The sequence below is a fragment of the Vanellus vanellus genome (assembly GCF_965231255.1).
Source record: "Vanellus vanellus genome assembly, chromosome: 8".
Lineage (NCBI taxonomy): Eukaryota > Metazoa > Chordata > Aves > Charadriiformes > Charadriidae > Vanellus > Vanellus vanellus.
The window spans coordinates 2,189,235-2,332,245 of record NC_138913.1 but is presented as its reverse complement, the minus strand read 5'-3'; the positions used below and the strand labels follow the sequence as shown (position 1 = coordinate 2,332,245).

At 46.5% G+C, this 143,011-nt stretch overlaps 3 protein-coding genes across 5 annotated transcripts in view; 1 reads left to right on the top strand and 2 right to left on the bottom strand.

The window, feature by feature from the left end:
• The window catches only part of LOC309674701 (lysosomal amino acid transporter 1 homolog), an 18,219-nt gene extending 7,038 nt beyond the window's left edge, over window positions 1–11,181 (bottom strand). Inside the window, exons 1-8 of one of the 2 annotated variants that reach the window (XM_082486808.1) lie at window positions 11,028–11,181; window positions 8,473–8,596; window positions 6,708–7,053; window positions 5,337–5,466; window positions 4,125–4,215; window positions 2,214–2,338; window positions 1,199–1,294; window positions 67–252 (exon numbers count right to left, since the gene is read on the bottom strand). In XM_082486808.1, the coding sequence (XP_082342934.1) occupies window positions 67–252; window positions 1,199–1,294; window positions 2,214–2,338; window positions 4,125–4,215; window positions 5,337–5,466; window positions 6,708–7,045 (966 nt within the window). In that variant the 5' untranslated portion in view covers window positions 7,046–7,053; window positions 8,473–8,596; window positions 11,028–11,181. Of the gene's footprint in view, window positions 1–66; window positions 253–1,198; window positions 1,295–2,213; window positions 2,339–4,124; window positions 4,216–5,336; window positions 5,467–6,707; window positions 7,054–8,472; window positions 8,597–11,027 lie in introns of those variants that run through there. The other variant, XM_082486809.1, reaches the window with a different exon arrangement.
• A 21,543-nt stretch (window positions 11,182–32,724) lies between these two features.
• Window positions 32,725–118,308, top strand: VEPH1 (ventricular zone expressed PH domain containing 1; the record flags this gene model as incomplete). Of its 2 annotated transcripts, XM_082487149.1 has the most annotated exons (13): window positions 32,725–32,862; window positions 35,176–35,391; window positions 40,368–40,542; window positions 55,739–55,905; window positions 57,401–57,610; window positions 65,709–65,929; window positions 72,417–72,626; window positions 73,549–73,943; window positions 91,472–91,611; window positions 95,495–95,629; window positions 101,378–101,495; window positions 113,459–113,595; window positions 118,072–118,308. In XM_082487149.1, the coding sequence occupies 13 exons, from the start codon at window positions 32,725–32,727 to the stop codon at window positions 118,306–118,308; spliced, it is 2,499 nt and encodes an 832-aa protein (XP_082343275.1). The 2 variants fall into 2 exon arrangements, with proteins under 2 accessions (XP_082343275.1, XP_082343276.1); XM_082487150.1 differs by lacking the exon at window positions 95,495–95,629.
• On the bottom strand, window positions 44,758–50,099 carry PTX3 (pentraxin 3; the record flags this gene model as incomplete). Its single annotated transcript, XM_082487109.1, has 3 exons — window positions 44,758–45,622; window positions 49,018–49,551; window positions 49,952–50,099. The coding sequence occupies 3 exons, from the start codon at window positions 50,097–50,099 to the stop codon at window positions 45,009–45,011; spliced, it is 1,296 nt and encodes a 431-aa protein (XP_082343235.1). The 3' UTR covers window positions 44,758–45,008.
• Window positions 118,309–143,011: the final 24,703 nt, after the last annotated feature.

Genomic DNA, 143,011 nt, shown 5'->3' with positions numbered 1-143,011 from the left:
CAATTTCTGATCTACTTATTAACAAGGCTATCCTGAGAAACTCTAGCTGTTACAGGAAAAGGATACAAAAATGTCTAGAAACAAAACTCCAAAGCTCCCAATGAGCCACGGAAGATGGTGTAAGAAGTAGAGGGTCCGGAAGGATTCAGTAGCTGGCATCTTTAAAACAAGGCTCAGTCCATATGTAGTGTTTCCCATCATGGCTAATGCGAACAGCAGGTAAGAGGTGCCTTCTGTTGATCTTCTTCGGAACTAAATACAAAGAAATGTTAAAACATGAATCACAGTAGCCAGTTATAGACAATTTTTGCATTTTGTATGATAACACATTCAAAGATTTCAGTCATTCTTGTCCCGGGCTCTGAATTTTCCGAGCTTAGTACTTTCAGCCCATATCAGTGAAGACTACAGAAGCTGTAACGCTTTTTAGAAGCGGTTCCAGTTAACGTAATTTTTATGTAAGTGCAAAGCAGCAAGAATAATCTGCTTCTAAATGGTATTTAGTTCTTAAGAAATCTGTTGCTCTATCAGTCTGTTCTGTAGACCTTTTTGGAAATATTGTGGTATTCCAGCTGTGAAGGAAAAGGTAGAGAGGGACTATGAATAGGCTTGGAAATGAACTAATTGTTTCCATAATCAATTAAAATGCCTGTATACAATTGACAATGTAAAACCTTCAGACCTTTTGTTGTGTTGGTTTTTTTGTTTGGTTTTTTTTGGTTTTTTTTTTTTTTAATATACTGATAGTGAAGAGGCTGTGGAGAAAAAAAAAAGTCAGTAGCGGCATCTTGGTGAAAAGGGGCTAAAATTCTAAATTAATTTTCCTCTAATTCTAACCCTTGATCCCATGGTTGGTTAAGGTAGAATACTTTGGAGAAAGGGGAGGTATCACTTGCTCTCATGATAACAATCATACAAAGCATGTTTCTGCTCATATCTGATAAATCCAACTGTAAACACTTCCTCTTCCCTGGCCAATCTCTTCCATCAAAGCCCATCATTTTCCTAAAATTCTCACAATCCTCCTCTGAATGAGGAAAAAAAGATATTTTTTTTTTCTTTACCATTTTAGAAAGTCACAAAAGCAAAATAGGCTTTTGAGTTCAAGAGGGCTCGCTGTTAGGGAGAATCCAACTTCTTAAGCAACAGAGAGTATTTTGTAAAATATACAAGTGTACTTAGCCAAAAATCTACTTACGTTTTTATAAAGCTGAGGAAATCTACTTCCCAAGTAAAACACACAGGATATATAGCCACAAATGAAGCCTGACATTTCAATCATATCAAGAGAGTTCTGAAAAAGAAAGGTACATATATTTTGGCAAGAATGTTTTCAGGCATTTCAGAGGATTAAACTGAGAGTCCAGTGGCTGATTTTCCAGACAGAACTCCTTTCAAAGCAGTTCAGTGCTGCTCTTCAAATGACCAAAGAGGGCTAGAAAGGGTTTAATCTTTATCTCACGACAATGCACACTGCCGCGTCATAGCCATGACTGAGATCAAAACTGGTGCCGGGCTTTAGGATATGACTCTAATATCAATCCAGTCCTCCTGCTAAAAAAGCCTGGGCACAATAATTCAAACCAAAACTAAGAACTGCAGCTAGGGCCACTAAAAAAAAAAAAAAAAAAAAAAAAAAGAATCATCCTGTCTGGAGAAAGCAAAATACTCATTTTTCACAGTTTAAGAGTTGTTAGTTTTCTCACTCTAGCTGTGTTTTGAAAATAAGCTGCTTCCCTGCTGGGTAATGTTGCTGGATTACAATTATTTTACTGGCATTAGTATGAAGGCCGTAAAATTGCTAGAATAGCCTGTGAACTTTCCTGCTGAAATGACAGCAGCAGCAGGTACAATTGTAATTTTCCACTTTTATTGATTTCACTTGTGGCTGTGTAGTGTCTACATGGATGCCTGCAGTATCTAACACAAGCAGAAATACAACATGTATACATGTTATTTCACAGAGCAGCACATCCTAATGACCCAAGGGACAGAATAAGCCTGAGACACACAAAGCTGCTAAAAGAAGCAATTTTATAACTTCTTTATTTTGGGATGTATGGTCCATAGTTAAAACATCCCCATAGTGCCACATTTAGGATTTCTAAATCATTGTTAAAAACTTCATCCAAATTTCTTTAAAGCTCAGAGTACATCTTTTCAAGACATCTTTGGGTGGGATTTTTTTGGAATGGAAGCAGGTAAGAACTTACATTACTCCTATCGATTACTGTACTCTGGTCTTGGTTTCTTAGTAACAGCTGACAGGGTAAAATAACGCACAGTGCTATACACACCATGATCCAGGTTATACAGAAATTCTTCAGGTTTTTGCTGCCTAGAATGACATACAAACAAATTAGCTGAAAAATAACATCTGCTGCTAATTTAAGGTTACTTTTTGTTTGCAATATAAATATGTAAATTTGAAGGTACAGTTTCATGCATCTTTTTCTTGGCAGCAACGCAAGTCCTCCTTTTTCTCTGGGGCTCTGTGCCCACCCCTGCTCACTATCGTAGCTGTGCTGTGTCGTTGTGCCAGAACTCGGGGTAGCAATGCAGGAACAGGAGGAGAACTCCATAAATGGGCATTGCTACTGAGAGAGAACATTTTCACGCTCAACTTATCTCTTATATTAACTCCTAAGAGTTCACTATTAAATAAAAGCTGATAAACAGAAAACTGCTAAGTAGAATAGAATGTATCAGTTTCTTTCAGCACATCTTGATTAAAAACTGCAAAAGCAAGGATATTTGAAATTTAAATTAACAACAATAACTTTAATATAAATATGTAATCTAAGTGCTCTGTTGGACCAGTCTCCATGTCCGTGGTTTGCTAGATCTTGAGCCTTATCGAGACTCATATTCAAAGACAGAGACTCCATCTAGCAAGTCTCCATAGACACCTACAAGACAACTTGGAAATGGCAGACAATGCAACGCAACTCTGGAGCTACGCTATCTTCTGCATCTAAAAGATGCTGGCAAAGTCCTGCAGTCACTGTTACCAGTGGAACAAAGTGCTGTATGGCATTAGTAAGCCTGTCCTAAAGACCTGTAGGCTAAACAACACGGACTTCATAGTGCTGTTCCACAGGCTGCGCTTTGAGATGCCAAATCAACCAACTTGTCTAGGGTAACTGCTCCAGGACTGGGTATTGAAAAGCCCTCTTTTCCGGCTTTATTCACAGTACCATGCCTCCTTCTCCAGCTATGCAAACCATTGAGCTGAAACAGGCACTGGCAGTTAAAACATACAAAAACCTGTTTTTGTTTTCAAGAGTAGGCAGCAGGAAGAAAGTATCTTCAGCACTGACCTATGTCCAGGTTTATTATCAGTTCCGTATTGAACGAATCTGCTTTATCCCCATTTAGTCTGCTGGGCAGGCATCCCTTTTACTTCAGCTTTTTGTTACCTCTGCCAGACCATGGATTTTCCTTGATACTTACTTTTTTTTTTTTTTAGATTGATGAGTTAATGTTTTTGATCTGATACAATGTGAACAGAGCTTTCTGTCTTCCATTTCAGTCAAAACAGTAGTCCTTTGGTAGGCTGAACACTAGAACTACTGCCAGGATTTTATGAAGTACAACTCAAGTAATTTCATTCCCCTTTAATATGTTTTTTAACTATATGTATTGAAACAGAACACATGAAGATGTCAAGATCTTTTATGCTATAAGCAAATAAAGTCCTGTTTCAATCAACATGGAGGAAACTAACTGAACCGCACAAAGAAATAATGCCTGCTTTCAACTTATACATATATTTAGATAGCTCTAAGTAGACAGTAAAACTATGGAGCAAGTTAAAATATGGAACCAGATTCCACAAAACTACTGCATTTTTTATGTCTATATAAACTGAAAGTACTGCATGGAAAATATTTACAGATATTATGTGGGTAAGAGAAGAGAAAGGCAGAAAGGAAGAGAAGAGGCAGGATTTTCACAAGAGCCTGAGAAACCTGGAACTAATAGGCCTAACAACTTCAACCAGAATTTATGCAGTCTGTTTTTTGATCCCTCTGAAAAAAACTTTATTTTAAACACTGTATAAAACATCAAGGTAAAGAGTGTTCTACATTATGGAGAACATTTTAATTGTTGAAAAACCTTACATTTTGTCATCTTCTGATTCTTGAGCTTATAGTAGACAAATTGTGAAATCATAATTATATCCATGTTGACATAAAAAATGGCAGTGACAATCTGAAAGAGAAGATACATTTGCTTGTTCAGTATACAAATAGTTCAAAATACCTTAACCGCACGGAAATTTTGCTTCATAATCATAATGTGAATGACAAATACCAAAGCACTGCCAAAAAAGAAAAAAGAAGAAGAAAGCGTTTCCAGTACAAAACAAGTTCGACTGCTGCAGCTGAATGCAGTGTAAACCTTATGCAACAGGGACTTGCTGACACAATCACAATAGCTGGTCATTTTCCAGGATGCATAGCACAAATTCCTACCTGGGCAGACTGATAAATCCTTCCTACCCAGAAGCTTATGTCTCCTCCACCTAGTTTGCCAGCACTTCAGAAGCTACTAATCTAACTCAGTGCCTCTCCCCTCAATAAGACAAAAATGACATTCGCTCTTCCCCTTTTCACAAAGGGGCGATGGAACAGTTAGCGCCACACATTAAGTTCTAAAAGAGAAGGCAACTCTGTCCACCCTTGGGTCCATCTCCAGCTTGTGAAAACTTCTGCAGGTGGCTGCCATGCACCTCTTTCTCTTTTAATTAAAGAGTGAAAAATAAAAACAGCAGGTAAGAAAGTTTCAGACACAATTAATGCATTGCTGACAACTACTGTTGCTTTCAGAGAAACTCTTCCCTTAATGAAGAAAATACATTTTCAAATAAGTCAGAAATTAACAACTTTGAACTACTATTTCCTTGCTAACAGTTTCCCCCCCCAAAAAAAAAAGAAAAAAGAAAAAGCAAGTTTCCAGAGTAGTAACCCCCAAACATCTTGATCTATTACAAGCTAAACAACACAACTTCCTTCCAGCCCTATTTGCTCTGCAAGCTTCCTTTGAAGCTGAAGCTTAACTGAAAATTCCCCATTTCATTCATCATCGAGTAACACCCAGTAAGTCTCTCCAAATGTTAATTACAAGAGTGAAATGGCTTCTATAACACATAACAGCATCAATGTATGTATTTGGGAAATTATGACTTATTTTATGGATGGTAGATCAGTGAACAGAATACAAAACCATTTTCTTTCCCAGTATGTACTTATGATGCAATATTATGTTATCCTAGAGTTTAAAGAGACAGCTTGAAAAGAATAAATGAAAAAGTAGGAGTATCGACAGATTACCTGAATTGGCAGTTGATTTGTTAAATAGCAGCCTACGAAATTTGTAAGATCTCCAGCTATCCAGCACAGCAGAAAGCCCAAAGACAGTGCTTGATCCACTCTTCCATTCTGACAGGCAATGTAAATTTGACTGGCACAAATTCCAGAAGTAATTGTAAAATAGTGTAAGCAAAAATGTTTAATAAGCTCAGAGGTACATTTTTCAAAATCTAAAGAAAGAAAGATTAAAACTCTAACCACAAGAGACCTATCACACCAGTACTCCACTTACCTTTTGAAGAACAACTCAGTATCACAAGAGCTCACCACGTCTTACTCTAGCATAACAAAAGGCTCAAATCACAACCTCATTACTGCTTGCATGTGCTCCTTTTTTGTGGCCTGCACTGAAATATCATTTTCTGGACACCAGAACTATGCCATAAGTATTTTATATTCATCTGCTGTAAATACCAGCTTTAAAAATACTGAAATAAGAAAAACAGTTACTTAACATAGAAGGGCTAAGAATGAACAAAGCTTCTAAAAGAGTTGACAACTCCACTTATGCCTCTAAATTTGAGAACTTTTATTCAGATTCACAATGGGGACTATGAAGCAATCCCAAACGTGAGTCCATTACACATATCTTGATGAATTCCATGCTCACTAACATGACAGTTCTAATGTAAAGACCCCTTTCAACTAATATTTCTGAAGCTCAACAGGTTTCTAACAGTGGTTTTATTTTGCTTGATTTCCATAGCCCTTTTACTAGTTCAGTAAATTATATCCCCCTTATGGGGACAGACTTTGGAGTCAATCCCATTTTGTTTCAGGCACTTTCACCTGCTGGGAGCATTTCTACTTTTCCTTTGTCATCTCCTACCTACATATATGAAACCTCAACCCAGTGCCAGCGACCAAACAGCAACTGATTTAGCACTACCGGAGTGCTAACTCATGTGCTGCTTCTGACCTTTTCTCAATCCAAATTTCATTGGCAGGGGCCAGCACAATGGTACTGGTGACATAGCATGTGGTTTAAATAAACACTGAGCCAGCTTCTGCTGCAAGTGTGCTTGCGCGTGCACACACATCTCAGGGTGGAGAAGATAAGAGGGAAGAGGTGATTTATTCTCATTTGCTCTAAGTGGCAGAGATTAGTGTCAAGTCAGTACAACAGAATAGTACATCAAGCTCATTTGTCAACCACTAAATATTGTTGCAAACATGAACAACATGCTTCTCTGGCATATTATATCTGTATTATGCAGATAGAGAAACATATCCAAGATAAAATAAAAAAAAAAAAAAGGCAGCTTTTGAAAAAGGCTTCAGGCAAGATTACTCATGTTTGAATCTGAGGACTGCTTAAGACTTTAAACTTACGGTAGTGCAGCAAACAGAAAACAGACAATGGAAATCAGTCCTATGACAACACTCCAATACTCCCACGCATTCTCGACACATTCTTCTAGGAGATGCCAAATCCATGGTGTTCCATTTATGCACAATCTCCTATTCTCTATTGGGGAGATATTGAAAGCGTGTGTATACAGCTGAGAAGCCATCATTCTTGGACCGAGATTCAATTTCAGAAGTTTATTTCTGCCTCCATTTTTACCCCATGCAAATCCGCAAATCCGTTTACCAATGCTGAATATCCTCTGTGAAAAGACCTCTGCATCCAGACGGATGCTTGATATCACAGTTATTTCCAATCTCATAAACGAACCTGCCAAATTCAAAGAAATAAATATAGCCAGTGTGAATAACACATTAACTGTACAATGCTTGCTTATATTTATTGTTTGCAGAAGAGAAGTTAGACTTCCAAGAAAGAAAAATACTTTGTGGTCCATCGCATTCATTAGCTCTTGACAAATATGCAGCACTCCAGATTTATATCAGTTTAGCATTTTAGTCTGAGGTTGTGTTAGACAAAGACTGCCAGCTACACTGAGGTGCCAGCAATCTGCTGCAGGGTAAAGTAAACCAAACAATTTATTTGCAGTTAAGACCAAAACTCTAATTTTCATGTTCAACATTATGCAAATAAAGTAACAGTACTTTCTTTAATGGTACTAGCCCAGATTCTGAGCACTCTACTCACACTGACCAAATGTAAACATAACATTGCTTTCTATGCAACCAATTTCAAGATAATGTTATGAAAAAGAAGTCCCTTATGACTCAGATCCCAGAAGAGCTCTAAGGTCTACTTGATCTACATAGCCCATCAGACTAACTAGTCATTCAGCAGTGTCAAACAGTTTATGTTATTTAATACTCTAGAACAAAGACAGAAAGCATAAGAAACTTGCAGGCAAATGTAGGGTACTCCTGCCCCCAAAATCCCCAGAGTGAAACACAGTAGTACAATACGGATTAAATTTTGAAGCAAGGGGAGTTGGGTTTGATCTTTAAAAATACTTTCTTGTAGCCAATTAAAGTAATTTTGGATATTTTTTGTTCCTGCTGAAATATCCATCCTATTTGAAATTTTAATATTTACTTAGAAGGCTAACCACTACAAAATTGAAGAAAATAAAAAAAAAAAAGCAGAATTATCATTACTATTCCTTGAAACTTCCTGCTGACAAAACTCAGCTGATTTCCCACTCATTCTGATGATATTTTAAGTCCCCTGAAGGTTAATAATTCCTCATACAGAGGAGTTTTAAATCAACTAGCTATTAAGGAAAAAAGTCAGAGCAAATGCACTGTTTAACAAACACTCCAGCAAAATAAGTACTATACTAGTAGGGTCACCTGTTTAGTATTGAAAGGTAGACATAGGAACAGTAACAGGAAAGATGGCAAAAATTTCTCAGACCATTTGGAACATCTCAGATGCACAGCAAATTCAGAAAACAGTAATACCGAGGTATAAGAGCACCCCTCTAGATGTGAATAAAGTTATTTAATATCTCACAGACAACGGCACCCAAAGGCCTGATGTTTGTGGCTGGGATTTTTAACATTCTTCACTCCACAGACCCGGGGACAGGGCTCGGAAGGGCTGGCAGCATATCCTTTCTGCCATGTAACTGGTTGGAGCCACTTTCATTATACATCAAACTGCTTTCAAATCTTGATAAGTTTCACAAAGTTTGTTTCATAGAGCATCATTCACTGTAAAGTTAGGACTCACTTTGCTAGCCAGCGAGAAACCTGCTTTTTCTTTTCATGAGACTTCAGGTATCTGTGGTGTTAACTGCTGGACCAAGTTTTCTGTAGAAATTGGCTCCCTCTGAAAAGAACTGTCATCACTGGACCTAAACCAATTAAATGACAAAAAAAGAACATGTATTCATACACTGATAATTGGCCTTTGCCTATTAGATATATTCAGCCTATACTGGTGAAGTTATTAGACTTCATAGCCATCTTTGAAAATAATATTTAAAGTTAAAAAAAAAAAAAGGTTGTGAGTAATGTCAAGTAAGCTTTCCCATTCTGGTACTCTGCAGCTGAACAGGGTTTTACCACCCACTAAAAAGGGAAACACATCAAAGCACATGTACTAGTTCAGCAGCTTTTAGGCATGAACTTTCAAGCATTTGTAAACATTGTAACAAAAACCTCACACATTTTATTAAGCTTCATCCCAAAATAAGCAAAATATGTCAGCAGTTAAAAAAAAAAAAAAAAGAAAATTGAACATGGTGTTTTAAAACCATGTCTGAAAAGTTAGGTTTAACATGGTATTTAAAACCATATATGAATATCGTAACTGCGCTTGGACTCGCGCATGCAGAAGTTCTCTTAGAAGATCACGGAATATGTGGTAGCAAGTCTAAACAAGGCAATTCAGACTCAGCCACCTGATCTTCTGCTATACCCTGCTCCAAAACCCCGCAGCTATTACAGAAAACCAAACAGCTTAAAAAGTGGTAGGAATTAGACAGGCCACTTACACTTCCAAGATGACTGAAGAATTGAGCTTTGGCCTCCTGCCACACAACACACTTCACACATTTAAAGCATGTGGATGGATATTCTTGGGTTGCTATTACTTAACATTTATGCAGCAGAATAACATTCGTGTTGCCAGCATTTGTGACTGTATTTTTAATCTTATAATAATTGCTATTTTTCTTAAATCCCCAGCAAAATACTCTGTAACAGCCCAATCACCAAACCCAGCAACTCCACCAGCGGCTACAACAACGGGATGCCATCAACTAAACGTATCGGCCACAAAACCTGAACTCCTCCTGCCATTGCTGGGAAGGCAAAAGGCAATGGTGTCAGTGATCTCCAGCTGTTTTCACACCTGCACTGGCTGTGCCATGTTAGCATATACCCTTCACCAAATAAGCTATGTCTTCTGACACTGAAGTATTTCATAACTACATTTTCAGCTCAAAAAAATAATGGTGTTTGAACTACACCAATACAGATGGTTCCCTCCCCCAATATATAATCTTGCATAGAGATTTGAATTGCTTCTCAATGTTTTAAAAAAACCACTTTTCTTCTGTTGCATTAAATGCTTTGCACTTGAAAACAGGATAAGGAGATTGCTATGACGTTTCTTTTCTTCCTATAGTACTTAAGTTGCCAATGAGGAGAAAAGAAAATAACATTAAAAGGTGATTTATGTTCCTATAACAATTCCTTTCCTGTAACCTTAGATTACTGCCCAAATACTAGTTACTACCATTTGGAAAAGTTACAGTAAAGGTGTTATTTTCACAGAGCAGGTTTAGTGTTCGTCTAGCTAGAAATAAAACCATTAAGGTGCAAGTTATTTAGTAATGAGGAATCTGTAGCTCGAGACTCCTGTTCGGACACTCTTATTCTTATTTTCATCCCTTATTCTGTAGTAAAAACGTGCAAACAGAAGTAGCCAATGGTTTAAAAGTGAAATCCACTCCATTAAGAATAGCTCCACAGCACAGAGGAGGAAAAGCAGGCTTGCCCTGGAACTTGGGAGACCCGCCACAGATTCTCTGCCTCCCCAACCGCCAAGCTGCTGTGCGCAGCCATGTGCTCCGGCTGCTGCCTGTTCCTGGATGTCAAATAACCAGACACTGCGACTAATGTGCAAAGATGTCAGAGATCTGTGTTTGGCAGATTTGCAAGTTCTCTAAATAGCAGCTAATAGCGGCTCGAAACCCAAAAGGATGTTCAGTTGTACAGTATTCATAATTTAATTACTCCCGGGGAAAAGGAAAAGCGGAGCTAAGCTAAGGAGTAACTCAGGGCTTCTTCAAACACTGACTGGATTAATACCAGGAGTTGTATTTTGTCTCCAGCTACTCTCCAAACACATTTTTTTACACAATCCGGGTGGTGAAAGCTGCTTCTTCAGAGCTGACGATAAAGCGCGACCAAATTTCAACAAGAAGCCAAGCCCGGCTCTCACAGAACACCTCCAACTCAGCTTATTAAAAAAACACCGCCATCAGGAAGCGCCTTTCCTCAGGAGAGCCCCACAGGAACCCCAGCCCCAGAGAAGGAGGGGGGGGGCCGAGAGGCGAGAGAGCTTTGAGGCCTTCTGCAGGCCCCGGGTGCCCCGGCGGGCCCGTCCCCGCACCCCGGCCGGCTCACCAGAGGAGAAGGCAAGGCTAAAGGAATAATAATGAGGAACGGCTTTCAGAAAGGGCCGCGGCACTGGTTCCGTGCCGGGCACGGAGGGGGCTGGGTCCCGGCAGACCACGTCCGGGGAGGCGCAGACACCCGAGCGGGGCAGGCACCGACCTGGCGAGGGCTGCTGCTGCTCCGGGGGTCCGGCCGGGCCCACCGCCACCGCCGCAGGGCGGCTTCGCCGCACGGAAGACCCTGAGGCGAGGGAAGGGGGGTTACGCTCCCGCGCCCTCAGCAGCCGCCCCGGCCGCAGCACCCACCCCGGCCGGCGGCGGAGAGGCGGGAGGGAGAGGGCCGGGAAGCGCCGCCGCTCCTCCCCTTCCCCCGCCGCGGCCGCCGCCATGAGCCGCCCCACCGGCGGGGCCGCGGCGCCCTCTGCGGGCGGGCGGGGGGCAGTGCCGCCACCCCTCAGGCTGGGCCGGGCCGCGGAGCCGCTTCCCGCCGCAGCCCCGGGGCCGGGTCCACCCCGGGGAAGGGGGAGGCAGGTGTCGGTGTGGTGTGAGGGAGCGGAGGCCGAAGGAGGCGGCAGTGCTGCGAGTCACGGGGAGCGGAGGCCCTTACGCCTCCTGTCATGGCGGTAGCCTGCCTGGCGGCTTGCAGGCTGCAGGGGGGCGGCTGACACAGCCCTGTACAGACAAAGGTGCCTGGAGCGGTGCTTACGCTGAAAAGGTGCAAACAACTGTGGTGTTTTGAAGACCGAGGCAGTTATGTCAGCGGTGGTACCCCTCTTTTATCATAGAATCATAGACTGGTTTAGGTTGGAAGGGACCTTGAAGATCATCTCGTTCCAACCCCCCTGCCCCGGGCAGGGCCACCTCCCCCCAGCCCAGGCTGCTCCCAGCCCCGTCCAACCCGGCCTTGAACACCCCCAGGGATGGGGCAGCCACAGCTTCTCGGGGAAGCCTGCACCAGGGGTTCACAGCCCTCAGAGTGAAAAATTTCTTCCTACTATCTACTCTAAATCTCCCCTCTGTCAGTGTCAAACCGTTCCCCCTCATCCCACAGTTCCCCTCCCTGACCCAGAGTCCCTCCCCAGCTCTCCTGGAGCCCCTTTAGGCGCTGGAAGGGGCTCTGAGGTCTCCCCGGTGCCTTCCCTTCTCCAGGCTGACCCCCCCACCTCTCCCAGCCTGTCCTCCCAGCAGAGGGGCTCCAGCCCTCAGATCATTTTACATAAAAACACCGCTTTCAGGCCTGTGCAGTGCACATAGGCCGAGCAGCCGCTGGGAGGAACAGAGAAGCGAGGTTTTGTGTCAGGACACCCCCGGCCATGCGTTTACCGCAGGGGTGAAGCCGATGAGCCCTGTGTAAACACAGCCTCTGCTCCGGCCGCTGATAAACGCCATATTCGTGCCCACTGGACTTGCCAACCCATGGCGGCTCTTAAATGCCACCTTTTAATTTGATCGGTAATGGCAGTCAGTGATCCACGATACAAAGAAGTCTAACGAACAATTCCGGGATCTTTGTAGGACATGTACTTTTGGACATGAATATTTTAAAATATTTTGATAGGAAAGAGTGTTGTATAATTTACTGAATTTTTAATATAATTTTACTTTTTATTCTCATATAGGCTCATCATTTCTGTACTTACTGCAGCCTAGCTAATTAACACAGGGCTGGGAGAATGATTAAAGGAAGGCTCGGATATCTGCATTGTTCTAGTTTAATTGCTGCTCAAGCGATGATTCAGTGTTGGTTTTGGCAGTTGAGCAGCATTTGCCTGGCACTGTGAAATTCCCTGTTTGTGTCCATGAGCCTCATCTGTTGCTGATGGGCAAAAGCATGCGGATTTGTAAAATTTTTAGTAGCGTACAGACTTGTGGAAGGAATAGGTTCTGTTACATGCCCGACAATGTTTTGGCCGAGATGCTGAGGTTGTTGCAGAGCCTGCTAGCTGGAGTCTCCTCGCCTGTGTGGTCAGGACTGGGTCTCGTGGCTGGTGCAGGACAGGAGAAGAGGGCACCCGGCTGGAAAGAGCTGCCAGCACTGCTGTCCTGGCAGCAGGACTGCAGAGGGCTCGTTTCCTACACCTCCCCACTGCCTAAAGTAAAGCCTTCTGGGTGTAAGGAACCCATCTGGTACCTAACCAAAGAGGCCCAAAGAGCAGTGGTGAACGGCGTTCAATCCAGTTGGCTGTGGGTCACAAGGGGTGTCACCCAGGGCTCAGTGCTGGGGATGGTTCTCTTTAATATCTTTATCAACGACCTTGACGAGGGGATCAAGTGCACCCTCAGTCACTTTGCAGAGGACACCAAGTGGGGTGTGAGTGTCGATCTGCTGGAGGGTAGGTAGGCTCTACAGAGGGATCTGGACAGGCTGGATTGATGGGCTGAGGCCAATGGTGTGAGGTTCAACAAGGCCAAGTGCCGGGTCCTGCCTTTAAAGGTCCTTTCCAACCTAGATGATTCTATGATTCTAACCCAGAGCTGGATGTGAACCTGAAGGTAAGGGCACATACTGCTCTTACCTGCAAGGGCAATACCTGGAGAGACCATGCAGGCAACTGGAGAGGATAAAATAATCCTCAAATGCTCCTCCTAACAATTTATGAAGGCAAACAAAATTTGAGCAAACAAATAATGGAACCTGGAAAGTGTTTGTGCTCTGAGGGCACTGATAAGCCTTGATGGCCCTGACCAGCCTCACCTGGGGCCTCCTGCCCAGGGGCCCCAGTTCAGCTCAGGCTGAGTCCCCCAGTCTTGGATGGACCTCAGACCGATGCTGCTAGCAGTTCGGCTCCTGGATGGACCCTTCATGCAAGCATCCAGCCGTGTTTCCTGGATGGACTTTGGCCCGATGCTGTAGTCTTGTCACCAATCCCGTCTCTAGCCTTGTCTCCTTTTGCTCCTGGCTGGACCCCCTGGGAGTATCTGAGACTTGGTTGACCGCTTGACTCTCCTGGGACCGACAGTCGGTGTTGCCTGCACCCAGCTCTGCTGGCCATGTTCAGACCCTGCAAGGCTAAACCCTGCTGGTGAGGGCACTGCCTGTGCTGAGATATCTCTCTGCTCATGGCTTGGCTTGATTTAGGATACCAGGTAAGGAGGTTTGAGTATTTTTATTATTTAAGTCAAAACCCCACATGTCATTAAATACATGAACATGAGTATGCTGATGATTAAATACAATTTATTGACCTCAAATGAGTTAACATAACATTAATTGTAAGGAAAAAAGAGTAAAGTAGAAATTTATATGTGGAAAAACACTGTAAAGATACCTCCAAAATCCTTCCAGAGACTAGAAAACATTTTCAGAAACAGAGGTTGATATTTCTAGGTTTATCCAGGTCAGTTGCTGTCTCTATTCCTGGAATGAATGCATCTTCGATGTCACAAACTGTGTTTTATGACATCCGCTTAAAAAAAAAGTGAATAAAGAGAGGATAATGTGGTGAAAGACAGCCAATTATTTCATAAATGTAAACTACATTAAAAAGTGGTGTACAACATTATATATTTATGGATACAATTTTGTTCTACTGTCACATAACAAAATGAATAATACATTAGTCCAAGAACTTGTCATTAAGTGAATTTCTTTGTTGCCTTGCCATTAAAATAAAAAAGTCCTTGGTCTGTATATATGCATGACATTAACCCTTTTCTCGGAGCATAATATAGGGTGGGTGAAGGTACTATTAGACTGCAAATTTCAAGTAGGTTTTATAATTTTTAGGGTGAAACAATGCTAATGAAATTCATCAAGAGATGTTTGAAGACTTTCAGGAATTCTTTACAGTTTTTTTTTCTGTTAATGAGACATGATAAATGGAACTGATATTGGATAGTATTTAGACAAGAAAATGCTGTTCTTTTTTTCCCTCTCTATTGTCAGAATATTATTACGGTAACCAGTAGGAAGGAGCTACTTTGCAAGAATTAATGAGAATATGGAATAGGAGAAGATTTATTTAAGCATGAGAAAACTCCCAGGTAAGGCTGACAGTTCTCTTTGATCAGTTTTAACTGTAGAATACCAATCCTTTTTCTCTTGTAAGTCACCATGTATTGCAATACCAGTATCACACTTATGTCTTACCTGTTGTAATGAGGTTGAGTCCAGTTGTGACAGCCATGAATTATCTCTGTAGTGCCTGCTTATGTTGTTCTAAAGCCTGATTCTCAAAAGTAGTGAATGAAAACATTTGAAACTAATGTGTGGGAAGCTGAACCAGTGTCTACAGAAGTTTATGGATACAGAGGACCTTCGGTGAGCCAACAGTGTGCCCTTGCAGCAGAGGTGGACAACAGCACACTGGGCTGCCCTAGGCAGAGCATTGGCCACCGCTGGAGGGAGGTGATCCTTCCCCTCTGCTCAGTGCTGGTGAGATGTGTCTGGAGAGCTGGGTCCAGTGCTGGGCTCCTCAGTAAAAGAAAGACAGATATACGAAACTGAGTCCAGAGAAGAGCCATGAAGATGATTAGGGAGTGGGAGCATCTGATATAAAGGGAGAGGCTGAGACTGCTTAGTCTGGAGAAGAGAAGGCTCAGGGAGATCTTATCAATGTGTATTAACACCTGGTGGGGAGAGGTGAAGCAAGACTTCTCTCAGCAGTATCCAGTGACAGGACAGAAAGCAGTGGGCACAAGCAGAAATACAGGCGATTCCAGTTAAATATAAGGAAAAACTTTTTTTACTGTGGGGCAGGTCAAACACTGGATCAGGTTGGCCAGAGGGGCTGTGCCCTCTCCATCCTTGGAGACGTTCAAAGTCCAACTGGAGGTGGCCTTGACCAACCTGCTCTGGCTCACCCTGCTTTGAGCAGGGGGTTGGACTAGATGATCGCTGGAGATGCCTTCCAATCTTGACCACACTGTGATTCTCTGCCTTTCTGAAATGGGGCAATGAATAATTAAAAAGAGTGAGACTGTTACTCATACGGTTAAAGTTAAGTTCAAGAATCTGTTGACTTAAGATCTGGTACCCCGTTACAACATCTCCATTCATGGTATCCACCTCTAGTTTGTATGGGTTTCAATCTTTTTGCATGTCTTTTCTTTCTTTAATTCTTGTCCTTCCAAGAAAGGAACATCTATTTACAATCTGATGAGGCAGACTAAAGGGGCAATCTAACATGACAATTAGGAGAAAATTACCTGTATGGTTAAAGTCAGTTAGACTGGACATGGGGATTTCAGGCCCCAGCCTAAATTCTTGTCTTGTCCTATGAATCCTCCTGAAGGAAAAAATTAAAACCCTGATACAGTTAGATGATGATGTAACTGTTTTGGTGTTGAGCCTTCCAGGTGTTCTGCAGAGCTCACCATGTAGATGTACGTGGTGAGTTTGCACCTTTCAAAAATAAGATTAAACTTACCTGAAATACCATTTATCTCAGAATGCACTAATCTGATTTTTTTTCCTACTTTCTCCTTTTTCTCCCTAGTGTAATTGACAGCAAAAATGAATCAGTTTACTACTGAGTTAGACTTGAAAGGTGAACACTGAATTTTCTATTGCTTGATTTTAATGCAATGTGTACACCTCACTATTTGATAAATTCACACCTGCTGGGGAAAAACTGAGAACCCCATTTTGGACACAAAGAATCAGATGTTGATTTCTGTTGCAGAGACTATTGGTTTAAATTTTTAGTTTATGAGAGAAAAAAGGGTTTTTCTGTGATATGTTTTGAAAATTCAGGGTCCCGGTTTTGTACTGGAGCCCCCCGCAGTGGGCTGTGTGCCATGTCTGGGGAGCAGGAGATTCTCAGGCTAGGGGGAATGCCTGAGGAAAACCACAATGGGTATAACGATACCCAACCCCAGAAACAAACCCAAAATAAAAAAAAAAAAAACAACCACAAACAAAGAAATTGAGGTCATAAAAATTTTGGGGGACAAATTTTGCTCAGAGCCTGTCCTGAGGTTAAGCTGAGCGAACACTGGGCACGATGTGTGAAACTGCCAGATGTGACAGATAATGGTGTGAGAGCTAACAAAAACTACAGGTGTGGGGGAGGGCTGGATAGCACAGCTGGTTCAGAGGGACCGTTAGGGAAATGATCAAACCTCACGGATAATTTGAGGGGAGAACTGGGGACCTTTTGAGGAGTTGAGCCTTGTCAGGCCGGCTATGTCTAGGCAACTGTATCTGTAATACTATATAAAATTGAGTGTACCTGGATAAAGGTAATGGCAATACTAGTTTTGTGAATAGAGAGGCATACACGAGGCAGAGGAAGGGAGGTAAAGATGGTGGCCAAGAAACAGGACAGGGGGCTGATAACGTATGATGGCCGGGGGGTTCCTGTTGGCAGCCTGTGCTTGATCACTGTAGCTGGGGCAGGGTAGTAAACCAGACTGGTTGTCCCAACCATGCCACAAGAGCCAAAGTTGCTTTTGTGGCCAGGAGCTGGGGTAGGGAGGCTTTCAGCCTTGTGCCACCTCCCTGAGCGGAGACACAGACGGCTAGAGCATCCTGGTACCCTGTTGGTGCCCAATCCAGGCCTGTGGGCATCAGCAGGTACCTGCTGCTCCCTGATGGTACAAGTGCCCTACGGAAATGGGCTTAGAAATTCCAGAAAAGGGAGTCCAGAGGAGATTCAACAAGAATGAAAAAAAAGGCAAAAAAATATGAGAAGAGTGAGAAGCTGAAAGAGATGGTTGCTCCACATGGAGATGTTTGAGAGAGCAAAGAATCATAGAGTTAAACACTGTCCCAAAACAGTGATCTGTTGTCCTCTGTTTCTAATGGAGTAGGAAGAAGTCTTTGGCTACTGGGTAAATTCCTAATTATGAAGCGTTGAAAAGCTTTGCTTGGGGAAGCAAGATCAGAACAAACATCAGGTGTGCCTAGACCTGACAGCTCTTGCCTCAGCTTAAGGAGATAGGTTAGATAATCTCTTGAGGATTTTCCAATCCTACATTTCTATTGTTTTGTGCTCACTTATTTATATAGAGGCTTTCTTCTACAAATATAGCAAACAAACCTTTGCCCTGGAAAGGCATTTACATAGCCACATTAGTGCTGGTATTAATTAATTTAAATAACTTGTCCCATGAGGTGCTGCACCCTTTTCTTTCTTTTTTTTTTTTTTTTTTTTCCTGCTGACTGTTTTCCTTGAGCCTCCAAATAACTGCCAGTACTTAGCTCTGATGCTATTATTGAAATTAGAGTTTCTGGTGGAAGTACTGTTCCTCTTGTTTGTCTTTCAAAGCATTGTGCTCATCTGTGAGGTATAGCATTAATGATGGTAAGCTTATTAAGCATGTGAACAGATGTTTATACTTTTTTTTAAATACTGGCTCTTGCCGTGGCATCTATCCATAGCCAAGAGGAGAACCTGTGCACAAGAAAGGAGCGAGCACATTGTATCATGTGTACTGCTGCTCTTTCTTCTAAGTTAGCGTAAATGTCTATTAATTTTAAATGTGGCTCTGTGGTACAGATTATCTGGTTTCGTTAGTTGCTTCAGAGGATAGGTGTTTAATATTAATAATCACTGTTAGCCTATAGACTTAATTAGGATGAGAAACAGCTGGATGCTGTGAGAGCCAGTCTTGGCTCCAGCCGCTGTGTCTCCCTGCAGCAGGCATGCCCTCGTTGCTGAGCTCTTAACTCGTGGCAGCTGAGAACAGCACGTCCTCATGGTTACTTATCAAAACTGCTTCTCCTTCCTGCTTCTAGGACCCTTTCAGAGGCTTCTGGCTCTTAACCAGAAACCAGGAATGTGAGCACCTATTGGAAGAGTCCTTTGAGGTCAGGCAGTTTTTCTTCTGCGTGGGAGTAGCTGCCTTTGCTCTCTTAGGGTAAGTTTTCTTGACTTCTGCTCTCAGGGACAGAATACAAGGGTTACTTGGGCTGTCATCAACGGTTTAATTAATTTGTCCTGGCTATCCTTAAAAAAACTTTTGCTTAAGCCAAATGCAGATTTCAACCCATTCAGGTATTGCGAAGTAGGAAAAAAATACAGAAATCGAAGAAGTGAAAAATACAGCAGAACTGTTAACATACTCCTCAACTTGCAGAGCTTGTAACTCTGGTGGCACAAATCCAGCACTCGATATTCTGCTTGGTACAGTATATAAAAACTCAGCAGTGGAGTTATGCAGTCAATTAGCACAGTTCATAAACTATGCAGCTCAATTAAGAAAGCCCTGTATGTGGGAAACAAAGCGAATAGAAACGGATGCCTGAAGTAATAGAATATGCAGTTCAGTTGGAAAATGATGCAGATGGTTAACGAAAATGTTATCTGATATGCAAAATGTGAATGTGAGAGTGTGTGCGCGTGTATGTGTATATGTAAAAAAGAGATTGGATGTGTTTGCAGTTTGTCCGTCACTGCAAGGGAGGCTGCCGAGCATCTGAAGCACTGTCAGATAGACCCGCAGTGACATTTGTTTGTTGCCTATGAATATTTTGGAACTGTCTCCAAAACAGCAGTGGCTATAAAGAAACAAGTATGCGAACTTTTTCGATTTCTGATATACTTTATCAACGAGATGGCACCTAGATGCACAGCAGATGTTGTCCTTTGTGATGCAGATGAGCCTTTTGGAGCAGTGCAGCTGATAATGAGCTCTGTGTATTGTTACAAGATAGGGCTGCCAGGCAATAACCACCTACGAACTTGACTAACGAGCAGCTACAGTGCTGAGGCAGGGTCTAGCTCCTCGGAGACAATGGGTCAAACCCTATAGTTTTTAGACTACATTCAGGGAAAACCTCTTTTAATTTCAACAGGAGCTTTGACTTTGTCTGGTACACAGGGTTTGGCCTTTAGAAATAAACAGCTATTCTCAAAGTTTCAAACAAGATTGCTGTGCTTTGCCGGTAATTGAAGTGGAGTATAAGCGATACTTAGCATGGGAAAAAAATTTAGAATAATTAGAAGATAGCTTTAGTAATTAATATGGAATTTGATAGAAATATTAGGTTGACACCTAACGCTTTTTATTTAGCAGGACAGTTTACAATCCTGAATAATCCACTCAGTGCGTGAAACTATGCAAGTACACTAAATATTGGGCTGCTGCCAGTCAAATGCATGGCCCAGACGTGGTTCTTGTTACCTGGTCCATACAGAAACCAAAGATTACTTCATAAACGTTTGTGTCATTATCCACTTCTTTGTCTGGGACAGCAAATGGGCATAAGGTAACTTCAGGAAATACCTACTGTGAGAGCAAAAGACTGTAGATCCTCGTAATGACAATAAGAGTGTCTCTGCTAACTTCAGTGGGCTTTTGAGAGGCTCTGTTATTTCTGGAGTGAAATATTTCATCCTCACAGGAAAGGAAACACCAGGATGTGTTATCTGAAGGGAAAATAAAATCAAATTGGCTATCTCCTATTATGGTAGAGGAAAGATGGCATCCAGTTCTACAATTATTGGACAAAAATCCTAGTATGTATGTAAAAGATGTAGTTGTGAATTAGGGACCTAGATGGCATGGTTTAGATAAAGAACTTGCTTACACAGGAAACATTTTCATGGTCCTCAAGGCATTTGTGTCCTTGCTGATTCCATGAGAAGCAGAGGAACGTTGCCAGGTTTGAAAAATGCGAGTGGATTAGGGGAAAGTTCATCAATGTCTTGCTTGGCAAGATTTTGAGAGGCACAAGTGCAAGTATTTAAAGGACAGTAATAGGTGGCGCTTATCTGTCCCCAGATGATGCCACCACCGGATCCTACAACAGAACAGAATTTTGCTGTGTGAACTTATTATTTATGACAATGCAGACTTTAACTTCAAAATTGGATAATTATTAGTCAAACATGTGAACCATTTGGAGGTATGATCTGTGATTTCTGTACTATCCTCTTTGGTTTTCCATGGCTGACTCTTGGTGTACAACAGGTTTTTGGCATCGAGACAGACTGCAGGGATGTAAACCTGTTTTTTCCATTAGCCTTTTATGTGAGGAGATTGGGAGGGGGTTGGATTTTTATGAATACCCTAAATTGAAGAGACTCCAGCCTGACTGTGAAATTAATAGAGCTATCAAAAACCCCACTGTCATTATACAACAATTGTTAATTATTTACAAGCAAACTTCTGCAAGAACAGTATTGTAGCTGTCAGCATTGTCGTTATTAAAATTAAAATGCTTTGTCTGGGTAGAAGATAACATGAGTCATTTAGGCTAAATGCAATGAATATGGAATATTCTGTTTCTCTTCACCAATTAGTTGGAGCGAGAACAATAGCATGTCTCTTTCCTAACAAGATGTTTATTTTAAAAAGTCTAACAAAATAAATATTTTCAGGGCTTTGTTTAAAAAGGACATACATTCATTGTAGCTATTATAATAAAAGTTAAACTCAAGTTTTTTTCTAGGATGGGAAAAACTATTTTCATAAACTAAATTCTCCTTTTTCAGATAGTGAAATGTATGTGAAAATATTTTTGCTTTATTATCACAATATCTTGTTTTGCCTTATTACAATGAATTGTTCGCCATGTGCATTATATGCTTTAGAGTTTTCAGTTGCTCAAGTGCTCTTTGCTGCCTCTGATTTAATTTGTCTTTCCAGGTGTATCCTGGTCCAGCGGTAATTTCTTGGTTCTCTGTGTAGGGGATTACAATTTTTATAAACAGCAAGAGGAAAATCAGAGAACTTTTAAGACAATTGCGTTGGGTGGCTTGACTCAGCCTTCCTGCCATATTCTTTCACATGCCATCTTGCATTAGCTAAGATTGGATTGTCTTAGTGACGTCAATGGTTTACAGCGATGAATCCATCAATGAAAAAGCAGAAGCGAAAGAATTAAGGTGTGACTCTGTCAGGGTTGTAAAGGGTGATGCTAGCACAGCAAACCTCTGCAGGGAGCGTACAGATCGGAAGGGATCGAAGCGCCTAGCTTGGAAAAGGCCATGTCACTCTTTTTCTCCATGGTAATGCCATCAGTCTTCTCTTCAAAGCTTGTTTAGGTCTCTCTCACTGATCCTTACTTTGCTGCCTTATATCCCCCAGCCTGGTAGCTCTCTTGGTTTTCTTACTGACTGTACAGATGACTCTGGGAGCAGAGCTCATTCGCCTCGGAGTAAAAGGAACCCCTTTCTACTGTCCACCTCGTGACGTGAAGAGAACAGATTGTCTGAGAAGACAGTCGACACTGGTCTTATCCTTTCAGCATAGTTATCAGAAAAGCTTTTCCATGTAAATCTTCTGAGGACTGTCGTTAGCTACAACTGGAGTTCTGTTTGAGTAAGTACAAAACCAGCTTGTGGCTTGACTTTCCTTCCACATGAAAAATTAAGACTGTCGGACACCGGGGGAAATGTTGCTTTGGTTTCTATTAGAACTCAAAAGTATGCTAGCAGTGAGTGAAGGAATCAACCTCTTAGTTCTGACTGTACAATGACTTAAGTAGTTATCAGGTGCAGAAGTAAAATCCAAGACCCTCATTTATGCTCTCCTAGTTAGACCATCTTTTGAAACTTTTTTTTAATCTCTTGTTCAGAAAATGATTTTTAGAGTGAGAGTATTTATGTTCTGCTATCAGCTTGCAAGCTTTCTTCAGTCTCGTAGAGGCAGGAGAAAAGCAAGCTGTGTTCTTCATATAGATACCAAGTTAAAAGGAAGGTGTAGAGAACACACAATTGCATTTTATTTAAAAAACAATGACATCATCATTCTTATCATTAAAAGTATGTGTTCACCCACCATTAATTTTGTATTTGGTTGTAGAGGCCATGGTGGAATGAATAGGAGCAAAAAAGCAATTAGGGGGATTTGGCGTCAAAATCAAGGACTTGTATGACTGAATGCATATTCCATGAAGCAGACTTAGTTAAACTGTATAGTTTATAAATCCTCTCTGTATTGCAAAAGGACGAAAGCCCTAACGAGAATGGTACAAACATGCCTCCTCATTATCTTTGGGCAAACAGTCTTTCTTTTCTTCCAGCAGCTGGCTAAGAGTGCTTGACCTTACACTTTGCTGTTCTGAGGGCTGGTTCATTTGGTATTACTTTGGTCATTATTAGAAAAATGCCAGTGCTGGGACACTCCCAGTGTGGGTTTGCTCCTATGCTCTCCCAGTTGAGTAGGACATGGCCAGTATCAGTTCTGTCAAGATCCTTCTGGCCTGTGTGTAGGGGTAGGCTTGTGATTTGTTGGGAATCTGGAATTTATTTATCAAAGGAATGTTAAGGGGAAAAATATACAGACGTGCTTAATGTGGAAGGAAAGCATGTTCCGCTTGCGTGCAGAATGCCGCCGGAATGATTTAGAAATCACTTCTCTGCTACAGTTGCCAAGCTTTGGAGGTGTTCGCGTAGGTCCTGGGCACTGGTTCCACTTGGGCAGTTACGCTTTCGAAGGGCTGGCTGAAGTTCTATGATGTGGTGAGATGCAGCGGGCGTCAACTGAAAGGATGCGTTTCCTCTGGTGTCCTACTCTTTCCTGATTTTTCTTTCGGCTAATGTTCCTCCAGAGACACAGAAAGGGTCCGGCCTTCTCACCAGCTTCTGAGAAGAGGCCCCATAAGTAATATTAACTTCTGCAATTTCCTCGTTACTCTTAAGCAAGTTATTAATTAACTGAATGTAACCACTGGCTGTTGATAAATCCTTTTAACTAATTCAAATTCCATATCAAGCTTGGAGCGTTTTCACTCAAGCTGCTGCTGAAGTTAAGCTTAGTGAAGAATTAGTTCTGATCTGTTTTTGAGTGCCGGAGTTGGGGGAAATGGAGAGAAGATATTTGTTTGCTTGATTCCACATGACAACTCCAGGGTAACTGAATAGACTGTACGGTTGGTTTGACAAGGCTGTGCAACGAGCCAGCAGCCTCGCATACCAGAGACAGGGGGATGGAAGGGGGACTGACAACTGTAATGGATTTTATCAGAATTTCTCTAAAGAGCGACAATTTGCCTTCAATTATTAATGTTTTTCAGAGGTTTCTCTTCTGAGAGGTATGAATAACTAACTTAAATATGCATTCATGTAACATTTTCAATAATGAATAAATTGCTGCATGGAAAGAAGTTAAGTAGCAGATCCAAATATTAAATAATGGAAGAGGTTTTTGAGAGCATAGGAAATGTAGCCTTTAATAGTGTGACTGTCACTGTGTTTTCCTGTGACCGCAGGAACTGCGGTTATTAGATGGATAAATGTATTACAACGAAGTTTGTGGAAAAAACGTCAGTTAGCTTGAAGTGCCACAGAAGAAAAAAGCAGTGCCGGCGTACTGGGGTGTGTGGCAGCAGGTACGTTAATCCTGCAGTGCTCTGCACTCATCCTGGGGCTCAAATGTGTTTTGCTTTCCTCCCCGGGCTCAGGAGGCACTTTGTGCCCCGGCTGCAGAATTATTGCCTTATGTTAGGGGAACTTTGAAAATGCAGGCTGGGGACACTGTTGGCCCTATTAAAACGTGCTGAAGAGAAACTGGGGTGGATTGGAGGGTACCTGGGAGGAACCTGAGGGAGGTTTGATGATTGTTCGGTGAACTGCTATTTCAGAAGACTTTGAGAGACAGTGACTTTGAATTTATTTATTGCTCTAGTCCAATTTTCGCTTCCAGAGTGGCATTCTTAGGGACCTTATCGTGTAGTCCCTCACGCTCTGTTCCATTTAGTCTTTCACACTCTTTAGACAGAAACATATATTTATACGTTTTGTAAAATTTTATAACAAGTCCTTTTTCTGTAACATCACTACGCTCTTGAAAATTTGTCACAGATATGAAAGCTCGTTAAGGACCACTTGAAAATTACCAGCTTTTGACAGCATCACCATGACAATGAGTGTATTGGCATTTGTTATGTGAAGCAATTTATTCCCTATTAGCAGTCTTGTTTATTTTAGCATAATAATTTAGTATCATGAAGAGATTTACAAATGGCATTCTTACAAATCTGTCTTACTGATGTTAAAATATGCTGTCTTATGAAGTGTTATATATAGCATTGGTGTGTTTTGAAACAGCAGTCAAATATAAACCTTTGGGATTTCTTAAATACTGAAAATTGTAGAAAACTGTCTTGACAGCACATAGGTTAGCAAGCATATATATATATATATATATATATATATATATAAATAAAAACTTGGTCAAGTTACAAACTGTTTGCAAAAGTAGCACTTAGCAAGTTTATAAGTACATTCTTACCACTCTGCATCAGTCGAGTTCTGCATGGATTGTGCAGCCAAAGTTGCCTCGGTGATCTGTGAAATCTGGTTCATTTAAAGCAGCATCTGACCTATAAAACCTACTGATTAAGCCAGTTTATTGCAGGGGAGAATATTTACACGCTGGTTTACACGTCTAGGAAGGACACTGAACTTACTTCAGACTTCAGGTAGTAGTATAGCCCTGCAATTGTGGTAGGAGCGATGGATCTAAAAGAGGCTGTATAATTCCTCTGATTATTTTGCAGTTGCCTCCAGCAAGTATACTGCTTCCTTGTGTATAAGAACTGGATGTTGAGAGCAAGTCAGTTCGCAGCTTCCAGAACCGCAGCAAGGTGTTTCATTAGCAAAAAAAAAAAAACCCCAAAACACCACAAAATATTTCATTCTAGCCTAATTAGTAGTCTTCATAATGTATTGTTTCATCATGTGGTCCAGCTCAGCATCCATGGGATTTCTAGGCGATATGAAGTGTGGAAACCTGTCATGACAGGAAAAAAAAACAGAGGGCCTTGTAGGAAACAATGGTTGTCTTGTGGGAAGAGTTTAAATATATGCAGCTGATCCCATGGGAACTGCTGTAGTCTATTCACCCTGTGTGAAAATGATGCTCTTTCAATATAATCTTTAATCCTTTTCTTTCACTGAAAAATGTGAGAACTTTATTTAAAAGTTTTGAAAGACTGCTCTATTTTAGTGAATAAATGCTTTTCAAACATAAAAATAAATCAAATTATTAGTGTAATACAGAGGGGAGAAGTCCTCTAAAATATTTTGCAATATTCTGTCTATAAATTGCATATGTGAATGTTCTTGGGAAATTTTCAAGCTGAAAATAACCAGAAAATGTATCCAGCCTGTCTTTTTTTCCTGGCTGGGCGCATGTGGGGAAGGAAGTATCCAGCAGTCTTGGAGATATTACAAACTTCTGTAACTGTTTGAGACATACTTTTTCTAATTCCACAAAACAGATTTTTTTCCTGTGAGATGAGGGAGAAGGATTTCAAGAGAAGGGAATCCTGTCATATGCACAGAATAAAAGTTTGCTTTGTAGATGATTCTAATCTTCCTCCTATTCATGGAAAAGTAAAATAAAACTAAATATGCAGTTGTTGAAAACATTTGTCCCCACCCCCAGAGAGAATGGAAATCTAAACCTCGCTTTGTTCAATCCATGCATGTGTGAATAACATCACAAACTCCCCTGGGGTTTAATAGAGCTGCTGTCCTGTTTGTTTTTTATGGGACTATGTCCTAAATATTAAACCCTGTTTGGTGAAATACACAGTTGTATTCCTGGAGGTATCATGTGGCATATATTTTTATAGTCTGCACGCAGAGTGCTGAAAAGGCAAAGAGTTACTAATACTATTTCACTTTTGCTTTCCTATAGCGTCTTTCATCCAAGGCATCCAAAGCACTTCATACAATCCAGTGTATTAAGCACGGCAACATGTCTGCGAGGTAAGGAAATTGATTTTTTTTTTTTCTTTTCCTTTTTGTAGTTAGAGTAGTCAAAGCATTGAGCTGTGATTTGCCCAAGATCACCATGGTAAAGCAAGACCTCTGGCCTCCCAGTCCTTTAACAGAAGTCTCTCCATTTAAGGGGAATTCTCAGATCCCCTTCCTCTCCTGTGTCATTTACCTGACACTGAAATCCAAGGGACTTTTTCGGACTGGGTGCTCAATTTATACCTTTTGGATTTCTTTCTTTAATATTTCAGATAACGGACGTTACCTTTTGTTTATCAAAGAGCTTTGGCGCCCGTGGTAGCTTGGTCCTTCCATACAGAACAAGAAACACTGTCTGGGAGTGCTCCAGCTGGGAGCTGTTTGGCAGCATTTGAGAACTGTGAATGGTGCCTGTGGCAAACTGAGTGGTACAGAGGAGAATGGGGTTTGGGAAGTGCCGAATGAATCTTGGATTCACTTGAGAGCCCTGGCTGTGTGCTGGGTTTGGAGCATCATCTCTCCTCAGTGCAGCTTCAGCAAGGGGATGGTTTATTCTCGCAGCCTGTTGTCTCTTGAGGTATTCAGCTGCAACCCTGAGAGCCTGCAGGGACTATTCCCGATGGCGGTGGGTTACGGATTTTGCTGCAGGGCTGAGTTAGCCCAGGACGTAGTACTGAGGATGCTTAAGCTCCTTCTGAAATGCAGTATTATGGAAGTTCACACACAAGGTTGGTTCAACAGTATAGGAAGGTTTGTTGCCCGTTGCTCTGCAGTGAGCAAACTAGAAAATACTGTAAAGTTCACTTATACATGAACTCTAGGTGGTCTGCGTTTCCTAAAATTCCTTAAATATAGTGAGGATTTTCTCAGTTTATGTTGCTTAGCCTGGAACGGAATTGACAATATTATTGCACATTTCTTTGAAGGTTACACTTCTGTTTTCAGTGAGATAGCACCATCTGGTAAAATCAAGCAACATACTTACATTTCAAGTCTTTTGAAAGTTAAGGAAATGAGAATAATTTCTTGTAGAACTTCCTTCCCTGTAAATTTTAAATTTTTTATCCTCTTCCCTTCCTCTTTGATTTAAGAGAGATTTTTTTCTTGTCCTTCTAATGTCATTCTGCAGAATCTGAGTTCCCGATAAAACTGTGAGACTCAGCCTTTTAGCTCAAAGTTCAATTGGCTTTTGGATGCCCTTAGGTCCAACTGCCCTTTTACATGGAATTTTTATTGTTAATCTTCTATTATTGGGGGAATTATTTTGCAAACAGACCAATTCAATTGCTTCAAGCTCTGAAACCTGTCAGGCTAGCTTTTATTCTGATTGCTTCTGATAAGGAGCTTTGGTAAGAATGCTGTGCCTCCAGCAAGTGGAGAGACTCACCTTGGAGGGGAACAGCTCCAAGGTCCCAGGGAACGTATGGCTCTTTCAGCTTGTCATGAAAAGGGAAATGAGGTGTTGAATATCAGAATCAAAACTTTGAATTAGATGCAGGACTGCACCACGAACCAGTGGAAACAGCCTGTGTTATAAGCTGAGTCTCTTTTTCCCTGCGTAATGATGACTTGGAGTTCCTTACAAGAGCTGGAGTCACTGTTTTGTTTCCCAGGTTTGGACCGTAGGAAGGTACGAATTCCTGCTGCAAACCCTCCTAGACTGTGCCAATGGGGGGCCACGCAGGGTGTACCAACTCTGGCAAGACCCTCTGCCTCTTTTCCATTGCTTGTGTACATGGGACACGGGTATATGTCTGATCTGTCTCAGATGCTGATCTGACAGAGACAGTAATCTCTGTCCTATCTGAATGAGAACGTGCCCATAGGTGATGTGGAGTCAGAGTGATGAGACACCCCAGGAACCATATTGTGAAGCAATCAATCTGATCCTTCTTAAAAAAAATAATTTAAAAAATGACATTTTAGAAGACACATGTACTATGTTTTTCCTTTTCTGCAGTGCCTACCTATTAGGAAACACTACAGTCTTGTAGTGAGCAAGGAGATGCTTAAGGGACAACTCTCTCCTTTTAAGACCTATGCAAGAAAAGCATTTTCAGCACTGTTACATTATGTAAGTATTAAGAAGATTTGCTATAATTCCATTGCAAACAGCTTATAGTAAGTCATTGTTTTTCCGTGTTGTCCTTAGTGTTGTCCATAAAACTTACATAGAAAGTCTGTTCATCAGGCAGGGAACAGGGCCTTCCTGAGAAACAATTCTTCTGCAGAAGCACATCGAGTAGAATATCGTTTGCAAAGGGGCTGCTGTGTTTCAGCGCAGCTGATCAAAGGCAGGGTTCAAATGGATCTTCATTCCTGGAGCGTTTTTTTGAATTATGCGTGCAGATTTTGCTGTGCTACTTAGGAGAGTAATGTTAAAAGCCAAAGCAAACTTCAGAGCCTCTTTTGTATTCATGTAAAGTGTTACCGAATGATTGCATTTATTCCTTCGGACAGAAAATCTCTTCTGTAGCAAGTTTGTTCACTTGCTTTTTTTCTTTCAAACACTGTGAGCTTACTGAGGTTTTTTTTTTTTTACCTTCTTCCCAGGGAAGGATAGCTTTCCACTAACACAGAGAGTTCTGTTTTCACTATTAAAAACAACTACCCTCGAGTGGAGTAGGCTTTGTATTTTGTCCTAGAAACAGAGCGGTTCATTCAGAGATAAGGCCTTTCTGCATTTAGGTTCTTTTAGTCACCTGACGGCAGCCATTGGTAACTTCTAGGCTGCTTTAGTCTGCATTCCTGAGATGCTTTACTCCTGGCACTGCAATTAACAGCTTCTGGTTCACTGCTCGCCACCGCTTCCCCAGCGGCATGGCGCTTGCTGTGCCCTCGGCCACTGCCTGGGCTGGCGGGAGAGCAAAGCGAGCCGTCAGGCTTCGTTTGTGAGAACACGAGCTTTGCACCTGCGCCCACCGTAGAGGATGAGGTTGTGGAATCGCAAACAGGTAAAAAAATCAGTTTGCATCTGCGGCTTTTTGCACTTTTCTTTTAGAATTGGAGAATTGCTGAGTATGAGTATGATGGGCCCAATCTCCTCCCTGCTTACGCCGTCCCCTTCAGTTCGGTGACGGGTGATTTATGCCATGGTGATTGTCAGGAGGATCCAGCCTGTTGTGCTTCAGTTTGCAATCTTATGAGCTCTTTTCCGCTTCCATCTTGTTGCAAATAATCAAACTAAAAGTCCTGTGCAAGGATATTGATAGATTTGGGAAAATTAAAATACAAACAACCCTTACGTTGGGCTTCTGGTAGATGAAGTGCGAGGTGCTGTGCTATTAAAATAGAGATTGTTTCATTGAGTTATTCCAAGAAGGTTCTCAGTGTTTTGCATTGGGTTTGCCCCTTATTTGACATTTTGTCTTTTTTTTATTTCCCCTGAAAAATAGCATAAAAGAGTAACAGGGGTTAAGGACATTCTGTACCTCAAATAATAATTATAAGTGATCGAGTTTTTGACAATGTAGTACTTTGCTCATCAAATCAAGAGCAGAACCTAGAGGAGCTGCTGTGAAGCCACATGGGCCATCTGGAACACGTGCTTGGTAGATCTCTTCCTAGCCCCAAAACCAGTAAATATTCCGTATTAGATGAATGAGTGAAGACAGAGGGAAAGTTTTTTTGTGACATAATGTTTGTATTTTAATCCGTGTTCTCATGTCAAGTGACACCTGGGTTAGATACAGAACTGCACAGAGCTTCCTGCAGGCCACCATGTGCTCCAGTGGTCAGGAGCTCTCTGGCCCTGCTCGGCACGGGCCATCGGGGTCAGCGTGGCTGCACACCGCTATACCAGCTTCATCTAATGCAAGCCTGTATGGAAAATGGGTCATGTTTGAATCCTTAATTTGTCACGCTTACCCAGCATCTTCATCACTCTGTCCAGATTACACATAGGCTATTTTTTCCAAAGATTCCCTTTTCTCCTGTGTTTTACTTCAGCTAATATATGTCAAGTCTCAAACATTTCTCTTTCCTCTATATAAAGCTACAGGGAAATTTTACTCATGGGAAACGCAGACTAGGTCGTTTAAGGGATGTGCACAAACAAAGGCAGACTGATCCAGTTCTAGCAACTGCTTTTCAGCTAACTCAGTTTGAAGCTAACCCAAACTCTTGAATTAATATCATATTTAGTGTATGCCTACCTTAATGTCACAATTCTGTCGGGTAGATTGTCGGGTAGATAGTCATGTATCTTCTGTGTTTCTGCAAAGACAGCCACTAGTGGCTAAGCTGAAGCTTTGTTTAGATGGTTACATACCTAAATGCAAAGGACATACCTAAATGTAAAGGATATATATATCTTTATATATGTATGTTTACTTCAATTTGATGCCCCATCCCTGGAGGTGTTCAAGGCCAGGTTGGACGGGGCTGGGAGCAACCTGTGCTGGTGGGAGGTGTCCCTGCCCATGGAAGTGGGGGTGGAACTAGATGATCTTCAAGGTCCCTTCCAATCCAAACCATTCCATGACTCTATGATCCTATGAATTCAGAAATACATTTTGATTCACAAAACAGCAACTAACAACAGCCTACTCTGCAGTTTCTCTGAATAACGGTGTATTTATCTCCACACACTTCATTATGGAGAAAATATTGATGATGTGGAAGATGCTGGTGTTGAAGGAGTGAGAGTGACCACTTGTGTACTAAAAGATGGCCAACAGAGATGCAGTTAACACTAAGGGGAGCTTGAAGTGACCATGGAGGAGACCTTGTTTAGGGCGAGGTTGTTGAGCTGTGCAGCAGCTTCCCCGGGGCACAGAGGCGTTCATTCCCTTTTGTAGCCTCTCCTTTTGTGTGTATCTGAGCTTATGCAGGGCCACGGTGCTATATGTCTTTGTGTCCCCTTCGGCTGGCAGAAGCTCAGTGTGGCTGCTATGAGTGCTGGTGAAAGTCCTCTCTGTGGTTCGCCCCTTTCTCAGTAGGGTCTCAAACAGCAGGCTCTTCCGCAGCTCTGCCTGAAGTGCAGTGCTAGCAGCCCGTGGAGGGCTCTGTGGTTAGAGGTGCTCTTTGGGGCTGAGAAATTGTGCTTGCTGGGTTTCTTTGTCATTGTGAACAATGTTGGTGGGGAATGGATGGAAGTACAGTACAATCAGGAGCTGAGGGAAGACGGACTGTTCTTGTCCTGTTCCTACTGGTAAGGCCTTGGATGACTCAATTTTCTGCCTGTATGGACTTGTACCTGCCTTTGTGAAGTCCAAGGAGGGTGTCCAAGCCCTATGGGATGTTCTAGGCTTGAAGGACCCTGTGCTGTTGGTCCCTATCTCATGTGCACTGAGGTTGGCCATGAAGACCCTCGCTTCAAAGGTGTGTGAGCAGAGAGGACCCATCAGCACAAGGCAAGTCCTGGAGGTCTTGGAATAACAAATAGTGCTCCCGAAATGTGGAAAACCCAAACTTCTATCATTAAGGCAAATGTCTCCTCTGTGGATGTTTTAAACCATGAGAGTTTTGGGGCACAAATGCAGGACTGTCCTCTTTCACGAGTGCATGGTGTCGAGCCTGGCCCCACTTGGCTCGGCTTCTGTTTAATTCCCCAGCCAAGGAGAAGTGCATAGTTTCAGCTCAGCCAAGTGTTTGTTTTACATGAGTTGAAAAGACCGCAGGGATCATTTTGGCAACAAAACTGACTGTTTTTCTAAACAAAAATCATTATCTTCTCAATCTTGCTAATAGTGTATTTCTGGAGTCAAGACACAACAACCCAGAAAACAAACGAAGTGGCTTCACCCGCCTCCTCTAGCTCTGCTCTGCTCCTGACCACAGAAAGGTGGTTTGTAATGCTTATCACTTAGTCCGGTCACCATCCTGCTCAGGTGATATGCATTGAAATGAAAAAAAAAAAAAAACAACCAACACTTGGTTTTATTTATTAAAAGTTATGTATTCTTTAGCTGATTTTAAGCTATTTAGTATTTGAGGGCAAAAGGTCCTTCAACATGTTCAACGTGTGGTTCGTGGTACGTGCTTAAGGACATTCTGGATCAGGGCATTCTGTATGCTGCTTGCATACACGATTTAAAAATCTCTGCCGAACAGGAATATGGCAGTCAATGCATTTGCTAATCTTTCCTTTTTTTTTTTTCTTTTAGACTGGGGCCAAGGTAGCCCTGAAATGTGCCCCAGATTTATTCTTCATATGAAATTGATCGCTACTCCCCAGGATTGTTTCTGTTCTGTCCTCATCTGAGTCACTCATGCGCATGGTGCGTGCAGAGGTCTGGCTGAGTGGCAGCGAATGCAGCCATGCATCATCTGTTTGGGCTGGTTTTGGCACAAAAGGACCTTTCACGTGCAGGGGATCTTTTCTCCTTAGAGGATGCTGAAATCGAAGGAAGCCTTTCAGAAGCTCTTGAGCAAATAAGAATAATTAGTTCATCTGCGGTAAGTGAAACACTGTCCTTAATAATTTTTCATGAGATTAAATGTGTTGTGTAAATAAAATATTAGAGACAGGGACATAGAAAGTTTAAGTTGCTAAACAAAACTCAAGACTGCTGAGCAAAGTGTGACTTAAAAATGTGGTAACCAAATCCAGTTCCCACTAGCTGCATTTCCTTTAAAGATATTTCAAGTTCATCTTTATCATAACTTTTATTAAATAGTTATTTGGGGCATATTAAAGATTAACAGGAGGTTACAGGTACTCTGTACGTATAGTGTATATTCTGTTTGCAGCAGAAAGTGTTCTGAATGATGGTAGGCTCACAGATTTGGGGAAACTCTTTAAAAGTGCTGTCCAAAAAAAAAAGATAAAAGCTCTTCATCCTTCCTGCTTCCAGTCTGCTGAAGGGAAGGGAAAATATTTTTTGAGCCTTAGGAAATTCAATTAGCAACATGTACGTGTTCTCACAACTGTGCTTTCTCACATTTTGTATAGCACGTGATTTTAGAAATCAACTTTGGCAACATGTGAACCTCTGACTCTCAGAGCATTGATCACGGTGTTGCCGGTTGCAACAAGAACTGACTCATCCATCAGGGCAGCCACTGTTCACTGCCTCTTCTCTCTGGTCATTTCTTTGACAGCAATTACGTCTGCACAGTCTTTCAGAACATTAATCAAGTTATTTTGGCCATTGCCTCTGCTCTTTGTGATGTACTTCGACTCCCCTAACTGCAGATTATCAGCAATATTACACAAATTCCCCCTAATATACTTTTTGAGAGAACATGCCTGAATTCACCACAAAATGTTTGTACAAACACCCCACTCTGCATTAAGCAGCTGAAGCATCTGCAGAGCTTCACCATCCCCGACCAAGCTGCTGAGCGGCGATTCCCACCAGAGGGCTCTGGAGATCAGGGAGCTGCTCCAGCGCTGTCTGAGCAGTCTGGATTTGGCAGAGAGGTGCAGATGTTTTGGTTTTTTTTCCCCCAAACGTGAGGATTTTCACAGCTGTGCGGACAGGTCCCCTCTGCTCTCTGTGTCCATGCACAGCCAGCGACTGCGGCGCTCGCCAGGGCTTTGCTCTTGTGCCGTTCCAGCCAGCGGCTGATAACTCGGTCGCCTCTATCAATAGGTAATCTTATACAAAAGAAAGTGTGTTTTCTTTTTTTAATAAGTGCATGGGTTTTCTGTCGCACCAAGCAAAGCTTGTAGAGGGCTGGCTGTGAATAAAGGCAGAGAACTGCTTTGAGACTGACCCAAACGTCACGGCTTCTGCCTGTGATACACTGTCATAGACTCACAGAATGGTTTAGGTTGGAAGGGCCCTTAAAGCCCCCCCAGTGCCACCCCCTGCCCCGGGCAGGGACACCTCCCCCCAGCCCAGGTTGCTTCCAGCCCCGTCCAACCCGGCCTTGAACACCCCCAGGGATGGGGCAGCCACAGCTTCTCGGGGCAGCCTGTGCCAGGGGCTCACCGCCCTCAGAGTGAAAAATTTCTTCCTAATATCTAATCTAAATCTACCTTCTTCTACCTTCATGCCACGCTGCAGTGCAGAGCCCCTGGAGCTGACCCTGGAGTTGTATTTCTCCAAGCTGCTGCTGAACTTGGCTCCAGCCCCTTAAAAATGACTGTGCTTTATCTGGCAAAAAAAATCACTTTAGGTTAATACTTTGGTCTGCCTTTTCTCTTCATTACTTTTTTAGGGTGGAATAGCATAGGTTAGACCAAGGGACAGTGATTGAGTGTTCTGGGTCTTCTACGTTACAGCAAAGCGCTGCTGTTTTATATCCATGTGGCATCTGGGTCGGTGATTACGGGGGATTACAGGATTTTGTGATAAAGCCTATTTCATTAACTTTTATTCATGTTACATTGATACTAATTGAAACTAACTATGTTTACATCAGGGACTTGCCATGATGTGAAATATCTGGGATGCTGTATTTGGCTCTATGTATTGATACAATAACAATTCCAGTTTCAGTTTTAGGAGGGGTATGGGAGAAGAGGCCTGTGCGAGCGGGTCTAAGGTGTGTGGCTGCAATCCCTGGTCAAGACAGACTACTAAAAATCATTTGATAACGTAATCCATACCTTTACAATAATGAGAATTAAGACTCGAGACAGCGAATTGTCTATGGGATGACTAATTTTCTGTGTTAAATCACACTAAATGTTCATTGTAAAGGTGGAAGTGAGAAAGTGGACACTGGACAGTTACAAAAACTTCATGTCTTCAGGCTAATTTTGTGAGGTCCTTGAAAAGCATGGGCATTCATTGGCAAACATCTTTCCATTTGAACCAGGACTACCAGACCAATGACAACGACCAGGCCGTGGTGGAAATCTGCATCACTCGCATCACCACGGCCATCAGGGAGACGGCGTCCATAGAAAAGCATGGGAAAGCCCTCGTGGCGCTCTGGGAGTCGTGTCTAGAGCATAACCTGAAGCCTTCTGGAAAAGATGAGGATACACCACATGCAAAAATTGCGTCTGATATCATGAGCTGTATCTTGCAGGTAAGACTCCACTGAAAGCAAGGGAGTGTAATGCATTCATTGGCTGTTATTGGTTTTATCTTTTAAAATGCAGTTGTACTTCTGTTTTCCGAGGATGCGTGGGCATGGTTGCATTTGTTTAAAACCAAGAATATGACCCCAAATGTTAATGTGTATTAGTACCTGTATATGGCATCTGTTGCAGTGAATCAAAAGTTTTGGCAGCTTCCTTATCTTTAGAAGTGTCTTGAATGTTTAGTGCCAGATTTCATTAATTCTTCATTAATTCTAAGTATTTGCATTTTATGTAACTATTAAAGTGGGAGACATAGGGCTATGATTTTCTGTGGTTAGAGAAAGATTCATTTGAAAGCACTTAATATGTGGGAAGAGGTTATTCTTTCGAATCATTTTGGAAAGCAACAAAATGCCAAAGAGATTTTAATGATACGAAATGTAGGTCATTAGATATGCTGTCAGTAAGGAGAATCTCCCTTAATGTTTTGTTTGTAAAAGCTGAGTCCAGATACAACACAGAAAACTGACTTCTAAACTAAAATCCAATTGCTACTACTGTATTTAGGGGACTAGAAAGAAGTTATGCTCTCACCAGGAGCGCTGGAATAATTTCTTAGAATATTTTACTAAACGTTGGAGGCAGCACCAACACGATGGAAAAAGTATTTAGGTCCCAAAAGCATTTGCTAGAAGAACAGCTGGAATTGGGTCCTATTTGAACTCAGTAGTCTATGAACTATCGCTCCCTGTGAATGCAAGACTAAAAAGAAGACATCTTAGTATATAGCAGCGTTTTGGGGGTAAGAATAGGCTATTCCAAGGCTTTCCAAGAAAGTAAGCTGAGGGCAAAAAACCATTTAAATGAGGAGGAAGGGGCAAAGTGGTATTAAATCAGGGTGAGTTTGGGGGTGTTTTTTTTTTGTGGGTCTTGAGTTTGGTTTTTTTTTTTAGCCAGGACTGCAGGCACAATATTGTTCCTCGTTGGGAAAGTGATATAATACACTGGAGAGACCAATAGGTAAACCTATGTGCATAGTTACCTAACTGGAAGCAGAAATCAGGGTTTTTTCTGGAGTTTCAGCTGTGGGTACAATTAATGGGGACCCGTTCCATGTCACATGGAGAAACAGTTGCTATTTGCAGTATGTCCCCTGTTTCATATCTGCCGCCTTTACCTCTGCCTCTTAAATCGGATGTGAGGGTTTTTTTTTTTGTTGTTCTTTCATTATAAAAATTCAAGTGATGGTGGCACAAGTATGTCACTGTCCCATGAAAGGTATTGTTAGCCCCTTGTACCATATGTTGTTCCATAGACTTGTTGAGGTTCCTCATCTAGTTTGGCTGAAAGTCTTTAAAGTCCAGAAGAAACAAAGAGTTAAAAAAAAAAAAAAAAAAATCAATGCTGAATTTGCGTCAATTAAATTTTACTTTATAATGTTTAGTTCTGTTTACCCTTGGTCTGTCACTCTGAAGAGGCACAAAAAAGTATACTATAGCAAAATATTAAAGGAAGGAAAAATCTCTTTTTCTGAAGCCGAGGTTCTTGGCTATTTTGGTTTGGGAAGCGTAGAGGTTTATTCTAGCCAGACCTTTGGTCAAGGCTGTGGGTGAGGCTTAGGAAGATTTCTTCTGCACTGCGCTGGCATCCCTGAGCCGTGATCCATAAGCTGCACCCCAGCGCAGGGCACAGCAACACATCGATGAAGGTCAGTGGTATATTGGGGGTTGGTTGTGTTCCCTCTGCCTCCCTCTGTGAATGAGGGCTTTGGCAGCGACCACGCTGTCTGATAGGCAACGCGTTCCTGGAGATGTGGCCTCATCTCCTGTTCTGTCTTGTGTCCCTGGAGGTGAGACAGTAACTGGATTTGGATACCAGTAGCAGCACAGCCTAAACTTTCCCGATGAGAGACTGTACACTGTAAAATCATATTTTGTCTTTGTGGTACTTTAGAAATTGTATTTCATGAGAATACTAAAGTGTGCAATGGCTTGTCTAAGCTTTCAGTCTGTGCTGTTGGCAACTGTGTGCCTAAATCAAGCTAGCTCGTGTCCAGATGGTTTAGGGGTTGTGCCTGTGGTGCAGATTACTTCAAGAAAGGAGTTCACTGAAATGAAATGAGAAAGTTATGAAAGTACATTTACTGCTCCCTGAAACAGAACTATTATCAACAAGTTCCTTTGCATTAAAAAAAAAAAAAAAAGAAAGAAGACATAAAATGAGTTTTTATACGGTACGTGGGGGATAGTTGAAGTAGTAATGAATATCTGACAGCTGGGTTGAATCTCACAGCATGTTTCTGTTGATATTAGCAGCAGGGAGGTCCCCGAGGTTTGCAAACATCACTGTATCGTATTATTGAAATCTGTTTTTCATTGTCACCTTCACATTTTCATAAGTGTGCATTCATGCTCTGATATTTATAATGGAACAAATGAAACCTTTCTCCTTTCCATCTGAATTCAAACCTTTTCTTAACTAAGTATTTTATCTTTATTGTAGGGAAAAAAAAAATAAAGTCCTTCTTTGGAATTTTCTTAGATCTTTGAAATCATAGTCAGAGGGCCAAACCTTATCTTCCCGTTCTTTCTGTGTGGAGTCCCAGAGTATAACTTGGAGGCAGAATTTGGCTCCTACTAAGTAGTGCCTCTCAGCCAAATATAATGAGGCATTATGATGATTTAAACATGCTGTTGCATAAAGCTCTGTTCATTTTAAGGGCTTTTCTCATTAAAGACGCAGCTTTTGGTCATATGGCAGTTGCTGTGGTGAGCTATCTTGACACCTAGGAGTTGCTGCAGCCCCTTCTTCCTTAGGGGCTGGCAGAGAGGCACTGTCCCGCAGCGGCTGCAGCGCCCTGCTGCTTGGCAGGTCTCTGTTGCAAGGAAAAATCCTCGTAGTGGGTTAAACTGGGCTCTTGCATTCATTGAGTAGCACAATGCAGCCGTAATTAGGGTGAGTCCTGCTCTCCGTGAGGCTAATGGCAAAGGCAGTTACTGCTGATGGAGGCAGAGCTGGCCTAGGAGGCAACCTAGCAGGGTATATGGAACAACAAGTTTGGTTTTTTCAGGTCTAAATTATTTTTTTTTTTCAGTGCTGCTCCAGAATGAGCATGTGTTAAGTCTGGACTGCCTTTCTTTGCACTATTTTGTTGCTTTCCGAAACATCTGGGTTCCAGTGGCTGCCTGTGATTTCAGATGCTAATTAAATATAATCGTATTGCAGGATTATTTTCAAAAACGGTGATGTACTCCAGTTTCAAAGAGATGTTCAAAACTGAGTGAAGATGAGAGAAAAGCACTGATTAAGGAGGCTCCAGGAAAACGCAGGTCCTCAGTTACACAGAAACATATCCTACTGGTTTCAAGGGCAGTTATGTATGGAAACTTAATGGGCAATAGCTGTGTATGGTCTAAGCACATAATCGCATGTATACAAATAGTTGCAGAAAACCTTTTCTGACCTTAATGTCAAAACTGAAGTGCACGTGCAGATAGCCATGAGATCACTGAAGCTTGGTACCACTTTGAGGACAGAAGTTAGCTGCCTTGAAAAATTCCCGTTGATCCCATTGTTCAGAAAAATTGACTGGAGTTTAAGAATCATAGAATAGTTTGGGTTAGAAGGGACCTTTAAGGTCATCTAGTCCAAAACCCCCTGCAATGAGCAGGGACATCAAAAGGAAATCTAAATTATTATTAGAGGAAGACTGATGATCAGTACCAAAGCTGTTGTATTGACAGCATATGTTCTATGAGGACAGGCTGAGGGAGTTGGGGTTGTTCAGCCTGGAGAAGAGAAGACTCCGGGGAGACCTTATTGCCACCTTCCAGTGCCTAAAGGGGCTCCAGGAGAACTGGGGAGGGACTTTTTACAAGGGCATGGAGTGATAGGATGAGGGGGAATCTCCTCAAACTGGAAGAGGGGAGATTGAGATGAGATCTGAGGAAGAAATTCTCGGCTGTGGGGGCGGTGAGCCCCTGGGGCAGGTTGCCCCGAGAAGCTGTGGCTGCCCCATCCCTGGAGGGGTTCAAGGCCGGGTTGGACGGGGCTGGGAGCAGCCTGGGCTGGGGGGGGGTGGCCCTGCCCGGGGCAGGGGGTGGCACTGGGGGGGCTTTAAGGTCCCTTCCCACACAAACCATTCTGTGATTCTATTACCCTGTGAGCAAGTCTCCCAGTACTCATGCGTACTCTTTTCCTCATTTACCAGTTTGCCTTTGATTTAGTCCCAGTGGCTTAGCGTGAGATCCTGTTCTGGGAATAGACGGGTTGTTTCTTCGCATGGTCTCTGCCAGCACAAAGACAGGCCAAAACTTTGAGTAGTAACGCACTTCGATTTAGATGAGGGAAGCTGTGACCTGTGCTGGGGAAGGTTTACCCAGGCTTGGAACGGAGCTTTCCTGAGCCATGACTCTGCGCCTGCACCTTGGGCTGCCCTGCTCGGGGCTGGACGGCGGAGTGGGGCAGGTCACGGGGACGCAGGACCAAGGAGCAGCAATGTGGCCCTTCCTGCAGGGAGCGATATTTACCAGTCAACAGCATGAGTGACTGCTCTGAGGTGTTTCCTACGCTTTGGGATGAAAATTACTCACTCTGTGGATGATGGATACAGTTTCTGCTGACTTCTCTGAGAGCACCAAACAAAAAATGTCTTGTTAGAAATGTTACAGCAGTTAACATTTAACTCATGCACTTAATATCATGTTTTCTTCTCTTGGAGAAGATAAAAATAGGTGTGTTACTAGCATCTCCTGGTGCAGTACTTCTAAATTTCCTTACTCTCTCTTTCTTTGAAGTCTGCTTTCAGTGGTGTTACCAAATGTTACCAAAGCATAACCTTTCTTGATATGTTTTTTTGTTTGTTCTTTTTTTCCTGTTGTTTTGATTTTATTTTTTTTTCCTACGCTGATCAGCATGAGACTTTGTTCTAATAATTTTTTTAGCTGCTTATTTTTCAGTGTGTTTTTTCATGTGTTTACAGAATTACAATCGACCTCCAGTAATGGCCTTAGCTGTCCCAGTGGCGGTGAAATTTCTTCAGAGGGGCAATAAGGAACTGTGCAGAAACATGTCAAGTTACCTATCCCTGGCTGCAATCGCTAAAGCGGATCTGCTGGCTGATCACACAGACACCATTGTCAAAAGTGTCCTTCAAGGTACGAACACCCCAAGGTGTTGGCTTTAGTCCTGCAGCATGGCCACCGTTAGGGCAGTTAGGCTGTATTAGGCATATGTACGAACAAACACGTATGTAAAAACATGTATGAGACATGTATGCATAAAGCACGCATATGGACGTATCTATAAACATGATAAAACATGTTAGACATGATCTAATAACAGACTATACCAAGGAAGACCTTTCAAGAACGCATGAATTTACTGAACCTTGTTGCCTGTGGAATTTCATTATAGATTGGGTGACCCATAGGGCAGGAAATACATCTATACTTGTTAGTATATCGTATTAATGGACTTCAAATTGTAAGCCGTGATATAAGACACTAGTTACTGGGCTCTCATCCTTTCTATTAGTGTCACTGGCAATACTCCAAGATACAAATGGGGATGAAATGAATCCCATTCTGTGGCAAAATAGTCAGATGTAAGATATAAAAGCTTTGTAGCGGTTCCTTAATTTTGCCTACGTTATTAGCTTTACATAGAATATTGTTACTAAAAGCTGTACGTTTTGCTTTTGTGGTTTAAAAAGACAAAAATATTCATACCTCTACAAGAGGAAGTCCAATTTAGTTGAAGTAGTAAAGTTCACAGTATTTGTTGCAATTCAGTGCTACTGCAGTAGTAAAATCACTGTTTGCTTTTCTTCAAGTATGGGTAATAGCAGTAAGTAGCAATAGCTGTCTAATTATTCCAAGAACATTGTTATGAAGATGTTAAGCCCTCAAATTAAATGTGTGCATTCTTTATTTATTAAAAAAATGGAGTGTAGTTATTTTTAGGGGGAGGGACAGCTAAGCTAGAAAGTAATTTTGTTGTTAAGACATTATGGTAAGAGTTTGCATATTTGTCTGCTTTGTTTAAGGACAAATGTGTGATAAATGTGATAAATATGTATGAGCTATGTGATAATACTAATTGAGTAGAGTCCAAGAACAGAATATTACTAACAACTTACAGAGCCACATGGATAATTCTTTTAAGACTTGTGAGATTAGTATTTATGAGTTAACATAGTGCGTTACCACTTGTAATGCAGTGCTATTAATAGAAAGAAATAAAGTGAAACAGGGCTTTTGGTGTAGTCGTAGTGTTAGGAAAAGTGATTAATACCCATAATTGAAGGTTTCATCGTGACTGTTGCTCTTGTTTTTGTGTATTTGTGTTATTCTACCAGCAGGTGTTGCTGTGGACATCAGATTTGGAAATTCCAGACTGGAAGAGGGCACTCTGAATAGGCAAAGTGCTCTGTTTTGCGTAGTGGCTTAATTGCACCGTACATAATTAGTATTTCAGGCCTGAAAAGGTTGGTTTGCAGTGGGCTAAGAACCACGCTTAAAGACTGAGTGTTTGCTGAAGGGAGGAGGGAAGCAGGAGGATAAGCCGCTGAGGATGGATTGACAAAGCAGCAGGGAGACAAAGGGCCTTGTTCGGGTGCTGCGCAGACGGGGCTGAGCCTTGTGGCACCGCTGAGACTGATAATAGACTTTGGCCCGTTGCCGGCAAGTGTTTGAGAGCTAACTGTATTTTTTGATTACTTGGGGCAACTGTTTGGCTGCATGATCAGTTTCTTATCTTCTTAGCTAAGAACGAGCTCTATAGAAAGAGTGTTTAACTACTCTGCTCCAGTTAGTGTGAACTCAGCTTCTAAACATGCAGATGTCCGTACCGTGCCCGCGATGCTGACAGGCCCTGTGCTGATACCTTCCATCAGCATAAGGGATCAGGCAGATTTATTCCCGTTTCCAGGGGACTACAGCAAAACTACCTGGCAGTTGTTGCTGTAATCTGAGAGTCCCATGGCTGCTTCACCTTCCAGAGGAGCTCAGGCAAGGGATGTGGATGTTGCGTTCCACAGAGGCTTCTTCGAGAGCAGAACTGGGGACTGGAACATACTCCAGGCAGGCATGTCTTGCGCTTGCTCCTTCATTTCTACGTTTGTAGTGCAAGAGCAGGGTCACAGTTGCTTTTCAATATTTGGAGCCCAAACTCCCCCAAAATACTATTCACTTGGTGTTTTCCAAACGGGCAAAGTAACTGTTGACAAAGGAAAATATAGTTAAGCTAGTAAGGAAAGAGAAGCGTGCTGACGGAGGTGACTTGTGATGCTGGGCAGGAGGGGACTGGGCTGTGGGAAAGCTTTGCTGGTCTGCAGAGGTGATAAAGAAAGAGCAAAGCAATTGGAAAGAGGAGAGTTTTCCAGCTGAGTCAGTGAGAATGAAAGGACTGGCTTTGCGTTTGGTCATCTGCCAAACCAGAACAGAGATAGGGAAAGGCTATTTCCAAGACAAAGTATTTCAGGTATGAGGTACGGTAAGAAAAGCAGCCAGAAAGGACTTCTGGTAATCTTTTAGAGGATTTTTCTTATTCTCCTGCTTTTCACAGACATTTGTTTTCATTTAATGGAGGGCACTGAACGGAAAGAGGATTTGAGAGTGGTTTTGCCCTTGCACAATGGTGGGACCTCAAGTGTTTTTATTAACTCAGAAGATCTGTTTTCTGGCTGAGAGCAGATGAACAGAGGTAATCTTTCATTGTTCGGTAGTTAAGGTTATTTGCAGATACTACTTAGTAAGGGATTTTTGTCGTACTTACTACTAAGTATTTATAATTTAAATACCTTTTTATTGCAGCGTAATAGGAGAAATTCCAGCAATTGGAGCAGTTATTTTTACCTTAGATGAACAGTGTTGCCAAAACTTTGGAGCAGATCATATAACTTTAGATATGAAGTACAACTCCCTTGAATGGCATGGTAAAATAGAAATTACCTTGTCATAGCTTTTTCTTACTACTTTTGTATCGTGGAAGGAAGGATCTGGTAGCTGCATTGTATTCAGGAATAATCATAGCAGGAACATGTCAAGAAACTTTTCAAAGTGTGGTCTTTAGGACATCTGTAGAGAATGAGAAAGAGAAATGTGTGAATAGAGCAGAAGGGTGGGCTGCTTTCAGTGGAAATAAGAATTGCTTCGAATAAGACATTCTCCACGATAACTTGTTCAGGGACTTCAAAAGGTAGTGAATAATTGTTCTTGTCATAAGTGGTTACATATCCAGAGAATAACTATTCATCACTGTCTACTTCTGCTCTGTTTTCTACACACAAATCACCACCAGTGTCCTGGCTCTCTGCATCTGCTTCTTATGCGCTGTATCCAGCCCTAGGTTTTATTGGATTTTTGGATAAGTGTGAGAGAAGAAAGCCACTGTCATCAGTTCTGCCTTGCACAAACCTCCTTTTAGCATCAAACAAGTTGGTTACTTTGGATATCTAAATGTATTTTAAAACTGAGTATGTCCTTATTGGATGGCCAGTATTATGCATGGGGCTCTGATTGGTTTTTATTTGGGGATATCTCAAAACCAATCCTTCCTTCAACTGCCAAGTGCCGTGCTAGCGTGGCCTCAGGTCAACGCATGTGTGTCAGCATGTCAAAGCGCCTCTCCTGTACAATTGACCATGTCCACATGGGAAAACTCCTCAAGTGGCAGATCCTTGCATATGGCAGCGTTCACAAGAGGGATTGTTATCATGATGGGCCTTTAAAGCCGTCTCTGGTTAACGCTTGGATTTCCATCTCGGTATGAGATGTTGATATTTATGTTCTTTTTCTATTAGCAGCTAAAATTATGTGGTTCAAAACATGGAAAAATTCCCAATTGGTACTTACTTTCCGAGTTTCAGTTCATGAGAAGCGTGGAAGCATTTTAGTTAAGTATCTTTATTTACAGAACAACTTTACAAAAATAATTTCAATAAAATTATTACAAAGTCGATTTACAATATAATACAGCTGCATTTTCTCCAAATGTAACATCAGATTATGATGGGGAATATTACTTTTATATGTTAGGTCAATCTGTGGCATAAATAATGCTTTAAACAAGGAGCTAGTTTTGTTACAGCCTACAAATTACTACCAATGATTAATAGACAACACAGTTCTTGGCTTATGTGGTTCCTCTGTAAAATTCACATTAGCGCTATAAAAACCAATGACTGGAGGAGCCGGAAAGATGCGCAGCCTTACGTCTGTTCCTCAGAGACTGGTCAGCTGGATACCCAACGTGTTTGTTTCAGCAGGGATGCCAGGAGCACCGTTCTGCTCAAAAATGTCCACAGTGGCCCTCGTACATCAAAAAACACTCCGCTAGAGAGACAGCAGTCGCCTGACCTCAGGAACAGCTTTTTCAATGTCGTGCCTTGATGTGTTTTTGTTTTTTTGGTTTGTTTTGTTTTTTGTTTTTTTTTCAGTGTTTTGCCAAATCAGCAGGCAGAGGTCAAATCCCCACAGTACCTCATTTTGTAAACTTGCAACACTAATCTTCCTTGGGAATTCAAGAGACACGGGCTCCTACGGCTCTGGTTACTTGTACGTATTGGTGTTCAGCTTTTCATGAAATACATTCTCTGCTTCAGAAACTGCCTTGCCAGAACTTAAGAAACATACTGGGCCCCTCCGTATGGCAAAACTTCTGTGACCCCCCACCCAATGATGTTGCCCCTGATACTGCACGCATCTTCTCCGCTCTGTGCTGCGATCTCTTTGGCGCTGAGCACTCTGTCCCACATGTTAAAGCCAGTTAATTTTCCAGAGAAGGCTAAAGCTTCATCAAATCCACCTCCAATGCAGCAGCCGTTCTTTTCTTGACCGATCTGCAAAATACCTCCGTCTGGCACAGTATGAGCGTCGGCAATGTCCAAGGCAGTGGCTGCAAGCTCTCCCTTCACCCACAGAGATGCAGATCCATTCTCTGAGCTCCATGCGCCGCAGAGATGGATCCACTTCCCAGGAACAACTACATTTTTGACAGCTAACTTGTGCTGGTCACCCCCAACAACAAGCACTACAGACTCCCGGCTGAGATAAAGCTGGATTTCGTATGGATTGAACTTGGTTCCGTAGGAGAAGACAATAGTTTTGTCCAAAGCCTCAGTCACCTTGATCCAGATACAAGCAGTAAAGGAGTGAAGAGTCATTCCGGCAGTCGGGTGGACGCTCCCAAATATCTTTTTTGAACGCATGGGGAATAGAATTGCTGTTTCACACCCTGAAAAAGTTAGAAAGATTGTTAGGTAAATCAAAACTGTTCTATTTGTACGTGCACAGTCGGGACCCTTGATGTATTCTCGCTCCTGGGCTTCTCAAAGGGAGCTGAGAGCTCAGCTCATCCCATGGTATGTAGGATGCTTTGAAGAAGCTGTCAGACCTGATGGATGAATTTGCCTAACACACGGCCGTGGGTCTAGGGGCTAATCAGGCTGCAGGAACAAGGTTTGGCTTCTCCCTCATTGCAAAAGTAGTGTATCGTGTCATCCTGTGCCATGCAAAGTGACATCTAGGTTTGATGCTGCCCGTCTGCCCTGGTGCTTGCCGTGGGAAGTTGGGCTTCCCTGAAGGTCTGTGCAGGGCAGGTGCCTTCTGCTCTGACATACCTCCTAGGAAAGCTGCTCTTTTGCTGGGTCACCTAGAGAAATTAGCACTTTACATCAGGTAATTATGTTGGGTGGTGGTCTTTCTGTTTCATTTAGGTCTTGTTTTAACCTCCGTGTTCTTTTTCAGTACAGAGTGATGCAAACAGCAATGTTACGGTGAGGGCATGGGTTCAGCGATCTATCAAATGGCAGGTTTGGATTCCGTGCCGTTCCTGGGGTAGTAGTGCGAGACGGCTGCGGAAATGGAGCCGCTGGGTAGCTGTGTCACCACCAGTTACGCAGTGTCCTGCGGTTGTCCCATGTCTAACTGGGCAGCAGAGGGGAAGGGGACAGGGGCTACTGAAAAGCGGGCGCCGGGAGCGTTGGCAGAAGCATGCTGAGATGTGTTTGCTTATTTATTGTAATGACTGCCTTTTCTGACCCTGCCTTTAGGGCTATTGGTCAGTAACTTTCGTGTGCACTGATTAAGCACGGGAAACGCGTAAGACGACTGATATTTTTAAAACAGTTCATCTCTCATCTCCAATTAATCAATATAGTGATAATAGAAATTCGATTAGTTAAAAGCACTAACAGAAATGTATGAAACTTAAAAAAGTAACTGACGATCGCTAAACCCAAGCCACTTTTGGTATTCTATGTGCTGTTCCGAGTCGTATATAACTGAATATTCCAACCGACACAGGGAGAAAGCAGCCCCCTTCTACAATTAAGCGGGTTCATTTCCTGTTTAAACAAGCTGGAGGATCTAAAATGTCTAAACTGTGTGTGGAAATTTCTGCTTCAGTGAATGAAGGACTCTTTGTGTCCTCCAGGATTGCGCTGCTGTGTTATTTCATAGGCTGCTTCCTTTCAACTTTGAGTGGATTTTACATTCCTTCATTGGCCCTTTTGAGGAGGGGCAGGAGCAACGAGCAACTGCTGGGGGTACTCCTTAAAATGCTACTTAGAAACACTATATTGTGAAAAAGCTTTTAATTAGCGAGCTTTCAGGCTTTATTATCAAGGTCTAAACAAAATTAAAAACAGCCTCACTGAAGAACAAAAAGTGTGATTAGGAAATCCCTCGAGTATGGCTGGCAGTAATTCAAGATGTGAGAAATTAAAGTCAGTTGCTAAAAATTCCCTTGAAAAAAAAATTCCAGAGAGAGACTCTGGAAGTACTTAAAAATGTATCCTTTAAATTAAAAAATAAGAACACTTTCTACAAAACCGCGTAGGAACCAGTGGAAATAATGCGGATTTCCACCGATGAGACCGAGATCCTTAATGCTGATCGAGTTTTTTACTCTCACCTAGCGCAGAGTAGCTGGCTGCAAGGCTGGCCGTGTTACAGGAGCGGGATAAAGGATGAGATCATGCTTTCTGGAAGGCAAGATTCATGTGTTTGGGCAAAAAAAAAAAAAAGGAATATGCTGCAAGATCTACTCCCAGTACACAAATACTATTGAAGTGTTGCGAGAAGTGAAGGAGTAAAAGCAATTTACTTATAAAGCTGAATCCGTGCCCTACGTGAAAGGATAGATTCATGTCAGATAGCTTACATCAAGCACGGCAGAACAATTGTAAAACGCTTTGTATTGTAATAGGCTTGCATGAGCTGTTGCCTTCGCTTTAGCTGTCACAAGAAGCGCTCCTTCTTGCTCAGCCGCGTCAGGGCTTACACTGGTGGTGCTGCCGAGGGTCGCTGGCGAGGCCGGTCTAACTGCCCGTTCCCACGCACCCACGGGATTCTGCGAGTGCAGATTTCTGTGGGGTTTTTAAGCTGCAATAACTTATGTTTGTGGAAAATATGGTTGTGAAAAACATATTAATATTTAGAGGACACGCAGTGATAGCTATTTGCTAGGCAGAGTTGTATTCAATGTAGTTACGTTGTGCATGTAGCAATTTTGCATCCACATTTAAGTAGATGGGGCTCTGCTCTGCCATACCCAAGTTGCTGTAGCTGCTTTTTGGGTGTCAGATTACTGTGCACAGAAAAACTGACATGAAATTTAGAATCATAGAATTGCTTTGGTTGGAAGAGACCTTTAAGATCATCGAGTCCAAACACTGACCCAACACTGCCAACTCCACCACTAACCCATGTCCCTCAGCACCACAGCTACCCGTCTTTTAAATCCCTCCAGGGATGGCAAGTCCACCAGTGCCTTGGGCAGCCTGTTCCAATGTTTGATAACCATTTTGGTGAAGAAATTTTTCCTAATATCCATCCTAAACCTCCCCTGGTGCAAATTGAGGCCATTTCCTCTTGTCCTGAAACTTTTTCCTTCTTGTCATTAAATTTGAGATATGAGCTCATCTTTCCATGGCTACCTCACTTGCTGACCAATGCAAACATTTTGGAGGGGGGAAAAAAAACCCCAAATCTACAATACCACAGTGTTACTAATTTTTCTGTGCTTGAGGAAATATTCTGCCCTGACAGTTGCATGCAGTGAATGTGCCCTCTCCGCCGTGGGAAGTGTGCTCAGCTCATTGACATCAGCAGTGTGTCCTCAGATCTAGCTCTGCTCTTGGGCAGTTGGAGTCGGTGAGAAGGAGACAGCCCTTCGTTTAGGAAGAGGAAGGAGTGGGTACATGCGTGAAGAGAACAGGGGAGCTCAGTGACTAGAGCGTATGTGTAGGAGCTACCAGCCGGGAAGGTAAAAGGTAAGAGAACAAAATCGGTGTGTTTAAAATGTGTTTGTGGCTCCCTGACAAATGTTTTGATGTGGGAGAGCCTGCAGGAGGTGGGATCCTAGGTGGGTGGCTGCTTTACCCTCTGTGAGGACTTTGATTAAACCCTTTGATCCCACGTTTGAAAAGCTCAGCGCCTCTTTTTTGAAAGCAGTTAATGGGTTTCCTCCCTGTACGCACAGACTGCTCAAAGCTGCTGTGCTGCTCCTAAGATCGCTTTGGAGTCACATGCGGAGGAAGGTGGTGAAGAGGAGTGTTTATAGAATGTCTGTTTGGACGGGCCCACCAGGGAGAGCTCTCCAGTGAAGCACAGCGCACGTGAACTTACCTGCTGGCAGTAGGTGCTGAGCCGCCCACTTCTGCGATGCCTTCAGTTCAGCTCTGGTTTGCTGTAGCTCTTTCCACAGAGAGTTCAAAATGAGATTGTCTCCTCTGGTGGGGCTGAATTTATCCTGCTGAAAAGCTGTCTCCTGAGCCTCCGCCTCAGACCTCCTCAGCCAAGCGCTCTCCAGCTGGCCGAGCCTGCTGGACACATTGTGGCTCAGCAGCAGAACGTGCTCCAGAACCTTTCCTTGCTCAGACTCGTGAAGCCTCTTGGCTTCTTCCACGTGGTCACTGTTCCTCACGAGTGCCTGCTCTACCTGTGATGCGATGTGGGAGGTGAGTTTCTCGACCGTGCTGGCGAAGGTGCCCGCGAGGTTGGTGGTGAGTTGGCTCAGCTCTGCTTTCAGGGTCTGCAGGTCCACCTTCAGCATCTCATCCATCGCCTGCAGCATCATGTTCTCTTTCATCTGCGAGTTCTCAAGCATGATGAAGAGCTTGTCCCACTCTGTGTGCTCTCGCTGGCAGTCACACGAAACAGCTGGAATGAAAGATACAGATGTTGCTGTTCCTTTGTACTTACGTTTTTAAACAGGAGGAGTATTTGACAAAATCTGGTTCTGTGCAAGGCTTACGTGCTTCAGACTGTCAGTGTGTTGCCCTCTATAGCAAAATAAAAAAGTAAAATAGTGTGTATTATAGCAATTCTAAAACTACGTGTCATCAGCAGTTTTTTGCAGGAAAGCTGAAAAATAGAGAGTATAAAGCAAATTCCAAGGCACGCCATCCAAGTGCTTTAGCATTTGCTGTCCGTAACAATCTGCTGGTTCAAGCACACGCTTCTTCCTCTGAAAAGAAATAATGTTTGTAACTGTTACAAGAGCTAAGCGACAAAGAACGCCGTGCTGTGCTTAACAGAAATTTAGTTTAAGTCTACTTACTTTCCTCGGTACCAAGAACTGGACCTTCGATTTCGTTATCCAGATTCACATACATGAGATCATAGTCATCATCTTCATCCAGAACAGAAACAGAAGCCCTGAAAACACAGAACAGCGTAAGCAGAGAAAGTATTTCTTGGGGCAGCATTCTCCAGCCGCTTCCTGAAAATAGCTGGGCTGTCTGGAGCTAAAGTCGATGTCGGACTTCAGCAGAGACAAGACTGCGAGCGAGACGCAGCCAGCCCCTAATAAATGCTCCCAGCGCCTGGGCTTGAATGAATGAGCAACGCCGGTGCCAGTGTTGTAACAAGAGCACTCCTGACTGTTGGTTTTGGCTGAGAGGAGAAGGGGGCGTGCAGCTTGCTCAATTCCAGCCCTCCAGGTTTGCGCCGGGGGGAGACATACTGACTCGCGGAGGGGAAGGAACGGGGAAAGCTGCTCTTGCGAGCGGCCGCTTCCCCTCCGAGAGCAGATTGCTGCAACGTGCAGCCATGCGAGGGCGAGAGCGGGGGATGAAATCACTCGGAGTGCGCTGCCTACGAGCGCTGGCTGCATCGGTTATGTTAGTTTGTGCTCTTTGTGGAAAGGAGAGTGTTCTCTGCAAACTCAGTCCGCAGTTGGTATGTGCCAGGGCTCTGGAGGGGATTGGTAGGAAAATAAACATCCCCGGAGTTAGTTTGGATACAAGCGTGTGGTATAACCTAAATGTTGTGACTTTTTGGATAGTTATATATAAAAACTTCTATTATGTACTAACGGTTTACTGCTTTAAGCAATAAAGGAGAACTCATAAAGACAGCTTGTTAGAGTTTTGCTTTTCTAGCCCTAATTACCAGTAACAACAACATAACTATGTGGATAATACTGCTAGCATCTTGTTTCAGGAGCATTTAGATTAGTAGCTGCATGATTAGAGTTGTTTCGGTTAACTCTGAAGACGCAAAACAAGGCACTCTTGGATTAGACGTTAGTGTTAAGTATTGTTGTTGTTGTTGATGTTAATCTGTTTCAAATTCTGGAAAGCTTATCAGTTCAATGTGCCATTAACTATTTTGGGGATGGCGTTGCTTAGGTGAGATTAGGGGTAATATGGTAGAAATTATATATCGGCTATGAAATATTCAGAGAATAGCGAAAAACCCATATAATTGCACCTAAATTGCAATCTGTGTTCCCTTTCCGTCGGAGTCTCTGGTTTAGCCCCTTGTCGCTGCACACAAGAGTGCGTAAAGAGGGCTCTGCGCTGCTCTTGCTCATTCCATCGCTGACACTCGTGCCACCAGCAGGAGATGTGGCTGCAGCAGGCAGTGTGTGTGACCGCAGGCGGTGCCCCCTCCTGCAGCGGGGACCGGGAGGCACTGTGCGGGTGTCATCATCTGCTACGGAGGCAGGTGAGGCTGGAGCTGCCCGCTGGCCGGCTCCTCCAGCCTTGCCCCATGCACCCCAGGGCCGCCTGCAGGGACCCGCTGCTGCTGCGCCAGTTGCTCGTCCAAACCCGGACTACCTGTGCGTTGGGCTGCTGGCCACCGTACTCAGCTATTCACTGGGTAAAGAACGGGCTGGATGGCCGAGCCCAAAGAGCGGTGGTGAATGGAGTTCAATCCAGTTGGCGGTGGGTCACAAGGGGTGTCCCCCAGGGCTCAGTGCTGGCGCCGGTTCTCTTTAATATCTTTATCAACAATCTGGATGAGGGGATCGAGCGCACCCTCAGTCGCTTTGCAGATGACACCAAGTTGGGCAGGAGTGTTGATCTGCTGGAGGGTCGGAAGGCTCTACAGAGGGATCTGGACAGGCTGGATTGATGGGCTGAGGCCAATGGTGTGAGGTTCAACAAGGCCAAGTGCTGGGTCCTGCCCTTGGGTCACACCAACCCCATGGGCGCTGCAGGCCTGGGGCGGAGGGGCTGGAAAGCTGCCCGGCAGAGAAGGCCCTGGGGGTGTTGGTGGACGGCCGGCTGAACATGAGCCGGCAGCGTGCCCGGGTGGCCAAGAAGGCCAACAGCATCCTAGCCCGTATCAGGAACAGTGTGGCCAGCAGGACTGGGGCAGTGACCATCCCCCTGTACTCGGCACTGGTGAGGCCCCACTGCGAGTGCTGTGTTCAGTTTTGGGCCCCTCACTACAAGAAGGACATTGAGGTGTTGGAGTGTGTCCGGAGAAGGGCTACAAAGCTGCTGAGGGGTCTGGAGCACAGGTCCTGTGAGGAGCGGCTGAGGGACCTGGGGGTGTTCAGCCTGGAGAAGAGGAGGCTGAGGGGAGACCTTCTCGCTCTTTACAGCTCCCTGAAAGGAGGGAGTAGTGAGGGGGGGTCGGACCCTTCTCCCATGTAACAAGCAATAGGACAAGAGGAAGTGGCCTCAAGTTGCACCAGGGGAGGTTTAAGATGGATATTAGGACAAATTTCTTCACAGAAAGAGTTGTCAAGCATTGGAACAGGCTGCCCAGGGCAGTGGTGGAGACACCATCTCTGGAGGTATTTAAAAGACAGGTAGATGTGGTACTGAGGGACATGGTTTAGTGGTGGACTTGAAAGTGCTGCGTTAATGGTTGAACTCAATGATTTTAAAGGTCTTCTCCAACCAGAATGATTCTCTGATCCTATTCCTATGTACCAAACTATTTTCCCGTTTCACCCTATGTGTGTATGAGGTTCCTGCCATGGTGGGCTTCCAGCTGCTCTCCTGCAAATGCAAATAATAAATATTAACATTGAAGCACTATATTAGAAACCTCAAATGTTTGGTAAAGTATAGGTGAACGTTTTAAGGGAGGGATGTGCTTAGCTTGAGTCATCCTGGGGAAAAAAATTAGGCTTGCTGCCTTTGTATATTCAATTTGGAGTGAATGCTGAAACTCCGCTGCGTGGCTTCCAGAGCTCCTTCTGTCCATGTTACATTTTTTTTTTTTTTTTTTTTTTAATTTTTCCCAAGCTGTCTGTGCTGCTGGGTTGGGCAGAGCAGAGCCTGAGCACAGGGCAACCTTTGCAACCCGTGTGTGCAGGGAGCACGGCCAAAGCGCTCCGGGGGCAGCCGGGGCGGGCTGGGGCCATCACAGCCCCATGCCCGACTCGCAGGCAGCCGTGCGAAGCCATCGAGTGTCCCCAACTGTACGTGAGTCTCTGCCTGAACTGCATAATTCCCAGTGTGTGGTCTGCTCGGAAAGTCTGAGAAAATCTAATCTGGAAAGTACTGGGGGTAAGGGTGGTAGGGGAAGGAAGAGCGAAAGAAGGTAATTAAGGAGTTGAGTATAATGTTTTTCCATTCTCAGACAACAAACGTACTTTTCAGGGGCTTTGTTTAGACTGAGATGATGAAGCAAGATGGGGAAAAAGTGAATAACTTGGGAAGGGGCACAATATGGCCTCTGACTGCCCGAGCTCCGAGAATCAAAAGGTCGGGGAGCCGCATGTGCGTAAAGCCCTTAGAAACTGAAAAAGTGCGACAAACAAATGGCGAGAGGTACTCAGAGCCAACTCAAAACATGAAAATACAAGAAAATAGTGATTTAGCTTGTGCTTTATCACCTTTCTTAAGTTACATGAAGAACAGATACACATTTTGGCATCTGTTTGGGTTGTTTACAAGCTTGTATACACAGGTTATTCAATTAAAAGCAATCCTATGTCAGTAAGGTCACTTAAATATCACTCCAAAGCGATGGGGTTGCTTCTAAATTGCCTTTGTTTTTCATTGGTCTTGGTTAGTGAATATGTTTCCTACAGCAATGTGTTTGCTGTAGGAAACTGCCCGAATTTGTGTTTGGACGAAGTATTTTTGTTCGGAGTGGTTCCTTGGCTGTGTCATGTCAAATTACATCACTCCTCTAATACAGTCGCTATTTAAAATAGTTGTTTTCTCAGGTTGAATAATTAGCCTTACTTTCCGCATACCTTTCTGCCTGTGATATCCCAGCTCAGGCAGTAGCGTGTCTCAGGTCAGGGGCTGTTGTTCCTCATGTAAAGCCGATAGTTTTTGTTTGTCTCTGCTGAATTCCTTCCCTCGCCACTTTTACAGCCAATGAATATTGCCCATCCAGGAACATGGGAATTTGATCTTTTGCAGTTGTCACCATTGCTGAAATTCAACTGGAGCTTAAGGGCTCTGCTCCACGTGGGCAGAAAACTTCCAGTAGAAACCAAACGTGTGCAAGGGCAGAGGAAGGGCTTATGTCTGTAAGCACTAAATTATCTAGAGAAGAAAATTTTTAGTGTATTCCGTTACAAATTTTTTCAATTTCAAATTCAGATGTGTGTCTAAAAAAGTTCAAGTAAATACATCCTCTCACCATTTCAGTTCTAACTCTGGGTGAATTGGTGCTTTGCGTGGATCCCACAGTATATTAGTGACACTCATAAAAGTGGTGGTGCTTTTTATACGGATTCACTTGTAACATCAGGAAGAGATCTGCACAAAGAACGTGGCTAGAAAATGGCCAGAACTGAAGAGCTTGCTAATCGGATCGGGGTAATTCATCAGCAAATATCTTCCCTTTGCAACTGGTCTTTCTGCCTTCTATATAGAACAAGACGGAAGTTCGCCACCTCTGTGGGACTAGAGGTGGGTGTGAACCTCACCTTTAGCACGGCAGCGGTGGTACGGAGGAGGAGGATGGCTAATCGTTGGGGGGCCAACAATTCTTCAAGCAGAATAGATGTTTTGGGATGGGATGCAGAAGTGCGGCTGGCTGGAGAGCGCGGCAGCACTCCTCCGAGGCGTGAGGACCCCTTAGGGATCGTTACGAGCTGTTCGACTAAAAGTTGTCTGAACCCGCAATGAATTATATGCGAGTTCCTTGGCTCAGAGGTGATGTTGCAAGACCTAACGGTGTCTTGGGGTGCGTTTTCTGTATCTGGCAAGAGCACGATGCGGTCCAGTCTGACCCATATATTCTTTTTCTCCCATCCATGAAGTGACCTGTTTATCTTCCAAAATTATAAGGCTCGGATTGAAATGGGAGAAAAAGCAGCAGGCCAGAGAGCTAGTTCCTATTGGAAACCAAATCCAAAGAGACCTTAAGGACTTTCAAGGGTTTACAAAAGGAGCCATACCCCATTGCAATAGGCAGATGTTTTCCATATGTTCTTCAAGTGAAACTTAAATATATTGAGGGAGGCATGTACAGCAATGTGAAGTTATATATTTTGGTATGAGCCTGGGCTTCAAATTGAATTATGCACAGACATCTTAAGAAAATGTGTGAGAGAGGGTTTTGCATATCTTTGTCTGTCTGCAGTTGGCTCTCTCTGGCTCCTTTCTATTCCTGGAAATGGCATCCTTAACTATTTATGTTCAAATTTACTGTCATGCATGTTTAGTTCTCTTAATAACCAACTATTCTTTCCATATGCTGCTTATTTAATTTGAAAGTCTGAATCTCAACAAAGGAGAAATATAGCTTTTATGTGCTTTCTAGCCTTTTTTTGTTGTTGTTAATTTAAATCACACTTAGTTTGGTCTAAGACTCAACAGAGTACCGTGCAAATCTGAAAGCTCGTTAAGCAGCCTTGTCATGATATTGTGCTTGAGAATGAAAATTATAATTAATAGGATTATTTTTCTTTTACACCTACGTCGTTATACCTATGATGATTTGTTCTACTTAAGTTGTTTATTTATCTTCTTGGCTCAGTAGATATTTTTTCTACAGCGTGTTTTTTATCTCCCTGTATTTGTACTGGTGAGTCTTAAAAACTGGTGTCTCCAGGTGTGTTCTGACTTTCTGGATCTCTCTCTCGCTGTGGGATACGGACATACAGTGAGTCACCGGCCTCTCGTGTGCTCTGTTCCAGGGAACGCGATGCTGCTGCGTGTCCTGCCCGCTCTCTACGAGAAGCAACCGCAGCCGATAACGCCCCATCTGCGGGAGCTGGTGGCACTCATGGCTCAGCTGGATCAAGCCGAACAACACCACCTCCTCAGGCTCTTCCAGATCGTGGCTAGGAAAAAAGAACTGGGGGTAAAACCATGTTTGGAAGAGCTTACTGCTAAATGCCACACCTCCTTTTGGAGGAGTTGATTTGTTTCAGATGACTTGGCAAGCTCTGCCCGCTAGCTGCTCTCCGAACAGTGAGGAGTCCCAGAACATGCATGACAGTGCTTTCCTACGCTAATTCCCCATGAATTCTTTAATTTCATTCCAAATTCTCCATCTAATCATGAAGAGAACATAACAATGACTCTGCTGGACCAAAACGTTTGTGTTAAACCCGTTTTCTACTTTTTTGGCTCTTCCTCTGTCGGCTGAGTATGAATTCCCTTAACCATGTTTCCGTTAGAATATATGGACTGTATTAAGTTACATATCAGAGAAGAAAAATGAGTTAGGAATTGATGAGGAGTGAGATGGAGGTTAATTAACTAAGGCAGAATGTATCATGCTTTGGAAATTGCACGTCATTGACAGCACCCAGTGCATTAGAACAAGGCACAAACCTACTTACTTTGCGAGTTTATGAAATTCATAAAATCTTTGGAAAAGAAGAATCAACAGTAGTTAGTGTCTTTCCCCAGGCAGCCCAGGAAACTTTATCATGGTACACAGGCCCAGAGGCAACAGAACTCCTTTTGGAAGCAAGGAGCTGACGGGTCTGAAGTGGCTTGGTGTTATCGTTATGACTATTATTATCATTTATTACTACTAACAATTTATTCAACCCCCCCCCCTGCAGTATTTTTACTAGAATCACAGCTATCGACTTGTTAAAATTGATGATCCTCAAAAAAAAAAAAACAAACAGAAGATTGAGTCGCTTTCTGCCCCGTTTCTGTGTTGAAATCTTTTACACAGATGTAACAGTTTCCCTGAATCAGAGGTGTATTAGGGTACACGTGTGTTTATATTAAAAATAATCATTCAGTAGATTATTGTATACACTGTATCCCGTTTGTAAGGTGATTTTAAGGACTGCACCCTCAGCCTCTTGAAAACTGTGGTGTTACAAGAAATGAAAGCTTGCCTAAAGCATTTTTTTTTGTGCAGTGAAGATCTTGCCTCTTATTTTTTCCTTCGTTCCAGCTATTGGCCTTGTCACGTTATTTAGTTTACAGTGGAACCCAAAAATTTCTACTAGTATTTTAATTTACTGTATGGTTGAGGAAGGCTAAGTCCTATGTTGTTTTAATCAAAAAAGTATAGGACTGGCCCAGAGCAAGGGAAATATCTGGTGAGGGTTTTTTTATTTTGTCTTTTTTAACAATTGGGCATTTCCTTACTTATATATGCATAACTGCAATATTTCAAGGCTACAGCTTACCCTTATTCCATATGTTGAGCTGAACTTGGATTGACCTCGGCGATAGCTCTCTGCAAAGGTCAGTGAGGGTGGAAAACTAGTTTACGAAGTCTAGTGTTTTATTTTTATCACTCCAGTGTACTGTACCTCTTTTGGCTATATGTGTTCACAATTAAAAAAATACATTCACCACTTACTTCTGTCTGATTTTCTTAATAGGTGCTGAAAGAGTGTATTCCATTTCTGTTTGGACACTTGAGAGACCCTAACCATAGTGACATTATTCTAAACATACTTCTAGAAATAGCTGGCTATGAACCGACAGCCTTAGCCGCTTTTCTTCCGACGCTGAAAGAAATTGCTGAGAGTTTTCCAAGTTTGATTGGGCAAACAGCAAAGATCTTTGGAGCTGTTGGACATATCGATGAGGTAAGTTTAAAAACAGAAGAAGTTGGTTGGTTGCTTTTGGGGTTGGGTTGTTTGGGTTTGTTTTGTTTTTTTTTTCCTAAATCTTGTGCAAAGTAATCCATCTAAGTATTCCTTTCTTCACGGATAACCAGACTGCCCTACCAGAAGATATTCCTGGTCATAAGACCACGATAGGTCTGGACTGGAATGCCAGTACGGCTAGGAGAGCAGGTACCCCAAAAATCAGCTGTGGTATTTTAGTGATTGCTGCTGCCCTTCGATCTTCTAACCGAGGAACACTCACGTAGTAATGGGTCTCTGCAGAAATAGGGTATAATTAGTGGGAAAGAAAGAAACTTTTCAAGAAGAGCTTAATGAGCGTGAAAAAGATCAATATTTAAATTCTCATAACTGTAAAGATAAATATGTAAATTATTATTTACTTTGTATCTAGCCTGTGCAAATATATGTTCTGTTTATATGAATTGTCTTTTTATGGAATGGCTGAAACTCCTATTTGATAAAAGCACATAACTGTCATTATTCCAGGGGCTTGGCTAAGCTGGGATGCAGTGTACCTATATGTGAAAAGAAAGGCAGAGAAAAAGAAAACCGTATTTTGCACGGTCTTTGTATGATATCATATTGTAGATGCATATAGCCTTCAGGAATGTTGTAATCATGCAGTGAAATATGAACTTCCTCGTATAGCGTAAGCCAGATATTTTGGCTTTGTAGCCATCGTGAACTGGATACTTCAGCCAAATGTCTTTGTAATGAAAACGCTCAGTGGTGATGCTGTGCTCAAGCCTCGCACAGGAACATCTTGGTTTGGGATCCGGCCCAATGGGAACATTATGCCTAAAAAGGATTTACAGTGACAAACCCTTAAAAAAACTATGAGAGTTTCATGGCGGCGTAATGAATTTGCACGGAATCTTTTGCTTTAGTCATAACTGTGCGGTCTGGATGCGGGAGCGATGTTCACCTAGTGCAGGTGCCCTGAACAGACTCAAACACAGCCCACAGAGACGGACGGGCAGCTCTTGTGTCCCAGAGCCCTCTGCCCTCCCCGGAATTCCAGCTCCAATGAGCAGCCCAAAGATCCCCCTGTCCCCGGGGGATGCTGCTCGTGAAGATCCGCTGTTAGCCCTGTCCCGCTGGGACCGGGAAATGCCGTAGACCCTGACGAGACCCGTCTGACCCTGCTGCTATCCCTGGCTCCTAAAACCATAGCCTGGAGGAGACTTACCTCCACGAGCTTCTAAACTACCTGTTTCCTCAAGACCTTGGGTGTCCTGAGGACACCAAAGTGGTTAGACTTACTTATCACACATCATGATTTTTAATGAGATTTTATTCTCGTTCCCCAGGTATGAGCTTATGTGTCTGTCACCACTGTTAAGAGATGTTTTCCTTCCACATCAAATCATGGTTCTGTAAAGGCAAAAATAATGTTCTGCTGAATTCAAAGAGTTTCTGGTAAATAACTCAAATTTTTATGGCTGGGACAAAACTCGATTATATACTAGAAAATGAATGGTATGTAATAAATTTAACCATTTGCTGAAGTGTGGCACTGGTGCCTGCCATACGGTAACCTGGATAATTCATGGCAGCAAAGAGCCGAATCCCACGGTTTCCGTGTCCTTTCAGTGATCCTTGAGGCGAAGCGTGCACTAAGTCAACTGGAGTTTGTCTGCGTCGAGGGCGACGGGTGCCGGGGCGCTGCGGGTACAGCGCAGGAAGGCGCTATACTTGCGATTTCTACTGATCTTGAGCTTTGTATTCATTTAAAATGTAATTTGTCTTGTAAGAAGCGAACCCAGATTTGGAGCCAGATTTGGTGTGGTTTTGTAAATCTTATTTCTGTTGTGGGAGGGGGCAGGGGGAGAAGCCAAAGTCTGCAGACTGAACTAAATGAAGTTTTTGTTTTCTCTTTGTTGACTTATATCACCCCAGCAAAATTTACCTTTATAAGAACTGCAGCTGACCACGTTTCATTCTGTGTTTAGTACTTAAGAGTCAATGTCTCCTAAAAGCTTTACAGTTTATAATTAGCTAATCCTCAAATGAGCACAGCTGGGATCAGAGTTTAAGGATTTCATTCGGTTTCTGTGTTTTAGCGTGTTGAACCAGCTCTTGCCATGCCAGTGTCTCTGAGGCTCTTTTTCTGCTGTGTTCTTCTACTTAGAAGGGAGAGAATTTATTTTGCCTTTTTTTTTTGTTGTTGTTATTGTTTTGTACCAAGAATAAGCAAGCAACCGGCTGGACATGTTGTATTCCATATATTGTTGGACGTTATAGACCACAGCACAGTTTACAAAGAAGCCACTTGCTGAGCATTTTCTCCTTATATATTTTAATCCGCTGGTTTGTGTGCATACGTGTAGCTACGAAGCGTTACAGGCGCAGCCTGGGCAAGCCTGCACCGAATAACGAACCTCCAGCCTCTCTCTTCTTAAGTGTCGAGTAACTCTCTTATTTTTCTAAGAAGCTGCGAGCTGCCTCCGGAGCAGCGGACTGCATTCCAGCCCGCCCTGCCGCCGCGGGCGCCGGGGGTTTGCAGAGGTGGCACGCGTCTCGCGTGTTTGTAGTGGGCTCTGCTTTAGTGACATGCAGGAGACTCAAAAACATACTCAAAAACATCAATAAAAGCAACATGCGAAGGGTGGCAGAGGTGAACTTCCCCACGAGAGACAAATGGCCTCTCCAAATAGCTCCAGATAGATGTAAATAGATTAGGGCTGGGGCTCCAGACAGAACCTACTCAAATTGAATGTTGCAAAAAACCCCCAAACAAACAAAAACCCAAACCACGCAGCCCCTGAAATAGGGAGGCTGCGAGTACCAATAATCCTTTGGGGTACAAAGGACCCAGAAGTTAATGCAAATATCACAATTTACTTAGCAAAAGGGGGAAAAGCCTAGATACAGAAAACAATTCTCGAAATTAATTTTAAAAGAATGTTCTTAGAAAAAAAAAATAGATGTATGCCTAGCTTCATTGACAATGAAGATTTTATTAGCTTTAAAAAAGAAACCACCAAAATTAACTTCTGTGCTGTAGATGGAAGAGCCATGCCACCCAACTTGTCTGATTTTGTTAGATATTATACAATAAATTAAGGAATTACTCCCACAGACGGCATCGGGAAAAAGTGCATATTTGTTTTCTAAAAAATACCTGAATAAGGGAAGAGCTGCCCTGACTGAAATGCCTGAGTGGTTACCTGTGCTCCGGTGACTTGATTTTGTCTCTGCAGTCACCTTTGAGCCGTACCAGTCGGAGGCTGCCACGTGGTCACGCTGGGCTTGCTGGTGGTCCCCCAGGGCTGAGGCTACCGGAGGCTCCTGCCACCAGAGCCAGGCTTGCGCGGTGCTGTCCCCTGGGCACGGGATACGCACGTTGAAACCTCACCACTGGATCTTGTCCAGAGGTTGTCCCCATTGTCCCGTCTCTGTGCCGGGCAGAGGAGCTCCTAGTTCTGTGCCTCAAGCCAGGGAGACCAACTTGGTGAGAAAACAAAGGCAAGCTCGCCAGGTGAGGAGAGGTCCAAGCACGATGTACAGGAACTTGGGGGTGGCCTGAGGAGCCCGCAGGTCTGGGGCGCTGTCTGCAGAGCCCTGGTGCCCCAGCCCAGTCTGGCAGCTGCCTCTGCTGGAAGACCTTCTTCTCTGCTGGAAGACCTGCTGCCTCCTGCCTTCCCCTGGTGGGGCACAGTACGCTCTTGCCCTCGAAGGGCTTGGATGTGCTCCTGGTGGTGCCCCACTCCCAGTTCAGTTATGTGCTTGGGTGCTGGTTGGGCATTCCATGCTGGAGCCCAGGCGGGGCACCATTTAGGGTGCAAATCCTATCCTCGAGTTGCTGGGGAGGGCTTAGTTCCCCATTTTCTCCTTGTGGAATACTTTGTTTCATGGGGCTTCCGTGATGCGGGACGTGGTCTGCTCCCTCGTCACCTAGACATTGTCACATCGCTCCCTCTTCCTTCGCAGACATTACAACTGATGGTCTTTCTCTCACCTTCTACTTGTGAGTTTTGTCTCTTTAGCCTAAGGGGTTTTTTTATTTTATTTCCGGGACCTTGAGTGCATTGTGGGCCACCGTTCTGAGGGGGTATGAGGAGCCGCTTTGGCGGGATGTTTGTTGGTCCACAATTGCCTGGGCTTGCAGCAGACCAGACGTGGTGGCCGAAGGGCCCTTGCTGCTCTCGTGTGTTTGGTACCACAGTGGACCTCTCATTATCCTCCTTTTCTCTTGTAAAGGTTTTGTTGGCTTTACTCCGGCGGTTCCCAGTGCAGGTTTTGCCCCCACCTTACCGTAAGCCAAGAGACGGGCCGTGTCTCTGGGTGTTCCCATGCAGCTTGGGCTTCTTGAAAGAGAAAAAAAAAATGCCTTTTTGAACGCACTGTGGATTTCACTGGTGTATGGGGCATCACTCACTGCAAGGCAGACAATCAGCCCATGATAAAATAAGTAGAAGCACGTCTGGCGTCGTACAAGCTGGCCAGACCTTAAAGGCTCGCTACGTAACAATGAGTGCACCCACAAGAAAGAATTAAAATAATACTCTGATCTATAAATGTAACTCCTAAGTTACAGTCCCCATTGCAGCCAGTTAATTTCTTTAGCTCGGGTCCAAGTGGATACGTGCAAGGACCAAAGCGGTCCCTGCAGACACGGGCGCTGCCGACGGTCTCTCCGTGCCACCACCGTGACAGCGCCCTCCCGGAATCCTCCGCTGTCACTTCTCCCCCTCCTCCTTTTCCTGTACCAGCACCCTCTTACAGATCCGCCGCTGGCTCTTACTTATAGACCTGCATCAGCATCCCCGTCCCCGCCAAGCAAAGCAAGCGGGGAAGGAAACGGCAGTGGTAGTGTTGGAATTTTACTCATTGACGTTTTATTTGGCTGGGAGGTTTAGTTGGGGGCAAGAGGCGGCAAGGGTTGAGGCTTGGCCCTTCGTGGTATAGACTGCAGATAGGAGCAGAAAATCCTTTCTGCGGGCTTCTAGAGGGAACCTCTTGTGCTTTCGGTGAACCACACCCTCCACCCTGGTGGTTCAGGCAGACCCCCGGAGAGATGAGAGGTTTGGCTGAAAATAGATCCCTTTATTTTAAATGTTGCCCCCTTGTTTACCCGCACCTCTTCTGCTGATGTCAGTGACGGTCTCATGGGTGAAGCTGAAATCAGAACTTGCGCCTTAACCATAAATTTGTGCAAAGCAGAACACCATCTTGGGGCATAGGTCAGTTGAACATTTTAATAACTTTTTTTCCCAATAACGGTATATTTTGAACCAACTGGAAATCAGAGTTACTTCTGAAAGCCGTGTGATCTCTCTTTGTGGTCTCCTGAGCCTGATTTTAAGATAAAGCAAAATACTTTGCCACACCTCATTGCCTGTATTTTAGATCTTCGCCGACTGGCAGACGTAATGCCGTAAGATGCAAGGGATGCTTGCGGGAAAAATACGTGAATGCGTAAAATAAGCAGAGTTAAAATAACAATGGGTTATGTATACCCAAATAGGCTTTCTGCAAATTTTTTTGGATAAAAATTGTGGGAGGGATAACGACCGCTTTCATGTTGAGCTATTTTGCTGTAATTTTGTTTTGTATAACAGTTGCATATTATATTACTCAGTCGAGTTTATTGTTCTTTTACCTCACTCCAGGCGAGTAGCAGCATTTCAGCAGGGCTGGAGACACTCCAGCTGGATCAAAGCGACATGAAAATGGTCAAAACTTCTCTTCCAGTTATGTCTGCTGCACAGTTTGTTTAGGAAACAAAAATGTGTTTTAAATGTTAATTGAGCCTGTGTTTATCTCTTGGAGGGAGGATTGTCTTCCAAATAAACTAGTGAATATGTACCGAAAAAGTCAACCTCTTTCAAACCATTGAGGGACAAAAGCTCATTCCGTCACACCGGCCGGCCCGGCCCAGGATGTAGCTGTAGCTTTTCCCCCCATGGCTGGAGCACAGCAATTTGTCTGATACGCTTTTCTCATTTATCTCTGTCACGGCGCAGTGTAGCAGATCCTCTTTTGCTTAAAATAAGTTGACTTTTCCCTCAAAAAGCGTCTCGCTTGTGATGCTTGGGCCGTGTTCTGCCAAAGCCCCCCGTGTATTTTTATGGCCCAGCTGTTCTCGGAATCAAACTTCCAGCAATTTTTCCTCTCCTCTTACACGGTCCCAGAAGAGAAGAGGTAATAATGCGATCGTCCTGCAGTTTGAGGTTGTGTATGGCACACGACTTCCCCTCCTTTTCTGCTGACCCTCGGGGAAAAAGAGAATTTTTTATGTTCCTGAAGTGCTTTTGCTTGCGTTTCAGCACAGCGTCTAAAACCAAAATATTTCCCAATTTCGGTAACGATCTGCTGAGTACCAAGTGGGTTTCACTGAGCAGAGCCATACGTGGTTACCCTGGTGGAGGATCTCGTATGAGCTCCTGAGTTAATTGCTGCTTTTCCCACTTAGATATTTTTAGGACTGCGGAACCCAATGCACTTAGGACAATTACATCAAAACAGAGGAACCCTACTGCATTCTTCGCCTTCGAGGTTTGTGTGTTAGTACGTGAATTTGTGCATGTACGTACAGAAATAGTTGGGACTGGAATTGCGGGCCCTTGCCAAGCAGAGATGATAAAGTACCTATGCTAGAAAATACTTGCATGTTTAATATTATGGTCTGAAACAGCCCCTTTAATCCTAATTTGTGGGGGATGCGATCTTGCTGATAAATTCGCGAGATCGCATCCCCCTGATAAATTGGCGAGCAAAGCTTTGGCTACAGAGGGCATATCAGACTTCAGCGCGTTGGCAGTGATTGATACAGCCGCCAGACAGCGCCTTATCACCTGTGAGGAGATCTTAAGATGAAATCTCATTTTAAACTTTGCTTTGTTGCAGCGTTAGTCACGGGTCTGAGTGGTGCTCCTAAATGAATTGCTATGAAAGGAGACAACACGTGTCCGTCCTCCCCCCCCCCCCCCCCCCCCCCCCCCCCCGCCCTTCCCCCAGTGATCTAGGAGGTACTTTAATCTCTGGCCATTAGTGAGAAGAGGTGCTGATAGTGCCCTGCTCCTGCCCGCTGCACCTCGCTCCGCCGCCGGCGCTGTGCTGCAGGAGTCCCGCTCCGTCTGGGCAGCACGGGTGACGCCAGGCTCTTAGGTGACACCGCGAAATATAGCGAATCAGCGACACCCAACAGGTCCAGAGAGAAAGTCGTGATTGGGAAACTTTTTATGGTCTGAAAAATCGATGTTTGCTTCTGGCTGAGCATTTGTAACAGCTAATGGCATACGCAGAATTCACTGCAATCGCCATTGATTATTGGCAGTTATGGAGAGTAACATGGACAAAGCAAAAATCTGGAAATTAGACCGTTAATACAACGAGGCTGTAATGAAGACACAAAAACAGTCGGTCACGGTTCATGCAGTGCCACAAACCAGTGCAGACCTGAGCCGTGGGGTCTGCTCCGGGCTGAGCTGAAGTCTCCCGGCAGGTTGTAACGCGTTTGTGTCCGTGCTAATACCTCTGTGGGCTCCACGTGCAACACGTCGGGTACAAACACGAGGAACAAGACCCTGGGGAGAAGACCCTGCGAGCTGGAGCAGAGCGTGTGAGCACTTGGCCCCTTGCGAGAGAGTTTGCCTGGTCACACAGCCCAGAATAAAGCAAAGAAAGGGCACGGAGACTGGGTGCCGGGGGTGACGTAGCTGGGCCAGGCTCGTTGGGCTGATCACAGCTGGAAGGGGAGCTAGGTCCGCTGTGGTGCCCTGAGCGCTCAGCCGGGCTGATCCACCGCCCCAGGGCGATGCAGGGCCCTCCAAAGAGGCTTTAGGGACTCTGACTGTAGGGTTGAGGCGGAGATAAGCTGTCCTGAAGTTAGGCTGGGTTAGGTAATACCAAGAGGAATAAATGTAACGTCAACAGTACACAAAAATAAACTCTGTGTTTGATGCAGTTGCCTTTTTGTTAGTTGTCGCGGGGTGGCTGCTATTCCCCAGTGACAATGCTTTTATCAGCATCAGGCACGCAAACCTCCCTTGCACAAGCAAACAATGAAATAATGTGTTTTAAATTGTTTTTGTCTCCTTGTGTTGTCTAGGAGCGAGCCAGAACATGCCTGCTGTATTTGGTGAACCAGCTGGCCAACATGGAGCACTCCTTTCACCATATTCTTTTGTTGGAAATCAAGAGTCTCACCGACGCCTTCTCGAGCATCTTGGGCACCCAGAGCAGAGATATCTACCGCATGAGCAACAGCTTCAGTGCCATAGCCAAGCTCCTCGTCCGACAGCTGGAGACCGACAGCGCACCAGCAGCCAGGTGAAGTGATCTTTTGTGTAGTCACAGCCGTCTCCATGGCTGTGTGAGGCAGCAACAATTTGTATTAAATATATTCAAGGTGCCGTGAATGAACGGTCAGCTGAAAGTAAGACGTACTGCGGTTCCTATAAGTTGCTGCATTGCCATTTTCATGTTGATCTTGAGATCTTTCTTGTATCGTTCCAGTATATACTCAGCCGTTGGATTGCGTTAGTTAAAGGGCCATTTAAGCGTATAAAACAGTTTACAGGTACCTGATGGACAACATCCCTACACGTAGAAGTAATTAGAGGTACGCGTTTCAAATGCAAGCGCAGGGATGGGTGACGCTAAAGCAGGAATCCGTAATTAACGGGTGGCAGTAAGAGCTGTAGGTGCAGTGCAGAGACCAGCTCCACGCCACCAGGCAGAATGACCTCGGAACGTCATGCAGCGCAAATTGCATCATTTGGCACTGATGAATAAAGAAACTGTTCAAGTTTTAGCCCTTAAAGAGTAGGAAGAAAGCCGCGTCTCAGATAAGTAGACTAACGCAATCTAAAAAGTCTCAGTTAAAAAGAAATCGGTGAAGTGAGGCTGCGCAATCGTCACTGAGCTTATTCTGGGAGATTACCACTGGAGCTGATGAGAACAATGACTGGCGTAGCTCCCTGGTAAAGGTTTGCTAAAACAAAGTCTGAAAAATTTTTCTCAGGCTTGTACCAAAAGATGTTCCGCTCACTCAGCTGCTTTTAAATGCATATCCTCAGGTGAAAGCACCGGGAGCGTTGCTGCATTCCTCACAGTAAGAACGTGTTACTTAAATATATGGTAGTAGTCACTTTTAATTAGGGAGAGACTTATAATTAGCGTTGTGTATACTGAAATAGGTCAAGGGGGCAGAAAAGAATAGTAATTCTGTGATAAAATTTAACACAGATGTCCGAAAACTCATAACCATGAAGGACAGCCTTGGAGACAGGCTTGCGGAGTTGGAGCCAAAACACTGAGGTCATTCAAGAAACAATTAATTGGTATCCTGGAGAGAGTTAAAAATGAAAAAGGAGAGGAACCCTGATATGGTCCCTCATTTTACAAGGCTGTAAGAAACGTCCCAGCTTCACCTGGTGGCAGAAACCTCTGCGGAAATCGAGCCCTCGGCACTTGCTTTATGAAAAGTTTCCTCGAAGAGAGTGAAAAAGCCCAAGTGGAGATGGCAAAGTGAGCACGAAATGACATACGTGTTTTCCAAACCAGTCGAGCTCAGCTGTGAAGGAGGCTGTGCCACATGTCACTTAGCGAAGGGGAGCAGGAGGATGGCACGTACTCTGGGAACTGCAGTGAAGCAGGACAGGCGTTGAGGCGGCAGTAACAAAGCATAATAATTATTCACACAGCCCATCGGGGGCCCTCGATTTATGGTAGAAAAATGACTTTATTTGCTAACATGTTGTGAGATTCCTATTCCTCATTCCTTATTATCTTCTGTCTTAACGTTTATCTCTGGAGCTGATAAAAAAAATGGTAAAAACCAAGAAAAGGTTCTCATTAAAATGTCGTTGCTGCAGTTCCCCATTTCTCTCTAAAATTCCCCTTTGCCAAGGACTTGCTTTGCTGGGGAGTAGAAGCTGCTCCGTCTGTGTGAGTGTGGTTAAAGATGCAAAATACTGTTTCAGTGGAGAAGCTGGGGGAGGAGAAAGGAGGAAATTATAATATTTTTCAGGGGATTTTCCGGAAAACATTCTTATCTTCCTTCAGGAAAAAACCTCTATTGATTATACTGCGCACGAAAGGAAAAGGCTTTGGTCGGTTGCGTGTTGAAGTTGTATTTGCTTCCGAGTGCCAACAGGGCCACGCGTATAAGGGAATGAAGATGTAACTGCTGTCTTTGGAGCATGAACGCTGCCGGGGGGCTGCGGGGGCAACATGTGGGGGCAGACGATGCGAATGCACCCACCGTATCCCGGAGCTGCTCAGGCTTTCTTCCGGTTTAAGGACAGGCAGAGTTTGGCCTTAAGTCTGCAGTGGAAGGAACTTAAAGTAGATGTTCCTCCCCATTATTTGCTTTGTTGTTACCAGTTTTTAACATTTCTGTGGATAAATTGCTGCTTTTATGAGACGGGACAGTCCCCGTGCTACAGCCGTGCTCGCCATGCGGCGAAGTGAGCGTAGGGAGAAGCGATGGGAAGGAAAACCTGTTCCTGCCGCTCCTCTGGCTACGAAACGGCGTCCTGGGACGTGTCTGCGCCACATGCCACTGTCTCGGGCCACTGGCAGGGCCTGGACCCTTTCAAACAAACTTTTCTGACAACACTTCTTATTCTTTCTCTGCCTCTTGATTTATTTATTTATTTATTTTATTTTTTCCTCCTTCATCGGTGTAACCCTCTGTGACCCCGGTTCCTTGTACACTTGCAGCTGCCATCGTCTTGTGATCTCAACGCGGCTGTCGGAGCAGAGCAAAACACCGTTTTTTCACAATTACAATTTATAGGTATTCTTTGGGTTTGCAATTCGGGCCTGAATCAAACGTAGTATCAGCTAAATCAGACAAGAAAAAGTTTGGGGCAGCGCTCAGGGCTAAAATGAGAGTTCTGCGCTGATTTAAGCGGCGTTTCTTCGACCTTGGAAGTGGGACTGGTTCAGACTTCGACGTGGAAATACCCTCCTGTCTCCAGAGCTGCTGCCGTTGCTGAACTGCGCTGGTTTTTAAAGAGCAGCGATCCAGAGTATTTATGCTGTGAAAGGAAAACAGGATTTTAAAATGTGTGGCTGGATTATAACCATTCCTTCCAGAATCATGTGTTTACATAAGAAGAAACTGATTTCTTCAGAGCGATGGCTGGCTTGGAGTTGTTTGACACAGGGAATTTTACATGCCGTTAGTGCAGAGTATAATTAAAACCATGCGATGCTCTGTTGCCCCTTACTGTCACAAAATTGCAAGTTATTCAGTCTCAGAGGTGCTTTTTAAGAACACATACAGAGTTTTAATGGACTGATCCAACCTAGAAGTATAGCGTGGTCAACTAAAAGAAGAAAGGAAGGAAAGAAAGAAAGAAAATTTAATGACGCTTCCAAGCCCTTGTTCTGGGTAAGAACTGAGCATAACGGGCTACACCAGCGCTACTCATTGTAGTGTGGTGGCTGGATGAAAAATTACCTCCTCTCCTTAAAGCAGAGGACAGGTCTAGCACATGGCATTGTCATGCATTCTTTTACCATTATTCTGCCTTTCATTTTCTACAGTATTTGTCCTCCTTTAAATCAACATTTGTAGTGGTAGAGAGCGCTGTAATGGCATCTAAGACTTTCCTATGTTGGGAAGGGACTATGGTGTGATTTAATTCAGCGCAGGCACCACGAAGCCTGTCTGCATGAAGCACCCCCTCCCCTTGCCGCTCCGTGTCCCCTGCCCGCTGCCTGTGGCCGTGGGTGTCAGCTATGGGAACATTCCGGCCTCCCCCATTAGCACCCCGTGTGCGGAGGCTGCGGGCGACGTGCCGGAGGATGCAGCTCCAGCTCCCTGCCGCACCACAGCCTTGAACCTTACGTGGTTCGTGACGTTTCCATAATCATTCCTAGCAACACTTGGAAGCTCCTGATGGGCTTCCCAACTGTGAGCCGGAGGTTTTGAGCTCCCCATCGCTATCCCCCACCAGCCTTCTTCAAACCTGCGCTTCTGCCGTATTTGAGGAGGTGGTTATGTCTGTACATTGACAAACCAGAGGGACCCACACTTGATCCATTTGTGTTGCCTCCACCCACGCAGGGTCAAAGCCCTGGAAGTAATCCCATCTCCAGTGTATTTTTAGCAATTTCTATTTGTGTGTGCTCTTCTTCCCGTTTTAAGCACCTGACTGGTGATGTTGATACTGGTGCTGGTGGTCTGCAGAAACGCTCTTCTTCTCGACTTGCTGACCTGTACGTGTAGATCTCTTCCTACAGGGAAGGTAAAAGCAGCGAAACCATGAGCATTGCCTTTGCAACCCAGGTCCTTGGGATTGCTCCATAGGTTTGTGCATCCTTTTCCTCTCGAAAACAGCCTGAGCACTGGTGTAAGCCGATCCTGCTCCAGCAACCTCAGCAATGTACCTAATGTCTCTTGCCAAGATTTCAAACAATAGCTTATTTTACTGTTGCTGGCAGGGGAGGCCGGCGGGACGGCCTGCCAGGCGTCCCGTTGGGCACGGGGTGGAGGCTTCATTGAACGTTTCGCTTCAGGGATGTGCTTTCAGCTTCCCGGGAATTGCTGCGAGGGCAGAGCGGGTACACGTGAGAGCAAGTGGTCCCCTGGGGACGTGCCCGGGGCTGAGCGCGCTGCCTCCCTCTCCCAGCGCTGAAATCCTGGGAACCCACAGGGTTTGAGGAGCACCGGGCAGCGACGAGTCCTGTATTTACTGACTTACCGCTGCTTTACGCATGGCAAATAGGATTCATTAATGTATTTCTTTAGCAGAAGCGTTTCCTTCTATTTCCTTCACAAAACCATCAGTGGAGAATGCCGGACTAAAAAGGTGCTGTTATGAAAGGCCATTTTTATTTCCAAACATCATTGCGGCTGGCTGGTTTGGGTCTGTCATTCATAAAGCCCATCAGTCCATCAATCCCCTCTCCGTAGCCAGAGGGCTTTACGTGTGTATAAGTGTGTAACAGACATTTCTCTTAGTGGTTATTTCCCACAATGGGAGCAGTGTTGAGAGTTATGTTGGAGTGACAGCTTTCTAATAAATTAAATCTTGTCCCACATCTCCAGAAAGATTTGTTAGTAAAGGTCACGCCAAGGTTCATTACTACAGAAGAATATATTTTTTTAAAGCGTTCTGCAGTGTTAATGTATTATGAGATCTTGCCTAAATTAAAAACAAAGCAAGACAAAACTTGCCAACTCCCCTGAGAAATATCCTGAACTGTCTTTATCAAAACAAAGGAAAAAGTGCATTTTGTGATGCAGAATTGGTGATTGTTTATTTTTTTTCTAAACATGCTTTTTTGTTTCCACAATTGGTAATTTGCAGAATTTGGGAGTTTTTAATAGGCTTCCTGCCTGTGAGCGTGACTCTGCTGCTTTGAAAGTGCTGTGTTAAAACTCTCGTTTGTGGCTTTCCATATCCATATTTTACAGATTTAGTTATTCAGATGTTTGCTCATCGGGGAAAAAACAACCCAAAGAAATGGTCAGAAGCAAAACGAGCTTGTTTTCGAGCTGTGGGTAGAGTTTAAAAAGTAAATACTGTAAAATGCCCCTTAATTCTCTAATAGACTTCTGATCGTCTTTGCCCTCATGATTTTTTTGGTCCAGTTACTCCATAGTTGCAGGAGTAAGATGGGAACGTGTAAATCCCCAGCGGAAGGCACCTCCCTGAAGACAAGGGGAAGGAGCGACAGTGCTTTTGCCACGGTGCGCTCTTGGTCCCCCGGGGAATTCAGTCCTGCTGCTGCCTGAAGGCCGAGCAGCATCTTCAAGGGAGGGTGCGGATGCCCGCCGTTTAGGTTTCTGGCCAATGGCCCGATATTCGGAGGAGCTGCGTCTCGCCACGGGCTGTGTAGGAACCCAGCAAACTCTGTTTTGAGGAGCCCTGTTTTGGGGAATCCAGCACTCGGTCTGAAAACCTTAACCTGGGAAACCTGGTTTGGGGCAGGGTGTGACATCGCTGCGCCTCCCCTTGCCCGGGGGTGGGGTGGGGGGTCCTTCGTCCTGCGATGAAAACTGCCTCTGCGGCAGCACTGCGGGGCCTCCAGCGAAGACGATGTTCGTCACTGGTCAGAGAAAGAAAGCAAATTTTTTACCAGCAGTATATTTGACGGCAGATTTCTTTTTGTTCTTAAAGATTAACAGCTTCTCTTCAATTTGTTTTAAATTTATCTTTGAATTTTGCATTAAAGGTTTACATATTCTAAGACTAAGATAACAATCAAATTTAAAATAAAACAGCTTGTCCCGCAGTCCTACAAGTTCATTTTAACTCTTCATTTTTCTCTTTCTCTTTTGCTGAACTTCAGTCACATTGCTTAGAACTTTTCCCGAGCCCGTTCCTTTCCACGTGCTGAGTTTTAAAAGATATTTTTCTTACTCAGAGTACAATAATTTGGTAGGAACTGCATGTACTTTTGTCAAACCTTTAAAACCGCAGACTTCTATGAACTCTGCAATTAGCTCTACTTTTGGTTTATGATGCAAGAAGTCACTGTGTAGCAAACTTGAGAGAATGGCTTAAGTTCGGTTGAAAAACTTTGCCATGGGACGACCCGGGCAAGAGTTGGGGTGTGCTTCTGCAGATAGAGCACATGCAGTTTCTAATCCAGCGGCGTCAGAGACGTTCAATGTTTCCGATCCATCTGACAGAGCCGTTGGTCTAGAAGATGTTTGTGAAAAGGATTAATCAACCTCTGCCGAAACACAATTATTTTACCAGATACATAATAAAGGTCAGAGGCAGCAATGCAGCATCAGCGTCACTATGAACACAGTGTGCCAGAGTTAAATCTCTGCTTTCTCTTTCCTTAGGGTGGAAAATGATACTGAAACAGAATCTCCTGTACCGCTGGACGATTTAAAATCTGTGATAAAGGGAAATGAAGAAGATGAAAAGCTTCAGGTTAAAATACAGGCTTTTGAAGAGAAAATAAATGTCGACAACAGTACTCCCGGCTCAGTGCGGAGATACAGCTTAGGCCAGGTTTCTAAAGAAGAAAGGAAGGATATGAGATTTAACAGGTACGGCTCTGTAAAATGTGTGAGTGGTTTTCGTGAAGATCAGCTTTGTAATAAAACTTTATGCAAACATTGAGAAATTGGTCCGCTTGCACGATACCTATGGGCATCATAAGTCTCATTTTAACCAAGTCTCATTTCCGTGAATTCAAAGGCTGTGTAAAATCTTTCTAAATTGTTTATTTAATCTCTCCTGTGGCCCAAACCAGCACAAGGGATAGGAAAATATTTGCATATAAATATTACTAGGAAGGAAGATACGCTACAGAGACCTCTCCTGGGTATTATTGCTAACAATACATATGGAATGTTTGAATCCAATTTTGCCCGTGCGCAGTGTGAGATGAGTGCGACCCTCCGGTACCCTGGGTGTGACGAGGGCTCGGACGGCAGCGTGCCCCCGCGGGGGCCGTAGGCTGCCCGTGCACCGCAGCTCCACCGCAGAGGTTCTCTCTTCCTGCTCCAGTATTTGCCCTTTCAGCCCCTTCACTTTTACCCTTCTTGCTCTTTCGGAGGCTTAACTTCATCCTCAGCCTATAGGTGCGGGGCAACGAAGACCTGGAGGCTGAACCCTGGCTCAGTTGAAGGGCTGCTGGATGGCATTTTTATGATGTGATCAATAAACGTATGCTCCAGTCCTGGGGCTATAAGTTTCTTGCACGTAGGTTGACTAGCTCCCTCCCCGGCACGCAGATGTTGTGCTATATGGATATTATTTAGTTTCATTTGCTTATTAAAGCTGTGGCTCGAGTTTTGCTTTTGAAATGCATATTTACCAAAAGGTGCTTGCCTCTGGCTACGCGAGCCCCGCGGTCAGCTCTCTGAACCAGCCGCACAGAGGTCACTCGGAAGGGGACGTGTTCGGGTGATTTGGGGGTCTTGCCTCTATTCCAAAACATTTTTCCTTTCCTTATTCGCCTTCCAGGTCCAAAAGCCTCGCTTTGCACGCAGTCCGCGTAAAGGGGGTAAACTCGGAGAGCGGGCAGGATGAGGAGAACGGGGAGATAACTGCTGGCATCTCCTTCTCCGAGATCTACATTAGCCAAGAGAATGACAAATTGCCTTTTAGCGTTGATACTGAAGCCATGCAACTGGGAAACTCTTTGGTTTCACAACCAAGTATCGATTACACAGAATCAGCAAATTTGCCGGAATCTACTAAAGAAAAGGCCCTCAAGGGAAGCGCGGAGGCAGCGTCGAGCCCCATGGAATACCAGGACAAGCTCTACTTGCACTTGAAGGAAAACCTGGGTAAAGTGAAAGCATATGTCACGGAGATGGGGAGGAAAATTCCTGTCCCTGATCAGTGTGTTATTGAAGGTAAGAGGTCTGAGCCTTTCCGATCACGAGAACTTTAACACTACACTGAAAGTCCTCTTTGAGTTCAAGCAAATGGGTGGCAAAGAGCACAGAGCTCATGGGTGGGGAGGAACCTTAGTTTTATAAAACAATGTCATTTACAAGCTGCAGTGTTTTGAGATCTTCCAGGACTGTTGTTCTTTTCCTTCAGGGACGTTGCGCAGCCCTCGCCTGCCCCAGGCTGCCGTGAAGGTTAATGTGAGGATTGCCTTTCGGCTGGCGTAGGGACAAACCCTGAGCTCTCTGGAAAAGGGCAGGAGGTGTCATGCTGGGATGAAGAGCCGTGGCCGTTGGCAGGGGCTGGCAATAGCGCTGGGCACGTCTGCAGGGCAGGCAGGCGAAGGGAATGTCATCCGCTCCAGGCTGTACGTTAGGGAGCTGCTTTAACAGTTGTGGAGCGTTGAGTGCAACAGAGCACATGCCATGAGTCAGTCTTGGCCACACAGGCATATAGGTAAGCACGTCCTAGTACTTAAGCCACTTTCTTGGCCTGCTGGGTTGGGCTAGAGGAGATCTGTCCCCCCTTCCTCATTGTCATGACATTATTAAATCTGTTGACTCACAGGATACACCAGAAATATCCCATGCATGACCAGGTTAGGGGCTGACCTCCTGGAGAGCAGCTCTGTGGAAAGGGACCTGGGAGTCCTGGTGGACAACAGGATGCCCACGAGCCAGCAATGTGCCCTGGTGGCCAAGAAGGCGGCATCAAGCAGAGTGTGGCCAGCAGGTGGAGGGAGGTCATCCTCCCCCTCTCCCCTGCCCTGGGGAGGCCACATCTGGAGTACTGTGTCCAGCTCGGGGCTCCCCGGGTCAAGAAGGACAGGGAACTGCTGGAAAGGGTCCAGCAAAGGGCTACGGAGATGATAAGGGGACTGGAGCATCTCTCTGATGAGGAAAGGCTGAGGGACTTGGGTCATCTTCATCTAGAGAAAAGAAGACTGAGGGGGGATCTTATCAATGCTTATCAATCCTTAAAGGGAGGCTGACGGGGGGTGGGAACAGTCTTTGTTTAGCAGTGCCCAGTGACAGCACAAGAGGGAAAGTGCACAAACTGGAGCACAGGAAGTTCCATCTCAACCTGAGGAGGGACTTCTCTCCCATGAGGGCAGCAGAGCACTGGCACAGCTGCCCAGAGAGGGGGGGTGTCTCCCACTCTGGAGCCATTCCAAACCCGCCTGGAGGTGTCCTGTGCCACTGCTGGAGGTGCCCCTGCTCTGGCGGGGGGTGGCACTGGGGGAGCTCCAGAGGGCCCTTCCAACCCAGACCAGTCTGGGATTCTGTGAAATGAAGCAGGCTCAGGACCCTCAGGTCAGCACACTGCAGCCCAGAAGCAAAGCTTCTTGAAGGCGCAAGAGAATGAGATGCCCGGTGCGTTGGGCTGGGTTGGATCCTATCTCACCGCTTCCCTGGGGCTGTTTAATGTTTTCTGCTTTCATCAAGGGTGGGTATTTGTTTTCAAGTGGGAGAAACCTGGTTTTGTGAGACTGCGGGGGAGGTGGGCGATACACTGCAAGATGGGTCTTTGATGCTCCTCTTTGAAGTAAAGAAGTAGTAAAGAAGTTGGGTTGTGAGCCTCTCGCTTGTGCCGAGCAGCAGTCACTGCCTTTACCGTGGCTTTGTGTGCATCTAAGCACTTGCTGCTGGTGGTTGTGAGCTATTTACGGCCCAACCCTCCAATGAGCCACTGCGATTCCAAGGAGTAGCTGACTCAAAAAATTAAATTAATTTGCAGTCACTTAAAATGTTATCTTCTAATAGGACGTAACTTCAGGTCTATCAAATATCAACTTTTGTTGGTAAAGTATTTGTTTGTTTACTTTTCCAGTGGTCAAGAAGTTGAAACCTGTTTTTCCACTCATAAAAGAGATACAACTATATATATTGTAAAAGCTTATGTTTCTGAAGAATTGCCTAAATGTCTTAAATTCCAGGTTTACTATTTGAAATACTTATTTGGTAGAATTAATGATAAAACTTTTTTTTTTCCATAAAACTGCAGTGGAAACATGAGAGCGAACAATCTGGCTTTTGAAGTGCCGAATGCTATGACCTTCCATTAATCAAATACAATACGGTGAATATTTTCAAATATATTGCTCAGTTTCCTTTCTGAAGTACCTATTATGATATGTTCTAAGCATGTGACTACTTCTAAATTCATTCAAACTATTGTAATTTCCTGAAAATCCTCAGCTAGCATTCTTAGGGAAATTCTTTGAGTAGGGACACATGTGCTGAGCGGGAGATTTATGTGACTCATGCTAAATATGTTGAAGAAATGCCGTCTGGCTCATTACGCCGGGGACGGCTTTGTTAATATTTCAGATATTACATAAACCACTCCATCAGAAAACCTTGCAGTTATTGGAATTCTGTGATTCCCGCACACTATCAAGGCCCATTCCAATGTATCTGGTTTACTTTTCAAATACAATGTTTAGAAAAGAGTAAGAAAATGTTAGAAAATATTAATATACATAGTTGGCTAATTTTATGCGTGTTATGTAGGAGTTTGTTGAACTGGAAATTTAATATGTAAACCAGGGAAAATATTAAAAGAAAGGCACTTTAGAGCGGTCTCCCATGAAACAGAGTACTTGAAGGAAATAGTGGCAAAATATGGTGCAAGGAAATAGCGCTGCAGTGTGCTAATAATGGAGAATGCAAATTTCCCCGCATACCCGTTCGTTAGAGCCGTGCCGGTCCTGGGCTTTGAAGCGGCAGCTCACACGCAGCTGAGCGGAGCGTTAACGCCCGTTGTAAGAATTTCGAAGTAATGATGGGCCAAATTCTCTTCACTAAACCAGAATTCAACCCGCCGCTTGCATTTCCAATGAGGGTGCCGTCTCACCTTTGGGCAGACTCTCTGCCAACGTGGTGAATTCCTTATTGCTTAGACCTGAGCCTGGGTGGCATCCCCAAAAGGATGCTGCCGTGACGTACCGGTGAGGACAGAAGAAGCTTGCGTGCCTTTGGGTACATCCAGAGTTAGCGTGCGCAGTCCCCGCCGGACCTGGGGCGTTAGTGCCCGGTGTTAGAAGTAGGAATGAAAGCAGGAGGCTGCTGGAGGTCTTCCCAGTACAGAGTCACTGCGCTGCAGAATGACGGAAGACTTTCAGTTCAGGGCTCAGCAGCTGACAAAAAAGCAAATGGACAAGAGAAGAATTATGAAGAAAAACCAAAACATCAAATGACATCATTGTGTCATTCTCTGTGTTAATTGGAGCCTGAATCTTGAAGGACAAAGTAGACCTGTAGCAGGAGCACGAGGGTAATCGGAGATCTCCATACGAAGAAAAACGTACTGGGGCTCCACAGCGCAAGAAGGAGACAGCTGATAGAGATTTGCAGCATCGTGGATGCTGCAAAGAGGATCAGTTGGGAGAGGCGGCTCACTGCCTGTCCTAATACATGTAATGAAGTTGTCAGGAAGCAAATTCAAAACACACAAAACAGGCACCCCTTACCACATAATTAGATACGTGTAATTAAATGGCAGAACTGATTGCTATGGTACATTAAGTATGCTGAAAGGGCACCTGGTTTCCAAAGCGATTAGGTAAATTCACGGATTAGAGCCATTCAAGGGTTATCAAAACAATCCCAGCCCTGACTCTGGAACCGCCGGAGCCACACATGGAGGGACCGGGAGAGCCGGAGAGAAAATATTGCTGGGCGCCTGGTCTGTACTTGCACTCCTCACTTACAGCTCTTACTTGCCCTTCGTGAGATAATACTGGGATAAGGTACTGGTGGGACTTTCCAACTTGAATCAAAATCGCCATTCCAACATCCCTCAAAAGGACAAAAAATGGGGAAAATTTGGTTTCTTAACCAAAGTAGCAGAAAACTGAAGGAGGACTTGATAACAATTTCCAGCTATGTGCAAGGCAGTTAAGGGAACAGCCCACGCTGGACAAGGCCAGAAATAATGAGCTTAAATACAAATAAAAAAGATTCAGCTTAAACAGAAGAAAAAGCTCTCTAGCGTGCGCCGGTGGAGGCGGTTGCGGAGGTTAAAAGCAGGTTAAAGGAACGTGACAGCTGGCCGAGGCGAGGCAAGGCTGCGAGGTCTGACAGATCTGAAGAAAGGTTGGTGCTCCCTAAAACATTTCTTTTTTTTTTTTCCACGTACATCAGTTGGATTGATATAAGATTTTATCTCTTCTGCAGCTTGCCTTACGCCATCAGCCAGTTGTACTGCTAAACTCCGGTGTCAGAGGCACTCTTGGCTCCCAGCGTGGGTAAGGGGGCAGATCTGGTGCCTGCTCCGGGTCCCCTGCGTGCCTCAGATTGCATCCCTTGCTCTCTAACATTGTCCAGGATTTGCAATTTTTCTTTTTTACTGTTGATTCAGACATTCGCTGTGTAGGTACTAGGCTTCCCCAAATATTTTTGCTTTACAGGGTGTGTTTTTTCAGTCTCCTTGTTGATTTATAAGCTCGCTTGATTTGTTACTATATGTCAACATTTATGTAATATTAACTTGAGTGATTTCACGGCTCTGAAAGGGATGCAGGTCAAGAATTGCGAGTGTGGATCCATGGTCAGTCTGTGACAGTGAATTTGAAGCTGCCTCCTCTAAACAGTGCAACATGGACATGTCCTCAGCTCTGTTGTCTCATGTAGCAGTTGCTGGTTTTGGTTGCACGTGCTTCAGGCAGGGGAGAGCTGTGAATTGGGTGGTGATCCTACAGCAGAAGCAGGGTTAAGATTGGGCTGTTGGCCAGGTCTGTCCTTAGTCTAAGGAAATGCTCAGGTTGAGGGTGTTTTGAAGAACGGGCGAGCTACGGCAGCTTACCAAATGCATGTGTGCGTGTGCGTAAGGGAATCTTTTGGAACTAACACTGCAGTCAGAGAGGGGATTTAAACTCGAGGCAGAAAGAAGGCATCCGAAACCACAAAAATCCATTTATTTTAGCTTGTTTCAGTTTGGAGCTGATGGTTTGGTTCAGTTCCCGCTCGGTTTGAAGCACTTTACCCAGATTCACGTCTCTGCCATACCTTAAGCAATTTGAGGCATTCCTTTATGTCATCTTGATCACTTTAATCCTCTTAATCCTGCGGATCTTTTCCTAAAAAAAAAAAAAAAAAAAATGCCACCATATTTGTCAGGCGCTTTAGCTTTCATGGAGCTAAGCAAAGCAGTTTTCATCAGCCCATATTTTTCCAGATGGTTTGTGATCTTATAGATACCTCCAGGATCTTGCAGATGGCAGTGGCCCAGACTTGTGCGTCTATAATTTCCTGAATGCTCCTGACTTTTATTATTGCTTTTCAGTGTGCGCTGGGCACGATATCTGCTGCCTCGGAGTGGCTGGGGTCCCAGTCATTAAGATTGCCCCATCCCTGGAGGTGTTCAAGGCCAGGTTGGACAGGGCTTGGAGCAACCTGGGCTGGGGGGAGGTGTCCCTGCCCAGGGCAGGGGCGTGGAACTAGATGGGCTTTAAGGTGCCTTCCAACCCAAACCATTCTATGAGGATCAAGAGCCTCTGTTCGAGATCCCCACATGGCATTTGCAGTTTCTCCACTGGCTGCAGTAGGTGCTCTCTGAAAGGTCCTTCAGCCTTTCTGGTTTTGTAGGTCTCAAGTACCCATCAGGGGAGATAGGGCTGGCAATGGTTTGAGTAGGTCTCTTTGAAAGGCTTAGGTGAAAGATGATATTTCTGTTTTACCTGGTTTAGCCCTGATTTCCCCTGCACGCAACAGAGCATTCTGGAGTGGCTGGTGGGGTCCACCTGCTCCGGTCTCTCTGGGTCTCACCTTGAACCCTGCCTGTCGGACGACTTTGGATTTATTCTTCTTGTTTCCCAGACGCATAGGGATGGTGGATCAAATGCACAGCCATGTGCCTCCTGCCTCTGGGAGAGGCTGGTGTCAGATGGTTCCCAGACACAAGCCTGTATGACTGTATGACTGCTGGATTTGGTTAGAACTTGAGGGCAGGTCCTTGTTTTCCACTCTAGTTCTACTTGCTCTTTAGATAATTGGGGTAAAAATGCCACCATTAATGCCTACAGCTCAGAGCATTGAGTGTCAAGTGAGCTGTTGGAAAGAAAGCATTTGATAATGTGTGTGGGTAGAGGATACTGAAGGATTTGCACATCTCCAGGCTGACTTTTTAAAAGGATGGAGCCCAGTGAGATCTAGTGCATCATTCCATCTTGGGCCACTGAAGCCACATTCAAAGCACAGTGCCATCCAATGAAAAATATCATAAACATTTTATAGGAGTAAGTCACTCCTGGCTCCTCGGTGCCCTGCAGGAGGAAATACAAACAGCAAACTTCTTACGGGATTAATGACAGAGCACTGAAAAGGGAGGAGGCGGCAGGGGAAACAGGTTGCAGTACACTGGCCCTAAATCTGGTTGTTATTATGTTTTATGCTGTACTGAGAGATAATCGGTACCACATGACGGTGTAGATGGAAAAGCTCATTGCTCCCCTGCAGTGCTCGCCCCTGCACCGGTCTGATAAATTCCAGCATTCCATAAGCCAAACGTTGATTTGGAACAGATGGACCTCTGCTCCTTCAGTGGGACCACAAAGTTGCAGAGGCTCAGGCCCGCGTTTCCAGAGGTTAGCTCTGCTGCTGCTAGGCCAAAAAAAAAAAAAAAAGATATGAGTTGACATTTTATTCTGCAGGACTGGTATTTCAAATGCATCCCAAGTGTGAGGGCTGGCAGGGAGAATGGGAGCTCTAACTCAGGGGATGGCCATCGTGCTCGCCGTGATCTGCGCCGTCAGGCTGCCGAGAAACTCCCGGCGCAACGGGGAGCGTAACGGGAACATGAACACTCTCGTAACTCGCTGCCCTCACATATGTGATAATAGCGAATCATGAACACTTTACACCTAATCTGGAAGCCCCAGTTTAAAGAGGCTGGTCTCCAGATGCGCTTTACCTGGTAGCTGGGAGATTCCTGGTGGGGCGGTGGTGTCACTCTCCTGGGGGGAAAGCCAAACCAGAGGACTTTGACTTCTGAGCTTCTGGGTTGGGCCAGGATGGACCTGACGGTCCCTGCAGGAGCTGTCTGTGCCCGCCGTGTGGGCAGGGTGAGCCAGCAGCCCTCTGCCAGGCTGGGGACGCGTGGCAGGGGTGGCTGGGGGATGCGGCTGGGGGACAGAGGGGCCGGGCAGTGGCAGGAGGGGCACGTTTCTGCAGGACCACGCTTCCCTGCGTGCGTCACTCATCGATATAGGCAATGGAAAGGTAAATGCACTTTGCTTCTGAGGATGGGACAATGTGGCAGAAATATTTTACTGTTGTACCTTCCCAAATGATGTAGGCTTTTCCTTGCCCCGGCAGTAAAGGGAAGGAAGATAGAAGGGGTTATAAAGTCAAACTAATCTGTATGTGCTCAAAGATGCTGGGAGGGCTGGAGCCCCTCTGCTGGGAGGACAGGCTGGGAGAGGTGGGGGGGTCAGCCTGGAGAAGAGAAGGCTCCGGGGAGACCTCAGAGCCCCTTCCAGTGCCTAAAGGGGCTCCAGGAGAGCTGGGGAGGGACTCTGGGTCAGGGAGGGGAGCCGTGGGACCAGGGGGGACGGTTTGACACTGAAAGAGGGGAGGTTGAGGTGAGATACTGGGAAGAAATTCTCTCCTGTGGGGGCGGTGAGCCCCTGGGGCAGGGTGCCCCGAGGAGCTGTGGCTGCCCCATCCCTGGAGGTGTTCAAGGCCGGGTTGGACGGGGCTGGGAGCACCCTGGGCTGGGGGGACGAACCATTCTATGGTTCTATGATTCTATGAAATGTGGGTTTTACCACTCAGATTTGGACTCTGTGTATTGAGTGCGCTGTAGTGGCTGCCCAGACCCCATGGCAGTCATGCCCTCTCCATTAATTTCTGTGTAATTTACTGGAGGTGAAGTCTGTCGGAATGAGTTATGCATGCATGCAAAGCTAGTGGTGTTAAAAAATAATAATCAGCATTTCTTGAACCTGGTTGCTTTAAAAATTACTCTTTTCTCCTATAAATATATTTATTGTTTGCATACTTATTTGTAATCCAAACCGAAGAGATCAGGCAAAGGAAACTGAGGATGCTGAAAAAGGCTTGAAACAAATTTAAAAAGCTGTATCCATTTCTTATTCCCTGGTTTCATGTTTATGGGTAGGTTTGATTCTATTTGGGAAATTTATGAGCATACTTCTACTCCTATTAACAGATTTTATTTAATAGTAAAGGATTACCAATGTAAATCAAATAATGCATTAATTGTTCCCAGAACCAGTGACTCTGTACCTACTTGCCTATGGCCCTCCTGGTTTAGCCCGGCATGTTAAGCTGGAATAAACAACAGTTAACAACTCTACTGACATTCTTCTGTTTATATTTTGTTCTTTTTCCCCAGCCACAACCACTTAAGAGCAAACTTTAAAATTGCAACATATATTCTCTTATTGCCTGTAGGAAAAACAAGTTGTTGCTTATTATCTGGCTAGAAGTTTGAGACTTGCTAAGAGATGCGATTAGAAATGTTAATAAACCTGCTTCGCCCCGGAGCGGGCTGGTCTCTCCCCGAGGAGGGGCTGGATCCAGGCTGGCCACCTTCCCACCTGCGTGTGGGGGCGCAGACTGGCGTCCCAAGCGCCGAGAAGTTGGTTTCTCTGCCATTACCAACGGGAGGACTGACAAGATGTACAAAATGGGCCGTATTTCTCTCTGAGAAAGTCAGAGCATGGCTCAGCTGACAGCAGCTCACAGGTGCAGGAAAAGCTCATTTTTCACGCAAATAAACAGCAGCAGCACAGCTATGGTGGTGAGTGGCGTCCAGACCGGGGCGGCGTGTGCCCTTACCCGTGACTGCCTATGCGAAGGTAACACCGCAATGGAGCCATACCCGGTGTTGTATCATCTCGTCCCGGTGCAGTCCCTTTGCTCCTCGTGCAGTATCTTTTGATGTGTTGACACGTACAAGGGATTTTCCTGGTTCAAGCAAAACGATCCTATCCATCATCCAGCTCCAAGAGCCAGTGCTCTTAAATGGTCATAAGACAAGTCTGTCTCTGGTGGTTTTCCTTTTCCTTTTCCTTTTCCTTTTCCTTTTCCTTTTCCTTTTCCTTTTCCTTTTCCTTTTCCTTTTCCTTTTCCTTTTCCTTTTCCTTTTCCTTTTCCTTTTCCTTTTCCTTTTCCTTTTCCTTTTCCTTTTCCTTTTCCTTTTCCTTTTCCTTTTCCTTTTCCTCCCTCTCCTTTTCCTCCCTCTCCTTTTCCTCCCTCTCCTTTTCCTCCCTCTCCTTTTCCTCCCTCTTCTTCTTTTTCCACAGCCAAAGCCCCTATGAGCCCATGCAGTATACAAGTGCTATTAGAGTCACAGATCTAGCAGTTGCAATGGTGTTTCCATAAATCCTAATTTAGGCCAGGTGGGACAGGTTACTGAGTGAAATAGAAGTTGGCATAAATACCCTGCTTCAAATTTGCTTTCCACATTTGGAAGTGACAGTAGTTTTTAAAGTACAAAACTGGTTCTAGAGTCTGTAAATGTGTAGCTTAAATGTGACCGATGTAGTAGGCTTAATGTCCTCGGGGAAATTAGTTAATTTTTTCCTTCCTCCCTCCCTCACATACTTTTGGCCAATTATTTTAAAGAGTTGCAGATCCATCTTTGCCATAATTTGGACTTCATCGCTTTAAATCACATCAAGAGGACCTTTAGTCAACATTGGATTACCAGCACTCACCAAGACGTGCTGTGTGCTGGCCGAGCTCTTGCAGAGCGAGTAGGCTTTGGGGAGAGGAATCTCCTGCGTGCTGTGTCTTACTGATATCTGGAAAGTTTCTTGGGGCTTAATTAATCTTTCCTTACCAGGCGAAGTCAGGGTGAGTGGTTATGTGTTTCCACACAGGGAATTACGCAGAGATTCAGGGAACGAAGTTGTCTCCATCTTCCTAGGTTTCTTTTCACCTTCAAAGCTTTTTTTTTTGCAAACTCAAGCCTGCAAGTGATTTATTTTTGTTCTTCCTAGCAAAAATGTTTATATGCTCCCTTTTCCGGGCTAAACCTACAGACCCGATCCCCGCTCGCTCATCTGATCCCCCCCTCTGTCAGCCGCTGTGCGTTGCCAAGTGCAAATGCAGCGCTGTTTTCCCTAGAAATGATTGCCTTCGAGTCAACAGGGGTGAGCAGCTCTTACTATGTTGTATTATCGCTGCTTTAACTCCTCCGAAATCCCTTGGCATTACACAGGGTTGATATTTGCTTCATAGTGTTTTATGTAATTTGCATATAACCATGCCAGGAAAAGTACGCAACAGAGCTTACCTAAAGCTCAGCCAACTGATGTACCTGTGTTTTAGGAAGGCCCAAAATGTACCTTCTTAAGCCGCATAACATAGCGAGTACATAAATACACACACTTCGCAAATACTACAATGATTTTAAAAGCCCCTTTAGAGTGTGTCTGAGCACAAGTATGAGCGCGGATGTGTTACAGGGATGTGTTACGTGCATGCTTCCCTCCTGAATGATCTCGCCACACTTCTAACTTAGCCACAAGGTACAGCAAAACCGACCTCCTGCGATGGCCTTTTTGAAGTTTAAGTAACGGTTCTTTGGGATCCTTGAAGAAGATATTATACAAGTGCGATATTGTACTAGAAATACCAAACCCCATGGTGAATTCCAGAAACATGCAGTGCTTTGGTTTGGCTTCCTAAAAATGAAAACGTAATATACAAAAGTTAGTGTCTAACGACAGCTGGGTGTTAGGATAACAGTTGCCGTGTATAATACAGACATTTTGGGGGATATTTTGAGCACAACAGGCTCTGAGAACCTGTTGAATAATGTTTACAACATCTGCAGTGTTTTTATATGGGATGTGGTACAAGAGAACCCTACTGCCATGGTTACATCTGAATAAAAGTTTAAACCTGTTTTGTTATTCATAACAGAAAGAGAAAGCTGCAGCAGTTAAAGATATCTCAAAACTTTGGTCAGACACTTGAGCTCTTGGTTACTTGTGAGCATAAGTGTAGGTTCCCCTCTACTCTGCTCTCGTGAGACCCCACCTGGAATATTGCACCCAGCTCTGGAGCCCCCAACATAAGAAGGACATGAACCTGTTGGAGCGGGTCCACAGGAGGGCCGTGAAGTTGCTGTGAGGGCTGGAGCCCCTCTGCTGGGAGGACAGGCTGGGAGAGTTGGGGGGGTTCAGCCTGGAGAAGGCTCCAGGGAGACCTTACAGTGGCCTTCCAGTATCTGAAGGGGGCCTACAGGAGAGCTGGGGAGGGACTTTTTACAAGGGCATGTAGCGATAGGGTGAGGGGGAATGGCTTCAAACTGGAAGAGGGGAGATTTAGATGAGATATTAGGAAAAAAAATTTCACTATGAGGGTGGTGAGACACTGGAACAGGTTGCCCAGGGAAGTTCTGGAAGCTCCATCCCTGCAGGTGTTCAAGGCCGGGTTGGACGGGGCTGGGAGCAACCTGGGCTGGGGGGAGGTGGCCCTGCCCAGGGCAGGGGGTGGCACTGGGGGGGCTTTAGGGTCCCTTCCAACCCAAACCATTCTGTGATTCCTGGGTGGGAAGTGCTCCAGTGGGCAGGACTGCAGGAAGGCAGGGTACTGCTCCTTCACCTTCAGTGGATGCTGTCAAATTTAGGGAGACTATGACTATGACAATTCATATTTTTAGCTAGAGGTCTGTCTGTGCGTGGCAGTTAGTGATACAACGGGCCCCTGGTTCTTCCGCAGGGTGTGTACATCCGTGTGTCCTGGTTCCGGCAGGGATGGGGTTGATTTCCCCCCGGAGCCGGCAGGGGAAGCAGGTAGCCCATCCCAGGTGCCCCATGCCCGGCTATAAGAGGCGCTAGCCGGGGCGGGGGGGGGGGGCAGTCGCCACTCGGGGGCGGGCTGCGGTGGGACGGGTCGGTTGGTGCGCGGTGCAACGGTACTGTAATTGTGTTCTTATACTCCTTTATCGGTGTTATTGTTTTTCTTTCTTCTTCCCTTTGGCTGTTCTCTTAAATTACACCATTTCAACCCACAAGTTTTGCCCTTTTCTGCCAATTTTTCCCACAGCTGTGGGAGTCGAGCGAGCGGCCGCGTGGGTCTATTGCTGGCTGAGGCCAAACCACGACAGTGTGCCAACGTGGGTCAGTCTCTGATGCTATTAATTAAAAAGAGCAGGTTTGGGTTGGTTTTTTTTTTTTTCATTTTTAAACTTTTTATGAAACAGCCCAATGTAGGTATTTTGCTGACGTGTACCTTTCTTGAAAAGGTGCCCAGCTTCATTCTGGGCAGCTTCATGCACCCAGAAGATGACAAGAAATTCGTTTTGCCTCGCCTCTGTATTGAGGAGTCTCCCGGGACCGTAAAAATGGATTCCCGAGGTATTGGCGTATTGGTTTGCACTTGAGCAAAATACAATGTCACAGTGCTAGATAGGGATCAGAGTCATCTTAGTCTTCATCGGAACAGGTTTATTCTTTAACTACCACTTTCCACTGACTTTGGGGCAGCTGAAATTAGCTGTTATATGTTGAAACTGGTAGTTCATTGTGAACCATTGAAAAACACACGTAGTACCCTTTGGCTTGTTATCAGGCATTGCCCAATCCCGCACATCAACCGTGGCAGAAATAGCCACGCGTAATCGCTCATCTCATACCAAAGGTTTGAAGACTGTCTGAGTAAGAGGCTTTGTTCAGTTGGTATTGACAAATGACTGCTGCTTTTTTCCAGGAACTAACTTTGTGCTCAGCCAGCGTGCACTCCAGCGCTTCAGCTGACAGTTATTTTGGCATGGATTATCAGCCTCAGTGTTTTCCTCTGTGTCATCCACAATGTCTTGCAAAGCAATTTGTTAGGTTTTCGTGTCTCTCCATATACCCTTTGCAATTTTTTGTTCCGCAGCATTTAGCAACCTCCTTCACAGTCCCGTCAAACACAACCCCTGCCCGGCACTGATCACCCTTTCTAAATTGCTAACTGGGGTCTGCTGTCCTGGAGCTCTGCCACCCTCTGCTCACAGCTGCAGTGACTTCTGTGGGAGACGGCCCAGGTGGGGTTTGATCAGCTTGACGTGGACCCGCTGCGGGTGACAAGAAACGTAGCTCTGGACTCTTGGTTGTTTAATGCACTCCAACTCTTGCCTGCAGCCTTTAAATGCCTCCCAGGCTTCTTGTCAATTCATGCATTTGTAACTGAAAAGATAACCGCCGTACTCGCTGGCGAGGAAGGCATTGACCGGCAGCCCCCCTTCGCCTGCCGGCTCCTCTTCCCAGTGGCAGTACCTGGTTTATGGTCAGTTTTAGCGAAGAGTGATTTCCCATAATGAAGCATTAAACTTTTCACATACACAGACCAAGGCCAAACCTCTACTTCTGGTTGAGTGGTTTGTTAGCATCTGTGATGCGTAAGCCAGGGGTCTTTAGTTTGGACCATGCTGTTGGAAGAGTATTCTGTCAACGGCCTCCTTGGAGATGTCATTTATTTTTGTGCTTTAGTATGTCCCAGGATTTAGGGTCGGTCTAATTAACCCCTTCAGTTTCTCAAACTCCTCATTGAACTTGAACACGGGCAGGTTACCGGTTTGGGTAATTAGATTAAACTCCCATTTTCCCCACATTTACTAATCCAAGAGTAGGGGATTTTATGCCCCATCTTTTTCCTGCTAAGGTGAGCGTGTTGCTTAGGGGCTTGATGTATCTGTGATCTGCAGCTCAGTTACTTTTCGTTTCAGAACTGTTATCTCAGTTTAGCAGCATTTGCATCTTTGTCAGTTTAACTTTAAGCCTTCTACTTTTCTACTTTCTACTTTTTTTTTTTTTTTTTTTTTAACTTAAGGCTTTCTACTGCTGAAATCTTATGGCCGTACACTTCTAATATAGTCCCACTGTAGATCTGAGAGTATGTTTGTGCTCAGGCGATTGACACGACCCAAACAGCACTTCCACATGCCACAGGATTTAGCCAATGTGCACAAATCAATATTGTCTTCGAAGAGCAGCCTACAAATGCCCCATGCTTGGCATCAAGCCACCACTGCACGTGGGTTCTTCTCTTCCTCAAGACAACATTCTCCTGTAATATATTCACCTTTTTTCAGGCCTACACAAGAGGAAAGAATGCCGCATTTCCTCACGCCAACAACTGCGCCTCTTTTTTTGGTATGTTCAGTGAAGCCAAGAGCAGTGGCTCCACTTCAGCTCCTCTCTCGTTGCTGTCTCAGAGCAAAGGAAATATCTTCAAAGTGCTAAATGCACTCCTCAGAGACAACTAAAGACAGGTTTTCTTGTTGGCTCACCCGTGGGTTAGGAGAGCCGGGGCTGGTCTAGGTCCTTCCTCCTGTCTCCTTGGAGGGGAGTGATCCAGATGGCGTTTGTAGTCCTGTGCAGCTCAACATCATTTTGACTTGGTTCATGGACTCCCTGTCTGGGAGGAAAGCTCGCCGCCTGGTCTGACCCGCCGACCTCCTCGTGCCTGTGCCTTCTGCTCCTTCGGGCCCCGTATTGGCTTATGCACCTGCCTGTGATGACAGATTGATGAACACCCCAGTGGTTTCCAGATAATCCAACCTTCATCTGCTCTAACGTTGCTGATTATACCATGTAAGTGTCCCTCTGAGGAAGGAATGCTGTTGTCATCCCTTTCTCTACAGTCGGTCAATCTGGTTTGGTTCTTGTGCTCACTTCCACCATGCGTTGCCTTGGCTGGAGCGCGCTTCCCCACAGTGTGTGCAGTGACTCTACCGGGTTTTGTGGAGTTTACCTTTAATCTTCCTGTGCCTTTACATCTCGGATCTCTTCTCCTGTGTTATGGTGGAGTCCCAATGAGCTCTGCAGTCCCAGCTTCACACTGGGGACTTCCTTTTCTTGGCAAATTCAAATAGCTTTGTCAAAGAATAATAAAGAAAAATTCCACTTGCCAGCGTCTGAAGTTTTTTCTCCCAGCCTAACAACCATCTGGCCTCTCTGTAGCATCTTAGGGGGGCTCCAACATCCCAGTTTTGAATTTTCTGCCTTTTCAGTGACAATCTGATCCATCGATACTTTTGCTCGAGGGACCCATCCTTTTGCACCCCTGCTAAACTCATTCCTCCTAGGTGGTGTTTTTGTGTGAAACACAGAATTTATTACATTTCTTTCCTATGCTTTCACATCTTGATTAAATGAAAAATGTTAAAAACAGCAAGTGTTTCAAGATGGTCTGTTGTTGGACAGAGAGGCTGCCTTCCGATATCAGTCCTCCTTGTTGCTGGCGCTCATTGTCAGTAGATCGAGAAGGCTGTGCTGTTTAAACTATCTCCCGTATAGCCACATTTGCTAAAAATTTACAACTCATTTTTCCAGTCAGGATATTTTCTCGCAGCGTTTTATTCCTGCACCTTCACCGCAGGGTGACTCACCAGGAGAGCACGCGACCCTGAGTAACGCTCCCCGCGCAGCTGGTCCGTGTCCGCCCTCCCGACTGCGCGAGTCGCGCCGTGCACGCCGCGGCCGAGACCCAGATGGCCGCCACTGCCCGCGCTGCTCTCCCTTCTCCTTTGAACCCCTCTGGCTCTGCCTCTGTGGGCGCTGGTGGGACAGGGCCACAGGAGAGGTGAGCAGCGGTGGCTTTGTGCCTGATCCAGTCTAGCGGGCTCATCAGCCACCGCTTGTCTCTCTGTCTGTCATTTCTGCCCTGAGCTCAGAAACCAGTGCGGCGGCTGCTGGTGGAACCAGTTGTTCCCCTCCTCTTCCCAGTTCAGCTCTCCAGCTGGGTGAAGAGGGTGCAGCTCTCTCCTGTGTTTGCATCAAGGTCATCATCTAAGGATCTCCATCCCTTGTTTTCCGTGCTTTTTTACCGCGGATAGCCGCTTGTTCCTGTCCAAAGGGGCTAGAAAATGATACCTCTATTTTAAGTTACTAAAGAAGCCTGATTAGGTTACGCCTAACATGCTGTTATCATTATGAGTAGTCATCCAAACACAGAAAATGAGGGTCCAAGGTCAATATTTTGCAAAAGCAGAATTGTGCATCTCAAGGGCTTCGTTTCCAGTTAAAACCAGCATGGGAGGTTCAGAGTCAGAAAATGTTACGTAGCGAATAGCTTTTGCACTGAGCAGCCGGTCCCAAAGGACACCTTCAGATTGCAGGCAACCACCGCGGGACTTCTCTCAACAGATGACATGATCACAGGTGGCATAAACAGTCGGGATTTGACAGAGCGGTGAGAACTGGAGAGGTTTTCTCTGCCCGTAGTGCCCTGGAGATGGGAACGTGAGTCAAACTGCGCTTTTGGAGAAAAGCTGTGTGTGGAGCCGGTGACACTGAGTCACCGCGGTGAGCGGACACATCCCACCTCTCCCAGCGTGTGACTGTGAATGCATTTGCCGCCCCTTGTCCTTGTTGGACATGGAGCTCCACGCCTTCTCCTCTCCACGTGGCTTTTTGCTGCCAAGTCTGCGGCTCCACCAGCAGCTGCCCTTGCGCTGATTTGAGCAAGTCACCGTGTCACCTTGTCCCTTGCGGCGCGGTGGCAGTGACGATTCCTGTCCCCTGTGTGTTGTGCCTCTCAGAGAACGGCTGCGAAAGCTGCAGCCATGGCTTGGCGTGTAAAAATCGGGTATGACCGGCCGACTTGTAGCATATCTGCTTGATAAGAAGTGGGGTTTGCAGGACCCGGAGCCCCCAGAAGCCAGGCTGTAGCCAGAGCATCTCTGCATGGGCAGGTTGAGGCGGACCTGAGCTTGGGCTGGGGCTGGGGGGTGGACGGGGAGAGGGGCTGCGGGGGTGCGGGTCACCCCGGTCCCCGCGGTGACACAGCGCTCGGTGAATACTCACTGATGCTCTTCTTTGAGACTGGGGTATTTCTGGGGATGAATCACTAAGACGGCCTGTGCAGCAAACGTGATAGATGCACAGTAGTGCTGTAAATCGATTTATGCATCTTTTGGCTCCTGGAGGATCCGTCGCAAAGGGGAAGTACCGTAGTTTTTCCCCGGGGCTGGATGAGCCCGCTCCCGGCCGGGAGCCGCGCGCCGCACTGCTCCGTCCCTACGGACACCGGCTTTCAGCTGCACGGGGTCTCGGCAAGGGTCCCACGGATGTCAGGCCCCCATATGGCTCTTTCCTAATACAGGATGTTTGGGGGTTTTTTCCAACAACCACTTGAAATAAGAATAAGCGATGCAGAGTTTTGACAGGTCTGTCTGGTTTGATAAGCTAAAGGACGGTACCGAATGCGTGAGAAAGGACGGAAAGGATGCGCAGCCCGGCTGCGCGCTGCCGGACACCTTTGGCATTTGGGAGTAGATGATGACTACGTAGGATTTAAAGCACTGGAGACTAAATTTCTCCGGTACTGTCAGACGGCTTGTGTTTCATTTCAGGGCACAGAGACAGCGGTGTCCTTCTGAACGCCGCAGGGGTTGACCCAGACTGAGATACCCCCGTAGAGGAAATACACCCGGGCACTGCTGGACTGCGCGTACGCCGGTGATGGACAGCGAGGTTTCTGTCTTTTATGTAGTTGATTTTAATATTCTGTATATTTTTTTCTAGATACTGTTAGAAGTTGCGTAGCGAAGCTCTTCTTCAGCTGTCCCCTGAAGGGCCATTACTGCTTGTACAGTAAATCCAGTTTCACCCTCGTCAGCCGACAGCCTCCGCTGTGGATCCACATCATGTTCCTCTTCCAGCAGGTGCGTGCAGTCCAAATCAGTGGCACCTCTATATTATTAACGTTGCACCTGGAAAAAAATATATTAATGGTTAATCTCTTTAAATATGCGTGATTGTAATATATCGTGATTTCTCAGAAAGTCTTTGTAGCAGGCTGAAGTGATTTTGCAGTTTATAAGTTTTTCCTCTTTCTATTAAATCCAACAAATTCAAACTGTTTGGGGAGATTACAAAGTCTGGAGATAAAAACGTGGGACCAAACCTTATCGGCCTCATTCAGGCCAAACGTCCGGTACATCCCAGGTGCTTTGCAAAGGAAGAGGCGCACTGCAGTGGAGTTGCAGGGGAGCAGAATCACCGGCGGAGGTCGGAGGCACAGCGCCCACCGGGAGTTTTTACTGCCGAAGTTTTGACTGAGAGAGAGTTGCAAATCCGCTCAGCGCTGCTCTCCTACCAACCCTAAAGCTATTTTCTCACGTTTAATACCGTTTCCAAATACAGCCCAGCTTTTGGACATAGGTGGGATTTCCGAATAGGTTACAAACAGTATGAAATTGTAAGAGAAAACCGTACATTCACACTCCAAGATGAAACAGATGGCTTTTGTGTGAAAATAGTAACGTGCAGTCTCTTAACCTATGCGGAGCCGTTCTCCGCAGTTCATCCCACCCTAATGCAACCTTAGAAATACAAAGGATTTCTCTGAAATTTAAAACACGCGCAGCGAGTTACGCTGGGAATTTAACAGCTCGAATCACGCTTCCCTGTGTTCGTTCCTAGAAATAAATACAAAAGCCGTTTGTCAAAAACGTGGGTCAGCAGGAGGTGGTCGGGGAAGGAGAGGACAGCGGCAGAGCAGAGCAAAGGAAGCAGAGAGCAGAGGCAGAAACAGGAGCGAGAAGACAAGGTGAAAGGGGAAAATAAAGGTGGTGGATCACTCCGTAAATGAAAACCCGAAGAAAGCGGTTGAATTTTAACAGGACCTAGAGAGAATAAATGAATTATGTTACGAAGGTATCGTTTTATTGCTGACGAGAGGAAAACAGATGTTGGAAAATACGGACAAAAGTACTAAAGGGCACAAAAACGAGAAAGGAGGAGCAGCAGCCGAGGAGGCGGGGGGCGGAGGTGGCACGCTTCGCTCCCGCTGCGCGGCCGCGGCCGACGGATTTTAACACGCTGACCTCTGCTCTGCCTGTGCTTCATGGCTTGAATCAGTTCCACCGACAACGTAATCCCTCATTCCACCTTTAATCCCCGGTGTCTCGCCTTTTCCTGATGCATTTTTCATTGGAAAACCTCTCCCTTTAACCCCTTCCCAGATTACTCTGAATTTGGCCCTGCCAGTTCCATCTTTTGTCGGGACTATTGAGCTCCGCAGAGTTACATAAAATATATTTATAGTGTGTTAATAATGAGTGAAATGAAAGGCTGGTGATAAAAATGTAGTTTTCAGCAGATCCATCATAGATTCACAGACAGACGACTAATATATGGTTTCTGAAGGTTTCAATACCAATAACCATATTTTTATTCCTTTTTTGCCAGTCGCTCCATATTCTGCGTGACATCGCATTCTGCAAAAGAAAAAGCGAGAAGAGAGACTTTTTCTCTCGGGCCTCCCAAACAGATCCTTAACTTCATGAACCCGCTTTCTATTGAATTTTAAAAATATCAGTGAATAGTTACATCATGTTTCGAAATCCTTGGATAGAAGTTGTGAAATGGCAAATTATTAGCGCAGGGCAGTGCGAAGGGAACACGTCAGCGGAGAAATTGTCTTACAGTTCAGCGACGATTAACAAAAGGGAAAAAAATCAGAATAAGGGGTGCTGTTAGAGAGGTTATTTGATAGGCAGGATGTTAGTTTCGCAGATTCATTCATTAAACTCATCCTCTAGGGCTATATGATTGATGGGTTAATTTCCCTCATCAGGCGGGACAGTGTCACGCCGCTGCGGTCGCACCAGCGAGCACGGGGCTGTCTGACGGGTCCCTTCCTAACACCGCCCCTAGAGTCCCTCGTAAATTTGCCAAACATGAACTAATTGGGCTGCCGTTTCCTCGTGCCAGCGGCTGCCCGGAGCTGACTGCTTCTCCCTGTTAATTCGGACAAAATGATGCGGCTGTTTCTGACAGCTTAGCTGGAAAAAAATGCATTGCCTCAGCCACAAGAAAACCCCTGGGTGAGTCTGACTGAAGCGTGTCTGTGTCAATGGGATGGCACAGAGCGCGATTGGGATTGTTGGGTCGCTGTTTGGAGAGAGAAGAACAAATGTCCATCCAGGAAACCTACGTTAAAAGGACATCATTCGTATTGCGAAATCAAATGCTTGAAATATGGAAAATCAGATCTGCTTGTACACTCTTAACTTGGCTCCTGCATGCAAACGCATTTTTTAATTACAAGATCATGTAGTAGATGTAGTAGGGGCAGAAACGCTAAGCTCTCTCAGCCGCAGTAGAGTTCTTGTATAAACTGACCACAAAGTCAATGCTACAATGAAGAACTTCATGCCTCTGTGGAAAGGCACCTGGGAGTCCTGGATGCCCACGAGCCAGCAATGTGCCCTGGTGGCCAAGAAGGCCAATGGCATCCTGGGGGGCATCAAGCAGAGTGTGGCCAGCAGGTCGAGGGAGGTCATCCTCCCCCTCTGCTCTGCCCCAGTGAGGCCACATCTGGAGCACTGTGTCCAGTTCGGGGCTCCCCGGGTCAAGAAGGACAGGGAACTGCTGGAGAGGGTCCAGCAAAGGGCTACGGAGATGATGAGGGGACTGGAGCATCTCTCTGATGAGGAAAGGCTGAGGCACTTGGGTCGTCTTCATCTAGAGAAAAGAAGACTGAGGGGGGATCTTATCAATGCTTATCAATCCTTAAAGGGAGGCTGACGGGGGGTGGGAACAGTCTTTGTTTAGCGGTTCCCAGTGACAGGACAAGAGGGAACGGGCACAAACTGGAGCACAGGAAGTTCCATCTCAACCTGAGGAGGGACTTCTCTCCTGTGTGGGCGGCAGAGCACTGGCACAGCTGCCCAGAGGGGGGGTGTCTCCCACTCTGGAGCCATTCCAAACCCGCCTGGAGGTGTCCTGTGCCACTGCTGGAGGTGCCTCTGCTCTGGTGGGGGGTGGCACTGGGGGAGCTCCAGAGGGCCCTTCCAGCCCCCACCAGTCTGGGATTCGGTGGAATACTGCAATAATTCAAGGCAGGATAACTTGTATCCTTGCTGCTCTTTGAAACACAGAGCTGTGGAGGTGAGAGCACCTCCGCATGGGTTTCATCTTGTTTTGTGAACGTTCAGGGGCTGAAAATTCCTGTACTCTGCCAGCAACATCTCTGTTGAACCTATTCTGAGGACGGTTCTTTTTTTCCCCTGCATTTCATCCCGCTGTCTGTTCAGCGCAGTCGCAAACATCGCACGGTTACTCTTCCCCGCAGAGGGACCAAGAGCTGCAGCCGGCTCCGAATTGCCACACGCAGACCTGCAGCGGAGCCAAGCGCCTCTCCGCATTACCTGTACGTGACCTGTTTTATCCAAAAAGACGTGTGTCACTGAGACCCACACCTGGTTCACAGAGGCCAGCGCTGCTCCCATTGGGATAAAGTAGCATTTCAATACCAACATGACGTGCAAGTTGCTCTGCAGAGTGGTGGTTGGTAGATAATCTTTGGTGAGCCACAGACTTTAAGGACATGTAACGTACAATAAAAAACCAGCCCCAAAGGGAATGAAATATTTGAGGATTTCTCTAATTGTGTGCATAATGATCCAACGTAACTCCTTACGGGGAAATGAACTAATCCCTGGTTATTCGCATGGCCGTCCCACCGGAAGCACAAGATGCTCTTTGTTAATGGCCAAGTAAAAAACGCTTGAAGTCCTGTTTTCAACATTTTTTTTTCAGAGCTTGTTTGCAGAACCTTTGTCCATACAGAGTAATTCTGTGCAAGTCCTTAAGGCCCTGTGGGAGAAGACACAGCTCAAGGGGACGCACAGTTTTGAAACTGCCATGATCCAGTCTACGTTTCCACACCAAAAGGTAAGCTTGGCTTTTTTCTCAGGAAAAAAAAAAAAAAATAGTTGAAGAACTTTGCCCTGACTTTTAGAACAGCTGTACAAAGACCTTTGCCATAGCTGCAGCAAGTCTTTTCTGTGCTCAAATTGTGAAAGACAAAACCCCTTTCCCTGCTCCTTCCCCTTCTTTCCCTTCGCTCCGGCGTCTTTAGAGCATTTCCACTTACTGACGTGCCGAGTCCTCTTCTCCTGGATGGCCACACAGCGACCCACAGTGCGTGCCTCCGACCTCCCAGCTATATGAAGCGCGCGGCTTGTGGGGTGGTTGAAAAACCTTCACGGGCTGTTACGTTTTCAACCTCCGCAGAGGGTCCACAGTGTTGTTTTGTACTGGGTTTTGAAAGCCCTGCAGGCTTGTTCTCCACCCCCTCCCACACGCTCCACGTGGATTGTTCCCAACGTGATGAAAACTAGTGATGCTACATATGGATTTTTCTCCTGCTGGCAGTTTCAGACTCTAGATTCAGATTAGCTGCCACTGCGGGCCGTTTGGCAGCCACTGGGCAATGCACCTAGTTAAACACGGACTGGGATTTTATGGAAATGATCATTTGCACAAGCACCGTTAGTTACCCCCATCAGTTTAAAAGATTACTTTTTCAAATCTTTTTACTGTCTCTGGGATTTCAGCGAATGCTGTTTCAAAGCTATTAATCAGGCTTCTTGGAAAAGGACGCTGTAGGATTGTAAAACAAATATCTGTGTATTCCTGAACATCTCCATCCGGCTCAACTGGATGAAATGAATTGTCAAACATGATTTTAAAATACTCTCTCTCAGAATATTGTACGCATGACGACGTCTGATAGAATAAGATTAATTTGCTAAGGTTATGGCTGATTTAAAAAATGGAGTTTCGTTAGAAACACTTTCTGAACCCCCAAGATAATGTTGGATTGAAGCGGGAGCTCCTGCTGCGGCTTCTAAGAGGAGTAGGGGACCCCCACATCTGAGACCCACCTTTTTGGGGCAGTTTTACTTCGACACAGCGGAGCTTGCACTAAGTATTTCAGCTGCTATTGAAATCCTAGCCTGGCTCATCCCAAAGGCATTACAACTGCTTTTCTGTTCCATGCTGGCTTCGCTTGAGCCCGTGCCAAGATCCACCAGACCAAAGTCGGAGCTGGTGGAGCGTTAAAGGAGTTTGGGGTGAATAAAGAGCTTAGGGAAGAGCGTGCCTTCGTGGGTAGGATTAGATGTCGTGCATCGTGCGCACACAGTCCGCAAAACATGTCCGACACCCCAGAAACGTGACTAGTCTCCAGCGCGTCGGTTGCATAATCCTACTACTGCGCAGATACAGCATTTGGCCTATTTTGGCAGCTTCCGTCACTCCGTGACAGTATGAGTATCTCTGAGTTCCCAAAATAGCAGAGCTGGAAAATGAGATACCGATCTTCACTGATTTAATGAATTAAGCAGTGAATGGAAGTTTGGGAACTCCGGGAGCTGCAGATTGCCTAACAGCCTTCGGAGGCTGAGACAGTCCGGCAGATGTAATGGTAGAAGACTGTAGCGTTCAGCCCTGGGCTCCGCAGGGCGCTGCTGGCTGCGCTTTCTCCTTCTTGGTTTTGCTTATTAATCCAGAACCTGAGTTTGTTTCTAGCGCAATTTCTATTCGGTTTACTGAGAGAAGTCCCATCGAGTTTTCTGGGAGCGAGACCTCCGCCTGCCATAAGGAAGGTTTCCTTTGGCTTTTACATCCCCAAAAAATCCAGCCGGAGCCTTCCCGGCACGACCTAGTCCTTGCGTTGCTTGACAGACTGAGCTTCCCCCGTAACCTGAAATTTTCATTTCAGAAGTTCTTCGCACTGCTAATAGAACTTCAAATATTGGGAACGATTTGACAAAATTATTGTGGTTGTTAATATTATTCCTCTGCCGGTAGTGCTGCAAGCAAAATTTTGGGGGTGGGGTTGTTTCAATGAGTGCAGCACTTTTGAATTAAAATATTTTTAAATCTGTCGATACAAACGCAGTGTCAGCATCCTGTGTGATATTTTATATTAAGTTTTCCACGTCGTGTGGCAGCAATATCTGAGCACTGTGTCAGAATTGAGGGATTTCTGTGCTGTGAGCATGTGGGGCAGGTCCGACCCCCAGCAACCGAAAGGAGCCGCAGAGGAGTCCACGCTGCCACGCGGCTCTGCGAGCGCTCCGCTTTTGCCCTCTGTGGCTGACCCAGAGCAAATGAATTTAGAATTTAGACTTTTTTTTTTTTTTTTAATATATATTCTAAAGTGTTTTGCAAACCTGGAGAAGAAAATCTATTGCATCAATGATTTATTTGATTTGATCAATGATTTATTCCAGAGTAAATTCTGAGAAATAGTTTCAGATTTACATCACTGTGAGCCGTTTCTGAATTTGGCCCGGGACGCGCGCGCGAGGAATTGCGGCGAATACCTGGCTTACGGAAAAGCATGTCGTGTTTCACTGGGCAGCCTGTTCATGCCACAAAAAATATTTATACAACACGGCTTCAGATGTGCCAGAAATTAAGCATTTCCAGATGTACATCCTCACAGATTTCCGCTTGGTTGCTTCATAGCTCTTTATCAAAGTACACGCAGGCCACATTACAAAAACTAAGCCGGTTTTGAGCTCGTTGCCGAATTCTTTGTGTTGACTCATGCTGTGTCAGAAGAGCGAGATGGTGACTACTTTACGAGCCCCATGTGATGCCTTAGGAGGGTCTTTTGTCGAGCAGCCTTGCAAGAGAACAATTAACATTTTTAAGCCCTTGTTCGGTCTGCTCTTCCCTCTCCTTTGTTTGCTGTCTCTGTTTACGCAGCGGAAAGAAGCGCCACGTTTTCACAATGGAGTCACTGAAGTTTTCAGGACGAGGGAGCATGGGAATGAGGTAAATCTCTCCTCCCCAATTAGGCTTTTTCCTTGTGCTTCCCCTCCTGAAATAAGTGGCTTATTGCAGATTATTTCGAGCGTACTAGAGTACAGAGTGGAAAAGAAAGATTGCTGCGTTGATATTTCAGTGATATTTGTTCTCTTTCAGTCTAGAGTTGGCTCATTGCAGCCACTAACGAGATTTTTCCCAGGGTGGAGAAACTCCTAGGCTTTTTGTTCAGTGTGATCCACGTGCCCTTATAATGTCCTGCACGGACCCGGAGAGCGGTACCATCCTTATTTTGCCCATCTTGTGTCCTCCCAGATGCCACAGCAGGAGGAGGACCAGGGGCAGGTCGGGGCACGGCGCATCGCTGGCCGCGCTCTGCTCTGCCGTCCCCTGCTCGCAGGGACGTCTGCCCCTCCATCGGGAGCCCGCAGCCGAGAGGAGACCCTGGTGGGGGGTTGGCGTGGTCTGTCCCTCCTGAGGACTGCGCTCTCCTCCTGGGGGGGGAGTCTGCTCGGGATCCCACATCACGCACCAAGCGTGGGAGGGGAGGCAGGGAGCCTCAGACTGTCAGACCCACTGCCCACGGGCCGGCGGGAGAGACACGGAGAGAAGATGCACAGCGCTCCCGTGCACAGCACAGCAGCCAGCTGAGTTCCTCGAATGTATAGAATTTCTCTTCAGAGGAAAACAAGAACTTCAGCAACGCATAAAGAGCCCTTACAGAGCAAACTAATCAAGTTTTACTCGTGATCCCCAGTATAAACCAGTTTGAGCACGCTGGGAGAGGGCAGCCCAGCAGCCGACTGCACAGAGGTACGGACACAGCCCTGACCGCAGGGAAAGGCACAGGAGGTGTGAAGAACTTCTCTCCTGTGTGGGCGGCAGAGCACTGGCACAGCTGCCCAGAGAGGGGGGGAGTCTCCCACTCTGGAGCCATTCCAAACCCGCCTGGAGGTGTCCTGTGCCACTGCTGGAGGGGCCCCTGCTCTGGTGAGGGGTGAGGCTGGGAGAGCTCCAGAGGGCCCTTCCAACCCGGACCGGTCTGGGATTCTGTGCTTGCACAGCCGAGCGTTAGGAGGGAGCCCACCGAGGTGGCCAGCGGGTGCAGGGACATCCCTGCCGCAGCCCAGCTGCTCGTCTCCCACGCGAGGATGGAGGGAAGCGCTGGGGTCTGGGGCTGCTGCCTGCAGCACCCTCTTGCAAGCAAAGCCAACCTGTGTCCGAGACCTTCAGCACATGGGCATTGTCTTCCCGTGTGTTGTGAAGCCCATTCCTCCGCTGGAAAGGGAAGAAATCTGTGGTCATTTGGAGCTCCTCAGCTGATGAGTCATGCTCCTCGTTCTGCTTTGCCATCCTTCTTTCAGACAGCCTAAACCCCATCCTCCAGCATGGAGAGGGTGGGGGTACACGAGAGCCCCTGTTCATAGAGTCACAGAACGGTTTGGGTGAGAAGGGACCTTGAAGCCCCCCCAGTGCCCCCCCCTGCCCTGGGCAGGGCCACCTCCCCCCAGCCCAGGCTGCTCCCAGCCCCGTCCAACCCGGCCTTTAAAACTCAACGTTTGGCTCAGCTGAGCTTGTTATCCAGGGCGACGGCCGGAGGTCTGAAGTGGTCTTGGGCATTTGGAAAATAGCATTTTCCTGGCTGTTTCCCAGGTTGAAAGAGGCCGGGGAGGAGAGACGCCGTGCTGCCGGGTCGCCCCGAGCCAGCCGGGCTCCTGCTCCCTCTCCTTCCCTAAAGCTCGTCTGAAAAGGCCCAAATGGGACAAGTCCGTCCTCTGCACAGCTCTGTGCAGTGCGTTGAACTAATGTCCCTGGCAAGGGATGGCATTTTCCTCTCTGACTGCGTAAATCCGTGTTTTCTTTGGGCTGCTGCGTGCGGCGTTGCAGAGCCGAGGAGACCCCACGCAAATAAATAGAGGAGTGTTTTCTGAGCCGTCCTGGCAATTCCCTTTGTGTTTGCAGGGAGTAACTTGGTTGCTGTTCTTTTACACCACCGTTTGTTTAATTGGGAGATCATAATCTGTTTTAAAATTAAATTGCAGGGTTTAAAATACACTGAATTATGCAGTTTTATTAATCGCCTCAAAAATAGTACCCTCTGGTTTTTCCCGTACTTGAAGCTGCAAGTATACTTCCCGTAGGTTTCTTTGATCAAGTCGGACATTCCGTTTACTTTGCAGATGCACAATCCTTACTTCCCTGCCTTGTCACTGGCAGAGTAATGTCACATTTACCTGGGCGTGTTTCGTGTGAGGTAAATCAACCCTGTCATTGCTGGGGTTTTGGAAATGTTCACGTTAACATTTACTTTAAACATTTGTGTTAGCGCTTCACGCGGGTGGTTGGGTTCAGAGCCGCTGTTCTTTCTTTAAAAAAAAAAGAAAAAAAGAAAAATGAAGTGGTCCCCAGCCACCAACTCCTGCTGTGATGGGGGATCCGGATGGACAGCGCTGTTAGCAGAGACCGCTGCCTTCCGAATCGTTGAAAAAAGTCCTGAGAGAGGGTTGGAGGTAATCAAGGTGGTTCAGCTGGTGGGAGACGTGCTGGGCAGGACCGCTGAGCGCACTGCTGGCGGCAGTGTTGAAGAGAAAAAAAAACACCTAGACCAGTCTTCTGCCTCCTACTGACTTATTTTTCATATATATATATATATATATTAGCTGCCACCAATGATAGAGAGAGAGATCCGTCCTGCTCAGCACTTGTTGCCCCGGTAGGTGATTTGCCCATGGGAGACAGATGGAAGAGGACACTCATCAGTGCCCGCTGTGCATCCCTTTGTGATTTCGGGTTGCGAGCTGTTAACCATGCAGCGGTTCACCTCGTGAGTGACTTTGTTGTCTCTCGTTATCGGCCTAGGACCTGGACCACGTGCAGATGCACCTGGAAGAAGTGAGGTTCTTTGATTTATTCGGCTACAGCGAGGAAGCGGGAACTTGGCAGTGCTTCATGTGCAATAACCCCGAAAAGGCAACAGGTAAGTGGTCTGCCTTCGTCGCTGGTGGGCTGTGCGCGGTGGGCGGAGGATGGAGCGGAGCTCACAGGTAACGCTGCGTCTCTGCTGATGGTGGCAGAGGTTGGGGAAAAGGGAGAGCAAACCCTCCAGCATAGCATAGGCGGTGTCTATTTTAACTGGAATTCTCCATTAAACTCCTCTTGTCTGAGCATCTCTGGTGAGATATAGTGTCAAGCACAAACCTTATTTGGTGTGTGCTTAGAGGGATACGATCCAAAATTAATGCGGACTCATAAATCTGCATGACTACTACCCCCTGGGGAGCGGGAGGGACCTGCACCATCGTGCAGTGTCCAGATAAAGGAGCTGCATCTGCTGGACCATGTCGCAGGTCCTCTGGAAGACTGCGCAGGTGCCACGTGTCAGGGGACATTGCCGTAGATACTACACCTGATTCATATTTTCTTCCTTCTCTGAATTATTTGCTTTAATATAATTGAATCCATAGTACGCATCTTCTTAGGAATGAGGCACTCTTTAACAACAGCCATAATACTTCAGCTATATTAGAAAACAGGGTGAGTGGAAAACACACTTTTTCCCAGGTAAAAGATCCCGGTGACCTTTTTTTTTTTTTAAGCTTTCTGATACCCATGTGTTTTAGATCAGTGAACTGAAATTTAGAGGAATGCCCTTTTTCTTAGATGTTTTTTGCCACTCTGTAAAAGCCTGCACAATTCTGGCCAAGAATTTTGAATATTTGGGCCGAGCCTTTGAATAATTGGTTGTTTCAGCTATTTATTTTAACAGCTAGCATCTCTTTAGATTTCATCAGCCCTGAATTTAGTAAGTCTTGCAAGAGTGGCACAGCCTCTGCTGCAGGCCGGGCTGCCCGCGCTCGTTTCATGGGTGTTTGACCATATTCCTCCTTCCACAACTCTCGTGGGACTCAACGACCATACAAGAAATCACGCTTTGAGCTGAAATTTCATCTCAGCACCGTGGTCTGGCTGTGGTTTGTCCATCACGTCGGTGACAGACGTATCTACAAGCTACAAGGAAAAGCAATCTGTTTTGCTTAAAATTTCAAAGCTTAATGAACTAGCTTTGTTTTGAATTTTCAAAGACATTTAACTAGTCCAAGAAGGGGAATGTTTGTAGCAAGCTATTGATGATGCTGGCAGGGCAGCTGTATTAGAGCCAACAGGATGCAGGTGGCAAAGGCAATCCTTGGGGGTGACATGGGGCACTGTTTCCCTGTTGATGCCATGGGTTTTGCTGATGACACTAGTCTGGAGACATCAAAGGACGGCTGACACCTTGCCTCCCTGTTGCTCTCCTGCCAAGGCGGCATGTCCTCCAAGGAGAGGTCTAAGAAGGGCTGGAAGGAGGACACGGTGTGGGGAGGTCCATGTGGCACAGCACCATGGCTCTACTACCAGGAATGCGGTGTTGGGTCTGCGACCCTGACCCCACTGGTACTACCAGTATAGAGCTGATATTTTCAAACGGGTCTGAACTCCAGGCAAACGGCAATAAAAGCCTGCGACAGCAGGCAGCGGTTCCCAGAGAGCTCTTCAGCGCTCTTGGGTTAGCACAACAAGAGCTTTTGAAAGTGGGGACTGTCTCGGTACCGCTGACAAGGGGCTCTTGAGTCTGTTTGCAGAGCACTTGAGCCGACATCTCAAGTAGGGTGAAGTGTGCGCTCTGCCTGACGCCAATGGTCCTCGGGACGTGGGAACGTAACGCCTGCCATGGAGCGCCTGCCGCGGGGGTTGGCTCGTTCATCGTTGTGTCAGGATGGGGAAAAACCCCATCACGGTGTTGTAGGTTGTAGATTTGGTGTCGCAATATCCCACAGAGGGGAGGGAGAAGGTCACGTTTCTTCTAAGGGTTCACCGTTTCCCCTAGCTGCTGTGAAGCAGTGAAGCGCACAAGCTGATCCTGCTTCCCCGGGTGTCGAAATGCCGTTCTCCGTTTACACGCTGCGGTCAGCGGAAGGGGTTAATACGTCCAAAGCTCTGCCCTCCAGCCTGAGCGGTTTCCACCCGGCAGCGCAGCACTCCTGTCCTTCCCAAGAAGGGCAAAAATCCGCTCTGTTTGGAGGTGTGTGGGCACGGGAGCACTTGTGAATTATACTGCCTCTTCTAGGAGTGGAAAAGCAATTCTTTTTTAGAGTGACCTTTTATCTAGCTTGTATCTGTGTGATGTCAACTACAGCCTAATGGAAAAAATTACAAATACAGCGTTAAGGTGTTAAGTGCAATGCTGCCTTCTCAGCAGATGCAATAACTTGAGTTTGCTTTCTTTTTGTTGAGTACCATAAGTACCACGCGTACTCCAGAGGACAGAGGATGCCTGGATAGGACAAGAGGAAACGGTCTCAAGTTGGGCCAGGGGAGGTTTAGGATGGGTATCAGGAAAAATTTCTCCATGGAAAGGGCTGTCAAGTACCGGCACAGGCTGCCCGGGGCAGTGGTGGAGTCGCCATCCCTGGAGGTGTTTAACAAACGGGCAGCCGTGGTGCCGAGGGACGTGGGTTATGGTGGGTTTGGCAGTGTTAGGTTAATGGTTGGACTCGATGATCCTTAAGTTCTCTTCCAACCAAAATGATTCGATGATTCTATGACATTTGGAAGCGGCACTGCAGGCACTGAGGGGGAGGCTGGAGTCTGCAGGGTTATTGCTGCCCACAGGTCCACCTGCCTCCAGCCCATCCTCCCCCCTGCCCAGCCACCGGGCTGTCTGCGGCCATAGCCCAGGAGAGGTGGGAGAAGACTTTAAAGACACCAACATCTACGAAATCACCGTTTCCCCTTTGGTTTAGGGGCAGGGCTGGGAGTTCAGGGATGCCTTTGACAATGGTCAGGAACAGGACGAACTGGGCAGAGAATATTTCTGGATTGTAACTGCCCTTTTTATGAGTAATTACTCTCTTTGTTTAAAGAAAATTTTGTAAGAAAGGCACATTGTGAATATCATTATTTACTTCTCAGCTCTAAAAGACGACCAAGAAAATAAAGGATTGAATGGGTGATATGAAAGCTCAGGTGTAGGAAAGGAATGTGGAAGACAGTGGTCAGTGGAATAAAAATCTGCAGGTCAATGACAAATTCACCTCACTATTGGTGGTGTAGAGCTGCAGCAGCTGGGAAGAGTCGTACCAGAGTGGGAGACACTCCAGGGTCTCTTGGGGTTTATAAGATCTGCCACAAGAAAGAGGATTTAGGGCTCTCCTTGAATTGGTACGAAATGTAAAGGCTGTAAAACATCTTTTCATTCTGCAGTGGGACAGACCCTTTGGAATCTCAAATAGTTTTGGAAGACAAGAAAGTAATTTCTTCCTCTCAGCAATACTGTTTAGCAACCAAATTCTTCCTAAATAAGGAATTCAGAGGCAAATTCTTTTTCTATTATTGTCTTTTGGGTGGTTTTTGTTAATGTTGGCTTTTGTTGCATTTTTTGGATGCCGTGTTGCAAGATGCCATTTATCCTCCGGACTTAGGAAAGCATTATGCCTTAAAGCCTCGATCTTGCCTTAGGATGTCTGATCAATGATGGGGTTTTGGGGGGATGTAGCTGGGAGGGGTTTCGGAGCCGGGCTGCACTTGGAGGCCGAGTTTGCGAGGAAAGAGGCAGTAACGCTTAAGCAATGTGGTGGATCTACCCAAAGTGGCAATTAACCCAGAGAAAGTTTGAGTAATTCTCACGCATTCTTCTCATTGCAAAGCATTTCTTCTGCCACCACACTTTTCCAGAAGTGCTGTTAAATCATCCCAAATTGTTTTTTTCCTGCCACCCCCGAGCCAAGGGGGAAGAGAATTCCCACAAATCCTGCTCATCTGCTCAGGTACACGTCTGGTCTCAGAGCTAGGAAAAACAGGTTAAGCTATTAATTTTTTTTTTAAATCACGACCATTCAAGCACAGCTACACGACATTTGAAATTTTGGTAAATGCAGTATGTGCCTCTTGTTAGGAAAAGCTGGCTTTAAGAGCCTCATTTCAACATAACCTCCCGTATCGACAGTTGGCTTCACGAGCTCTTGCACAAAAAAATTCAGTAAAACCACTTGATAGCCGGAGAGGGAATTGCAGTACATTCCCTATTCTGGAAGCTTACAAAGAAATTGCAGTAATCCCTGTGGGCTGCAGAAGAGACATTGTGCCCGCGGGCAATGATTCGGGTAAAACTGAGGGGCTTTTTTCTGAATTCCTCTTTAAAAAAAGCAATTCACTCAGAATAGCCTACACCGTATTAACTCCTGACTACATTTATCTTTTGCTAGCAGTGGTGATTATCTAGTGAACTGAGATATCCCAGCTATAATGCTTGCTTGAAAATTATAAAAAGTGGCATTCAGTAATGTGTCCTTTCCAGGTTTTCAACAAAACCAAATGTGATGATTAATGAGAGAGAGTGAATCCATATTCCCTTAGGTTAATTGCATTTATCTTTGTCTGCTTGCCACCCACACATTCCATTCTTTCAAGTTAAGAGGAGTTCATTATCATTGAGATCGTTCGTGATCGGACTGAATTTTTGTGGATGATTTTATGTTTCATCAAATGCAAGATTTAATGCTCTGGGGTTTATCTGTCTTGAGTTCATCTTGGAAGAGTTTGGAAGTTTTTTTTACTTTTTATTCAATACCCAAACTACTTAAAGTTTGGTGCATTGTAGTTCTACAAAGAAAGCAAGATACAATCGATAGAAAATAATTCCGATGGACACTTACATCAACAGGCACTTTTCAGGGTTAAATTGATTTTGGAGTTAATCTTTCAGTATTGAGGTGGTTTAAGAAGCAATGGATATTATAGTAAATAATTTTTCATTTTGAATTTGGGTAATATTTTTAGCTTTATTGCGTGTTCTGCAGAAAAAAAAAGTAATGACAAATATATAGTAAATATAACCTTTTGAATCCTTTAACTCCTTTTTTCAAGCTAAAGATCTCGTCATACACATCAGCATACCACCACACAGTGATTTCAAACCCCGAGGTGATGTGATCACCTAGTCTGACCTTCTATAGAACAACAGTCAAAGAATCTAGTCCAACAACACTTGTATCAAAGAAAGGTTTTCTCTTTGATCTGTATTATCCTTGCATATTTTGCTAAAGATGTCTAAACCTGATTTTTAAAAGCCAAGTGAAGGCGAACCCATGACATGCCCAAGTTGTTGCTCGGGTAATTTAACCACACCGTTAAAATGTGGTGTTATTTCAAGTCTGTCTCTAAACACCGCATCGCATTATGCCCTTCCCTGACATGCAGAAGATCTCTCTATTTGTAGACTTTATGATGTCACATCTTGATTTTTGCTTGGGCAAAGTGGAGAATCCACTTCATTAGTTTGTCGTGATGTGAATAATTATATGAAAGATCAATCTTAAATCAGTTTTGTATCACTTTTCTGAAGTCTTTTGATTTGTCCTTATCCACACAACATGAAGAAATCAAAGCTAGACATAATGTTCCAGTAATCAATATGTGTATAAGGAATGTGCACACTCCACTTGGCAGCTGATTGCGTTTTTAAACAATCTTCTAACTGTATTAGAAGTGCAGATGCTTCTTTCATACAACCCTGCTCGGCCACGGGAAGAAGCGGGGGTCACCAGCCACGGCATTTGGTTTTGGGAAGAGTTCAGACAGAAGAGTAAAGCTCCGCGTTTCTGAAGCAGTACGGAGTTACTCATGATGTCCCTCACTAACACAGCCCCGCGCACTTACTCCTGCTCTGCAGGTATCGAATGGCCACAGTGGTGAGCCAGCAGAATCCCGATAAGGATTGGGACAGGCGCCAGCAAGAGGTTTGGGGGCTGAAGGTCTTTCCCCGGGAGGAGGGACGGGGACAAGGACTGGTGCAGGCAGAGCTGAAGGGGGACTTCATAGCAGTCTGTCCATAACTACAAGGAGATCATCATGAAGATACAGCCAGGCTCTTCTCAGTGGTGTGCGGTGGGAGGGCAAGAGATAACAGGCGTAAATTGGAACAGGAGAAGTTCAGACTGCCTACGAGGGAAAACTTTCCCTCTGTGAGGACGAGGAAGCATTGGAAGAGCTTGCCTAGAGATGTTGTTGAGATTTTCAAGTCCCGGATAGATAAATCCATGAGCAACCTAGTCTGACCCCGCTGGTGACCTTGCTTTGAGCAGGAGGTTGGATGAGAGACCCCTCGAGCTCTCTTCCAGCTGAATTATTCTGTGATTCTGTGAAGTTGACCGCAATGCAAATAAGCAAAAGGACTTAGAAAAATATTGGAAAAGAGCTTCATTCTTATCTTTCATGAATCTTTTTCTTCTAATCAGACCCTCAGACATTCTGGCATCAGGTTCATTACAACAGCTTTGGAAGCTGACATCAGAATTCCCCATGGGATTCTTTGTGGATGTACACGAGATGTGCTCTGTTAGCATTGATTCCAGCCACCGGGTGCTTAAAGAGAGATCAGGATTTCTTTAGTAAATTCTGTTTTTGAAAGATTTTGGCCGTAAAAATCCACTTTAGGCTAAAATTGCACATTCACTTTCTTTCTTGTGTTGCATTCCTCACCACCAACCATCTCAGTATCTTCTGGTCTCCAAACCTTTTGTGCTTTACACCTTCTTAGTTTGGGTTAAAGCATATTCCTACTGCACTGGAATCAATATCAAAGCTGTTTCCGTGGGACCAGGAGCCAGGTAGATGCGCAAGACCCAACCACTGAGCAATTGTCTTTTGATATCAAGTCCTTCTTTTGCTGCATCTAGGTGTTTATACAGTTGTCGTCATGCTCTGAAAGTTACTGTGCACATTATTAATTCTTTATAGTTATCACGTAGGAGTAAAAAAATCTTTTCCTGTCCTATCTTTGCCATTTTTATTCAAGTGAAGTTCTCTCCTCTTTCTTTCACGCGCGCTCCAGGAAAGCTGGCCGCTTGGTGCTGCTGGTTTGAGTTTCTCAGATTCACAGCTTTCTGCTCTCTGTCTCTCACTGGGTAGACTTTGTCACAGCAGTTCTGACACTTCATCCTGGGAGACGATACAGAGCCGTGTCCTGTTGCTATCACCCACATGCTACTGAGAGGGTAATTTTCGGACACCAAACTGCGTATTCTTGTGGTGACAAAACATCTTCCGCCAAGAGAGTGCACGTGGGAATGGCAAATGATGGCAATGACAGGGATGTTACCCTGTACATCATTAAGTTAGAAATTTGATGACGCATTTGCACAATAAGCAAAATAACAGCTTAGATGCTGTTTAAAACTAATTATGAAAATTTAAAATTATTTATCTGTTCTCACAAATCTGACAAATTATAAAGCTGATTGTATAAATGGGGTCACCAGAAGATGAAGTTGCGCAAGGACTCGTTCTCAGACCTGCTAGACAGCTGCTGGCCCTACGGGTCTGTCCTTCTGCTCAGCTCCCAAAGGGGAATGACTCTTAAGGATGACCATTATGGGTAACCCAGCAAACCTCAGCTGCAGAAATGCCAGACGATACCCGATACAGCCTCAGAAAGCTGTTTAGAAAGAAAAACAGCCCTTCTGTTCCCAGTACGTTTCCCCCACAAAGCCGCTGCCGGCAGGTGGTGTCCCTTCTAAAGGACATCGGTGCAGCTGCAGGCAGAAATGACCGCGTGGTGCTGCTCGGGTGCAAAAGCCAGGGCTCACCTCGAGTCTGATGGTCCATGGACCCAGTTTGTTTGCAGAACAAGTTTATCTGGGGGAAGAAAAAAAAACAAAAACAAAAACAAAAAACAACCAAAACCCCAAAACAGCAAAACCCCATGTTTTTCCTTGCTCAAACCAGACTATTTTCTCTGGTATTTTTTGTTCGGTGGCATTTGGCGGTACCTTGTGTACACCTTGTTGCCTGTGTGAGCCGGATTTCGGCTGCTCTCTGTTCTGAACAGGGTTAGCTGTTATGAGGGAGCTTTGCCACAGGATGCTCTTTCTCTCGCCTAGAAAACGGGAACGTGCCTACGCAGGAATTTTTTGCCGTCGATTCCTCGGCAGATAATCCTAGGTGGTTTATATGAGTGCAAATTCAGCGTAGACCGCATGGCATGGAGCTTCTTCACAAAGGCATCAGTGCTTCAGAAGCCCATGTCAGGGCGGCAGAGGGATGTGCGGAGTCTGGGCTGCCCTGTTTTGCTTTTCCCTGCCATAAGGCAGGGAGATTCTCCGGGGCCTTTTCCACCCCCCTCTGCCCACCCTGTCCAGCAGAGGGTTTAAAAATCTCCACCCCAGCTGTAACACCCATCCCCAGACCCCATCCCTGCGCACATCCCCGGCCGCGGCGGGGAGGCAGGATGGAGCCCACCCGCAGCACAGAGGTGTCGCAGGAGCACCACGTCACTGCATGTCGCAACGTCCTCATGGCCAAGGAAGACTTTAAATCCCCTCAGCTTTGCCAGAAAAGGCAAATGCCCGTCTCCAGGACTTTCACATAAACTGGATGTTTATTTGGAAACAGCCCCCGCCCTGGCTATGCTTCTCTGAAGGGCTGGGGAGAGGAGACTGCCAGTTGAGCAAATCTCTAAAACAAGTGGAAATATGTATCTGTGGTAGTTCTGAAAACAATATTTAAGATGGTTGCAAAGTTTTTACTAAGGGGCGAATTGTAAAATCATAGAATCTTAGAATGGTTTAGGTTGGAAGGGGCCTTGAAGATCATCTACTTCCAACCCCCCTGCCCTGGGCAGGGACACCTCCCCCCAGCCCAGGCTGCTCCCAGCCCCGTCCAACCCGGCCTTGAACACCCCCAGGGATGGGGCAGCCACAGCTTCTCGGGGCAACCTGCCCCAGGGGCTCACCGCCCCCACAGCCAAGAATTTCTTCCCAATATCTCATCTCAATCTCCCCTCTTCCAGTTCAAGGCCATTCCCCCTCATCCTGTCACTCCATGCCTTTGTAAAAAGTCCCTCCCCAGCTCTGCTGGAGCCCCTTTAGGCACTGGAAGGGGCTCTGAGGTCTCCCCGGAGCCTTCTCTTCTCCAGGCTGAACCCCCCCACCTCTCCCAGCCTGTCCTCCCAGCAGAGGGGCTCCAGCATGACGCTCTGTCCCACTAAAGAGCATGCTGTGGAATGGGTGCAGCCCCAAATCAGCTTCTCTGTAAATTTGTGCCCTTTTACAGTGACTATAATTAGGCCGGGAGAAAGCAAGCTTCTGCTTTACTTTGTGCCGTGCGAGGTTGGGTGGTGTAACGCCCCGGCGCCGGCACGCAGGTACACGGGGAAGAGCGGCTGCGTGGAGCGAGGGGCGCAGCGGGCTGCGAGGAGCGGGGCGCGACCTGGGGTTTGTCGTGGAAATCACAGCCGCGGTTCCCCATCGGAGCGGAAATTTGGCCGCCCCCCTTTTCATTCAGTCCAGCTCCTTCCAAAAATTCCCTATCTGCAGAGGCAGAAATATTTATAGCCTTTCTTGAGGAAATTGAAACAGGACACACGGAAGACCCCCAAAGCCTGCCTCTCTGCCAATATAAACAACGCCGGGGAAAAAATATATTCTTTATCTAAATCTGATGCATTGTATTTGCGTGGTTTGCTTTTCCTCTACCGGACAGGAGGTAGCGAAGAGAGGTACGTCTCCAAAAAAGCTACAAAGCCTTTGCAACCCCAGGTGCTCGCTTTGGCAGCTGCGCTCGGCCACCCCGCTCTCCTCACGTCCTCAGCATCGCACCAACCTTCTGCCTTTGGGGCTCTGAAAGGCTCAGGCACAGCCGATAGCCAAAGCTCTCAAGCAAAAGCTTTACTGGATAAACTTTCACGTGAAGGTATGCAAGTCCGGCCAGCCAGAGGATAACCGAGCATCCGACAGATGCTGGGAAGGGCTCCAAATCAAACATCACGTCAAAAAACATCCCTTCTCGGGCTGCTTACGCCTTGAACTGCTCTTCAGCCTATCTGATCCATCACGTCCTGTCTATCGGTGTAAGAATGGAGGAGAAAGGAAAAAGAAACCCAGCTGCGGCACTGGAGAATTTTTAAATTGCTCCGTATGCGAGGGGCAGTGGCTTGAGGTTGCTCTGCAGTCGTGGTTTAAAGCCCAGGGTGATCCCCTTGGCTGCCGGGCTTTTCTTGTGCTGGAAAATGCCTTTTTGCGTGTAAGGTTTGGGAACGCTCTTCCAGCTCCCCAAACCTCGCGTGCTCCCAGCCCAGGGGACGTGCCAGTGAGCGTTGATCACAGGTGAGCACCGTGGGCACGGGGCTGGCGGTAGAGGTGGCCACAACCTTATAAACACGCGGTAAAGGGAAGTGCGAGGCTTCCCAGTATTCACGCCGTTCTTGGAATTCTGAAGGTAATTTTAAATATAGCAATAATTTTGCAATAGGAGATAAAAAGGTTTTGTTTCCCTTTCCTAGAGACTTTATTTGGTTTTTATTTTTAAGGGAATTGATTGAAGGGAAATCCCTAGTGACAAACATAAGTTATTTTTCTAAGGCAACTTGAGGCCACTTTTCAGACCGCCATAGACGATGAAGGGACTGGAAAGTGGCTGAGCTGAAGTAGCTGAGTGTGCCCGTATTTCTGCTTCCGTGCCCATTGCAGTCATTACGGTTATTGGACTCGATACCACAGACTATGCATTTTTAATTACGTTTTAGATTATTCTTGGGCAACGCGTATAGCGCCGGGTGATCAGTGGGGACAGAAGCTTTTGCGCCTCTCCTTCTCCTCCTTCCTCGTCTGTGGCTCGGGCAGAGTGGCCCATCTTGTATTTAAAGACGGCTCAGTAAGGAGGGCGTTTGCGCACACGCGTGGCAGAACTGCTGTTTTCGCTCCCACCACCCAGGGCACAGCCGAGGCAGTGTCATTGGCCAATGACACGCTCGTGGTTTGCAAGTTAATTGTGCCACGAGCTGTTATAAACGTCAATGTGCTCAACGGGTGATGCGATGAAAAGACCCTGACTGTTCCTGAGGGAGCAGGACAGACACCGGGTCCCTGGGGGCTGAGCTGGGAGTTGGCAGTCCGGATGTCAAAATAAATTGCGTTATTTTAGAAATGCCAAAGTGACAGAAAGCATCACGTTTCCAACCGGTCGGCGCCGCGAGATTTACAGGACGTAAGTAGCTCTGGGTGTGTTGTGAGGATTATTTTTTACAAAAATGGATTGCTAATGTTAAATGGCTTTTGGAATATTCCCGAGGAGAGAACTAGAGAAGATAATAAAGATGTAAGAGGGAGTGACCTCTGCAAAGCGCAGGGCTAGGTTATTGCTGGACCGCTGGATAAGGGAGGGCTGATAATAAACACATCCCTTTCCCAAGAGAAGGAGGAGTCGCATCCCGGGAGGGTGAGGAAGGGAAGGGTCATGCCTGGGAAACAAAGCCCTGGGACTCACCAACCTCTTTCTCAGCACAAAGTCACATTTCTGGGCTGGGTTTAACCCATGAGAGGTTGGCAGTCATTCCAGTGGGATGGCGCCTGGTCTCCCAGCCCCACCTGGACATCCCACTTCTGGCTCCTAATTCCTTCTCCATAGGGCTGCTGCTGCAATGAAGCGAGTTATTGCGGTTAATGGAGGGTGATAGCCTCAAAATAATCCTACCCAAAACGCGGCACAGCAGGAATATAACTGTACGGAACTCTGTAGCGTGGATTACAGCCTCAGAGACAACGTAAATGCCTCCTTTCAATTGCGTGAAATTACAAATGGTTGTGGCAGGGCTGAGGAACAATCGGGAGGCGTAACGCTGGGGAGAAGCACGTGATGGCTCAGGGAATAGCAAAAGTGATGGACAGAGGAGTCCGAGCTGTCAGCTCCACCCGCAGGGCCTCCCAAGCGAAACACGACCGGGGGCCGAAACTTCTTTGTGCAGTGGCAGCTGAATGCCTGAGGTCGGGAGGAATGTGGTCGTGGGGCTGACACAGCTAAACCGCAAAAAAAACCACCTTTTCTGCATCGCAGCAAAAGCCTGGCTTTCGGCTGGGGCGGAGGGAGGGCAGAAATAACCCCCGCGTTGTGTGTTCCCCTCCCCAGTTGTGAATCAGGATGGCCAACCTCTGATTGAAGGCAAGCTTAAAGAGAAGCAAGTCCGGTGGAAGTTTATCAAGAGGTGGAAAACTCGCTACTTCACTCTGGCTGGCAACCAGCTGCTTTTTCGGAAAGGAAAATCCGTAAGTCAGAAGACCGTCGGTTTGATTTTTCTCTTTCCCTCTTCCCCAACACCATCTCCCAGAGGTATTTTCCCACTCGGCTTTGCCCGTGGTCTCTGGACACTGCATGGCCAACTTCAGCCAAGGGGCTGCTCACTGGCTTTAGTTATATTTTTCTCTCTGGATCAAGAATGTGAGATTTTCGAGAGCGTTAGGTTGGTGCTGCTCTTCTTCAGGCAACAAATGCCCCGGGCACCACTGCGACACCCACGTCTCAGTAATTTCTCCCCAACTGGCTGGTGACATGTGCCCGAGCATCGTCCCCTCTGCCTCGAGGCATCCCAGCGTCACATCTCAGGTATTGCAAAAGCTTCTGTTCCTGAAGGAACTACACTGGGTTAATACACAGTTTCCAGCCTTAGAATCATAGAATCACAGAATGGTTTGGGTTGGAAAGGACCTTGAAGATCTTCTCGTTCCAACCCCCCCTGCCCTGGGCAGGGACACCTCCCCCCAGCCCAGGTTGCTCCAAGCCCCGTCCTACCTGGCCTTGAACACCTCCAGGGATGAGGTGACCACTGACCAGTGATTATGAAAATTTGGTGACCTTGACCAGTGATTGACCTTGACCGGTGATTCTTTATTTCCTTGAATAAACACAAATTCAATAAATTCTGCTCAGGTAAATGTATTTTTTCCACTTGCAAAGGACACGGCGGGGGACAGCGAGGTAAGTAACGGGCACAGCCAACGTGCCGCAAGTCAGCCGTGGTTTCTGGGTCCCCGGTTTTCACGGGACCAGCAGTGTTCGGGGGGGAGATGGTTATGTTCAGTGTACCAGGAAGGTCAGGCCCTTCTGAAAACCTCAGGGCAGTCTCCAGAATCAAGAACCGTTCACCAGTTTTGGAAGTATTGCCTGCTTTTGCACATTCTTGAGATATAATTGATGTTATTTGTGCAGGAAATACAAGTGTGTTTAAAGCAAGGTGATGCACAAATGCTTTTCTCCCAAAGGAACAGGGATGGTTTTTTTGCTTTCACTTCTACCCTCATCGAAATTCAGAGAAATTCTGCTGAAATTTCTGTGAAATTGTTTGACATTTATACCAGTAGCGCACAGGGACAAGAAAGTGTGTCCCAGGGCGTGGCAGAGCAGGTAATTGAATCCAGTCCTCATTAGTTATTACTTCTCAGTTATTAGAAACTGATTTTCTTCAGCTTTTCCTAATGAGAATTATCAGACATTGTGCCATATAGTCTATTTGGTTTTGTTACAAGAGCTCTCTCTCGGATAATCCAAAAATAGCAGCATCTTCCAACTACAGCCAAGCCTTGCTATTTCTGGTAAATAATCTTTATTTTTATAGCAACCTGGTAAAGCTCTTTAAGCTTCTTAGATGGCTTCCTGAGCCCCTTCCTATAGGAGACACAACAGGGTGTTCTGCCGTGGAGGAACATGTGCCTTTCATGGGGCAATATAATCCTTCTGAAAGCAAGTAGTTTGTGAAACAGCCTTTTCCTTACTTTCTAGTGACTTTTTCTGGTGTTTTGGTTGAGATTCTGAGGACAGTTTAATCCATAGGTGTACCGTGGCTGCAGCTGGGTACTGGCTGATGTTCCCTTTTGAAAGAGCATCGGAATAATTGTCATTTTTTAGCAAGTGCGATTGGCTTATAGAAATTTATTTAACAGAATGGCTTTAATTAGCTCTCCAGACAAGCCAGGCATAAGGCACATCGGAATACCTTCATCACTCCCGGGATGAAATTAGTGTGCAGAAATCACCTCTCTGGATTTGCATCCCGGGCGTTCCCCGTGTTCACGCGGGGGACGCGCGGCGCGTGGCAGGCAGGCGACACGGGCAGATCAGGTTGTCGAACGGCAGATTTTGTTCAACAGTGTAATTTGTCTCTATTAACTTTCCCTTTTTAACTGGCAAACTCCAGGCTGCTTTGCTTTTTTTTTTTCCTAATGTTGAACCCAAATAGCTGGCCTGGTTTGTCGGCGGGGCAGGCTGGCGTCCAGCCCCCCGGGGACAGCAGCGGGGTTGTTGCGCCTGGGTAATCCGTCTTTGGAGCCGGTGCGTTATATCCTGTTACTTCGACAGCTTTGGCCTAAATTCAAGAATCGAGTCCTGCCATTAACTGTTGCTTGGAGCCTGGAGCCACCCATAGCCCACCAGTTTAAGTTGTACACATGGGGGGGTTCAGCCTGGAGAAGAGAAGACTCTGGGGAGACCTCCAACCCCCTTCCAGTGCCTAAAGGGGCTCCAGCAGAGCTGGGGAGGGACTCTGGGTCAGGGAGGGGAGCCGTGGGACCAGGGGGAATGGTTTGACACTGAAAGAGGGGAGAGATGAGATATGAGGAAGAACTTCTCGGCTGTGGGGGCGGTGAGCCCCTGGCACAGGGTGCCCCGAGAAGCTGTGGCTGCCCCATCCCTGGAGGTGTTCAAGGCCGGGTTGGACGGGGCTGGGAGCAACCTGGGCTGGGGGGAGGTGTCCCTGCCCAGGGCAGGGGGTTGGAAGTAGATGATCTTTAAGGTGCTTCCAACCTAAACCAGTCTATGATTCTATGACTGTTGCAGACACCCAACAGAAAATGTTAAGCCCTTTAAGCAGGACTGGAGGTATGAAGCCTCACAGAAGTGGTTTGGACAATACAAGGGGGACTCTCAGACCGCAAAGGAGGCCTGCTCCCGTGCACCTCCGGCACCTGGTGGGAGGACCAGCCCTGCACCCCGCCAGCCGGGTACTGGTGCCGAAAGCATTGCAAGACGTGGGGCCACGGGCTGTGGCCGGTGAAAGCGGCGGTTGAGGCTCCTGCCCAGCCGCATCTGGTGCTCGTTGCTGTCCCCGGGGCCAGATGGTGCTCGCCTGGCAGAGCATGGTGGCTCTGCCCGTCATCTCTGGCCTGGTGGAGCAGGGCTGGGTGCTGCGTGGGTGTTTGGACTTTACACGCTAAAAAACACAAATCTAACACAGAAGAAGTATTGTGAGACGGCCAGCTGGCTGTGCCTGCTTTTTCCTGGAGCCCCACCATGAACCTTCCCTTTGTCCCAGTAACCATGTGGACAATATTCGCTCTGTTTAAGCAACGCTGTGGCCAGGAGAAAGCCAAAATATAAGAGGTCTGAAAGCCAGCCATATCCTAAACTCCTGGAAAATTGTGGTAAACTCCTCCACAGAAATGTGCCTGGGGTACAATCAACTTTCTTTAGCAACTTGAGGTCAGGCACTGTGTGGTAATGAAGGGAATATATCATTTTTGCTAGACGGGCTTCTAAGTCTGAGGGTCTGGCTCATGGGGTGCAAAGTTTTGGTTCTCGAGTCTATCGTTGCTTTGCATTTTCTGTGATAAAATTTTCATTATGTTTATCCCAGGTGAGGTTTCGGTGCGGAGCCAGCTGAATACTGTTGATAAGCCCTTAATCGGGGTTTGTGGAAGCAGAGGAGGGTGGGCCACTGCTGTGGTCCCGTGGTCATGCACAGGGAATCAATGATGGCTCTGGAAACATTTGTTCCCATCTGAAGTTGGAGATGAACTTCATTGTTTGTGGAAATCCCATTTTAGTGGGAAATTATCCATTTAAAGAAAACTTCTCAGGTCTGGAATGGGGTCCCTGATAAAAAATGAATGAGACGGACAAATAAATGCCCCATCCCAGAAGGTGCAGCAGCAATGCCGGGGGATGGAGATGTGTGGGGAAGGTGACGGCTCTGTGCTGTCCCTGCCGTTCACAGCCCAGGGACCTCCCGTGTCCCAGAGGGGTCTGTCTGCTCACCCCGCCACTGGCCATGCCGAGGGGTCGTGCCAACCTCTCTTGCTGGAGAGCTGCTCTGGTTAAGGAATGGACTTAAGAGCTGTTTTCAATCAGAAAAGATGGGATTGCCCAGGGATTATGGCACTTCAGGAATGTAGGAGACCTCAACTGCAAATAACACATATGTATGCGACACAGAAGATCTCCAAAAGTTGGGAAACGCATCCTGAGTATTTGTTAAAAATGTGGAAAATTGGCAGGTCAGTGGTAACGGTAGGGGACTATCAAATCCCAGAGAGGAATCACAGCCATTGGGCTTGGGACTTCTTTTGGATGGTCTTTTCAGATGGGCTTTTCCTTAAAACAGTAAAGGAAAAGGTTGCCATTATTAGAAGCCAGAGAAAGGAAAATCTAAGCCCATGTTAATGGCTGAAGCTGGAACTAAAAAGTGCAGATGCTGAGGGGGAGGAGCTCATGGGCATCTGTGTGGACCTTTGGCCATTGGGTGCAGTAGACCATGACAGCCCATAAAACCCAACGGTGTTCAGTAGGGGAGCGTGGCACTGCAGGGGAGGGGGGTTTCTAGCTTTCCTAAGCTCTTTTGGGAAGTCCCCATTAGTCCATTTGCCCACACGAGCCATGTTTACAAGCCCAGCTCTAGAGACATCAACTGTTTATTAAGATGGTGGAAGCTCTACGAGATGAACTTGGCTGTGCCTGTCTTCCCTGTGTTTCAGAAAGATGACCCCGACGACTGCCCCATTGAGCTCAGCAAGGTGCAGAGCGTTAAAGTTGTGGCAAAGAAGCGCAGGGACCGCAGCCTGCCCCGGGCCTTTGAGATCTTCACTGACAGCAAGACCTATGTTTTCAAGGCCAAAGACGAGAAGAACGCCGAGGAGTGGCTTCAGTGCATCAACGTTGCCGTTGCGCAGGCGAGGGAGCGGGAGAGCCGAGAGGCCACCACCTACCTGTAGAGCTGCTGGCACCTCCGTGGCCGTGCCAGCAAACCAAACATGTCTGGGACCGCTCCAGTGCAGAGCCATCCCACTGCCATACTGTGGACCTCTTTCCTCTCCAAAATAGGGCCACAGAAAACCAAGGGGGAGACCATCTGTTGGCAGGGGCCATGGAGAACTTTGTGCGGCATGAGAGGTCTAAGGCATGAATGACCAACCAGGTGATGGAGTGCCACCATGCAGGAGCGCTCCCTGGCACTGGGACATTTGCCGGTGTAGAAGCAGCTTCCATGTCCACATGTGAAATGGAGGTTTTTTCTTCATCCCAATGGCCCACTGGCCAGGAGAGGGGGTTAGAAACAAACCCGGGCCCCAACCCCACCGCCTTTGCTTCTGAGGTGCACGAGGTCTCGGTGGCTTTAGACACTGCTGAGATCATTTGAGCACGTAAGGGCTTTCTGCTTTTCTCAATCACTTTCTGGCTGTAAAAAGATAATTTTCCTTCTTATTTAATCTCAGCGTACCTTATCCTTTCACTGTTTATATGCGTCTGTGGAAAAAAATCAAATTTGCTGCTTCTTTCAGGTTTGAAATTGAGCAATTTTAAGGATTTAATACTGCTGAAAAGTAATTTTAAATATTTAACTTGTTTTGATTTCCCCTCTTTTTCCTGCTTTTTCTCCCCTTCATAATTGAATGTAATTTTTAAAATGTGGTTTTCTTTCTTTTTTAAATTGTCTTCTCTGTCCTGTAACTTTTCAAAAATTCTCCAAAACTGGAAAATTCCCAGTTCGTTTGATTTTCTTTGTCACTTTCAAATGATTCCGAAGTGGAGGAAGTACTGTAGAAAAGACCGAAAGCCAAAAAGGTAAAGAGGGGGAAAAAATGAATGAGAAGTCCACACGTGAAGAAATGAACTCAGAGATCATTCAAGGCTGAGTAGAAACAAAATTTGAAATTTTCCAACCGAGAAAAATGTATGTTTTGCAAAAAGTTGTTGCCAAAAAGGAGGAGTTAAGATGGGGGGGGGGAGGGGGAGGAATCAGGAAAAAAAGTAACTGTAGTGCTTTTTACTGTAATATGTGTCTTCCACTGAGTAGCAGAGGCAGCTTAAAGCTTTTTTGAAATTTCCTTGCAGAGCGCGGCAATATAATCTGCTTTCCGAATTATTCTCCTGCCGACTCTCTGGAGTGTTTGCCGGCTGGGTTTTGGCGTTGGCTTTGCGGCCGGGAGGGCAGCGGGGGCTGGGGAGGGCGGCTGTGACAGCGGGGACCTGCCAGGGGTCATCAAAAGCTCCTGAGGAACGGGGAACCAGAGGAACGACCTGGGAAATAAATCGGGATGAAAGGCTGTTGAGCGAAGCTAGCGCCGGTGCTGCCGAGTCACGCCTGTTCTCGGCGGTCACCACCAGGTTTGCGTCTCACGTCGCAGCTCTCTCTTGGGGTGCAGCTCGAGCGACCGCATCCCTCTGAATTTACGCCCTGATTTTTCCACCATCCTAAACGTTCCCAACCCTCTTGATTTCACTGGGGCTGCTGCTGGTCCGGTGGCTCTGAAAACGGGACCTGGGGCAGCTCAGAAATCCTATTCCGCCCGCTTTGAACATCTCTCGCTTTGGGAAAGCGGGGCCACGGCAGCGGCTGGAGCGGGGATGCTCGGGCGCCCCCGGGGATGCTCGGCCATGGGCGGGCAGCATCCTGCCCTCAGCCCGTCCCTGCTGCGGCACCCGCGGGGAGGAGAAGACGGGCATAAAGCTGAGCAAGGGCTGGAAGAGGTATGGAGGGAGAGGGATCTGAGGGATTGCACGCGATGGTTCGGTGCCTGCTTAATTGATGGGGGTGTTCAGCAGGGTTTATGGCTCGAAGCTCGGGGTCGTGCAGCGTGCCCGTGTAAATATTTAGCTTTGGGGTTTGATAAGTTGCGAGCACTGAGTGCTGCTGGTGTTTGTCTCTCCAGCCTGCCACAGCTCTGTAATTTGTTACGCTGACAGGTGAGACGCCAACATTTGGTAATGAGCGTTTACTCAAATTATAATGAGAAAAAAATTAGTTTATGGTACCATAGGAGTGCCTGAGTTCTGCTGGCAGGGCAGAGCTAAGGGCTGCCCGGTCCCTTGCAGCCGGCGGAGCTGGCGACTCCAGAGAGGTGTTTCTCAACCTGATCCATCAAAGCACCATCAAACCTTTTGGGGAGAAACGCCACAATCTTGGAGCAGCACCAGTGTGATGAATTTCTATTTACAGTGAAATGAAAATCAGGCTAAACTTTGAAAGGCTGATTGCTATTTCTGTGTCCCCCGTTTTAGTTGCCAGCGCTCATGGGGATGTCTGTGGTTCTTTGCTTGGGGGGTTCCCCATTATTTTTAATCCCCTCTGCTGCGCTCTGGGGAGACCCCCCGCAGTGCTGCCTCCGGCTCGGGGGGTCCCCACAGCAGAAGGCCCCGGAGCTGTTGGAGCGGGGCCAGAGGAGGCCCCGGAGATGCTGGGAGGGCTGGAGCCCCTCTGCTGGGAGGACAGGCTGGGAGAGGTGGGGGGGTCAGCCTGGAGAAGAGAAGGCTCCGGGGAGACCTCAGAGCCCCTTCCAGTGCCTAAAGGGGCTCCAGCAGAGCTGGGGAGGGACTTTTTACAAAGGCATGGAGTGACAGGATGAGGGGGAATGGCCTTGAACTGGAAGAGGGGAGATTGAGATGAGATCTGAGGAAGAACTTCTCGGCTGTGTGGGCGGTGAGCCCCTGGCGCAGGGTGCCCCGAGAAGCTGTGGCTGTGCCATCCCTGGGGGTGTTCAAGGCCGGGTTGGACGGGGCTGGGAGCAACCTGGGCTGGGGGGAGGTGGCCCTGCCCAGGGCAGGAGGTGGCACTGGATGGTCCTTGAAGGTCCCTTCCAACCCAAACCATTCTGTGATTGTATGAATCATTTCCCAGCCCCAACGAAGACGTTTATGGAGGCGCTGGGGGACAGCGGTGCACCAGGGACCTGGCAGAACGACACTGAGACCTTGTGCACCGCGGCTCTGCTGTAGCCACGCGTGGGCAGGGGGCAGTGAGTGCAGGGTGAGAAATGACAGCAAACACACTCAACATTGCTCGGGGACAGGATTAATCTGAGGTGACCTGGCTCTGACGGTGAACTTCTGGTGTCAGGGTGTCTGATGTCACTGAGGCAGAGTGCCACCACACTGCCCACCCATAGCCACGATTTCCAAACCATCCCTCCAGCCCAGAGAAGTCCCCGTCCCCCAGCCTATGCCACCCCACTGTCCTCCTCGGCCACCGAGCACCAGCTGGACCAATCCCCAATCACGTCTTTCCCAACTCTCCGCGTCTTCCCCAAATCTTCTTCGAGACAGTGAAACAAAACCGGTAATTCCTTCCTTATGCTCTCCCGCTCCTTCCCTGACCCCCGCGGGAGTTCATGTATGTTTGTTTTACTCTGCTTGAGGATCTCCAGTATTTCCTGAGACCTGGTTCCTCCCAGCGCCGATGGGCTGGAGCCCTCCACCAGCCCCGGGGACATCCTTCCCCGGGGACCTCTGCAGCGTGTCTCGGCCAGCGCTCCAGCCCGGGCTCCTAATGCGTGTCGAACAACTGACCTGGCACCCCTGCCCTGCAACGTCAGCAAGCCCTGGTCAGAAAAGACGATATTTTATTTCCAACATTCCCGTGCTGACTGGAGAAGGAAGTGCCGACAGATGTCACCACGCGGCCAGCGGCTGAGAACAAAGTGGTTGCTGAAGCATTCCTGGATGATGGAAAGTCAGGGAGGGCTTTAAAGACGGCTATGGGTTTGTAGATCTAAAAGATAAATTTGCATTGATGCTAACGATGTCAGAGGGGAAGGAGAAGACCTCTGTCAATGGCCCATGCAATGCCTTAACCAGCTCCAGACCTCTCGATGCTCTCGGCGCTCCGGAGAGACGCTGAAATGTTCAAATTCCTGAAAATACTTGTAACAACTAAAATGTGGAGATGAGTGTTAGATCACAGAATGTAGCAAAGTGATCAGAACAGCTTTGTTAACGTTCAATTCTGTTACAGAAAATACGGAAAGCCCATCTGGGACCGCTCTATCCAAGCAAGTCCCTGGACACCAGCGCAGGTCACCTGGCCGGGCAGAGTGCGGCTCCCCCGTCCAGAGCTCCGTCCCGCTCCCTGTCGTTTACATGGCATCAGGCAAAGCGTGCTTCGTGCCAATACAATATAATACTTACAACTTCTGTTACGCTTCATGCCTCTAAAACACGTGAAGTCAAATCCAAGCCTGAGGCTGAAGACCAAAAGTGTTTTTTTTTTTTTCGGGAAGGTGCACCCTTCTTGCCCATGACCCTTTTTTTTACTGTTCTCTCAGTGATAGGGGAGGGTTTGTTCGGGGTTGCTCACGCACAGAGTACGAAGCAGGCGTGATGCAGACAGCCTGCTCTCCAGGACACCACGCAGCACGTAGGGAGCGGGGAAGAAGTCTACAGTAAGCCGCGTGTCACGTCCATACAATAACACAGGTCTGCAGACCCGAGTGCCGCCACCTCTGCTGCCTCTGGATGGAAACGAAGCCGTGGAGCCAAACCTCGGTTTAAAAGCAGCAGTGCGAGGGTAAGAAGAGCCACACGGTGGGAAATTTCCACGGCTTCTCTGGCAGACAAGGAAAGGAGATTTCAGTCATTTAATTTTCAATACCCCGGACCAATAAATCCTTATTTTACCCACAGGACACACCATTGAGTCTAGTGGGAATGAAGTTAATTCATAGGTGTGAACTTGTGGATTTATGGTTTTAAGTTCCAGAATTACATCCCATACTAAACGCTGAGTTCACCCACTGAGACATGTCACTGGAGTTCAGTGATACAGCAAGTTGGCCATTAAAAACATGTTTTACAGACAAAATAGTCTGTATTTCTTCACTTGACGCCAACTTTCAGTCTGACGCCTATGCATTACACCATGAATTTAATGCGCCTGCCTATCGACGTGTACGTATGTACGAACGCGTGTTGTCGCCCACCCGACAGCGTACGGGGATGTGCAGATCGGGGCTGAGCACCCACTTCGCCGTCAAGTGATCTCCAGGTCTGTGTGTGAAACTCATGTGTGGGGCAAACGCGGCTCTGCTTCACCTGCGGCCTCGGGGCTTTGTCACCAGCGCGTGGCTGACGCCCGGCGCTCGCATCCTTCCTTTCAATCTCAACGCGATTGAAACAATACGGAATGCATAGCTGCGTAGTTAGAGAGACCCCGGGTTCTGTGCCAAAATATAATTGCTTAAAATAAGAAGCTTAGCCACACTTTTCCTGCCTTAAATTAAAACTTGGAATAAAATAAAAGGGAAATTCAGCTGGCAACTTATTCTAGTCATCCTTCTAAAAGGAGAAACACAGAAATCATCAATCTAGTAATGATGAGAGCAGGGAGATTTTAGAAAAAAATTAATCTCGCTGTTTTCTTCTCGAGCGAATATATAAATAGTTTTTATTGGTTCTTTGTAAAATAGCATGTATCAAAGCACCCTAGATTTAAATGGCTGCTGCCCTCTGCCCAGGGGACACGTCGGCAGTTCCTGCCGCGCTGCATCTTCTGGGTTTGTTTGCTCGTCCCTTGCAGGAGCCATCCCAGCCCCTCTGCGAAGACGCTGCGGGAGCTCCCCGCGGCCCCGGCGGAGGCTCCCCGGGACACCGAGCGTGTGTGGCAGCAAACGCCGCCTCGGCTGCAGCGCCGGGACTCCGCCGAGCGTCGCCTCCTCTCCGCCAGCAAACACTCTGCCCTCCGCCTGGCACAGCCTTCGGTACAGAACATGTCATTGTCCCTCTGCGGGGGGCGGGGGGGTCCACCTCTGCTGAAGAACCCTGCAGAGGAAAGGAGCCTCAGTCCTACGGAGAGGGGCACAAATCCCAGCCCTGGCCGTATGGGATGCTAAGCCCACCCGGTGTATGGGGCACTGCGCTCCCTCCTGCTCCGCAGGGGCAGCAGGAGTGCCGTTTCCGCGGGGTCCGTGAAAGCAGGCAAGCTCGGGGGGGGAGGGGGGGTCCTGGCTGCCGTGCTGAGGCTCAGCCGGCCGGTCCCCCCGTTACGGCGAGGCATCACCACCCAGAGCCATGGCACACGGTGGCCCGGAGCTCAGGCTACCCACAGGGAGAGCTCCCAGCCCGAACCACCGCCCTCCAGCCCTCTCTGCATGCCGGGGGGGGACAGCCCAAGGTTCAGGACCTAAACCTCAGCCCACAGCCAGAAAACCAGACCACAATCTGGACCTGAATGCGAGCGATTGCCAAACTTAACCCGAGTTTTACAGATCAGCATAACTTCTCTAGGAAACATAATTCTTCAAAATATTGGCTGCAGCTTCCACGAACATTTTTACGCAAGGACAATAATCCCTTTTTTCCCTGGAAGAATGGATGTCCACCATAATTTCGTTGCCACATCACATGTACCTTTCGGGAATGCAAGTCTGGGCCAGCGTGTGGCCTCACGTTACACTCAAGAACAACTGGTACTTCAGCATCACTTCTTCGCCCGGCTGACGGTTCGACAACAAAGGGGAACAAGCGGAGGGCTTTGGCACAGAAGAGCTGGCTCGCACCTCGCGGGCCATAGACCGCCCTCGTCACGTTGCACTTCTGCGGAGAGGACGGGAGCGTGGGCCCCGTCCGTGGGCTCACGCAAGCCAGGGAGCGACTCTCCTTCTCACGGGGTGGGAGCTGGCGACGTCGGAGCCGAGCGGGGTGTCCGGCGGTGGGATGAGCTGGCGTCCAGCTGTGCGCAGCGGCAACGGTCTGCAATTGCTTAAAGCACTGACCGGTGCGATCCACGGGGGATCTACTGGACCAAAGCCCTGCTGTGAATGGGAGCTGGACGGGATGACCTCCCGAGGTCCCTCCCAGCATAAATTATTCTGTGATCTATAGTGGGGCGAGAGGATTGCCAAAAACATATCAGCAGCTACCATCGCTTCTTCTAAATCAAACTGCAAAGTGCTGCTGCGGCACTGCGTAGCCCCTGGAGCTTTGCTGGGCTGCACGGGTGCAGCTGCGCGCCTTTCTCCTCTGGGGGTGACTGCTAAGAGAAGAGCAAACAAAGAACAGCCTTCTCTCTCAGCAGTGTGGCCGGCCATGAGCTGCTGTGGGAAACCTTCTCGTGGGGAAAATCTCTTCCCCTGTGCTGTCGTGACCATCATGACTGTGCTTGTTTTGGTTATCATAGAACCATGGAATGGTTTGGGTGGGAAGGGCCCCTAAAGCCCCCCCAGTGCCACCCCCTGCCCTGGGCAGGGCCACCTCCCCCCAGCCCAGGTTGCTCCCAGCCCCGTCCAACCCGGCCTTGAACCCCTCCTGGGATGGGGCAGCCACAGCTTCTCGGGGCACCCTGGGCCAGGGGCTCACCGCCCCCACAGGAGAGAATTTCTTCCTCATATCTCATCTAAATCCCCCCTCTTCCAGTTTGAAGCCATTCCCCCTCATCCTATCACACCATGCCCTTGGAAAAAGTCCCTCCCCAGCTCTCCTGGAGCCCCTTTAGGCACTGGAAGGGGCTCTGAGGTCTCCCCGGAGCCTTCTCTTCTCCAGGCTGACCCCCCCCACCTCTCCCAGCCTGTCCTCCCAGCAGAGGGGCTCCAGCCCTCCCAGCATCTCCGGGGCCTCCTCCGGCCCCGCTCCAACAGCTCCGTGTCCTTCATGGCCGTTTGCACCTCTGTAAGCCTGAGATGAGTTTCTCCTGCACAGACCCATGCCTCTGTGAGGACTCCTGTCATTGAGACATCCATCTGATGGTGAGGATTGATCCATGCCCAGCCTGGGTCGGACCGGGGACCCACAGCGCCTGGCTGATGGCCACGCAGTGCTCGGGGCGGCCGCTGCACCCGAGATGTGCAACGTGCGGAGCCTCTTCTGCTGCTGGCTCCCTTCTTCTTCTCCTCTCATCTCCAGAATATAGATATTATGGATTTCTTACTTTCCAATTTCCCACCCGTGTCCCGCATGGTTTGAGTGCCCGTGGCTGTAGGGAGAGGAGCAGCGAGGACTGGTTTCTCCATCCAGCCCTGGTCGGGGGGAGCAGGCGGCACAGTGGGTAAGACAAGGCTGAGCTGCGTCACGAGTAACACCTCCGGTTTCAACAGCTGAGGGGACCACGAAGGACGAGGTAGTTCCACGGTACAAGGTTTGTAAGATAAAGATGAAGATGAGCGATATTTAGCCAGGCAAATGATACGGAACCATTGATTTCTCTAACAAATTTAACTACTTCATCTACTTTTCCACTGCTCACAAGCAAATCATTCTTCGTTTCAGATATATTTGTTCCATTATTCCCTGAAAAAGTATTGTATTCCTTCTTGTGAAGTTTTTGCAAACGGCTGTTTCTGATCACTCGACGCCTGCGCTGTGCTGGTCTGCTTTTCCTGCCCGAACGGCTATTTCTGCGCCCGGCCGGCAGGATCGTACCTTCTGGAGTCAGAAGACAAACAACAGCGGTCTCCCACAAACCTCCTTATTAAATTGTTGTTTCCCCCGCAGTGCTAACCTGCCTGCGCTTGAAAATTCAAATTCAAATGTTGGCCATTTGCGCTGTGTTTACCAAGTCTCGAGCGGATCACATTCTCAAAACCAACCGAGTGAGAGTTTCCGCGGAAGCGCTGCGGGAGCGTGGCGGCAGGGCCGGCCAGGCCGTGCGCTCTCCCAGCCCTCTGCGCTTCCACGGGGCCGTTAGTAGCTCCGCTTGACGGTATTTCCTAGAAATATGAACCATAGGTTGTACACTGAAACTGCCTTCCCAGGGCTTGTTTACGAGAGCTGAGCCCAGTTCTGGGAAGTTTTCCAAGGAAATTTTACCCTGCAATTCCCTCCCGCCTCCCCGACCAAAGCGTTCCCCAGCGTCTTCGACAGGAACAGAATAAAACAGGCGATAAACGCTTCGGTATTGCACACAGGCATCGCATGCAGCGTGGGTATAAATGGAATAAGCTGGGCGTTATTTTTCCAGCTTTTCCGATCCCGAGCTCGGCAGCCCGTGGGAGTAGCCTTGCCTGCTTCTTGTTGACAAGTCATCTAATTCATCTCCATGCTGATGACTAATGCTCCTCGGGTAAAACCTTTGGCCCCACTCAGGTCGAACGCAAAACTCCTATTAACTCTAATGGGGCCAGAACTTTGCTCCGGTCGTTGCCTGTCACAGCGGTACCGGCGCAGCTCCCCGCGCTCCCTGGGCTCGTCCAGCCGCGGGAACACAAACCCTTCCCGCCCCACCGACAAACCTCAGGCACCGGCTTTGCAGCGAGGGGTATGCCGGTGAGAAAAGCCGCTTCCCTCACTCCTACCAGCGTCCAGCGGCGCCCGGGGCTTGAGCAACGCGGAGCGGGGCTGCCTCGCGCGGCAGCTGCCCCGCGGGATGTGGCCGTCCCGCAACGCCGCTTGGGCCGCTTTGGGGCAGCGACGGTACTCCCGTGGGCTCCTCATGCTGGGACGGCAGGAGGAAGCAGGAAATAAACACATTTTATGAGTTTTGTTTGGGTTTTTATCATAGAAACATGCCTGCACCAGTTAGGAAGTATCTATATTGCACCTGTGAAGGAACTGGACGTTGATTAATTAGATGTCAAATTACAGCAACATTGAGTTGGCTCAATTATACCGTAAATCTCCCCCGTTGTCCAATTAGGTGAAGAAAGAAGCAAAATCAGGCTTGATTCATTTGACTGCTTCACTGAAATGACCTGGAGCTTCCTGAATGGTTTGTGTTGGGGTTGGTGGTGCCGGGACCTGGTTGTCCCTGGCCAGCCCCCCCCCCCGGCACCCCCAGCGCTGCCCAGGCTCCCAGCCCAGCCTGGGGCCGCCGTCCTGCCCCAGCGATGCCGTAGGAGCATCCCCCGGCCCCAGCCAGCCCTGGCAGGTTTCGCACGACCTCAGGAGATCAAAAGACTTAGATTTATTTGCTTCTACGAATGCGGATACTCCAACACAACCGCCCTGCCCCCCTGCTTGGACATAAGGCATTCAAAAGGTGACCCCGGCATTTCAATAACCGCAACTCTCAGCACACGCTGAAATCCCTTGGCTTTGTGAGGACAGAAGTACCAATATGTTTAAGCAATAGCTATTGTTTAAGAGCCAAGTTTTGCCCGCTGGTCTCTGCCCTCCGCCCCCGCCCTTCACTTCTGCGGGCCCCTCCTCGACAGGGAGATCAACCCGGACATGCGATTTCTGTCTGTCTTTGCAGATAAAGCATGGGGGAACTGGAATCCGAGGGGGGTCCTGACAAACCAGGCGATGCTTTTGCCGGCGGTAAGCCTCAGAGAAGATCGCTCCCGGAGGTCGGTGGCACCGCAGCGCTCCGTCACCCCCCGGGGGGTGCTGAGGGGCGGCCTCTTCCCCGATTTCACTGCGCGGTGCGTGGTTAAAGGTCATTCAAAAAAAACCCATAATCACAGAAGGGACGGCAACGCCTCCAGGTTGGGAGCAAAAAGACCCGTTTTCTCGTTACTGGCAGTTACTCGTGGAAAATATGTGTGTCTGTAGGAGGGTCCTTTGTTTTTACTTATTTTTTGTAAAAGATAACTTTGCATTACCACCTAACGCTTGTCAGTGGCCACCAATCTATTCGGTGGGGTGGCTCTTCATTTAAGAATAAACAACAGTAGAAGGCCATGTGTCACAATGTGCAAAGCAGATCCGCGGCCCCAGGTCCCTGCCTGGTTGTGGTTTGGGGCTTCCAGCCCACGGGAAAACATTCGTGGCGAGTGCTGTTGTTTTTCCTTTGAAGAACGCAAGTGTGAAGATCCTTTGCTTCCATGCAGGTGGTGTTTAGGCAACAGCAGAGCATGTTTTTCCAGCTGTCCGTGACTGGGCCTCGTGACACGGAGAAGCCACCGCCGGGTTTCGCACGGCGCAGCACCACGCCGAGGGCAGCGCTGAGTCCCGGCCATGCCGTGGCGCAGCCTGCCAGGCTCCGCTTGCCCATGGGACGGATCACGAATGGTCTCCCCTCTACATGGTCTCGATTCTGCTCTCTTTGTTAGACCTCCGTGATGTCTCGTTCCCGTTGCTGAAACACTCGCGGCTCTGGGTTTAGCGCGTAGGAACCCGCCCGGTTTGTTTTCCATGACTCGTTAAGTTTCATGGAGACCCGCTGCGCTCTCTGAATGTCGGCGCGGCTGATGTTCAGTTACACGGGCAGCAGGGACAGGCAGGGCTGTGTGAGTGTCCTGCGCCCATGCTGCTCCTCAGCAGTCCACTCCAGCCATTCTTCTCTTTTGAAGGGAAGAAGTGAATCTGAAATAGATCAGGAATTCAGAAGGAAAAAAACCAGGGTGCCCTTCGTTCCAGCCATGCTTTAGCTAGGCTGCCGTTGGCCGCTGGTTCGATGGAGTCCCTCTGCATCCCACTGCCCAACCAGTGAGTGATCAGGACCAACATCTGGATGTCATCTCCAAACACATTGAGGAACAGGAAGTTATTAGAAGTGGTCCAGTTTTGGGCTCCCCAGTTCAAGAGGGACAGGGAACTGCTGGAGCGAGTCCAGCGAAGGGCAACTAAGATGATTAAGGGATTGGAGCATCTGCCTTATGAGGAGAGGCTGAGAGCGCTGGGACTCTTTAGCCTGGAGAAGAGAAGGCTGAGGGGAGACCTCATTATGGCGTACAAGTACCTAAAGGGTGGGTTGAAGGAGGATGGAGCCAGGCTCTTTTCAATGGTTCCCAGTGACAGGACGAGGGGCAATGGGCACAAGTTAGAACATGGGAAGTTCCGTTCAAATACACGGAAAAACTTCTTTACGGTGAGGGTGACAGAGCACTGGCACAGGCTGCCCAGGGAGGGGGGGGAGTCCCCTCCTCTGGAGATTTTCAAGACCCACCTGGATGCAGTCCTGAGTGATGTGCTCTGGGCAATGCTGCTTTGGCAGGGGAGTGGGGCTGGATGATCTCTAGAGGTCCCTTCCAACTCCGAAACTCTGTGATTCCGTGATCTGCATCAGAGGAATGGTGGAAGCACATTGTCCACCAACACCTACAAGGTATGTCTTTAAAACATCAACTACAACGCAAACTACAAAGAATCGGAGGCGCTTTCTAAACACATCTCATGTGTGTACGGGACTGTGACTGCTACATCAGCTCTCCACTGGAGGTTGTACAGTATCACGTTCACTGTGTTTTCACCATATGCCTTGCAGATCTGGATCCAGCATGATATGTCTCCAGGATAACCAGGCCCAGCCAGTTCGAGATTTCCATCAGCCGGACAAACAGGACTTCAGAGGAGCTCCACAGTACTCCTGCTCCACGGCTGGGAGGACCAGAGACTGATCCTGGTGGCACTGCATCAGGCAGATGCCTTACATTAATAAAAGAGGTAAATTATGTGTCTAAAATATCACGAGACCTCTGACAAACCTAAATTCTATCCCCAAGGCTACAGCCTCGGGTAGTCTGAAAGATGCGTGTCCATAACCTAAGCGCCGCCTTAGCTGCCAACCTCCGACTATCCTGTCTGCCGCACCACCCACAACACCCCCCAAAGCAGGGCTGAGTCCTGAGCCCCCGGCAGAACTCACTGACCACCACCGAGGTGTCCCGCTGGGTTTATACCAAGGTTAGAGCCGCCTGAGCCCTGCGATGCTTCACGGGGCGATGGCCAAAGATTTGGGAGCCCCTTTCTTCCTGCTACGCGGGAGCAGCAAGAAGGGGCCGCAGGAGCTGCCTTCATCTTGACGCATCTCCCAAAGTCACTGGGATGCTACGAGCATAGGTGGGTGGTAGAATTGCTTAGAGCCCGGCGCAGGGCACCTGCGACTACCTTGAGCACGTCTTATTCTTTTAGGGGACAAATTACTTGACACTCGTCACTTTGCCAGACGTACTACTGGCCACTTGCTGTTGCTTCTGCTTCCTGACAGAACGGCTGATGCTGATGGAAAGGGAAAAAAAAAAAAAAAAAGATAGTAAATGTCGGCTAGGGAGAAACATTTGTCCTGTGCAAAGTTACTCCAGCCAGAATTCATCAATAGCTTGGTAAACACCTTGCAGCCCTCCAGATACTTTTGTGGATAAACAAAAAGCAGCAAATTGAATAGAAGCCGAGCATTCAAAGCTATTTTTTGCAAACTGTTTCAGCTCTGCTGAGCGCTTCACATCTGGCTGTATCCCGCTCCATTTAATCACCAAGGGGAGCGCATGTGTAAAGCACTCGCCCTCTTCAAAAAGCTTATTTCTGCTTGTGGGCTTCCCTTTCTGCTATCTATTAGCTCTCCGTATTCACAGCAGCTCACTTTCTCGCTCGCAGCCTCCTGCCGCTCTGATTGTCTTTGACGAGGGCAGTGCAATGGGGGTGGGGACAGACGGTGGAAAACATTACGATTTTATCAGCAGTCTGTTGTACATACTATTATGAAACGAGAAATAAAACCCATGTGCAAAATACCAGTACCGGTACTAAACTCTAAAGCCCATAAGCCTGTTAACTGTAGGGAAGGCTGTGATGGGGTGGATCCATGGTCTCAGACGAAAGCCAGCTGCCCGGCATCTTGCCTCCGACAGCAACCAGTAGCAGATGCTTACGGAGAACGTAGGAGAAGACAAATATCGAGTGACCCCCTCTCTGCACCATCCTCTTTGCTATCACCAGTAGATGCTTCAGGGACCTCTAACATCACACGCTTCTTCCTGGTGACTGCATTTAATAACGGGATTTTGCCTGATCCCTTTTAAAGCTATCCATCCATACTCTTGGCCTCCACAACATCCTGTGGCTACAGGTTCCACCGTTTAATTATGTGTTGCTTGATTGTTTCAATGTCCTCATCTGCAAATCTTCTAACGGCAGCATGAAGGCACTGGAGAGCACCGAAGTAGTTCAGTTGCCCAGCGCTGAGGATTCCTGCCTCCTTTTCCTTCCACGCGAGCCCAGCAGGCACTATGAAAGCTTTTTGAGGCACCACGCACGGCAAGCGCGGCAGGCAACTGGGAGCTGGTACACGAGCTCCTTGACTCACCGCAGAAGAGTCAAAGGGAAGATGATGCAAGATCATTAGGCTTATCTGAAATCTAAGCATCTAAGCACTTAAACGCAACCGGATCTTCAGGATTTTTCTATTTGTTTCTTCCAACCCTTTCAGTCAGAAGGACCAGCACAGTCTCATACCATCCAGGACCACAAGTCTATTGAAATACGAGCAAAATAGGTCTTTCCCCCACCAAAGCAGCTAATGGGCCTTCTGAACTTTTGCAGCTCCTGAAGAATTCACCGTGTACATCCATCTCAGTTAAAATACTGTCAGCTGCCAGTCCTCTACGCATGGCCTCACCCAAAGAGCCTCAACCAGCTGAACAGATGTGAGAGGCACTTGAGGGCTTTGTGTATACTATATTTTGCCTCTTCCTTTCCATCTTCCTTTCTTTAAATCTATGGCTCTATCGGTACAGCGAGACCTTTCTTTCCACTTCTGCATCTGTATCAGTCACTTTCTCTCGTCCACTCCTCTTTTCTTTTTTCTTTGAAAAAGTTCATCTCTCTTCTTCCCATCTAAAGGATCAGATTGTGATTAATGGAGGAACAGGACAGTGAGCACCCAAACACATCAGATTAAAGTGTGACGTAGCAGTCACCTGTTTGTTTCAGGAACGATCAGCCTTGACAGAGCAAATCCCTTGGCAAAGACACCTACTTATATCCAGACAGTGTCTGTTTATCTGGTAGGGAGGATCTTTAGGACAGATGTTAAAGAAGCCACTGCCACGTAGCTTTTCAGAAGGTATCCCCAAGCAGGTAGATGACTGCAAGAGCACTGGCAGTAAGCAAAGTTCACACTTGTCTGCGGTGTGGCATCTTTGTCAGAAGGTCTCACACGTTGATGGCACGTTGCGTGATCCACCAGCCTGGGAGTTCACACTAGAACATGGTCCGAAGTTCCCAGCTCCTTTCCACCCACTTTACAGTCTCCATGGGGTAAAGCGTCCCCATGGTTGAGGTTCCCTGCTTCTAGGACCCAGGTGACCTCAGCACTGGGACAGGTATGAAGCGGTAGGAGGTAAGTGAGACGACAGAGAGACAAGAGAGGGAAGGAAGAAGTTTCATGGACCTTCATGTAATTCTGAACAAGAAAACGATGAGCAAAGTCTCAGCGGGATGTGACTGGGTGGAGTGTATCTCTGTGTACATCGTAAATCATCGAGGAGGCATAGGCACCGCTAAGTTATTTGCACCCGAGGCTGCTGGTGTAACAAGTTGCCTTGAGAATGTCAACAGAGACATGTCAGAAAATGCAAAGAATGTCAACAAACACTGTGGATTCACTGCATTTCCCACCGGGCCTGGTAATTTTAGGAAAGGTCTAGATAGATGCATATTGTTTCAATAATTACATTTTGGGTTAACAAATACAGCCCGAAGCCCCAAAATGCCAGAAATGCCTTTTATCTACCAGTGGATTTGAGCAGCTTGTTAAATGTTCACAGATTCTTTAGACAGGCTAAAATCTGACAAGCCCCGAGACGGCCCATTGGAGACATCCTTCATTTATGTGGCCTGATGCTTGAGCTTACGCAGCACGCTCTCCCTTAATCAGAGCTGCGTCCCAAACTGTGACTTGGGAAAAACAGCATTGCAAAGCGGTCAGCTGGACTTTGCCAAAGCTGTCTGGAAAGTTCCCGTTAATGATTAAGCAAACCAGGCTTCTTCACCTCCTCGGGAAGAACTGAACTTGAGGTGGGTACGTAGAGGTGGGTGCCTGGGCTTACAGAGCTAATAGGGAACCAGCTGATGGGGTTTAGGTAATCAGCTGCAGGTTGTAGAGAGCTATAAAATGGGTGGCGGTGGTGGTGTGGGTGCAGGCTTAGGTTCTGAGTTGCTGTATTGCATGGTGTGCTGGATCATGCAGGTTCACAGACCAGAAATGTTCTGCAGGAAAAGTTTACCCAAAAGTGCAAGGTTATCAGCTGCAGTCCATGAGCTCCTGAATTTGCTGGAAGTTGAGTGATCACCTGAAGAAAGCCATTGTGTGGCCTGCTTTGGTCTTGGACTCTTCAGAAAGAGTCCCACCACCGTGGGGAGCAGGATGCTGAGCAGCAGGGATATTTGCTCTCATCTGGTACAGTCGTTCTGGAGTTACAGAGGTGGCACCACAGCTGACCCCATCTCCTCACAGGGCTACCTTTGCAGATGCTCTAAGCCGTGGTAGGTGTTGCTCTGGCCGCACAAGGGAAGCGGGAGAGTGTGTGGCAGCTGGTTTTTAGCCATGCTATGTGTTGAGCTTTGAATGCACGGTGGGTTATTTCAAAGGAGCAAAGGCCTTTAGGGGAGACCTCGTTCTGCTCCAGAGTCGCTAGAGGGAAGGAGCAAATATCTGGGGGGGCACAGCCTGTGGAATACATCTCATCTGAAATTGCGTGTTGGTTATCTTGATGTGGCGTGGACTTGGGAGAATCAGAACTATCCAGGTAAGTGGTTGATATTCTGATGCTTTCAGCTGATTAAATTATTTAGGTCTTCTATTAAGCTCCAGAGCAGTAAAAAATATAATTATAGTAAACTGAATTTTTGTTTGATAATGATGTATGCAAATAGGCTTAAAAGGGTCCAACTGAGTTATGCGGCTCGCTTCTATGGGTTACACTGTGACACCAAAGCAGATGTCTGGCACTTTTCAAGAAAGCATAGAGTCAGCATGAGTCTTGTTCGGCTGCAAAACGAAGTCAAAAGGTCTCTCTTCCAGCTCTGCTGGTAATACTTGCAGGTGCAAAAGGACCTCAAAATCAAAATTAACACACTTTGAATCTGATATAACCCTTTAGTACAGTCCTATCTGCAACTAATGCAGGATAAATGTTGATTTTCCCTTCTAAACATCTCTGAGCTTCCCACCCTCTCCATGTAGCTGGCTCAGCGCCTTCTGCTACCCTGTCCTGCTTAGGTGGAGGATTGGTACTGCAGGATCCACTTGTAACTTCTGTACAAACCTCTATCAAAGCTATGGGAGGCAGGCATAAGATGATGGGTGTTATCTTTATTTTTTTTTTTTTAGTTCAATTCACTTCAAAATCTAGATTTACCTAAGGTCAAACACAAATGGTCTGAAGTTTTGGTTGCTCTTGTAGTAAAGTGCTGCCTCCTGCTGGGGAAAAGGCTCTATAAGGAAGCCTTCAGTAATTTATGATACAGTATTTCTCTTATCTGAAGTCTAGGAAAGGGCTTTGCAGAGATTGCTCCATTGGCGAGGGAATAGAATATCCATTTTCCAAGCTATGTAGTGCAGAAGGAACCACACTGCCTGGGGAAACAAGGGTTGCACACAAGAACAGCCCGCTGTTTCAAGGCAGTGCGTTTATCCCTCTGAGCACAGAGGAATGCCGTCGGTGGGCCACCAGCACAGGGGGCAGAGAGCCACACGGCTGCTTTTCCGCTTTATCCTCGTAACAACAGGTATGGTTCAAGCCAAACCTTTCTGCTCATGCCAAGTTTGGTGCGTGTGGAAACATGAATTCCTTAGGGAAGGAACAGGGAGCGCTCGCTTCTCCTGCTGGAGCTCTCCATGTCGAGCTGCTTCTGAGGTGGTCATTGGAGAAAGTACAAGATGTGCTTAGGAGCAAGTATAGGGTCCCCCCACTCCCTCTCCCTTCTCCAGCCTTTCTGACCCAGCAATCCCATAAGTCTTGGCCCATGTCCACCTTTGCGAGCCTGTAATGCTCATAATGGGGAGCGGGCGCTGAGGACTGATGTTCTCAGCACACCTGCAGAGTGGGTACTCTGGACCTACTCTAGGTAGTCTGGTGGGACGGATGCCCCCAACATGACAGTGGGCTCCCAGAGCGCTGCCTCTGGTGCAGCTCCGTCCGAGAGGCACAAAGGTGAAAATGGAGCCTGTCCCAAGCATGTTCTCTAGCGGTGATCCCAGAGGGGTACCCAAACCTCCTCTGGGTGTCTGACTGCTGGAGAGCGAGCCCTGCTCGCTACGGGGAGAAAAAGGATGTTCAGGGCTGTGAGGCTGCTCGATAGCAGCTGTGAATGAGTTGCAAAGAGGCAGGGGTGCCTGGGACTTGCCTGTATGCCGTGGGCTCCTTGCTGGCAAGCTGCAGGGTACTGCATCCTGGCCACCGCTGTCCCTCACTGGGGGTGCCCGACCGCCCCCTTCCCCTGCTCTGCACGGGGTGCTTCAGGGACCGGTGCTGTGCTGCGGTCCCCTTGGAGTGTGCCAGACTCCCAGACCAGCCCCGAGGCCCCTCCAGGCTCGCTGCACAGCGATCCTTGCAACGCACACGGAATTCCTGCTGCATCAAACCATGCCTATATTTAAAAAATAAAAATAAATAAAAAAGGAGGGAGGATGAAGGAGTTTACTTGCTTGTATTTGATACCCAAGCATCAAACTACATATACCTTCCAAAACCTGTTTTTCATTAACTCGGGGAAATACTAGTGTCAGTCTTTTGAGAAACTAGATAAAGCGTAGAGCATCTTTAAGAATCTCCTAGTTCAGACTGTGATCTGTTCCAAAAATAAGTGACAATTATTCAATTATGTCGAACAAAATGCGAATTATATTAAACAAAAGCCGTACTTGTATATATGGTACTACGCAGTATGGCAGAACTTCGCTTATAATGGTAGAAATCCCTATTTCTGTCAATCACTGAACAAGATGTGTCCACCTACACTCATAAATGACCTACTAACATGAATTTTCAAGTCTTCCCTTGTTCCTAATTAACCGGTACTGAAAATATTCTGGGGTATTGGTATCCCAAATGTCTGCCCCGTCTACATTTATATGCCGGTTTTCTCTTGGCACTATGGAGGCAGAGAGCTCATTCCTGACAGCTGTAACTAATTATGTCAAACTACCAGTTTCTCTTACTTGGAAATGACTTGTGGTCTGTTGTTGGCAATATCTGTGCGTTTAATATTGCTGTTGGTTCTATCAGTAAGGAAAATCTTGCCCATATATTAGCAATTTAATTTCCTCTCCCTTTGCTAGTGAGGCTCTTGGTATCTCAGCATCCCTCTGCCCGTGCTGCCGCGAGTCATCAGAGACGATAACAAAAATCACCGCCTTAACGCTTTTCTGCAAAACCGCATCCACCCACTAGATGGCAAACAACCACTTACAAAACCCCACGGATACAGTCGTCTTATATAAACAAAGCCACAGCAAATTCACTACTGGTAAATAGGTAAAGGAATTAAATTTCTGCTTATAGTTGACCTCACAGAGTATAGTGAAGCTCGTCCAATAACCACTAGCGAGATATATTATTAAAACCTCTTTCACATTCTTGCATCATGAGCTACAATACGAGCTTTTGCATAGCTCAGGCGTGAGCTCCAATGAACAGTGGCATATTTAGCATCATCTCCTTCTGTCAGCACTGCTGAAGGTGTCTTTCTAATAAGTTTCCTCTTCACCAGTGAGTTACTCTTGGCAACAGGATAGATAAACTTTCAGAGGCTGTGCTATTTTTCTAAGCTGCCCCACTCTGCCCATAAGGACAGAACTTTACGCTTTACTGCAATCAGTGGGAAAATTGCCACTGACTCAGAGCTCAGTAGAGATTTCACTTAGATGCTGTAGGAAAAATAAAATCCCTGATGGAGGAGCAGAGATGTAGAGGCAAGGGACCTGATCTCTCTGCTTTGAATCATTCTCTGGGGAGGAAAAAATAGAATAAAAGACCTCTTGAGGTTAATAAGACACTCGAAAATGCCCTAAAGGCAGAAAAAGCTTGCAAAACCATGAGGACATGCTTGAGCAGCTCGCAGGCCATTACAGCAATTCCTACGGTGGCAGAAGGCAGCCAGCACTGCCGCCTCTCTGCTCTATGCCATCCTCTGTTCGCAGTGGTAATAACAATTTCTTCAATATTAAAAGCAGCTTTTTACATTATACACACAAAGGGCTCCTCCTCAGGCTAACAGAGCAGCAGAAGTTCTTGCTGCAAAAGAAAACCCCAGCCGCAGAGCAGGAGAGCGTGCGCAGCCCCTCGGGTAACCCTCCCACCCCTTTCAGAGAAGCCTTCAACAGCCCGAGAGCCCTTTCTGGTAACTCCCGCGTGCGCCCGAGGCACGGCGTGCAGATAGTGCTGTCGCTAACCCTGCCTCATACTCATCTTGCGCTGCTCCACACTTCAGTAAATACAAATATGCAAATGCGTGAAAGCCGTGAGAGATTTGCTTGATATTTACATGAGATGAAGCATTTCTGTACTGACTGTCTTTGTCTGTAGGGGAAACACCTGGTGAAACTGCCGGCTGATTGCAGCTCGATGTTTTCTAGACTGTGCAGCTGCTCCTGCAGTCTATCAGATAAAGTTTCAGGAGATGGCCACCCCCTCAGTCCTGTCTCCCTGCAGCAGGATGTGGTCCTGCGGCCTCGGCACACTCGCTGCCGTAGCACGGAGCCTCTCTCAGCCTCGCAAGCACACTCCATGGCCTCCATGCCTGAGGAGCCCGGCCGGGCTGACGGCAACGCTGCAGGCGGGCTGGGAAAGTCACCTCTGCCTCCCGCTACGGAGCGAGGCGGCTGTCGGACTGGAGCATCTCGCTGCAGCTGGACCAGGGCTGCAAACGCAACCTGGATGGGCAGAAAACAAGACAAGGCTTCCGAAGCTCTGAGCCTGCACAGCACGTCTCTGTTAGGCAGTTCCTGGGTAAAGCCATTCAATCTTAAACAGATTTTACTAGGAAATCACAGAACCCCAGACTGGTGAGGGCTGGAAGGGCTCTCTGGAGCTCCCCCAGTGCCACCACCTGCCAGAGCAGGGGCACCTCCAGCAGTGGCACAGGACACCTCCAGGCGGGTTTGGAATGGCTCCAGAGTGGGAGACTCCCCCCCTCTGGGCAGCTGTGCCAGTGCTCTGCCACCCGCACAGGAGAGAAGTCCCTCCTCAGGTTGAGATGGAACTTCCTGTGCTCCAGTTTGTGCCCGTTCCCTCTTGTGCTGTCACTGGGCACCGCTGAACAAAGACTGTTCCCACCCCCCGTCAGCCTCCCTTTAAGGATTTATCAGCATTGATAAGATCCCCCCTCAGTCTTCTTTTCTCTAGATGAAGATGACCCAAGTCCCTCAGCCTTTCCTCACAAGAAAGATGCTCCAGTCCCCTGATCATCTTTGTGGCCCTTTGCTGGACCCCTTCCAGCAGTTCCTTGTCCTTCTTGACCCGGGGAGCCCAGAACTGGACACAGTGCTCCAGATGTGGCCTCCCCAGGGCAGAGCAGAGGGGGAGGATGACCTCCCTTGACCTGCTGGTCATGCCCTTCCTTGGGCTCAGCCTTCCCGTTAGACTGCTGGCCCAGGATGAGGATGGCACGTGTGGTGTTGGGGTTTGCAGACTACGAGCGTCACAGCAAGTAACAATAAAACCAGACATCGCACTTGCAGCAACACTCGGTGGCTTGTACATACCAACACGCACGCCTCGGCTTCCCAGGGCTGCGTGTGCATCGCTCTGCTCCACCACAGCGGGGTAAGTCCTCACCAGTCAAGTTAGCCTCATCTTTCCTTTTCTGTCCATTAATGCTGCAGACTCATGATGCAACCCCTAAAAATAATTTAGACCTCTCCCTGCAGTGACAAATATCCTCCTGCATGAACCAGAGCTAAATCTGTCTCTGCTGTGTGCCTTTCAGGTTACAGCCTGTTCTCTTCCGTCCCGTCGGTGCTTGCTTCTGTTCAGGCTCTGTGCTAGCGGCTCTGCTGTGACTTATTCCCGGTTAACACCATGACCCCACACCTCCTTGTTCATATGCCCACAGCTACCGGGCTGTTCAGCTGTGATGTATTTGTGAGAACCGCATCTGCACACAAGGAGGGTCGACACCAGAGGACTGCATGCGTAGGACAAATTTGAGCAGGTTCCCAGTTCAGGTCCTTCACCATGATGAGGACAGAGGGTGCAAGAGCCTCTCACTGAAGCAAGGGGCTGTGCTGTGAGTTTGGGGAATGTCAATGTCATACTCTCCCATTTGCTATTTTCTCAGTTTTCCCATCTCCAGATGGAAATACTATCAGATCCACGGTAACTTCCCCAGGACAGATCTGAGGCACGTGTTTGTGTAGCCACGCGTGCAGAGCATATCTCTTCTTTAAAGTGCACGGTGACAACACCAAGCCTTCTCCACAGTTCCCAAAGCTGGCCAGCAGCATTGCTGACCCTCTGGGGACAGGCTGCCCTGAGGGACGGGGACAGCAGAGCTCGCTGCCTGCTCCTGCGGTGCCAGCTCTGCCTGGAGCAGCAGCCTGTTAGCTGCAGCACACCTCAGGGACATGAATGAAATAGCCTTTAGTCATGTAACACCCCTCCACGTTTTTGGGTATTACCTAATAGTGCTGAGTCAAACCTGAGGTATAGGAGAAACTGTCTGCTTCTCAGAACCACTTGGCAGCAGAGACATTATCTTATCGCCATTGCACGTTTTGGGTAATTAATGACAATAGTGCAAAGCAATTGTTATACCCTCTCAGATCTGCCTGCCTGCATTTTACATGTAACTCCAGCCACTCGTGACCACACGAGGTCCACGTCATAGACAAACATGACCTGTGGAAGACCTAAGCCGGCTGAGCTTCTTGCATACAGCCTCACGAGATGCTGAAGCACAGGGGTCTAGCCTTAAAGGTCATTATCTTCACATCTTGGCCAGTGGGACATTTAGAGAGAGACAGGCATGTGTTAAGGCATAAAGCTGCCATGGTTTAAGGCATCACTGTCCAGTCAGCTGCTGTTCCCATCCCTCTGACAGGATTTGGTACTCCCAGAGTCAGAGCTGGTGGACCAAATGTGCATCATCTTTCCCACTTCGAGGTGCTATTGAACCCATTAGGGTTCCTCTGCCTCCTGCTTAAGGGAACAGCAACCTTGACTTGGAGGAGGGAGGACTGGGCTGTCCTTGCAGTGACGGTGCTGCCGCCGCTGCCAGCCCTGCCTTTTCTCAGAAGCTGCCTACTAGAGTTCAAAGGCCGGTGCATTAACTCAATTGTAGGTGGACATATTTATCATTTTCTGTTCCTCAAACCAGTTTACTTAAGGCACGTAACCTGTGTGCAGATGAAACGGACTCTTGCTGATCTGCATCTGAACATGACTTCTGCTGCCGTATCATTGTCTGACCATGATAAGGTCTGATAAATCAAATTCCACAGACTTTTTCTTGAATACCAGTGGGAAAAACAGGTTTGAGTTTTAAATGTGCTGGAAAACAGGTTTGAACTAAAATGACTTTAAACTTGATGTTCAATTTGCAAATGCATCAAAGTACTGCTTGCAAATAGGCAAGCTGGTGAATATCAGTCCACAGGAAAAGCTTACTGATTTTAAAATACAGTGAGCATTCTTTATTTTGACTTATTTTCTAAATGCCTTTTACTTCTTTTGATGGAACGCTAAGCAATTAGTGTGTACTGTGATGCGAAACCTGAAGCCCCAAGTCCATAAACTCAAAAAACAAGTAAAGGATGCAGGCTTCAATTATCCAGCATCCAAATGCTGCAGAGCCTGCACTAGAGTGTTCCAAAAACTCTACAAAACGCTTTTACAGAAACGCAGCTTTACTGAGAAAGCAAAAGGCAACAAATATCTTGAGTACAAGGTTTGAAGAACACAAATATTCCAGTTCAGCAGCATATTTTTACATTCTAGATGACAGCACCTTTGAAAAAGGAGATTTGTTTTCACAGGGGAACAATGTTTTAATCTTTTCTTCATAGAGACTTAAAGCCAGTCACCAGCTGTAGCTTCAGTGGAGTAAGCAAGAAATGAGTAATGCCAGGAGGAACGCAGAGGAACGCCACTGAAACCAACCAAGTGAGAGATTTAGGGAGTGGAAGGTAAAGAATCAGTTAACATGAAACAGAGAAACACTTATATAAACGGCTGTATTTATAATTACACTTCTGGTTTCACACCAAGTTATTCATGGTAAAAACTGCAGGATATAACTCACGCTACTGAATTCCTCTTTTCTCTTTCAAAACCAGTGAGTAAGAGTTTAAAGAAATCGCCCTCTGGGAACAATTTCAAATAATCTTCATTGTTCCTCTGAGCTGTTAATTTAGAGTCCAAAACTGGAGTCTCTATAAATCTTTTATAGAAGTGCCTAACTAATTCCTCTTCAAGTCATAATTTGACAGAGTAAAGCACTGTTTCTCCAGCCTGAGTAAATTTCACTGCCAAGTCTTTTGGTGCCAAACTCATTCATATCAATGCAAACTCAGTATTTGCCCTGTACTGGAAGCGTACTTGCAATCAGAAGTCCTATTAGAGCTGATAACGCATATTTTTATCACTGAGACAGCAGATAATTCTAGATTCTCGGTTAATTTAACAGATTCAGCATGAAGAATTGAAGCCAACCTCCTAAATGATTTGGTATTAAAAAAAAATCAACTTTCTAAAATCTACAAAGTAAAAAATTAGTTGAATGCGGTGAGTAAACTGATCTAACAGTCTCCGTTCTCTTAGACTGGCCTACTTGATATGACAGCGGAAACTTTCAGATATCAGCTCATGTCAAAATATTTTACTGACTAATTTCCTAACATTTTGTTTTCTTACACACTGACATCTATCATCGTTTAAGGAAATTAGATTTTTCTGTCATCACAGCTTCTTATTTTGCCAAACAAATCCCTTCTATTCTGTTAAGGTAATTGCACGTTGAGATTTTCAGTTCTTTGCTAAAAACCTGTTCTTGTATTATCTTCTGTGAAACATTTGCTGACAAACCTCTAAAATCCTCAGGGGATTTTAGGCA